Source organism: Dipodomys merriami, unplaced genomic scaffold (assembly GCF_024711535.1).
Source record: "Dipodomys merriami isolate MVZ:Mamm:240054 unplaced genomic scaffold, mDipMer1.0.p SCAF_39, whole genome shotgun sequence".
Lineage (NCBI taxonomy): Eukaryota > Metazoa > Chordata > Mammalia > Rodentia > Heteromyidae > Dipodomys > Dipodomys merriami.
The window spans coordinates 5,484,224-5,618,310 of record NW_027205492.1 but is presented as its reverse complement, the minus strand read 5'-3'; the positions used below and the strand labels follow the sequence as shown (position 1 = coordinate 5,618,310).

At 52.0% G+C, this 134,087-nt stretch overlaps 4 protein-coding genes across 16 annotated transcripts; 3 read left to right on the top strand and 1 right to left on the bottom strand.

Annotated features, from left to right (window-relative positions):
* Positions 1 to 34,353: 34,353 nt before the first annotated feature.
* On the bottom strand, positions 34,354 to 45,307 carry Slc2a10 (solute carrier family 2 member 10). Of its 6 annotated transcripts, XM_069989916.1 has the most exons (7): positions 45,094 to 45,307; positions 44,770 to 44,922; positions 39,427 to 40,665; positions 38,177 to 38,299; positions 37,119 to 37,254; positions 36,117 to 36,277; positions 34,354 to 35,737 (listed from the first exon to the last, which is right to left on the bottom strand). In XM_069989916.1, exons 3-6 carry the CDS (start codon positions 40,655 to 40,657, stop codon positions 36,196 to 36,198), a joined length of 1,572 nt encoding a protein of 523 aa, XP_069846017.1. In that variant the 5' UTR covers positions 40,658 to 40,665; positions 44,770 to 44,922; positions 45,094 to 45,307; the 3' UTR covers positions 34,354 to 35,737; positions 36,117 to 36,195. The 6 variants fall into 6 exon arrangements, with proteins under 6 accessions (XP_069846017.1, XP_069846016.1, XP_069846015.1 ...); XM_069989915.1 differs by lacking the exons at positions 44,770 to 44,922; positions 45,094 to 45,307 and adding an exon at positions 44,478 to 44,538; XM_069989914.1 differs by lacking the exons at positions 44,770 to 44,922; positions 45,094 to 45,307 and adding an exon at positions 40,855 to 41,131 and having other exon boundaries at positions 36,108 to 36,277.
* An 8,547-nt stretch (positions 45,308 to 53,854) lies between these two features.
* On the top strand, positions 53,855 to 56,522 carry Tp53rk (TP53 regulating kinase). The gene is made up of 2 exons (XM_069989911.1): positions 53,855 to 54,397; positions 55,949 to 56,522. The coding sequence occupies exons 1-2, from the start codon at positions 54,136 to 54,138 to the stop codon at positions 56,425 to 56,427; spliced, it is 741 nt and encodes a 246-aa protein (XP_069846012.1). The 5' UTR covers positions 53,855 to 54,135; the 3' UTR covers positions 56,428 to 56,522.
* Positions 56,523 to 68,832: 12,310 nt separating this feature from the next.
* Slc13a3 (solute carrier family 13 member 3) lies at positions 68,833 to 121,291 on the top strand. 8 transcript variants are annotated; one of them, XM_069989903.1, is made up of 13 exons: positions 68,833 to 68,976; positions 86,206 to 86,471; positions 87,404 to 87,567; positions 94,085 to 94,151; positions 96,463 to 96,645; positions 101,007 to 101,132; positions 102,769 to 102,864; positions 103,476 to 103,580; positions 106,671 to 106,768; positions 109,290 to 109,402; positions 114,504 to 114,665; positions 117,277 to 117,414; positions 120,009 to 121,291. In XM_069989903.1, the coding sequence occupies exons 1-13, from the start codon at positions 68,866 to 68,868 to the stop codon at positions 120,183 to 120,185; spliced, it is 1,806 nt and encodes a 601-aa protein (XP_069846004.1). In that variant the 5' UTR covers positions 68,833 to 68,865; the 3' UTR covers positions 120,186 to 121,291. The 8 variants fall into 8 exon arrangements, with proteins under 8 accessions (XP_069846004.1, XP_069846003.1, XP_069846005.1 ...); XM_069989902.1 differs by having other exon boundaries at positions 96,460 to 96,645; XM_069989904.1 differs by having other exon boundaries at positions 96,460 to 96,645; positions 114,488 to 114,665.
* A 3,839-nt stretch (positions 121,292 to 125,130) lies between these two features.
* Positions 125,131 to 132,439, top strand: Ocstamp (osteoclast stimulatory transmembrane protein). The gene is made up of 3 exons (XM_069989745.1): positions 125,131 to 125,174; positions 127,197 to 128,199; positions 132,053 to 132,439. Exons 1-3 carry the CDS (start codon positions 125,131 to 125,133, stop codon positions 132,437 to 132,439), a joined length of 1,434 nt encoding a protein of 477 aa, XP_069845846.1.
* The last annotated feature ends 1,648 nt before the right edge of the window (positions 132,440 to 134,087 follow it).

Here is a 134,087-nt window from a genome sequence, read left to right as displayed (position 1 = left end):
GACACTTCTGGACACTCAGCAGGTGTGGACCCAAGGTATAGGGACCATGCAAAGGAATCCCTTCACCACAGTCCAGTCCTGCACTTGATGTGGGATTGCCTCAGTTTCCCCCTTGTGGGATCAGAGGGTTTGCTAGCCCCCCTCTTCCTACCAATGAGGCTGAGCCATGCTAACAGGTACAGGTAGATGACCACAAAGCTGGTTGCAAGATGGATTTTGTTTGTCCAGACCAATGTTTCGAAAATATTAAGAAGCTAGAGATTGGTGGCTCACTCCTGTAATCTTAGCTACTTAGGAAGATGGATCTGAAGATGGCAGTTCAAAGTCAACCCGGACAGAAGTCTGTAAGATTCTTTTTTTTTTTTTTCCTGTCTGTCGTGAGGCTTGAGCTCTGGACCTGGGCACTATCCCTGAGCTCTTCAGCTCAAGGTGAGCATCTACCTCTTGAGCCACAGCCCACTTCCAGTTTTCTGGTGGTTAATTGGATATGAGTCTCATGGACTTTCCTTCCCCGGGCTGGCTTTGAACCCTGATCCTAAGATTTCAGCCTCCTGAGTAGGTAGGATGACAGATGTGAGCCACCAGTGCCTGGCTTGTGAGATTCTTATTTCTAATAAACTACAAAAAAAAATCAGAAGTGGATCTGTGGCTTAAGTTGTAGAGTACTAGCCTTGAGCAAGAAGGCTTAGAGACAGCAACCCGGCACTGAGTTCAAGCCCTATGGCAGGAAGGAAGGAAGGAAGGAAGAAAGAAAGGAATGGAGGGAGGGAGGGAGGGAGGGAGGGAGGAAAAAGGAAAGAAAGAGAAAAGAGAGAGAGAAAGGGAAGGAAGGAAGGAAAAGAAAAGAAACCACATCTGGGAAATAAAGACAGGCTTTTAATAGCACCACCAGCTCTAGATAGGATTCCTTCCTTCCACATTTTCTTTGCCTGGGTCAAGAACACACTTGTGGTTTCTAGAGATGATGGAATTTTTTTTTAAGCATTCCAATTTCCTTTTCAACAAGGAGTTTTTCTTTCCCCTGCAACCTTTAGTCACTCAGCAAACAATGGAGGGGTCTTTGGCTACTCTCAGTGCGATGACAGTTCTCAATATTTACTTCTAGGCCAGATTCACCCCACATTCCACATTCCATCTACCACTCACATCTATTCATTTATTTGTGTGTGTGTGTGCCAGTCCTGGGGCTTGAACTCAGGGCCTGACCACTGTCCCTTAGCCTTTATGTTCACGGCTGGAGCTCTTCCCGTTGAGCCACAGCTCCACTTGAGACTTTTTGGTGGTTAATTGGAGATAAGAGTCTCATAGGCTTTCCTGCCTAGGGTTGGCTTTGAACTGTGATCCTCGGATCTCAGCCTCCTGAGTGGCTAGGATGACAGGTGTGAACTCCAATGGCTAGCAGGGAAAGGTTTCCTAGAAGTGCTCAAAGATACACTAAGGTCACTCTTGTGTTAAGCTCTTTGTCCCTGCTGCTCCCTCTGCCCCAATGACCCTCCTCCACCCTGTAACCTGAGGGTGGGGGGGGAGGGGGGGAGGGGTGTGTGAGTTAGCTTGTCACAATCCACCCTTGGGGACATCAGACTCTGAAACTGAGATGGCTGGTCATTTGAGAACAATTAAAATTATGAGGCCCAGATTCCTTCACACAGTCTTCAACAAAATGGCATTTGTTATCAGAGGCCAAGCATGTTTAATAGCATTCTATGAGAAGGAGCCATGAAGTGCTGTATGAATACCCCACGCCATAAAGCCCCAAGTGGGTCCTGGAATCTTCTTTCCTAAACCAGGGTAAGAAAGCTGGGCATTCGTTAACATGTCACATGCCAACTGCACGCCGGAAGTACAAGCCAGCCAAGAAAAGCTCCTCCAGGAAAGGATTGGACACAGTCTACAATTTCATTCAACTGGATTTGTTTGTTTGTTTTGTGTCCACACTAGGGCTTGAACTCAGAGCCTAGAGCACTGTCCCTTGAGCTTTTTCGCTCAAGGCTAGTGCTCTACCACTTAAGCCTCAGCTCCACTTCCAGCTTTTTGGTGGATAATTAGAGACAATAATCTCATGGACTTTCTGCCCAGGCTGGCTTTGAACCACAGTCCTCAGATCTCAGCCTCCTGAGTAGCTAGGATTACAGGCCTGAGCACCAATACCCAGGGACGGAGGGAGCACTGGCCAACGGCTGCTCTTGAATCTGTCACTGTCCCTCAAAAATGACCAAGGGTAGCAGAGAACACTGTACTTCGCTCCCCAGGTTCAAATCCCTGCTCCTGTACTTTCCAGGTGTGTGACCTTGGTTGCATCATTGTACGTTTCCCAGCTTCCCTTCCTGTCTGTAGAAAGAATCTTCCTATTTCAAGATCACAACCAGCCTAAAATGGCATGTGCCTGCACGCAGCTTGTCTAACAGTGCGCTATGGGGTTCGAGGGTTCTACGTCTCTCCTGTTGTCCTAGGATGCCACCTTAGGTGTCTTTAGTCCTTGGAAGCTTCCAGAATGGCAAAGGGCCACCAGTCCCAGGGAAGACAAGCATTGTAGCCAAGGTCATGATGCCCAAGAACTATTCAGGTGTCTGTTCCCATCCAGACTCTTCCCAGTACCAGAGAACTGGGGGCTTCAACCACCTGCTGCCCCCTGCTGCTCCTGTTGTCCCCTACTCCCCCCTCCCCCGCTGCCCACCTGCTGCCCCCTGCTGCCCCCTGCTGCCCACGTTCCACCCACACTGCTGGCAGCCTCCACACCACCTTCTTAACTCCTTTGACTTGACACCTCTTAGTGTTTCAGGGAGCTAGGCATGTCTATAATCCTAGCCTTGGGGAGCTGCCAAAGGAGGATAGTGAATCAAGACCTGCTTGAGCTACAAAGTAACACTCTGTTTGAGAGAGAAGGAGGGAGGGAGATAGAGAGATAGAGGAGAGAGAGAGTGTCTGTAAATGCCCAAGGACAGGGTGCTGTGACACAGTCTTCCTAAACCCTTCAAGTGTCCCCAGACCAAAACTACTTTTGTTCTGCTCTGACAGTGCTGAGACCCTGCCTGTCCCCTCCTCACATCACTCCAGGGGCTGGTGGGCATGACGACATCACTGATGACATCACCCAACCCTAACACAGCATGGACGGGGCTGTGCCTGTCATTTTCACATCACTGGATAAATAATACTTTTTCAATTTCTCACTTCCGCTTCCTTATAGGGCCAAAAATGGAAGGCCTTGGATGGAGCTTGCTATGAATTTTGGGTGTTGTGGGTAACAAAGCCGGAGCACTGCTGAGCATGCCCTCCACCCTACCACGCATGTGCTGACCTCCTGAATGAAGAACTTGGAGACAAGCAGCTGGGCCGTCAGGCTCTCGTGGTGACGGGTGGGCTCCACCTGCATCCCGACAGTGCAGGTGGGTTGGCTCAGCCCTGGGAGGGAGGGCGGTCCAAGGTCAAGGGCAGTAGCTCAGCCAGTGTGGAAGCCCCGTGGTGGGAAGGGCCCTGGGTGGGTGGAGTGGATGGAGAAGGAGGAGAACAGTCTGCTTTGGTTGGGAACGGACAGGGGACACCCTGGGCTCAGCGCTGATTGCCCTCCCACCTTTTGGTGGTCTCCAAGAGGCCAACTCCAAGGCCTCTGTGGCCTGAGAGTGCACAGTGGGGTCTGTGCTCCCCCACTGTCTCCCCCTCCCTGCCGGGAGCAAGACCTCACCCAGGGCTCCCCCCGTGGGGCTCGGGTCTAGCTTCGACCACAGAGCTGAGCAAACCCCAAACGGTTTCTTTTCTTTGGAAAGCCTCTGGAAACAGGAAGAGGGGCTGTTTGCTCGGCTTTGCCAAGAGTTAAGTCATTCCTCCCTGATACAAACAATTTCTCGGGTTACTCTTTGGGGCTCAGGAACATTTGTGAACTGAGCAAGGTTTGAACTCTTCACCCCTGAACTTCAGTCCCTGGGGTTGTCTGCTGGGGCTGGGGCTCAGCTCCCTGGCCCTGCCTGGCCTTCCAGAGACAGGGCCCAGCTACCTCCGGGTGAGAAAAATGCTCTGCAGAGCCATGAAAGGCCAGGCTGGCCTCAGTCTTCCTCCCTGGCTACGTGGGGGGTGCGGGGTCTCCAGACCCGAGGAGCAGGGGCTGCATGGCGAAGCAAGGCGCCTGGGTAGAGCATTCTGAGCCCCGAGCGCCATGCCTACTGCGCTTCTGCGAGGAGCCATGCTCATCCTGAGGACCTCGTGAGGTCACCTTAGAGAGCCACAGCCCCAGAGCCATCGACTGGCCTGTGCGTCCTGGCCCTACCTCCTCAGAGCCTGCATCTCCACCCTGGCTGCAGCAGTAGGCTTTGCCCGTGGGGTGCTGCACAGAGTACCTCTTCCCACACTGTCTCCTAGAGCAGAGCCCCAGAGACGTCCGTCATTTGTAAAGAAGAGAAGGTCATTCCTCAACTTCTGCAAGCTAGGGAGTGGAAAGCCAAAGGGCAGCCAGGCCGGATGGTGACCCATGCATGCTGTGACAGAGCGCAGGGGGTGGGGCAGGACAAGGAGGCCGTGGTGAGCACGACAGGCCCTCTCCACAATGACCACCTTAATCCATTCTGGAAGATAGTCCTCAGGACCAGTCCTCCTGCGAGCCCCCGACGCCCGTCACTGCAGCCGTGGGACTCAGCTCCCAGTACCAATACTTTACGGATCACATCGAACTGGGGCAGTTCTCTGTGTTTGAAGGTGAGTGATTAGAACTTCTCTGTGAGGAAACCCCACGCTGTGAGGAGACCTCCACCCTGTGAGGAGACCTCCACCCTGTGAGGAGACCTCCACGCTGTGAGGAGACCTCCACGCTGTGAGACCTCCACCCTGTGAGGAGACCTCCACCCTGTGAGGAGACCTCCACCCTGTGAGACCTCCACGCTGTGAGACCTCCACCCTGTGAGGAGACCTCCACGCTGTGAGACCTCCACACTGTGAGGAGACCTCCACCCTGTGAGACCTCCACGCTGTGAGACCTCCACCCTGTGAGGAGACCTCCACCCTGTGAGGAGACCTCCACCCTGTGAGACCTCCACGCTGTGAGGAGACCTCCACGCTGTGAGGAGACCTCTACGCTATGAGGAGACCTCCACGCTATGAGGAGACCTCCATGCTGTGAGGAGACCTCCACGCTGTGAGGAGACCTCCACGCTGTGAGGAGACCTCTACGCTATGAGGAGACCTCCATGCTGTGAGAAGACCTCCACGCTCTGAGGAGACCTCAATGCTGTGAGGAGACCTCCACCCTGTGAGACCTCCATGCTGTGAGGAGACCTCCACGCTGTGAGGAGACCTCCATGCTGTGAGGAGACCTCCACCCTGTGAGGAGACCTCCACCCTGTGAGGAGACCTCCATGCTGTGAGGAGACCTCCACGCTGTGAGACCTCCATGCTGTGAGGAGACCTCCACGCTGTGAGGAGACCTCCACCCTGTGAGGAGACCTCCACACTGTGAGGAGACCTCCACCCTGCGAGGAGACCTCCACCCTGTGAGACCTCCAAGCTGTGAGACCTCCATGCTGTGAGGAGACCTCAATGCTGTGAGGAGACCTCCATGCTGTGAGGAGACCTCCATGCTGTGAGGAGACCTCCACCCTGTGAGACCTCCACGCTGTGAGGAGACCTCAATGCTGTGAGGAGACCTCCACGCTATGAGGAAACCTCCATGCTGTGAGACCTCCACGCTGTGAGGAGACCACGTTGTGAGGAGACCTCCATGCTGTGAGGAGACCTCCATGCTGTGAGGAGACCTCCACGTTGTGAGGAGACCTCCACCCTGTGAGGAGACCTCCACGCTGTGAGGAGACCTCCACGCTGTGAGGAGACCTCCACGCTATGAGGAGACCTCCACCCTGTGAGGAGACCTCCACCCTGTGAGGAGACCTCCACCCTGTGAGGAGACCTCCATTCTGTGTGGAGACCTCCACGCTGTGAGGAGACCTCCACCCTGTGAGGAGACCTCAATGCTCTGAGACCTCCACGCTGTGAGACCTCCACACTGTGAGACCTCCGTGCTGTGAGGAGACCTCCACCCTGTGAGGAGACCTCCACCCTGTGAGGAGACCTCCATGCTGTGTGGAGACCTCCATGCTGTGTGGAGACTTCCACGCTGTGAGACCTCCGTGCTGTGAGGAGACCTCCATGCTGTGAGGAGACCTCCACCCTGTGTGGAGACCTCCATGCTGTGTGGAGACCTCCATGCTGTGTGAAGAAGCCTCCATGCTGTGAGGAGACCTCCACGCTGTGAGGAGACCTCCATGCTGTGAGGAGACCTCCACCCTGTGAGGAGACCTCCACCCTGTGAGGAGACCTCCACCCTGTGAAGAGACCTCCATGCTGTGTGGAGACCTCCACGCTGTGAGGAGACCTCCGTGCTGTGAGGAGACCTCTGCGCTATGGCACTCTGAAGAGACACCCCCTCCCCCATGCTCTGCGGAGGCCTCCACACTGTGAGGAGCCCGCCATAGGAAGAGGAACTCCTGAAGTTTGATGGAGCCCTTCCCCTCCCTTAGCTTTGCTTTGGCTCCACCAACCCCCACAAATACCAAGTTTCCAGTTAAATACTTTGTGGTGATCTTTGTGTGAGTGTGTGCGTACATGCGTGCGTGAATGTGTGTGTGTGTGTGTGTGTGTGTGTGTGTGTGTGTGTGTGTGTGTGTGACAGTACTGGGGCTTGAACTCAGGGCCTTGTGCTCTCACATGGCTTTTTTTGCTCAAGGTTGGTGCTCTACCACTCAAGCCACAACTGCCCTTCTGGCTTTTTGTAAATAGTTTATTATAGATAAGAGTCTCCTGGGCATCATTGCCTAGGCTGGCTTAGACGGTGATCCTCAGATCTCAACCTCCTGAGTACCTAGGATTACAGGTATTAGCCACCAATTCCCAGCTTTGTTTCGAAGCAGTATTTTATACTGAAAAGATCATTGAGATCCAAGTTCTCAAGCCAGGCCTTCAATTAATTAGCTTGGGCAAGTCACTTAATTCTGCTTCAATAGCTCCATCCACAAACCCAAAGGGTTAACCAGATGGCCCAGCATCCCTCAGTGCTGGTTCTGTGGCTGTCCATATCTGCAATGACTTAGTGACTGGCTCCAAGATGCTTCACAGCAACTGCAAACAGTTCCTTCATTTTCTTTCCTTCCCTCCTTCCTTCCTTTATATTTTTGAAAAAATGAGGGGATTATTCCTACTAAATTTTAAAAAACAGCAACAATGAAAACAGCTATGAGATTGATTCTCTTTAAAAATATATTAGAAATCAAGCCAGGCACTGGTGGGTAGCACCTGTAATTCTAGCTTATTCAGGAAGGTGGGATCTGAGGGTCACAGTTCAAAGCTAGTTTGGGCAGGAGAGTCTGTGAGATTCTTAGCTTCAATAAACTACCAACAAGTTGGAAGTGAAATTATGGCTCAAGTGGCAAAGTGCTAGTCTTTGTGAAAAAGCTAAGGAACAACAACTCAGGCCCTGCATTCAAGCTCCAGGACTGGCACACAATCATATTATATATTATTATTATATGTATAATATATAATATATTATATATTCGCAATCATAAATTTAAAAGAACTACAGAGTTGAGAATGTGGTTGAGTGCTTGGCTTGCATGCATGAGCCCTGGGTTTGATTCCTCAGCACCACATAAACAGAAAAAGCCAGAAGTGGCGCTGTGGCTCAAGTGGTAGAGCGCTAGCCTTGAGCTGAAGAGCTGAGGGACAGTGCCCAGGCCCTGAGTTCAAGCCCCACAATCGACAAAAATAACAACAACAACAACAACAACAAAAAACTACATACAGATTTTTTTTTTTAAATGTGGTGGAACCTAGCTTTTCTGTTCACTGGTGGGAATGGAAAATGGTTTACTGTTTCTGAAGGATGATTTTCAGCCTGGTCAAGGAGTGAAGCCACTCATCTAGAAACTTCACTCAGAGGAATTTATCCTAAGGAAATAACCAAGAAAATGTGCTTAGGGCATGAGAAAATATAAAGTTAAGGGGAAGGAGAAAAGAAAATACTGTATAAAATATATACATTATCTCATCCTAAATTATTTATAGGTTTAAAATAGTAACTTCAAAGAAGATAACTGCCAAGAACACCCCCAAAATGCTACACAGAGGTGTCTGCGGTTGGTAGGGCAGGGGCCCAAACCACCTCCCTCATGCATGTACCCTGCCGTGTGCCTGAAGATCTCCTCTAGTCCCTGCTCAACCTCCACAGGGAACTACTGTATGCCCCACACCCGGGGACATGAGCCTCCCATCTTTCTGCCTTGATGTCTGTACTGTGCTTTATTTATTGTTTCTTTGTTTTGTTTTTGTGTTATGGTCATCTGCTAGTTTTACTGACTGGGTCTCACTCTGTAGCCATGCTGGCCTCAAATTTAATTTTCCCACCTCTGCATCCTGAGTGCTTGTGCCACCATACCCTTGTATGACTGTATCACTTGCAATTGCCCCCTTATGGACATAAGGACAAGATACTGTCCCACAGACCCAGGTGCTGGTGCCTCACACCTGTAATCACAGTTTGAAGCCAGCCTGGGCAGAAAAGCCCCCCGGAAAACTCATACCTCTAATTAATCACTCAAAAACTGCAAGTGGAGCTATGGCTCAAAATGGTAAGAGTGCTAGCCTTGAGCAAAAGAGCTCAGAGTCTTCTCCCACAGCCTGAGTTCAAACCCCACAACCACAAAAACAAACAAACAAAGATCCTGTCTCATGGGTTCCCAGACCTATCTCCCCTGCCTAACCTAGGCCCAATGGCACATTCCAGAAATGCCAGCTCACAGGCTGAATGAGTGAATTAGACAATCATGTTCTGCTCAGCAATGCAGGATTCTGATGGTGAATGATCAGCCCTTCCTAGTGACCCCCTTCACCCCGCCCAGTCCAGCCCGGCTCCCACCAGCCCAGCCAGCTTCCTCCTTCTCTCCTCTCTGAGCCAGATTTGCAATCTCTGCAGAGATCCCTACATGACTGCTGTCCTACCTTCTGAGAAATCTCATCCCCACTGTGTCTGTGGAAGCATCAGAGACCACGAAAATGAAGATGGTAACACGCGATTGCTGCACGCCAAGCTCGGTGCTGCTTAGCGAATTCCAGCACATTTCATCTCCCCATGAACCCGGTAGGGTGAGAGTACCATGCCATGTCCACAGAAATGGAGGCCCAGAGAAGTTTAGTCAGCTATTCAAGGGCACACAGCTGGTAAGGGATGGAGCCAGACAGTCGGACCCTAGCAAAGGCTCCCATAACCACTTACTTGCATAATCATAACTTTCCACCCCTTGTTCCCATGAGTCATTGTACAGAATACTTTGAATGTCACGATACAGCTCACACATATGCCCTCACCCACCACAGAGAAATTTTGTCTATGCAGCATATACATGTACGTGCTACCTATCTGATTTCCACAAAAATAAATGCTGTTCCCAGTCCCAGGCAATAGTAGGTGGTGCATTGTGAGTTAAAATCAGGAGCACACTACACTTGTAGCAGGTTTTCAATTGGAATAAATATTCACTTAAGTATGCACAGATGGATTCTCTCTGTACAGATTTGTTTTTTGTTTTTTTGTTTTGCCAGTCCTGGGCCTTGAACTTTGGGCTTGGGCACTGTCCTTGAGCTTCTTTTGTTCAAGGCTAGCACTCTACCATTTGAGCCACAGCACCACTTCTGGCTTTTTCTGTGTATGTCGTACTGAAGAATTGAACCCAAGGCTTCATACATGATAGACAAACACTGTACCACTAAGGCAATTCACAGCCCTCTCTGTACATTTTGGATGGGTGTATTTGTAAAAGAACAGGGTACAGGGATCCAACTGCACCTGCCTCACAGATTTCCACTGACCCACAGAGTCCCTTTTATGGCTTAAGTCATTTTATTTTTTCTCTTGGCAGATTCAAATAGACAACAACTGACACTTCATTTAGAAAACTGAGAAACAAAGACTCAGAGAAGGTGTATAACTTGGACACAAAGAGAGGAGAAGAGAGAGGAGAGAGAGGTAGCCTTCAAGTAAACTACGGCAACCCACAGTCACTGTAGTTCACCAGTTTTTGGGTCACACTGCACATGCATTGACATGCTGAGCCTGAATCTTCCAGTCCTATTGGGCTTGTGGAACCCCGTGGAACAAGTAGGTAACAGGTCTGGGGGACTCCCCGGTGGTCACCGTGGGTTCCTGGGTAGGGGGTGGCTTCCTGGGGGTGGGGAGGGGGAAGGACTCTTCCTACACAGCTACAGCATGGCCATGAATGCTGGGGATACAAGAGGCTTGCCTGCAGAAGATGAATTAACAGGGCTATGGTCCCATCCTTTGGGCACTGACGAATCAGAAGAGATGCAGACTGTGAACAAACCAATCAGAACAGGCAGAATCTAAGCCTTTTCTAAGAATTTTCACTCATTGCTACGATTTAAGAATCGAGAAATTTTGATATCAAATATGAATTTGTGGCTCTTTTGAAAACCTAAAGACTTGGCACTGGAACACAATTCTACCTAGTAACCATTGGTTATGGTTTGGTTAGTGACTGTCCCATTTAGAAATGCAAAATGACCTGAGGATCCTTACTGTTCTGCAATGCTAACATCCAGTGCCAGCTCCATCTCCATCTGTATGTTCAAAAAAAAATTTTTTTTTTTGTGTGTGTGTGTGTGTGTGTGTGTGTGTGTGTGTGTGTATAATCCACTTATTTGCAATAAGTGGCCCATGTCACTTATTTACAATCTTTGTGTAATCCCAGCACTTTAGTAGAGCAATGCTCCAGCAATTAGTAAGTGATTAATAAAGGGAAGCTTTTGCCAGATTTTATATTATGTGCCAAGCTTCCTGGTCTAATGTAATTGTGCCAATATCTCCATGGAGATATAACTATAATTTGATCATCTTCATTTTCCCTACTGGTCAACAGGGCCAAGTTAGTGAGTGGCACGTCCTAGTCAAAGTCCCTGTACAAAAACAACACCAGGCTGGGAATGTGGTGGCTTAATGGTAGAGTGCTTACCTGGCATGCATGAATCCCTGGGTTCGATTCCTCAGTACCACACAAACAGAAGAAGCCGGAAGTGGCTCTGTGGCTCAAGTGCTAGAGCGCTAGCCTTGAGCACAGAGAGGCTCAGGAACAGTGCCCAAGCCTTGAGTTCAAATCCTAGGACTGGCAAAACAAAAACAAATCAAAACAAAACAACAAAAAACACCAATTCAGTGACACAGGTAGCACCATTCTGTACAGTCTATGTCTATCATGGGTGGGAATTCAGAAGCAGCCCAGACAAAATGGCTGCACAATGTCTGACCCCTTACCCGGGAACACCTGAGGACTGGAGGTGAGGCCACAGTTCTGTCACATAGACAGCACTTGGGTAAGGATGGTTGGGTAAGATGTCTGAACAATGACCAGCTGGAGCACCTATACACAGCCTCCAGCCTGGCCAGGAGTCCCCCCCCCCCCCCCCAAGGCACAAAGGCCTCCTCACAGTGTGTGGTTTTGTGGTGCAGAGAGCAAGGGCTCCCGAAGTGACATTTTGCAGTTGGTTCCCAAAGTTCTAGGGAGATATAAATACCAGGAAATTAGCTCTAGAGGGTTTTGTCATTCTGAACCCCTCACTCTGCTCCATTCCCCTCACCCCCCAAAGAAAAACCCTGGTTCATTTTTTCCCCCTCTGACCTGGAAGTTTCCCTCAGCATCATAAAACCTAGGGTTGTAAAATTCTTATTGTAACTTTAAGAGTCACATCTGTTTTAATCATTTCCCCCCCCTGTTTTAAGAACACAACAGGATTTTAATGACCGCAATAAAATGGGAAAGTTGAAGGAAATTATCACAGATTTGTAAAGCTATAAGGCAGGTTCCTGGGCTCCTGTGAGCAGTCAAATTACAAAGAACTAACTCAATTGCCTTTATGACAGGCAGATCTCTGGTTTAAGCATTTCTTAGTTTAATCTTTTGAAGAGGATTACCATTTTATCCACTTCGGAACTTAGAAGAGGCTTGGCATGTATTACTCCAAAGGTCCAGACGGTGGGAATGTGGGTCTGGAGAGAGGCAGAGAAAGAGCCTGAGGAGAAACACACGGGCTCTGGCAAATCAGTCAGACCTGGGTTTAATCTGGATTCTCACAGAAGCCCTAAGCTGTGCCTTCCTTACTGAAATATGAAGGAGTTTTGCAATGAAATTGTACAAAGCAATCACTCAGGATGGTGCCAGGCAAACAGTAGGTTCTCACTCAATGTTGGCCATCACTTTGGCTCCTTCACCAAAAATGTTCTTTGCAAACACCAGAAATATCTTCACCTAAGACACTTTTCCTGGCCCCACCCCCCAGAAGGAGGAACTAGAATGTGGTGATTTAACATCCTGGAAGCAGCTCTCAACCAATCAGAGGAGCTGGTCGATCGATGTCTCCACCCCTATCTTCACTGAACAGGAATTGTCTTCTATACAGCTTGTCAGGAGCTTGTGGGATTCAATTCCATTTGTCCATAATGGGTCCCCTGCTGGGTAACTCACTCTGTTTTTCCTTCTTTTCTTATCTTCTCTTATATCTAAGGAGAGGAGGATGGAAGGATTTCCCCTTATCTGTCTTAAAAAAAAAAAAAAAGACAAAAACAAAAACAAAATCCTTAGGGCCTCAAGCCCCAGCTTAGCTATTCCTCTCAAGGTTGGCACTCTACCACTTGAGCCACAGCTCTATTTCTGGCTTTTTGCTGGTTAATTGGAGACCAGAGTTTCTTGGATTTGTCTACATGGGCTTACTTTGAACCACAATCCACAAGTCTCAGCTTCCATGAATCATCTGCTTCTTTACCCGCAGTTCTTTTCCCTGAAGCTGTGGAGGCTTGTGGCCGGCTGGCAGGAGAGCCCAAGATGCAAGCCCCCTTCCCCCACAAGGGGACATGTGGACATGTACCGCTCCTTCCCCCTTGGCTGGGAGAGACCAGAGCGCCGCTTCTCCTCCTGCCCCCACCTCCCAGTGCTCAGAACTTCATGCCCTGAGTCTTGGGGAGACTTGAATGTCAGGGGCTCTGGTATTTCAGAGATGGAAAGTCAGGAATATGAACAGATCGAGGAAGCAGTGAGTCGAATAAAAATTGTGCCTGGGTTGTTACATTTTATTGTATTTAACTTTTAGGTGGGCCATATTCTGAGAAGTGGACCACTGAGGGACACAGGAAGGGGCAGAAGATCACAATATGAATTGGGATGGTCAGTGGTCAACATGCTGGTTCGCACACGGTGAGACGGATGTCCAATTATGTCTGGCCCAAGCTCAGTCAGGTCGGTGGGGATCACAAGGGACATGAACAACTTGTGGAAACTGTTTATCCTCTCTCCCTCTTCCTCCTCCCTCCCACCCTCTCCCTCTCTCTTGTCCCCCCCTTTCCTGCCCCCAGAGAGGGCTGGGAACCCGCAGGGTGTGGAGAGAACAAAGAAATGAGGAGGCAGCAGTGCCATGCCAGCCACTGGTAAAACCCATGAGTGAGATGATGTCAGCCGCGCGTGGCATCTCTCCCGCTTTCCTTGGAATCAAGGCAGCTCTGTGGACTGCAGAGTTTGTCTGCCCAGAGTTAAAGGCTTTCCTGAAGTGCTGGGCTTTGCAGATCTGAGATAAGGCCGCTCTGGAGCCCCTGGTAACCTGAGCAGCTGGTGGTGTGCAGAGCAAATGATGGTGGAAGCCAGCCCAGGTAGGGGCCAGCTCAGGTAGAGCCAGCTCAGTGTGGGGCCAGCCCAGGTAGAGAGACCAGTCCGGGTATAGTGAGCCTCCATGGACAGCCATTCTCTGGCTCATACCCACCAAGGGCAAGGAGGTGGGGGGGGGAGCGCCGACCATGTGCTAAGAGCAGTTAGATCCCAAGGCTGGCAGGCTGTGGAGCAGGCAGCCTGCCACACGTGGAAGGGCAAAGGGGCCCTTGTTCAACCACTCAGCACTCTGGGGCGGAATGAAAGAAATACACCCTCGAGATATATATATGGTTGTATTTTCTAATTTTTCCCCAGCTTATTTCTTTCCCAAAGGGGATTTTGAAAATATGAGCAATGAGTTTGCTTCCATGAAAGCCAGCGTTCGCGACAGAGAGAGAGAGAGAGAGAGGGAGATCCTAAGTAAAAAATTGTAAGATAAAGTGAAGATACTGTGAGTTTTAAGACATCTACTCACGTTTGGGTGGTATTGGGGTTTGAACTCAGGAAGCAGACTTTTTTCCCAGCAAACCCCGCCCCCCGCCCCCCCCCCACTTCTCCCTGTGCTGACACCTTCTTGCCCAGGGCTTGGCGGGCAGGCATGGCAGAGGGGAGGGTGGGCAGGTCCCACGGGCCAGGTGGCACCCTCTGGGGACAGGGGACCCGCTCCCCACCGGCCCCGGCGCTCACCATCTGTGCCGCACAGGTGTGTGGGGGGAGGGGGGCTGCCCAACCTGGGGGCCTCGAACCCGGGCAGCTGCACCCCCCTCCCGCCCCCCACAGCCGCCATCTGGGAGCCTGGGGCGCGGGGCGGGGCTGCGCCCTCCCGGGCCCCATTCAGGCTCTGCCAGGCCCTAATTGATGAGAAATGGCCCCGAGCAGGTGCGAACCTGTCTCCCCAGGCGGGGCGCGGGTAGGGGTGCAGCTGTCAAGGGTCATTATCGGGGCGGGGTCCCCTAGGCATTCCTGGAAGCCCAGTCGCAGGAGAGGGGTGTGTGTGGGGGGAGATGGGGGGAGCCCCTCCTCCAGGATGGGGTGGGGGAGGGCGTAGCTACTGCCTGGTGGAGAAAACTGTGGCCAGGTGGGACCGGATGGGCCCAGACACCTGCTTGTGATGGAGCCTTTGCGGACTCCAGGCCTGGCTGACCCCAAGGGCCCCTCGGGGCACAGAGCCAGCCCTGCCCTCCCCCTCTGCCCACCCCTCTGGTTTTCTGAGCCTCGGGTATCTGTATGAAATTGCTGTACCCACTTTTATTTTGGGTGGGGAGACAGGACTGGGACTTGCACGCAGGGCCTCAGTCTCACACACAGCTTGCTCGCTCACAACTGGTGCTCTACCGCTCAAACCGTCAACACCTCCAGCCTGCTTTTGGCTGGTTATTTTGGAGATGGAGTTTCGTGGACTTTTCAAGCCTGACTGGCTTCAAACCGCAATCCTCTGGATCTCGGCCTCCTGAGTAGCTAGGATTCCAGGGTGGAGCCACCGTGACTCAGTTGCACCAACCCTTTGGAGCTCACCCCTAAAATGCTGGCTGGCGGTTTGCACCATTCTGGTCTCGAGGGCCTCCCCGCCAATGGGTGACCAGTGGGTCCACCCAGGGTCCACCCTCTGTGCGGGCAGCCAGCCCTCCTTCCTTCCCTCCCCACTGGGTGCAAGTTCTGAAGGTACACCAGGAGCCTCCTTTTTATTCTCAACAGCAAAATTTCAGGCCAAGGGTCATCCGGTCCCTGTCACCGTTCCAATCCCAGGAGGTGGACCCACAGCCACCAGACCAGGCACAATTCAAGTTTTTCCTTCCATGCTGAAATTCTTGGGCCATAAAAATGAGCTTTCGCCAGACAGGGTGAGGCACACCTATAATCCCAGCACTGGGGAGGTTGAGGCAGGCCAGCCTGGGCTATATAATGAAAACCAAGCTCTGCTGGGCTTCTGCCTCCAGAGTAGCTGGGATTACAGGTATCGCTCACCATGCCCAGATGCCTTATTTTCTACCCAGAATCTTGCTCTACAGTCCAAGATGACCTATTAATTTACTACACAACTCAGGCTGGGATGCTCCAAACTCTTGCCTCTGCCTTCAAAAGGCTAGTACTGCAGGTATATACCACCAAGCTCCACCTGTACTGATAACGCTTGAGTCTCTGTGGTTGACCGCAGGCCTGGGATGTGTTCTGTGACTGAAAGGAACCCAATTGGGCAAACTCGCTTTTTCTGGCAAGTGAGTGCAGCTCACCCCTTCCTCCCTAGTTTGGGGCTTATTTCATCCTTGGACACCCCCTCCTCTTCCCTTTCTTCCTCATTTGCACAAGAGCCAGTCTGCTGCTTTGATTTTTTCCCCCTTCTTCTGTACCAGGCCCTTCAGAGAGGAGACCAAGTTCGGGCTTTTCTCCAGAGAGGAAAAAAAAAAATGGCCAAGAATGTGTGACCCCCAAAGAGTCAGTGGCTGTCAGACTTCTTTCCCACATGACGGAAGCTTTTCTGAGCATTCAAGTCTTCGGGAGAAGGATGGTCTCAACACGCACAGGATTGAAAATTCTTGAAGTCTGGCAAGCGGTGAATTAATTAAAAGGTGGTGCTATCCCCCCCCCCTCTAGATTTTGTGGTTTCTCTCAAGTTGGCTGCTATTTCCTTCTTCTAAACAAATATTTGCCTTCCTGCCTAACTTTGAGGTGGCAATTTTGTATTTTTCTTAAAGACGACATTGCTGAATCTGCCCATTGCCTCCTCCCATGCCCCTCCCCCCCAGCAGGCCCCTAATTTGAGGGGGACCCCCTCACCTCAAGAGGGGCCCCGTGTTCTGGAGGAGTGAGTATTGAGGGCAGATGGAAGAGATGTATAATTGATGGGCTGATGAGGATGATTAATTATTAAATATCGACTCTGTAGGGAGAAATTTCCTTGTGGGGTCATTTAATTAAGCTCGGGCCGGGGGGACATTTGAGATGGGTCTTTGGGGGCTCTTGTTTCTTTGCTTTGCTTCTGGACCCTGCTAAGGGTGAGGACAGGCAACGGTCCTGGCCCTGGTAGGTTGGCTGTGGAGAGGGCCGGGCGGCAGCCCTGTGAAGGCCCTGCCAAGGTGTCCAGGAGGCAGGGACGCTCTGAGATCCCAAGGGGAGGGCCTCGGTGACGCCTCCTGACCGGACAGAAGGAGGGGGACAGGGCCAGAGAGACAGACAGGAACCACTGCCCCCTAGAAGGACCTATGACCCCCATGGCACAGGGCAGGAGGAAGGATTTGGCCCTCATGGCTTCTGCCCCACTCCTCCTGCTGAGAACACCCACGGGAGGCCTGGGGCAAGGAGGGCCAGGCCTTCTGCTTCCTGCACCAGCAGCCTCCAGGTGGAGAGACCTGAATGAGGATCACATTCTCTCAGCAAGACCCCTGCCTCTCCCCAGCATGCACACATGCACGATGCCCGGCTTAGTCTGCCTAGGGCTGCCCAAGGACTGATGTCACTTGCTTTGTGACCCCCTTACATCAGCCGCCCTAGCAACACCCAGTCGGTCCTTTACCCAGGAGCCCCCGCTGCCAGTCCCACTCCTTTCATGCCGCCATTTGCCATATGATAGCTGACTTGGTTTCTGTCTTCCTCCCTTCGAGCAGATGCTTGTCCTCTGCTCCCTGGTAGATCTCAAATAGTTAAAATCAAGTTACTCAGAAGGCTGAGATCTGAGGATCATGTGAAGCCAGCCCAGGAAGACAGTTCTAAGAAACTCCTATCTTCAATTAACCAGCAAAAAGCCAGAAGTGCAGGTGGGGCTCAAGTGGTAGAGCACCATCCTTGAGTGGAAAAAAACAGAAGAGCACAAGACCCAGTAGTGGCATCAAAGAAGGAATTAAGGAATTAAGCAAGCAAGCAAGCAGTTCTATTTGTTTCTTCCCCAAACTACACACTTCCGTGGCTTTGTGGACTTTTTCCTGCATAGACATCTTCCCCCAGACTTGTCCTGCTGAGGATACTTTGCTTCTCTTCTCCAGGTGGAACTGACAAGGTCAGGTGCATGAGTGCCGTAAATCGTGGAAGAGACACTCAGGGTGACAGGCATAACTGAGCTAGAGTAGCCTCATCTCTAACCAGATACATTCAGTATCTGTTTTTCGGCCCCGCCCGGAGGAGGTGCACAGCTGTCTGGCATCTGCCCACTTGGTGTCTGGGGTCAGGCAGGCTGCAAGTGAACTTGGGTGTTTGTGCTGCTGTGGTGCTGAGCTCTGCCCAGACAGCAAGAGGTTTCTGGTTGGACAGAAGCCAGTCCTAGAAGGGACGGTGGAAGGGGAGAAAGAAGAGGATGGGCTCAGAGGAGGCTCCCAAGGCTCCAATGCCAGCCAGAGCGCAAGGTCCCCTCCTCTCTCCGGTGAGCTGAAGGACTAAGGTCAGGCCAGCCCTTTGGAATTCTGGGTAGGAAGCTTTTTTTTTAAGCTATTTATCTTTATTTTTTATCTAGCCTGTGGGAGGAGTCAACTCTTCTAAGCCAATCACAGCCACACAGCCCTCCTTGGACAATGATAGAACTAGCAGGGAGTGTGGACAAAGTCGTGTGATTCCCTGGACCAATCAGAGTGCCTGAAGGCCTCGACATTTGTTTTGGTTTTTTGGTTTTGGTCGGTCATGGGGCTTGAACTCTGGGCCTGGGCGCTGTCCCTGGGCTCCTCAGCTCAAGGTGAACATTCTACCACTTGAGCCACAGCGCCACTTCTGGTTTTCTGGTGGTTCATTGGAGAGATAAGAGTCTCATGGACTTTCCTGCCCAGGCTGGCTTTGAACCACAATCCTCATATCTCAGCCTCCTGAGTAGCTTGGATGATAGGCCTAAACCAGCAGAGCCTGGCCGGCCTCAACCTTTGATTGGCTGCAGACATGGCCTGTGGGTGTGGCCAAATCATATGATCCCTGGACCAATCATGGTGGCTGAGGGCTCTGTTCGAGTGTCTGCGGCCTGTCACCACTGGATGAGAAGGCCATGTTAGGTTAGCACCTGGTAAGAGCAGGTTTGGACCATACCCACCCACAGTCCTGGTACATCTTTCCAGCACACACAGGTGACTCAGGCCAGGTTACCATGCAAGACAGTGTGAATGGCTTTAAAGCCAGAGCTGAGGAAAACGTGTGTGAGAGAGAGGCCTGGGACGAGGCAGAAGGCACTGGGTTCTGGATCTTTCCCTTATGTGAGCCACTGAGTGAGCCTTTTGGCCAAAACCATTTGAGGTTGATTATGTTTGTCACTTGTCCAGGGAGCATCAAGGACATTGGCAAACCAGTAAAGAGGCAAGAAACCTGAGAACTGTCTAAATTCCCTCCAGTCAGTGTGAAAGAGCATTCCCTCCCAGCCCCGACAGCAGAGCACAGCATGGGAGCTCAGGTACCTGTCAGGTCAGCAGAGTTTCTCTAGTTCCCAACTCTGTCCACCTGGGGTCCTCTCATCTAGCCCCTCTTCCTCACTTCCTGTCCTGCTACCACCCCCAGGGAAGGAGAAGGACTGGGATTCTGGAGGACAGTAATGGGACAGCAGGAAAACACTGAGGGGAACATTCGAGAAGGAGCCCTGAGGCTTTCTATAGCAGCAGCAAGTGTAAAGGTCCTGGGGTGGCTGTGAGTTTGCTCTGTTGCCAGAGCATCACCGAGTCCTGGTGTGGTTGGAGGAGGACAGAGAATAAAGAGGAAGCCAGAATAAGATGAGGAAAGGAGAGAGGAAAGGAGAGGCAGGCTGTATGGGGGTCTGTGGACCATGGGAAAGGGTTGGGGTATTGTTAATGTTAGCAGCTGCTCCAAGTTACACCTCCCTGATCACACACTTGTATGCCCACCCTCCATGGCTCTCCCCACCATGTTCCCATCACTCACAATGGCTGTGTACCTGCAAACACTCATGCAGACAGATACAACATCCGTGTCTTTCTCCACACTTATACCTGTCCATCCAAACCCTTACCTGGCCACACAGCTCTAGTGAACTCAACTTCCCAGCAAGCATGCACACACGACTGTGCACACACATACAGGTTAGCTGTGCATGCCTTCACGCACACGTCTGCAGGGTTTGGCCACAACCGGCCACATCCGCTTCATCCACCTCCGTTGTCATCTTTCTCCTATTGGGGAGTGGGGGGGTGGGGAAGGGCAGTCTCTGCAGACATCTGACAACTTGCCAACCAGATGAGTTCAGGGAAAGTGGGGTAAGGGCTTGTTCATTCTAGAAGAAACTTTCTGAAGGAGAAACAGGGAAAAGAAGAGCCCAGCCCACTGCTGGTGCTGGCTCAGAGCAGGGATTACAGAATCGGCCGCATTCATTAACCCCACAGTTTATTTTTCCCTCTTCTTCCTGACTGACAGCCGCAGCTGTCCAGCCTCTGCCGCTGGCCCCTCACACACACAGCCCCTGGGGAGCATGCATTCTTGCTAGCTCTGTCTCTGGGGGGGGAGGGGGCGGTCACTGATGTCCTCTCCACATCTGCGTCCACCTGGAGCCCGCTCTTCCCTTCTCTCTCTCTGTTCCACTCTGGTTGCTGTTCCTTGCATTTTCAGCCAGCACACCCTCCACCTCCCTGCACAGCAGGGCCCTCAGCCCAGCACCCAAAGCCCCCTGCGTGTCTTGGTTCAGATGTGTCCTTCTGAGCTTGGCCTTCCTTCGCCTGACATCTGATATGCCAAGTGCTGTCCCTTCTTTCACTTTTTTTTTGGGGGGGGGCTGTGGGGAAATCCTGGGGCTTGAACTCTGGGCCTGCGCACGATCCCTGAGTTCCTTTATCTCAAGGCTAGCACTCTACCACTCAAGCCATAGTGGGTATTTCCAGCTTTTTTTGGGGGGGGGGTGTGATTTAATTGGAGAAAAGAGTCTCACGGACTTTCCTGCCCTGGCTGGCTTTGAGCTACAATCCTCTGCTCTCAGCCTCCTGAGTAGCTAGGCTGACAGGTGTGAGCCACCGGCACCTGGCCCTTCTTTCCCATTTTTTTTTAAACCTCCCTGCAGCTTCTGGCTGGTCGGCTTTGCGAGACAGCTTGGCTATGGCCAGTGCTGGCATGGTGGAGATGCCCCTGTCCATGTTCACAGGCAGCTTCCTGGGCATGGTCCTACCGATGGGCTAAGCAAAGGCCGGCAGGGCCGGGAGCTTGCACAGCGCCACACCACTGGTGTCTGATTCTGTCTCCTGGGGCTGCTGTGACCCATCACCAGAGTGGGTGACACGAAACGACTGAAATGTGTTGGCTCACAGCTGTGATGGCTGGAAATCCCATCTCACGTGGGCCTGGGGTTCAATTCCCACTGGAAAGGCTGGAGAGAGGTTCTCAGCCCTGGCCTGCCAGCCCTGGCTCGTGTCTGTGGCCCTGGGTCGCTCCTCTGGATGGAGTAACGCTGCCCAACAACCAGCTCCAGTGCAGTTTTCGGGTTTCTGTCATCATCGTTGTCAGGGGACCCTCCCTGGTGGCCATTCCCGGTACTGCAGCCAAGCAGGTATGGGGAGGGGGGGGGGGGGCGGCTCCAGGCTGGGAACCAATGGTGGAGACAGAGCCTGGAGCCGGGCGGCTCTTACCTAGTGGGGATGGAACCAGACTGCGTGGGTATTTAAACATGAGGTTGCAGAGTGAACAGCAAACCACGCCCCCCACCCAAAAAGGACTTTTAAAGTTTTATTCCATTTTATTTTTTAAAGTATATGTAACTTCTATTTATCTTATACTTTTACTTATTATTTTGTGTATGTGGGACTGAGGAACCAAACCCAGAGCCTTACGCATGCGAGGCAAGCACTCTACCACTAAGCCACATTCCCAGCCCCTATTCTATCTTATTTTGAGACCAGATCTCACCATGTAGCCCAGGCTGCCCTTGAACCCATGTTCTTCCTGCCTTGGCCCATATTGGAGGGCTGGGATTACGGGCTGTGCGTGCACACTCTCTTCCCACAAAGTCGGGTCTCTCCAAGCCCAGCCTGCTCTTCCTGGTACTTCGCCGAAGGTTCTTCTGTCCTGAGATCCTCCTCCACCTCCCAGGATCCCCGCAGCCCCCCATGAAATGCTGATTGCTTTGCCAGACATGTGGACATGCAGCCTGGTGAGACACCCCAACACTAGCATAGGCTTTGATCAGATAACAGCTCAGAGGCCAGCAAGGGTGGGGATGGGGTTGGTTGGGGTGGGGGTCTGTTGAGCCTGCGCAGGGTAGAGTGAGGCCCCAGACTCTCACATGGAGAAGTTGAGGCAGCTGCACACCGCCCTGCGCCCCTCCCCAGTCTGCTCCAGAGATGCGCATCTGGAGGCCGTTAGCGAGTCATCAGCCCGCACGGACGCCATGCCTGGACCCCGGGATGCGTTCCTCCCACTTTAACCGTGTTTATTTTCCAATAAAGGCTCTTAAGTGGAGATCACTGCCCTGAGGGCCAGAGACCTGCCACAGAGCTCACTCCCTGACCCAGGGGTCTGTGGGGACGGCAGAAGCTTCTAGACATGGCACGCCACCAGATGAATGACTTGCACATGTGTCAGCTCCAAGTCTCTGTCCCCATTCCACTCTGTTTGATTGGTGGCCGTGGAAGGCACAGTGGCACACGTGTGTACGCACACGCACACGGGGTCAGGAGTAGGTGGAGTCAGCCCTCCTCTCCCCCCCCCCCCCCCCCCCGCAGGATGAGCGGAAGACCTTGGACACAACTGTGGCCGCAGCCACGGAGGGCGGGAGAGCGAGGAGTGACATTGCTGGTCTGCGGTTTTAGAAGGTTGTCCTGGCTGTGGAGGAGAGATTGGGGCCAGAATGAGCAGGGAGGATGAGGATGGCCCGGGTGGGGACACAGCCCCGGGACAGAGTAAGCAGACTGGTTCTTGCTGATCCTGAGACTCGGGAACCGATGCCTGGAGTCTGGATCACAGAGGAGTCAGGCAGAAGCAGGTGGGTGCGGAGGATGGGCGGCTGTGCGCAGGTGTGCGGCACGCAGCTGAGCGGCGGCACCTCACTGAGAGGCCCTGGCCCTCCCAGCACAGAGATAGGCATGGTGGAAATTGTCTACAAGCCAGGACAGAGGCCCTGGGTCTGCAGCTGCCCTGAGGACAGGAGCCCGGGTGATCATCCCATAACAGCCTCAGCAAGAACAGTGGCCAAGGACCCAAGTCCGGCAGCCGCCCTCCACCATCCCACACCCAAGTCCGGCAGCCCGCCCTCCACCATCCCACCAGCACTCCCAGACCTTCACACCACACCAGCCTCCAACGCTTAGAATCGCTTGTGGAAAGTGGGGAGCTGCCATCTGGTGAAATTAAGGTTTCAAGCCAGGTGTCGGTGACTCACGCCTGTCATGCTAGCCACTCAGGAGGCTGAGATCTGATGATCACGGTTCAAAGCCAGCCCGGGCAGGAATGTCCGTGAGACTCTTATCTTCAATGAACCACCAGAAAACCAGAAGTGGTGCTGTGGCTCAAGTGGTAGAACGCTCACCTTGAGCTGAAGAGCTGAGGGACAGCACCCAGGCCCAGAGTTCAAGCCCCATGCTGGACAATAAATACATAAATAGATAAATAATTAATTTAAAAATTAAAATTTCTTTACTCCCCCCAAATGTAGACTCAGATGAAATTGCCCTGAAGAATTCTGAGTTATCCTGAGTCATAGCCTCTGCCCACCTGTGCTGTTCTGAGCTTGGGTCCCATCTCTGACTCTCGATGGGAAGCGCAATGCTGCGTGCTGGCCAGCTTGTGCTGCAAAGCTGCAAAGAGCAGGTATCTTTTGCAGGTTGTTGGGTCTCAGCTGCATCCACTCTAACAGCCACTGCTTCACAAAGGCAAGAAGCAAGCCATAAACAAATGAACGCTGTTGTGTTTCAATAAAGTTTTGTTGTTGTTGTTTGCAGGTCCTGGGGCTTGGCCTGGGGCCTGTCCCTGAGCCTGTCTGTGCTCAAGGCTAGCGCTCTACCACTTGAGCCATAGTGCTCCTTCTGGCTTTTTCTGAGTGGTTAATTGGAAATGAGAGTCTCAGAGTCTTTCCTGCCCAGGCTGGCTTTGAACTGCAATCTTCAGATCTCAGCCTCTTGAGTGGCTAGGATGCCCGACATGAGCCACCAGTGCCAAGCCTCAACAAAGTTATATTCACAAAAACAAATGTGAGGGGCTGGGAAGGTGGCTCAGTGGTAGAGCGCTTGCCTTGCATGCCTGAGGCCCTGGGTTCGATTCCTCAGCATCACATAAGTAAAAAGAAAAAAGTCAGAAGTGCCGCTGTGGCTCAAGTGGTAGAGTGCTAGCCTTGAGCTGAAGAGCTGAGGGACAGCGCCCAGGCCCAGAGTTCAGGCCCCACGACCGGACCCCCCCCCAAAAAAAATGTGAGGACCAGACATGGTAGCACACCAATAAAACTTTATTTGCTAGAGCAAACAAGGAGGGCCAGGAGTGGCAGTACAGCTCTGTAATCTAGCTACCTCCAAAGGCAGAGATAAGAGGATCACTGTTCAAGGCCCACCTGGGTCATAAACTTGGGACCCTATGTGAAAAACAAGCAAAAGGATTGGGATGTGGCTCAAGTAGTAGAGCATTTGCCTAGCAAGTGCAAGATCCTGAGTTCAAACTCCAGTGCTGCTAAAAACTAAACAAAAGAAGCAAAAGGAAAGCCAGGCGCTGGTGGCTCATGCCTGTAATCCCAGCTGCTCAGGAGGCTGAAATCTGAGGATTGCGGTTCAAAGCCAGCTCGGGCAGGAACGTCTGTGAGGCTCTTATCACCAATAACCTACTCAGAAAAAGGCCGGAGGAGGCGCTGTGGCTCAAGTGGTAGCACAAAGAGGCTCAGGGAAGGCACCTAGGCCGTGAGTTCAAGCCCCAGGAGTAGAAAAAAAACAAAAAACAGAAATGCACGCATTATTTGATTTATGAAACGGTAAGTCCTGTGTATATCACCTTTGATAGTAACAATAAAAAAGACCCCCACGCTCAGTGGAGAGCCAGCGATAGGTGGAGAGCCCATTTGTCAGATGGTGTGGTGTGGTGTGGGCACCCGGTGCGGGACAGGCTGGGCTGTCCACAGAGTGGACTTTGTCTCGTATCCCTTCATCTAAGCCTTGGGGCCCTGGGTCACTGCGGGTCACCAATGGACCCTGTTCACAGGGAGATGCTGACCCTGCTCCCCCCGCCTGGGCGCTGCCTTCCTGAAATCTTCCGGTCACAAGCCACAGAAACCGAAGCCAACCGGCAGAGAAGGATTTATTGGCTCATGAAGCTGCAATGGCCATGCGTGGTACAGCTTCCAGCACATTCCGGCAGGAAATGCCGTGGAATCCAAGACCTCTAAATCTGAGCCTGGCCGTCCAGGTGTGCGGGTAAGGTGGGAGGGGTGAAGCCATGCTTCCTTTCATCTTCTGCACTTTCACGTTACACAGTGGGGATGTGGGGCTCTGTTCACATCCTTGTCCTGGGCTCCCCCCCCAGTGAGCTGGAGGGGGTAGGCCGGCCTGAAGGCTCGGAGGGGGCCCCCACAGGCTGGCTTGCCGGTCCTGGAGCAGGGGGATTGGAACTTTTCTCTGGAATGGGCCCCCAAATCTAAGAGGAGTTGTCTGTGAGATACGGCGTGTGCGCATGTGGGTGAACGTGCTTTGAGAATCCCTACACAACGCCATTGGCGTGACCAGGAGTGACTGGTAGCATACAAGATCTTATCACTTGTGTTAGATGCAGGGCCTGAAGCCCGGAGGATCCTGGGAAGTGCCTGACAAAAGCTGAACAGAGAAGGGCGGTATGCAGACAGAAGAGAATGCTCTGGCCTACGGCGGCTGGATAGAAACCTTAGATCCTCCGTAAATATTTAGCTTGTGGAGCAGACGGCAGCTGAGACGGTTGTCCTGGCTTCATGGCAGGGGGAAAAGCATGCTCTAAACAGGAGCTGTGTACACAGGGCCGTGGCAGGTAGAGACAGGAGGAAGGAAGGACAAAGGACTGGAGAGGAGATTCCTAGCATTTCAGAGCTGGAGAGGAGACGGCAGATCCTGTACAATCTGTCAGGAAGAAGAGGCTCAGAGAGGTCCAGCCAGCTGCCAAAGGTCACACAGCAAGGCACTGGCCACAGGGGTGATGGGAAGCTGAGCTCCTAATGGGAAAGTGTATGGCAGGTGGGGGTCGGGGACACTTAAGAGGACAGCACAAGGGGTTCCCCACAGGCCCCTGGCCCACAGGGGAGGGCCCAGAGGAGGAAGGGAAGGAGAACACGTTTTCCGAGCGCCCACTTTGTGCCAGCTCTGGCTGCCAAGGATCGGCTGCATTCTTGGGCCACACACACAGGTAGTTCTGGCTTTGGTTTGTTTTTATTCTGTGTTTTCTCAAGTCTCTGAGCCACATGTCATGTTGGTAACTGCTCAGAAGCCAAACCCAATCCATCTTGGGGCTCCCGTACAAGGCCTGTGCAAATATCCTGGGGTCCGCTCTGGGCCAAGTCCTGGAATGTGGGAACTCTTACCAGCACTGTCCCTCACTGAACGAGATGCATAGATGGTCTCTTCAGGACAAATCACTCCTGCCAGGTTTGGGGCACAAGACCTGCGGTGAGGTGAAGAGACCCCAGGCCAGGGTCTGGGTTCCCCTGGGGACCATGCGGCCCTTAGGTCTGAGTGACAGCTCACCAGGACACAGGCTCTGGAGTCAGGCTGTCCAGGTATGAACCACAGCTCAATTCACAAACATGCTGTGCAGCCTGGGCGGGTAGCTTGACCTCTCTGTCTGTGAAATGCAGACAAGAGGTTAGGGTGGACACTAAGTCGAACCCCATGGGGGCTGAGGCTAGTGCCTGGCATAGATCACAGCTCACCCGTTGGAAGGTGCTCCTCGCCCAGTCCTTCTGCTTCCCCATCCTTCTTCCTCTCTGAAACCTAGCAGGTAAGAACACCCAGATCCAGAGAGGGTGGCAGGAAGAACCATGGAGGGCTTGGCCAGAGCAGGTCTATTTCTTATCCCTCCTCTCCCTCTCCTCCTTCCCCTCCCCTCCTTTCTCCTTCTTCCTTCCTGATCTCCTTCCCCAACTTTTCCTTCCTTCCCTCCTTCCTTTCCTCTTCCTTCCTTCCCCCTTCCTTCCTTCCCTCCTTCCTTCCCCCTTCCTTCCTTCCCTCCTTCCTTCCCTCCTCCCTCCAGCTCTTCTTTTTTCGGTGAGGGTCTCACTACATAACCCAGGCTGGCCTCAAACTCTCCCTCTTCTGCCTCTATATCCCAAGTCATAAGATTACAGGCAGGTGCTACCAAACCTAGTCCATTTCCATCGTTCTCATATTAACTGAGCATTAGCACATATTGTAAGCATTGGACAAGGTTGGGAAAGTGCAGTGCAGCAGGAATGTGGGAAGAGAGGCTGCGGGCTGAGGCTGGGGCTGGAGGAGAGGGAGAGGAGGCACATCCGGCTGGCCTGGCCCCCACTGTCTGCACCTGGCCTCCCTGTCCGCCCCGCCCCGCCCTGCCCGTGCCCCCCCCCCTGCTGCCGCCGGCCCGAATCTCTCTGCCCTTCCTGCCTGGAGCTCGGCTGGCCAAGGTCTCCCACCCCTCAGCCAAGCTGGATTCCGGTTCATTCCAGCCATTGGCAAGATCAGGGTGCCCAGGCCAATGGAGGGGCCTGGGTCACGCAAGGAGGAGGGGATGGAAGGGGGAACGTGGGGTTTCATGCCCCGTCCCCCAGCCCAGGCAGCTCAAATTCCTCATCTAGAGCGGCCATCCAGGAACTTGATGACAACCCCTCTCTCCCCAGCACCCCAGAGGGCATCAGGCAAAGATGTGGGGAGACAACGCAGCTGTGAGCCCTGAGGGGGGGAGTGGGTGGAGACCAGAGATGGTGCTGACCAGCCCTCCCTGCACAGCGGCCCCCACGCAGGCCCACACACTGAACACAGCGGAGGGTCCGAGGCTGGAGTGACGGGCCCACGCTGCTGGCCTGGCTCTCTGTGACAGGGCAGCGGTGGTGGCCTTGACACCAGTGACAGGAGGAGCTCTGGGCGACCTGGTGAGTGTCATGTCCAGAACCTGGTGGCTGGTTGGTCAGGACTCACATGTGGCTGACAATCTGGAGAACAGGGGTGCCCGGGGGCATGGTGTCCACAGCCAAACCCCAGGGTGTACCAGGCACTTACCACCATCTGAGGTGTCTGGAAGAATCTGGAGTTGCTGACAGGCTGGGGGGGGAGGGAATCAGAGCACTTGTTTCTGAGCCCCACTCTGCGTCCCAACTTCCATTTTAATTTTCCTTCATTATCTCTCTCCCTTATTAAGAACGGTAAATCTGTTTTGTGTTTGCCTGATTCCATTAGCTGGGGCAGGCTCATCAGTAATGGGGAGAGACGCGGGCGTAAAGAGCCCCATTTCCAGAGGAGCGAGGCGGTAATTCACTTAAAGGCTGCTCGGCGGAGGCCCAGGCCCACAATTAGAGCGCCGGCGTGATTGGAAAACGAGTTACAATTGATTGGATTTCAGGGGAAAGCAGGTCTGGAATGTGTTAATTACATTCCGCCTAAACACCAGGCCTAAATGAGGCAGCCTGAGATCTGGGTAGGAAGAAAACCTTCCCTAGGAGCGGCCCCAAATTACTTAATGGGATGGGGGGGCCTGATTAAGTGGGGGGGGGCAGCCTGGTAAGTCCTGGTGACAAGATGAATTTGCATCTCCAAACTCCTGCGGAGAAGGCGCCCAAACTCCGAGCTGAGCTTAGGGGAGGAGGAGGGAGGGGGAAAGGGCTAGTGGCCCTCATTCCAGAACTTTCTTTCCCCTCACATCTGCACAGGGTCCACTGACAAGGTTGCACAGCATCCAGGTCAGCTCCCAGAATCCCCTGCGCCCCGAGGGCGCCACCTGGCCGGACGGCGGCCCTGGGTCACCCCGCCAGCCTCTCGGAGGCGCACGCCCTGCTTAGAGATGGGTGGCTTTCTCCAGGGGCGCCTAAGCCGGGCAGCGCTTCTCAGGAGGCTGAGATCTGAGGCTGAGATCTGAGGCTGCCAGCCTGGGCAGGAACGTCTGGGAGACTCTTATCCCCAAAAAGCGGGACGTGGAGGTGCGGGCAGCGCCTGCTCCTCCCTAACCCCTGCCCACACCCGACATCGTGGACAAAGGGGACCACCGGCAAACCACGCCCGCCACGGGAAACCACGCCCACAACCGCCAAACCACGCCCAGCGCCGGAAAACCACGCCCAGCATCAGCAACCAGCACCGGAAACCACGCCCACAACCGCCAAACCACGCCCAGCGCCAGCAAACCACGCCCGGTACCGGCAAACCACGCCCAGCACCGGTAAGTCACGCCCACCACCGGAAAACCACGCCTGCCACGGGAAACCACGCCCACCTCAGACAAGCCAGCAAACCACACCCACCCCCGGTAAGCCACGCCCACCGTCGGCCTTGGCGGGGGGGGGGGGGGGGGCACCTGGGTGGCAGCAGGCAATCCAGTGGGAGGTGCAGACGGGAGCCATCTGTCCATCCACCTCACCTGCAGTGAGGAAGAGGAGCAGGAACAGAACAGCCCCGGGCCTCCTGCTCTGCCCCTGTCCATGGCCCCAGCAGGGAGACGCCCTTAATAGCAAACAAAAAGATTTTGGATAAGATTTCCTCCTGTGAATCAGTTGGTGTCACGGCATCCTGGTCTCTGTCTGATGGAAATAATTTTCTTTTCTTTTTTTTTGGTCGGTCGTGGGCCTGAACTCTGGGCCTGGGCGCTGTCCCTCAGCTCTTCAGCTCAAGGCGAGCGCTCTACCGCTTGAGCCACAGCACCATTCCGGTTTTCTGGTGGTTTATTGGAGATAAAGAGTCTCACAGACTTTCCCGCCCAGGCTGGCTTTGAACTTCGATCCTCAGCTCTCAGCCTTCTGAGTATCTGGGATGATAGGCGTGAGCCACTGGTGCCTGGCAAGAAATGATGATTTTTAAAGGAGATTGCTAATACTGAATTGGATCCTAACGTACACAGAAAGGTTTCTACCTGCACCAGCTCTTCAATCCTTCTAAACTTGGCTTGACTCGAGCCAGGGATGGAGAGACTGGCCGGAGAGCCAGCAACCAGATCCCTCATTCTGTACCTCACTGGGTCCACGCAGTCACTTGCCCCAGGACCTTTGTACTGGCAGCTCCATCTTGCCTAACATGCTTCCTCCCAAAGCCCTCCCAGACTGCACCTGTCTGGTGAAGTCAAATCCCTTGCTTAAAGGTGGCATTGTGTCTCAATGGTGTTTATGCAGCACCTGTGAGTTCCAGGCCTGAGTTCTGTTTCCCAGCGTGTGCACACATGCACACACACAGACAGGCACACACGCACACTCAGCCTCTGGGAAGCTGGGCTCGCTCCCGTTGTTGCTTGCTCCTCTGCATTCTCCACAGCTGGCGCAGCTGCGGCATGGAATGTACTGTGTACACGGTGTCTCTGCTCATTTGCATAGACCCAGGACCACAATGCACCTGTTCACCCCAGCCTCCCTACAGCGGTTGGCAGGGGGACCAACACAGGAAAACAGGAATTGGATTTCATCCCCAGGACCCATTAGAAGTGGATCATGGGTCCAAGTCCAAGGTTGTGAGTGTGTGTTGGGATTATTTGTGGTGGCCACTAGGCACGGAGCCTCCAGCTCTGCCACGCAAGCCCCACCCCTTTTAGTGTGATTTCCAGGTAGGGTCTCACTAACTTTTCCTGGGCTGGCTTTGAACCACAATCCTCCTTGCCTCAGCCTCCTCGAGTAGCTGGGATGACAGGTATGTACTACCATGCCTGGCCTGGCTTGTGACCAGCAGTTTAAAACCAAACAAAGAGTCCAATGGTCGAATTCAAACCCCAATCCCACCAAAGTAACTGAGAGGAAAAAAAGAAATGGAAGGGGTGGAAAATACCAGGGTAGAGCGCCCGGGAGAGTCAACACGGGTCCCGGTAACGCAGGTGTTCAATGCGGGCCCACTCAGGCTCTGTTTCCTCTGAGAGGCTGCAGCGTGGAAAAGCCCGCACCAGCTCCCCTGTGAGAACCGGGTGATCCTCCCACACCCAGCCTCCGCCGCGTGATCCTCCCATGCCTGGCCTCCACCTGGCGATCCTCACACACTCCCGGCCTCCCTCTGCCTGGTGACTCTCACATGCGGAGGAACTGAGCACACACCACCTTCAGCTTCATATTCCCGGTATGCAAATATCACATGACCGCCACGGTGCAAGCTGGTGATAGAGCGCCGAGCCTGGCAGTTCCCGGGGATCTGTTTCCACGACCCCATCTGACCCGCAGGCCTCACTCAGCCCAGGCTCCCCTGCTTCCAGTCACCCCAGGCCGGATCTCCAGGCCTGCTCTGGCCCCAGCGCCCCAGGGCCGCTCAGGGTTTGGATGGGGACACAACAGAACGAGCTACCCACGGCCGCTGTCAGCGACACCTTCCCTGAGCCCAGCTCCGGGCCCCCACGTGACAATGTCCTACCATGCATGGCTGTGCTGGAATCTCTGCCACATTCCCAGCACCTATGAGGTGTCGCAGCACACAGCAAGTATGCGCTGGCGCGTAGTAGGTGCTCACCGGCACACAGTAGGTGTTCATCTGCACATATTGAGACGGTGGGATCCATGGGTGGGGGCGTTGGGGGGTTGCTGGCCCGCTCTCTGGCTGGTCTGGGATGAACAGGGCTCTCTATAATGACTGTGATGACCTCTGCAGTCTGAGGGAGAGAATGGAGGATCATAACCAGTTGTAATCAGAAATGCTGGGGTTCCCACCTGCCACAAGGCAGCTGAGCTCCCCATCCTCCCCGGCTGCTGGGGGCTGGGCTCCAGGCTGGGCGCAGCCCTGGTGTCACCTTCTACCATCTAGGAGGCCCTGGGACCCCGCCTTTCCCCACACCCCCATTCCATCCTCACCCGCCCTCGGGGGTCTCCCCCAAACGCCTCGCCTTGCCCCCGTCCTGCGGTGCTGTCCGTGCTCCTCACACGGGCTGGGTGCTCCTGCCTCACCAGACCCTCACCCTTCTGCACCCACTTCCTGTGTGTGGCCCCATCGGCGCTGCTGCGTGATGGCACCCCAGCCCGACCTTGACTGACCTCCTGGTCTTGGTCTGGGGGGAGTGGGGGGTGAGGTAGACAGCAGCATGATGTTCAGGGTGTGAGCCCCCAGAGCCCAGAGTCCCCAGTTCCTTCTGGGGCAAGGCAGGAAGACAGCCACCCCACCGACGCCCCACTGATGCCCCAGAGAGGCCCGGCTGTCCTGGGTGGCCACCGGGGATGAAAAAGTTCTAAATGGGTGCAGTGGCTCATGCCTGTAATCCCAGACACGCCGGAGACTGAGATCTGAGGATCACTGTTCAAAACCAGTCTGGGTGGGAAAGACTGTGAGACTTTCAGCCCCAATTAAGCACCACAAAGCCAGAAGTGTTGTGGCTCAAGTGGTAGAGCGCCAGCCTCCAGTGAAAAAGCCTAAGGAACAGCATCCAGCCCTATCTTCAAGTCCTAATACCAGTGCACACACATGCGCATATGCACACACACACACACACATACACACACAGAGGCAGATGCACATGCACACGCACGCACGCATGCAGAGGCAGACACATGCACATGGACACATGTGCGCACACAGAGGCAGGCACACACATGCACACATACATATGCACGCACATATACATACATGCGCACGCACAGCCTCCCTGGGCTGGTAAAGCAGCTACAAAGGAGCTCTTGTGCCCTCTGCTGCTCACTTCTTGTAACTGCAGTTCATCTGCCAGCCTCTGGAGGGCCCTGGGGGGGGGGGGGGGGACAGGGTGTGAGGAATGAGAAGGTGGGCGGTGCTGGGTGGGGACCTCCTCATCAGAAAGTGGGTGACTAGGGAATGTAATGGACATCCCTGCCCTTCCAGCCCCCAGTCCTCAAATGCTTTGTGGAAAGCATCTCCCCCATAAAACTGTACCCTCTACCTCCTGCCCTTCCTCCCCAAGTGAACACCCATCTCCCAGGTACCTGCTTTTGGACCCTTCATGAGGCTGCTCAGCCCTCAAGGGGGGTCGGCTCCCCCATGAAAGTCACCCTGGCGGGCTCTGGCCCCAGGGCCTCCCTCCCCAGGCCTCCCTCCCCAGGCCTCCCTCCCCCGCTGGTCTTGTGCTCGCCGTGGTCCGGGCCTCCGGGACCAAGCAAGGCAAAGGAAGCACCTCCAACCAACTAGAAAAACAGTGGCATGTAGAGCTGAGCCACTGTGGACAAGGAAAAGTGGTGAAAAGATCCTGGTAAAGAGGCCCCCATGGGGGGGGTTACCAATGACCCCCAAGAAAACAGGGCCAGCTAGGGAAAGCAGAGACTTCCACTCTGAGTGAGCGGGCAGGTAGAGATACTGCAGGGGGGCCCAAGGACTGCTGGCTGATTCGGGTTCCCCCTAGAGGGGTGGGATCCTACTAGAGGAATGGAGTCCTGCTGGAGGGGGGATGTTCTTACTTCCTCCCTCTGGGAAGAAAAGGTCCCAAACTAGAGGTCAGGAGGCCAGATAGCAGAAGAGAGGGTGGTTCATGGACTTTCCTGGGCTGGCTTCGAACCACGATCCTCAGATCTCAGCTAGGACGACAGGTGTGAGCCACTGGCGACCGGTAGGAGCAAGTCTTCTTGCCTGGGGATGGGAGGGGTGACCTGGGTGGCCTGAGCTCTCGGGGGTTAGTAGGTGTAGCAGACTGAAACTGTCCCTCCAACTGAACTCCCAACGGAGGCAGAAAAGCTGGGATGAGAGCAAACTTCGTTTCTGCTCACGGCTGGACGCCGGTGAAGTCCTGTCCTGTCCTGCGAGGCCTTCCTGGTGAGAACTCCCGCTGGGCCGCAGGGGGCAGAGGGGATTCGGCAGAAGGCCATGGTCTCAGGGTCCAGCACCAAATCCTCCCCCGCCAGTGACAGCTGATGACAGACGGCCCCGGAGGGACAATTGGGCTCCTAGCTCAGTAGCCACGGCGCCCGGATACCACAGCAGGGACGCAGGATGGCATCTTACCCACACCTGGAAGAACTTAGCCACATCACGGTGCCAGAGCCAGAAAGAGACAGCAATCGAGGAAAAACGCTCAGCTTCCACGGGCGGGATCCATCTTCGCCAGGAAAAGTGGGACGTGGTCCTGGGACACAGGTAATTCAATTTTCTGCACGCTCAGAAGGCATGAGAGAGCCAGACGCTGGGAGAAACTGCAGACACTGTTCATGGCCAAGAGCAAGGGAATGCATTCCCCAGCTTGGCTTCACGTACAACGCCTGGGAAATTAAAAGGGAAAAACTGCTGTATTTATCCTGATACCTATGTGTGTGTGTGTGTGTGTGTGTGTGTGTGTGTGTGTGTGTGAGAGAGAGAGAGAGAGAGAGAATACTGGAGCTTGAGCTCACGGCCTTGTGCTTTAATTTGGCCTTTTTGCCCAAAGCTAATTGGTGCTCTACCACTTGAACCACAGCTCCACTTCTGGCTTTTTGCTTGTTCGTGGGAGATAAGAATCTCACAGACTTGCCTTCTTGGACTGGCTTCAAACTGGGATCTTCAGATCTCCTGAGTAAGCTGGGATTATAGGCATGAGCTACCGGCCCTGGCTTCATTTTTTTTTTTAATTGGCTTCATTTCTCATGGCAGACAAAGGAATAAAATGAACACACCCAAATAGAGTTAGTTGTACTAAGTAGGATGTAGGCGGTTCTTACCTTAATGTTTTAGAATTTTCAGTGTTTCCTAAAGTAAAAAATAAGACGTAGTATAAAGATTTTGTTTTCTTGAGCGCATTCCTTTATTACAAAAATAAGAGGATTCCCAAGGATGTCAGAGAATTCACAGGAACATGTGACAGTACCGAGATCTAAATGAGGGTGGGGGGTAATGCCCTTTCCCATCCCTTTTGGGGACCCCGTTATCTTCTCTGCCAGTCACTGAACACTGCAATGAGAATTTGGGAGTCTGCAGCCAACAGGCAAAAGGCGTTGTTGAGATAACTCTGCCCCCTGGTGGCCAGATGGCAACGTACAGGTCCGAGCTAGTCCGAGCTCTTGAGATACAAATAACATTAAAAACGTGGAATTGGGGCGTGAAATGTCCCGAAGTTGCCCCTGATGATTGTCGTAGCACCATTCACCGCGTCAAACAAGACCAAGTGGTCAAGACCTGGGTTGCGTTGTTTAACTTCATGTCAGGCGTTGACCTGTCAGTTGGGCCAATCACCCATTTGGGAATCTGCTCTGCGCGAGGATCCAAGAGCAGCACAAAGCCGGCAGTTCCACTGCAGAACTCCACAGGGAGGAGCAGGTGTGACACCGCACATGCGTGTGAGCTCTCTGTCCCGGAGCCCTGGCGCCCCAACACCGGGGCTGAATGCTCACCAAAGAACGGCTCTGGTGCTCACACCAAAATCCCACCTCCCCCCTGGGCCACGCACCAGAAGGTATTTGAGCTGGGAAGGAAAATGAACAAATATGGAAACTGAGTCTGCCGTGGGTCAGGGCAGGTGCTGGGTGGCCTGGGGGTGGGGAGGATGGGAAATCCTATTCGTTTCTGGGGAGACAGGTGCAGTGGACCCCTTATTCATTATTTTTGGCAGTACTAGAGTTTGTCACAAGCACTCTATCACTTGAGGCACACACCCCCAAACCTTGTGTTCTCCCCCCCCCCCCCCCGCATAGTGTCTTGTGTTTTTGCCCAGGCAAGCCTCAAATCTTACCTCCACCTCCTATGCAGCTGAGTTTACAGGTATGACCGCCATGCTCAGCTTGTTGGAGATAAAGTCTCCCTAACTTTTTCTTTTCTTTCATTCCTTTATTACTTCCTCCCTTTCTTTTTTTTTTTTTTGTGTGTGTGTGTGACTATCCTCAAATGGAAGGTTCTATCTCTGCCCCCTGAGTAACTGGAATTACAGGTATGCACTGACACACTCAGGCCTGGACCCTCTCATTCAATGGCTGCACAGCCCTCCACAGTATTGAAATTGGTTTCCCGCCCAGTATCTCAATGAATCTCGCCCTCTGAGGGTTCTGTTGTCCGCGTTCTGTGGATGAGGAAACCGAGGCTTGGCCGGGCAGAGTTGCTTGCAGAGTAGCTGAGGTCTCCGCCCTACTCGTTGCCTCCTGCTGCCCCTCCTGGCTCAGCTGGGCACCGGGAGCCTCTCCTCTGCCAACGACCCAGATGACAGTGGGTCTGAGGCTGGAGGTGCCAGTTCCCAGCCCCGGTTCCGGGTCTTGCCCCGCCTCCTCCTCCAGGAAGCACACCCACCCTGCACCTCCCTCCCCGCCCCTGCCGGAGGCCTGCAGGTTTGCCTCTGACCTAGAACAATCAGGCACAAAGTTAGGGGTGACTCCAGGAACCCCTTCCTCCCAGGATCAGTGCTCTAGAGATAATCCACGGTGCCATGAAGACACAATGTACGCACTGTGGGGGAAACTGAGGCACAGGGAGAGATCCTCGGGGTTCTCCGACTTTCATTTGGCTCACCCCAGAAAATTAAAAGCCCTCCTATGGGGCCAGGGAGCTTTCAACCCACCACCTGCACCTTGGGCTCTGGGCGTCACAAGCAGGAAGTGGGAGATCTGAAGACACCAATCTTCCAGAACCTTCCAGGCAAGGCAGACTCACTCAGGAGCCTCGGAGAACTCCACACGGCGGTACCGGATGCTGGCAGAGCTCTGCCCGTGGCCAGAGCCCAGGGGGAACCTGCCGGAGGGGAGAGGGATGGGAGGGCGGTGAGTCTGGGGCTTCCCCGGGGAGGGGTCACGGATGTCCCCTGGGGCCCAGCCCCACTCTCTTCAAAACACCTGCCTGGTCTCTACCCCAGGGCCTTTGCTCATGCTGTTCCTCTGCCCAGAACTCTCTCCCAGTTCTGAAATGGGAAGCTTTCTTCCCTTTACTCAGTTGCTCAGGGAGGATGTTCCACAGTCAGCCATGTTTACTGATGACAGTGCTGGGGCTTGGTGCTGGTCAAGGTCCCAGAAATAGACCCATGAAGGCAACAGACACCCCCAAATGTCACCCCACTCAGGGAGAATTTCTGACACACCTGGACATGAACACACATGTCCCAAATCCACCTGCACCCCAGTAAATGTGACTATACCCCCAACTCCACTGTTCTCTCTGGAGGTCCACCACCCTGAAATGTCTGCTCTGAATCAACCTTATACTCACCTGCCCTAGGTATGAGCTATGTCCTGCCTCAGGGCCTTTGCATTTGCTGTCCCTCTACTACCTCGCCGCCTCTCCCCTCATCCGTCGGGCAGCCTCCTTCTCACTAATTGAACGCCTGTCTCCTCAGGTTCTTCCTCTCCATCCACCCCTGCCTCTTCTGTTCCCAGCAAGATACACCAGGGCCCACTGTCTTCTAATTACTTATCGCCAGCTGAACCACGCTGAAGTGTTGATTTGGGGCGTTCTCCTCTACTTAAATACAAGCTCCTCCAGGAGCATCGGGCAGAGAGGGCGAGGAGGCCAGGGAGCTGGCCCGCCCCCTGCCCCAGGTCAGGTGACCCCTCTCCACACCCTCCCATTCCCTTCCTACCGAAGGTTCTGGAGCTGTTGCTCTATCTCTGCCAGTGACTGGCCTTTTGTTTCAGGAACGAAGAAGTAGATGAAGGCCAGGCCGAGGGCAGCGGTCAGCCCGTAGAGCAGGAAGGTCCAGGACACGCCAAGGGCACCTGGCGAAGGCACGAGTAGGGGCCAGGGGCTGGGTCAGCTGGCGTGGCCTGGGTGGAGCGTGGGGTCTGTCACCAGAGCCGGGCAGCACAGCACGCAGCTCCCACACAGCCCGGCCCAGAGCCAGGGCTGAGGCTGCGGAGACCCCCAGCACCAAACTGTTGCTGGGGAAAGCCAGCTCCAGCCAGCTTGGCCTGGGTGTGAGCTGTGGCCCAAGAAGACACAGTCTGTGGCTCAGTCCTGGGCTGGGGATGTGTGTGGGGGGGGTTGTAGGGGAGGCCCAGGAGAGGAGGACGGGAGGAAGCCAGGAAGAAAGGGGCTCGGTGGAGGAAGAAAGTTACGTCTGGACGCCTTTCTCTCTTCTACCGGCCAGGGTTGCATCTCCAGGCAGTTTCTTGGCCCTGCAGTAGGCCCAACACTGGGCAGAGAGGTGGAAGGACTGGGTCCCATCTCTTGCCCCCCTGGCTGGACTGGGGAAGGCCGTGTTTGCCCTTCTGTGACAATGTGGAGGTGGTAAGGACAGGGCAGGATTCTAAGGTAGAAGGAGCCCTGGGAGTTAGAACAGCCAGTGATTGGCTGGAGGATGGGCGTGTCATCTTGTTGAGCCAATCAGGGTTGGTCCCAGGAAGTGGGCTGGAGCCAATGGGAAAGGTGCTACCGAGGCCAGCTGGCAGCCGGCTCTGCACACTGCAGGGCAGGTCCGTGAAGACCTGAAACCCAGGAGATGAAGGGAGGTGGGCAGGGAGGGCACGCGAGATGGCTGACAGTTGTGTTGGGGCATCGGGACCAACGCTGATTGAAGCCACCCAACTCCTCTCTACCCTGATTTAACACCAAACATCGCCTTCTGGTCACAAGTTGGGCTGTATCCGATTTCCTGCCCTTAGGATCTAGATCTAGAAGAGAGCTGAGTGGAGGACTTACCCAGCAGGTGGAGGAAGGAGAGGCTGACAAAGAGGTTGGTGGCCCAGTTGACGCTGTTGCAGAAGGCAAAGGCCCTTCCTCGGATCTCCGCGGGGTAGATCTCGCTGAGAAGCAGCCAGGTCACTAGAGCGGGAGGTCGGAGGGCTCCGGGACTGGAGCTGGGGCCAGGCACCCTGGGCCAGGCAGGCCGCTCCCCCTGTGCCCCCCCGCCCCCACCCCCCCAGGCCGCTCCCCCTGTGCCCCCCCTGCCCCCACCCCCCCAGGCCGCTCCCCCTGTGCCCCCCCTGCCCCGCCCCCAGCCAAGCAGGTATAGTTCAGGGCAAGAATGTCTCTGTTTTTGCCAGTATTAAGTGCTGATAACTAGGATAGTCTTGGACAATATGAGGTGTTGGATTTTCACTCCATTCATTAAATTCCTTTCAAGTAAACTCATGGTTGACTTATGAAGCCTGAAACTTAAAGTCTGGAGCTAAATCTTTTTTTAAAAAAAATTACATATAGGCCGGGCACCAGTGGCTCATGCCTGTCATCCTAGCTATTCAGGAGGCTGAGATCTGAGGATTGCAGTTCAAAGCTAGCCGGGGCAGGAAAGTCCATGAGACTCTTTTCTCCAATAAACCACCAGAAAACTGGAAGTGGCGCTGAAGCTCAAGTGGTAGAGCACTCGCCTTGAGCTAAAGAGCTGAGGGACAGCGACCAGGCCCAGAGTTCAAGACCCACAACCAACCCCCACCCCAAAAAAAAAGTACTTATGTAGGCCAGATAGGGTGGCTTACACCTGTAATCCCAGTACTCCGAGAGCAGAGATCAGCAGGATCACAGTTCAAGGTTAACCCTAACAAAAGTTATCCAGATCTCATTCCAGCCAGTAGCTCTGGGAGTGACGTCACACAAGTCTCATCCCAGCTCTTCCTGGACAGTAAACAGGAAGACAGTGGTCCAGATCATCTTGGGCAAAATAAGGGCGCTCCAGTCTGAAAAAAATAACCAAAGCCAAAAGGAATGGCTCCACTGGGAAAGTACCTGCCTGGTGAGCACAAGGCTCTGAGTTCGACTCCCAGGGCTGCCAGAACAAAATCCTTAAATGACAACTACAGTCAGGACGAGGCTCTGGAACCAGCCTGGAAGTCACCGGGAGCCCGGAAGCTCCAGGGCGCCCGCCTCCAGTGCCTGTGCACCGACAGGGCCTCAGACTGCCCACAAAGTGAAGGAGAAGGCTCCAGATCTACCTGCTGGGAAAACCCCCTTACCTGGCCCAAACCCCAAGGAGAAGGCGCTCACGAAGGCCAGCATGCAGCCCAGCGCGGCCCAGCGCAGCAGGCGGTGCTCCCCGGCAGGACTGGGGGGCTCGGGGGAGGCGGCGGCACCTCTGGCTCCCGGATGGGGCGTGGCCGTCCCCGTGGGTGACCCGATCAGCTGCCCTGGGTCCCGGCTGGCTCCAGGATTGGGAGGGAGGGAGGCGCCTCCGGGGTGGGCTGCCTGCTGAGTGGCACTTGGCACGGCCTGGCAGCTGGGGCCCAGGCCCACGGGCACCGCGAAGCTGACCAGGCCTATGCCACTGACCGCCAGGGCCATGAGCGCGCAGCCAGCCAGCAGCAGGACCCGGCGGCCCGCGCGTTCCACCAGGCCCATGGCGGCCAGGGTGGCGGCCACCTTGGCCACGCCGAGCCCCACGGAGGCCAGCACGGCGGAAGAGCCCCCGTGGAAGCCCACAGCTCGGAAGACGGTGGCGGCGTAGCTCAGCACGTTGGGCTGGCCCGTGAGCTGCTGGAAAAGCACCAGCCCCAAGCCCAGCGCCGTCCGGCCGCGCAGATTATCCCTGGCTCTGAAGAGATCGGCGAAGGAATACCGGGGCCGTGGCAGGCCCGGCGTGGTGAGCTCGGCGTCACGCAGCGGGACCAGGTCCCCCAGGGCAGTGGAGTCTCCCACGCCCGCGGGGAGGAAGAGGAGGCTGACGGATTGCAGGCCGGCCGGCACCAGGGCCCAGCCGAACATGTGTCTCCAGCCCCCGGGAGCCCCCTCCAGGGCGTAACTGAGGGCGTAGGACAACAAGATGCCCCCGGTGATGCCAGCTTCATACAGGGCCACCAGCACGCCCCGCTGCCGCGGCCCCACCAGCTCCGACACGTAGATGCAGCAGGCCATGGACGACACGGAGATGGCAAAGCCCACCGCCAGTCGGCCCAGGATGAGCCAGGCCAGGGAGCCAGCCAGGCCCAGGCCCAGGCTGCCCACCAGCAGCACCACGTTGCTCCCGAGGATAGCCCGCTTCCTGCCGCAGCCGTCGATGAGGAAGCCCCCCGCCAGGGAAGCCAGGAAGGCCCCCAGGAGCAGGCTGCCCACCACCACTTCCCGTCCCCAGCAGCTCAGACCCCACTCCAGCGTGAGGGGCAGCAGGGCGCCCGAGATGACCGCCAGCTCGTACCCGAACGTCAGGCCACCCAGCAAAGACACGCACACGCACAGCGGCACCACCCGCATGGGACAGCCTGCAAAACAAACAGGACGGGAGCTCAGATCAGCAGGGTCTCTGCTGGGGAGCTGTGCTCCACCACACTCATCTGCTGCTCAGCCACGTGAGCACGCCAGCTTAGACAGAAGCCGGGCTGCACAAGAGCTGGCTGCTCCCACGTTCCGGGTGAGAAATCATGTCCTCATGAGCAGCTCACGCCGGTCACCTGCTAAAGCTACTCCAGGAGGCGGAGATCTGAGGATCATGGTTCAAGAAAGTCCCTGCGACTCTTCTCTCCAATGCATCACCCAAAAGCCATCAGAAGTAGAGTTGTGGTTCAAGTGGTAAAGTGCCAGTCTTGAGCAAAAAAGCTGAGAGCCTGGGGTCCTGAGTTCACAAGTCTCAGTACTGGCACCAAAAGGAGAAAAGAAAACAAAAAGAAATAAGGTATCTCTTTTTCTCCGCATTTCTGTTTCAGTGAATCCATTAAGGTTTTTGGTGCTTGAACCATTTTCCCTGATCTGAGTGCTGCACATCTAGTTCCTGTCTTCCTCCAGCAGCACCGAGGAACAGTGCCAAATGTTCTGCAGTGACACAAACGTGCACAGCTGTGTTGGTGCCTGGGGCAGGACCCGGCCCCACAGAGTACCGCAGAGACCACAGAAGGGATGGAGGGTCTCAAGTTCTAGCTTGAGGGGCTGGGAAGGTGGCTCAGTGGTAGAGCACTTGCCTTGCATGCTCGAGGCCCTGGGTTCAATTTCTCAGCACCACATAAGAAAAAAGCTGGAAGTGGCCCTGTGGCTCAAGTGGTAGAGCACTAGCATTGAGCTGAAGAGCTGAGGGACAGCGCCCAGGCCCAGAGTTCAGTCCCCACTACCGGACCTACTTATGAAGTCAGTCAGCCCCCTGGGCCTGGTGGATACCATATTTATTGGCTATGAAATTGTACAGGTGACTTCATTTTAAACTCATGCTTTAAAATAAAAAAACTGTGCCTCACACCTGTAATCCTAGCTACTCAGGAGGCTGAGAGCTGAGGATCACAGTTGAAAGCCAGCCTGGGCAGGAAAGTCCATGAGACTCTTATCTCCATGAACCACTAAAAACCCAGAATTGGCGCTGTGGCTCAAGTGATAGAGCACTTGCCTTCAGCTGAAGAGCCCAGGGACAGCACCCAAGCTGAGAGTTCAAGCCCCACGATGGACAAAAAAAAAGAAAAAAAAAAGAAAAAAAAGAAAGAAATTGTGTCACTCCTGGGTCTTGAACTCAAGGCCTGGGTGCTGTCCCTGAGCTTTTTAGCTTAAGGCTGGCACTCTATCACTTGAGCCACAAGTCCACTTCTGGCTTTTTTTTTTTTTTTTTTTTTTGGTGGTTCAATGGAGATAAAGAGTTTCATGGACTTCCCTGCACAGGCTGGCTTTGAACCACAATTCTCAGATCTCAGCCTCCTGAGGAGCTAGGATTATGAACTCACACTGAGGAGACACCTCTGTTTCTTATCTAGAGTTGCCCTGCTGTCCTGCCCTGCTGTCCTCACTGCCCCTGATTCTTGGAAGGAAGGTTGGTTCTTCCAGGCCACATAGAAATGGTAATGGCTTAGATATATGTCTCTCCCTTCCTCCTCCCCAAAGGCTCCTGTGCAGTTGGCATGATTTGGGAAGCTTCTGTAAAGTTGAGGGGCTGGGACTCAGCCAGAGGAAGCAGGTAGCAAAGCATGAGCATTTGAAGATGACAGCCTTTTCCACACTGTTTTCTGTCCATCATAAAGATGGCAATTCTGACAGAAGCTCCAAAGACCAACAACCACCAACAGAAACGCGGGCAGGGGAGTCTGGGCGCATGACATCTCACAATGAAACACCTGTCCTGCTTGTGTAATAATGATCACGCAAAGGACTTATCTACACTTTGTCCATGCCCTGAGACTTTGTAGGAGCCTGAGTTGAAGGGTGACAGACGAATGAATCGTGACAGACGAATGAATCGGCCTCCTGAGTAGCTGGGATTACAGGTATGAGCTACTAGCAGACTGCCATTGATTGTTCATTTTCCTGGGGGGTGGGCAGCCTCAGGGTTAATAGGGCCTGAGTCTCAGGAAGTTTGCATTCAGGCTTTTGGACAGGGTCGGAGCTGCGCAGTCCATGGCAATTCCTGGAGACGCACTGAGCATGACGAGACACATTTGAAGCATCACGTTGGTTTGAGGTGGGAACAGAGGCGCGGTGGTTAGGGTTTGGATAGTCAGTGTTCTTGACACGCAGCGGGCGGCACTATGTCAGGAAGTTCTGGAAACTTTAAGAGCGTGGGACCTCCCTCCTGTGGGACCTCCCTGGAGGGAGTGTTTGCTTTCGAAGTGTAAGCCTGGTGCCTCCTCCTCCTCTGCTCCCTTCCTGTCCTCCATGCAGTGAACTGCCTCTTCCCCCTCCCCCCATGCCGTGCCTGCCGGCCTCACCCCAAGCCCAGAACCAACAGCACGGAGGAGGATGAGGGATGCAACTCCTGCAACTGGGAGCCAAAACAAACAATTCCTCCAGGTCAATAGCTTCACTCGGACACTCTGTCCCAGGGCAAAGTCTGACAGCCATGGAGGGAAAGCACAGAGTGACCTGCCAGTCCCTGGGCTCCTGCTGAGCTGAAAGGGAGAGAGCCCATGCCGGCTCCCTGGGCTTGGAGGAAGGCCCAAGGTCACTGCCCACCAGTCTGCTGGGCCACCTATTCTTTAAAAGCGACGGAGGAATAGTAACAGGTGTGGTGGTGGTTTGAGCCTGCGTAGTTCTAAGGCCACCCGGGTACCGCTACCATCACATCTTCAGAGAGGAGAAGAGCAGACTCAGGACTGGAATAGTCCCTGGTCCGTGTGCATAAAAGCAGGGACCACTCAGAGGCCAGTGGAGTACGAGAGAGAACTAAGACTCAGGGGACAGAGATATGGAGGAAGGAAAAGTCCCAGGACCCCAGTGACTGACAGACAGACAGACAGACAGTCTCCTGGTGCTGTGGGCAGGGAGGGGGAGGTCAGGTTCAGGGCCCTGACCGCAGCTCCTCACTGCCGCCCTGCAAACATGGTCTCCACCCACTAGTCCTCTACCTCCCCCACACAGACTATCCCTCCTGCGTCCCAGCTCATCTGGGTATGCACACCTGTTGTTGGGGGGTCCCCCGTCTCTGTTGGGGAGACCCTCCCATCCCCATGCTTGTCAACAGCACAAGCAGAACCATTTTACACACAGCGGCACAGAGAGGTAAAGACATTTGACACAGCGTCTATATCACAGAGCAGGGATTTGAACTTGTGCACTCCACCCTCTTTTCCAGCCCTCTCCTGTGCCCTGGGCTATCCAGCAGCCTTTGCTCATTTCTGCACATGCTATGTCTGCCACCTGGAAGCTTTGCCCTCAGATCTCAGCTCCAAGGGCTCCTGTTCCCCATGCCTCCTCGCCTAGCCAGCCTGGCTGGGGAACCTGCACAGGGCAACCTCTGGCCCAGGCTCACAGCTTTGCCTTCACATCCTTCTTTCTCCAGCAGCTCCAGGGAGGAGGGATGACAGCTTTGTTTTAGTGAGCATCTACTTTGGGAATGTTCACCAAAGTACAAGCTGGCAATCCCAGTCCCCACAGACAGACAAGTGCCCGGCTGATGGTCAGGCCTGGTCCCCGTGCGTCTGTCTGGTCCTCAGTGGTCTCCTGGGCCTCTGGGCCTCCACTTCCTCCTTTCCCAGGCCCGGGACCCTGGGATGTGCTCCCCCCACCCCCCTTGTCCCGGACCAGCCCAGCCCTAGCCTGGGTCGGAGGCCCCAGAGGAGAGGGGGGCAGGGATCTGGGGCTGTGCCGCCGCACTCCGGAGACTTACCCATGGTGAGGGGCCGCAGGGACGAACTTCCTAGCCGGCCCGGGCCTCCCTCGGCCTGCGCTGCCACGTCGCCCAGCTGGAGGCGGGACGCAGGGAACCCGGACCGCCCCACCCCCCACCTCCGCTGCCACTGCTGCCGCCACCGCTGCTGCTGTTGCTGCTGCTGGCTGCACTCAGGTTCTCCGCCCTGGGGGTGGGGGGGCCGGCTCCCCTCCCACCGCACCCCAGTTTTTCCTGCAAGCTGGGGCTCCCAGTGTGCTGCACACACACATGCACACATGTGCACACTCACCCTAAGCTCGCCTTGGGGTGGGCAGAGTTTCTGGTTCTTGAGAGTTTACCTCCCAGCTACAGAAGATGAAGCCAGGAGGAAAAAAAAACCCTCCTATCTTCACGCCAGTGACTCAGGACGCTGAGATCTGGAGGATCGCAGTTTGAAATCATCCTGGACAAAAAAAAAACAAAAAAAAAAAAACAAACAGTGAGACTCTGTCTCCAATTAACTAGCAAAGAAAAGAAAAAAAACAAGCTAGACTGACTGTGTGGCTCAAGTGGTACAGCACAAGAAAGCCAGGTGAGCAAGCTGAGCCATCTTCCCCCTCCAAACAAAACAAACCTAGCTAATGGTAAAGGAGGAGCCCACGGCCCTCAGGCCAGGAGCAGGTGGAGGGGCTGTGTCATGGCTTCGGCTTCAATCGCTGTAGTTGAGTCTTGAGGATGTTGTTGCACCCTGCTGCTGTCGCCATCTATCCAGATTACAGAATCCCTGTTCCCTGGTCACTCTCAATGGAGCAACGGAACGTTCTAGCTGAACTGTGTCAGAGGTCACTTTGCAAACGGCTCCCAGGGACTGGAGCCTCTAGTTTTCATGCCCAGGGTCAGCCCCTCCTCGTGCATGGATGGGAGATAGGGACTCCCTTCTTCACACAGCCCAAGTGGCAGGTGCTGTAGTCAAGACTGGGATATAGACCCTGGTGGCTCAGGCCTCGCTCAGGGCCTCCTGGTCTCCTACCCATTGTCCATCCGCTCAGCTCGCACCACCGCCCACTTGTGAGCTGTGGGCTCCACACAGATAGAATTTATTGAGTGATTAAGCCAACACGTGCAGGCACTAGCCCTTACATCAACAGCCTGTGAAGAACTAAACCTGCTCCACCTGACTCACAAGTTGTCCCAGCTGAGGGGAATCAGAGCCTGGGCAGACACTAAGCTCTTGCTCAAGACTAAATTCTGCTGTCTCCAATCCCAGACTTGTGAGGTGTCTGAGTGTGTGTTGCTTGAAGCCATTAAAGCACTGGGGAGTAACTGGTTATACCGCAATTACTAGCCCATACAAATTCTGTCTCTGTTATCTTGATAAAAAAAAAGGGAGGGGGGAGGGATGGTGCCAGGTGTTAATGGCTCACACCTGTAATCCTAACTGCTCAGGAAGCTGAGATTTGAGGATTGTGGTTGAAAGCTAGATCAGGCAGGAAAGTCTGTGAGACTCTTTTTAAAAAAAATTTTTTTTTTTTGCCTGTTCTGGGGCTTGAACTCAAGGACTGGGTGCTGAGCTAGCTCAAAGCTAGCGCTCTACCACTTCAGCCACAGTGCCATTTCTGGACTTTTCTGAGTAGTTTATTAGAGATAAGAATCTCACAGATTTTCCTGTCCAAGCTGGTTTCGAACTGCAATCCTCAGATCTCAGCTTTCTGAATAGCTACAGTTACAGAAGTGAGCCACCGGCACCCAGCTTCTGTGTGACTCTTATCTCCAATTAACTACCAAAAAGCTGAAAGTGGAGCTGTGGCTCAAGTTGTAAAGCACTAGCCTTGAGCAAAAGAGCTTGGGGACAGTGCCTAGACTCTGAATTCAAGCCCCATGACTGATGCACCCGTATGCGCATGGATGCATGGATATGGATGCATGCACTCATGCATGCGCTTGCCTGTGCGTGTGTGTGCCTGTGCGTGTGTACACGCGCACACACACACACACACACACACACAGATGGTAAGTAGGCATGGTGCTCACATCTGTTATTCTAGCTACTTGGGAGATGGAAACTCAGGAGTCTTAAGGTTCAAGACCAGTTGGAAAAAAACATTTGTGAGACACCTCCTCCAATTGCCAAAGAAAAATCTGAGCCTGCTGGTGTACATCTGCCATCCCTGCTAGGTAGGGATCAAGTGGCGGAGCACTTGCCTAAGAAGCACAAAGCCCTGATCAATCACTGCCAACAAAGGAGACAGGGAGACAAATGGCCTCAGAGAAGGAAGTAGGGACTGGATCTGGTCAGCTGTGTCTTTCTCCACAAGGGGCCTTTGTGCCTTCCTGAGCTCCTGTTTGGCAGACACGCCCACATTCATGGTCTCTGAAGCTATGTACATTATTTACATTTGTTGGATCTTTTCCCACTAAAGCATTCTGGGTAAACACAAGTCCCTTTCCTTTCTTCTGAATCCCCGGTGTTCTGGCTCTGGGGACACATCCAGCACACAGAGTTGCTCAACAATAATTGTTGAAGGAAGGTTCCCTGGCTCTTCCTGGCCCCGGCAGCCAGCTTCTAAGAGGCCCCCAAAGTCTGCTCTTAAAATGAATGTAGATCAGGTGAGCCGGATGGAAGGGCGCTGGCCTTCCTCGGGTTCTGGGGCAGAGGGTAAGCACAGCTGTGCCGACGGCTCAATGCTGCTGACCATGTTGATTTTCTTCTGAGCTGTCCTGGAGACTTACTGCAAACACCTTATAAAATTGTTTGGTGGATTTTTTTTCCCCCAGGAGTTTGGGCCTTTGAATAGCAGCTGATGTCCCTTCCCCTCTGTCCAGTGGGAATCAGGAATGAGGATCTGTTGTCCTCTAGCAGACAGTCCAGTCTGACTGGATTGTCCTCCTGAAACTTTACAAACACTCCAGGTGCAAGGACCCCTGTCACTGGAGCCATGACTCCTGCTCCCCGGAGACCTTGCCCCAGTCACAAATGGCTCTAGACATCCCTAAGGGTGGAATAGGGGAGCACCCCCTCAATAACTCAGAGAGAAGCTAGTGATTGGTACAATGTGGGACTTGAAATTGGTCTCTATGTAGGGTCTGTGATTGGTGGAACTAGGAGCTGTCCTGTGATTGGTGAAAATACAATCCTTCATTTACATGCCCCCTCCCCTGGCACTCTAGTGAAATAAGGAGGCTGAGTCTAGGTGACTTTCTTACAGCCATCCCTGTTCCTCTTGCTGGGTGGAGAGAATTCTCCACTTTAGTGCTAAAAAGCTTAGAGGTGAGAGAGGCCATTCATGGAATGCAGATGTGCAGCTCAAGGTGAGCTAGAGGGTTCTGCTTCAGAGAAATGCCTTGGGAAAGCTTTGCATTTTGAGAATGGTCTGATCCTGCCTTGATTAACTCCTTAAATGGCTTGAAACACCAGCCTCTAAGTAGCCTCTAAGAATATCCTATATGAGGTGTTATCTTCCCTAGATGGAAAGTTAAATGCCATCATAAAATAGCTACAGAGCAAATGAGCATCACTAGAAGTCCCACAAACCCTCAGCGGCATAGAATGGTCGTTCCTTTCTTCCCAGTGTCTGTGGCACACTGGTACTGGTTGGCAATTGACTGACTCTCCTTTATCTGTAAATTGGCTCTGGCCCAGCCATTGGAAGCTGCATTTCAGAGGTCCATGCTCAATTATCATGAGAGATGAGCTGCTTTAGGAAAGAGCATCAGAGAAGAGAGTGGAGTCAGGGTGCAGCCAGATACAGATTCGGATGAGGAGACTTGAGCCCCGGGGTGGGGGGGTCCAGCCATGCCTAACACAAACCAACTCCTGTGTGTGTTTAAGCAGTGGAAAGTTTTATCTACTAGGCGGCGCCTTTGCGCAGGCCCAGGTCCTGGCTCTTCCCTTCGGGGCACACTGGCACACCGTTCTGGGCCTCTTTCTGGTTCAGGGAGCAGCCCTCAACCGTGGCTGCTGGGAAGGGAAGAGGGATTTCAGCACCCAGCTCCCTGCCCCTGGGGGTGTCCAGCAGGGCCAAATGCAGCCAGTCCACATGGAAACCAGTTCTCTCTGGCTGCCTGCGTCCCTACCCCACCACTCCCTGGAAATTGCTGGGGATGACTGACCAACCGATGCCCTACTTAGACCTGAATGTGCTTTCTATGGTTTGCTCCTGGAGTCACCTTCTACCTGTTTACCACCTCCTCCCCTTCTTCCCCCCCTCCACCTCCTCCTCCTCTTCCTCTTCTCCTCCTCCTCCTCATGCTGGTACTGGGTCTTGAACTTAGGGCCTCTCACTCCTGTTTGGCTTTTTTGCTCAAGGCTGGTGCTCTATGCCTTGAGCCACACTTCCACTCCTAGCTTTTTCCTGGTTACATGGAGAAAACGCTCATGGACTTTTTTTCCCAGGCTGGCTTTGAATCCAGCCCTACTGACAACCACCTTTCCTGTAAGCAGGTAAACAAAGCTGTCAACTCCCCTCCTGCTCTTTTTGGCAAGTTCAAAATAAAGCTCCCCTCCCCCACTCCCAGCTGGCCGGTCACTAGGGGGAGGTAGGCATTAATTGAAGTCATCTGTGATAATGCTAGATCTGAAGGGACCTGGGAGCTTGTAAACATTGTGTTTCCTCTCCTTCGAGAAGGCAGGCCAGACTTCCCTGAAGAAGTGCCTGTTGAGCTGAGAATTGAAGGTACTCACATGGGTAAGGTGCTGGTGGCTCACACCTGTCATCCTAGCTACTCAGGAGGCTGAGATCTGAGGATCACAGTTCAAAGCCAGCCCAGGCAAGAAAGTCCATGAGACTCTTATCTCCAATGAACCACCAGAAAATTGGAAGTGGCGCTGTGGCTCAAAGTGGTAGAGTGCTGGCCTTGAGCTTAAGAGCTGAGGGACAGCGCCCAGGCCCAGAGTTCAAGCCCCATAACTGACAAAAAAAAAAAAAAAAGGTACCCACATGGTTCTAGACGAGAGAGAGAGAGAGAGAGAGAGAGAGAGAGAGAGGAGCATTTCTGGCAGAGGAAAGCATAGGTGCAAAGGCCTTGTGGCAAGATGGGCCACAGCAGGAATTTGAGAGGAGATGGAAGTGTCTGAAGAGCAGAGAAAGGGGAGTCTGGTGGGAGAAGGGTCTGAAAGAGAGGTACGGGGTCCCCGCAGGCCACCATGGGCTGAATGAAAGGCTCTGTCATTATCTAGACCACAGTGACGGTGGTGCCACGAGGGGTCCTAGTGAATGTCACACAGGAGACTTCTAAAGCAGTGTTTTGGGTAGATCTGGTAATCATGGTGATGGCTCTGTGGACACACACAATAACAATGAAGCCCCAAGAAGCTGGGTGCTATAAATAGAATTGGCCCAGGCAAGGGTGGAGTTGGCAGAGCTAGAAAGCATGCTCAGCCAACAGGGGGCAAATGCTTGCAAAGGCCCCCCCCCCAATGCCACCAGGCGGAGGGCACTGGTGTCATAGCAACTCTTGGACCAAAGCATCTTTCTGCAGCACTTCCATTGGAACCTCAGGGGCTGTGGGGGAGGGGCAGGGGAAGCAGTGAATGGGGAAGAGAGAGAGATATGTCATTCCTATTTTAAATGTGAGATTTTTGGCTGGACTAGAGGATGAATTCAGGGTCTAGATGGGTGCTCAACCACTTGAGCCATGACCTCGGCCCTTTTTACTGCAGCTGTGGTCTAGATAGAGTCTCCCACTTTTGCTTGTGGTCAGCCTTTGATTGCTACCCTCCATGTTTATCTCCCACACTGCTGGGATGGTAAGCATGCTCTACCACACCTGGCTTGCTTGTGGAGCTTGGCGTGTTGTTAACTATCCACCCCCCTCCCTGGGCTGGTTTTGAATCATGATTCACCTGACCTCTGCCTCCTGGGTAGCTGATATTACAGGCAGGCATCACTCTGCCCAGCCTCTTCTTATTTAATTCAATAAGCAAGCAGAACCATAATCCCCATTCTGACAGTACAGAAGCTAGGATTCAGAAAAATGAAACTGGCTACTCTGTCCCACTGGGCACCTGCGCTGGACACTTGCACTGGGTACCTGTGGCTGCCTTGCCTCCTAGGAGCTCTGTCCAGATCCCTTCCTCCTGGATTGCAAACGCTTCTCCATGCACTGAGGCTGGCTGTGCCAGGCCTTCCCTGTCCAGCTTCCTCTGTCACCAAGGCGAAGCCACGGGGCAGCTGTGGCCAGTGCTTGCAGGCTGGTCTGATGAGAAGAGAAGGGGCTCCTGGCAGGAGGCTCAGCTTCTCTTCTCCCACAGACACTTCCTGTGATGTGGGGACTTTGGTAGACATGTTGGGATCATAGGGTGACCAGAGGAAGGACCACAGCAATATAATGAGGGAGGCGGGACAGAAAGATGGAAAGATCCTGTGCTCTTGGCACCATAAAGTACCCAAGAGGAGCCAGCGACACTTCTTAAGTTATAAGATAAATTGTTCATGTCAATTAAGCTCATTAGTTGAGAAATCTGTTATTTGCAGCTGAATATACCAACATTGAGACAGACTACTAATTTGATGCTCTTCCCCCCAAATCATTCCTCTTCTACATCCTCTAAAGATCTAGATGAACTCATGGCTGACAAAGACTATTTCCCAGCTTCCTTTGCATGCCACAGACCACGTGACTAGGTTCTAGCCAACCAAATGGGAGCAGAAGTGCTTATCCTAAGGGGCTATTGTCCAGTTTTCACCAACTTTCTTGCCTAGAGGAGAGAAAAAGAAGTGAAATAGACTCACAGAAGGAAGCCATAGCTCTGGGCAAACTTTGCTGGTTGTTTCACAAGACAGAAACACACAGCCATCATTTAAGCCGCTAATACTGGATAACTATGTTACAGTTGCCTATCTTGCTCCCTATTACAACAACCAAAACAGAAACAAGCAACTATTGCTATCCATCAGATGATAGAAATAAAAAAGTAGGTCAAAATTAAAAAAAAGCTTCTTTTGATTTTGGCAGATTAGACCTTTAGTGCCCAAGGTTTATGGGTTGGACTTACAGACTCAGATGTATGGCTCAGGATGGAGGCTTATTGCTCTGGGCTTCGATGGCCAATAACTTAATTATGCTCCGCAGCTAGTGTGATCTTCAACTCTTAGCAGGAGCAGTGAGTGTGACTGGTCAGTGCCAGCTAGAGTACAACACCTAAGCTTTGGATGTTGGGACTCTTACTCTACTGTTGGAGCTACTGAGCCTTGGCAACACATTGGACCACCAGCAACTATAGTTCTACCGACCTTCATGCAAATGAGGCAGTCATTACAGCCAATCATCACAGCCCTTATGCAAATGAAAGATTCATGTTTGCACCAGTCTTGGTACTTTCATTCAAATGAGGGACCCAACATTTTCACCAATCACAGCAGGCCCTCATGCAAATAAATTTACACATTATGGCACTGCCCTTTATGCAAATGAGGCACCATACTTGCACCAATCATCACAAACCTTATGCAAGTGAAGGACTTGTGTTTGCACCAGTCATGGCACTGTCCTTCATGTAAATAAGGGCCCACACTTGCACCAAACATCACAGTCCTCATGCAAATGAAGGACTGTTTTAGCACCAATCACAGGCCTTTTTCTTCCCCACCAGGGAAAGTGCTCCCCTTCTGGCCTGGATAGAAATAGCTGCAGATGTTTGATGACTGGCCCAGTTTGAACCAGTTCTGGCTGGGACAGTGTCTTCTGGGACAGGAGCCAGAGTTGCGCTTCACCAGGAGGCAACAGTGGTGGCTGTGCAGCAGCCTTGAGGTGTGTGTGGAATGGTCAAAGCAGCGGCGCTGGCCTGGGGTGGTCTGGCTAGCTGCCAAACAGGGGTTGCTGAGGTGACAGTTTTTTGTTCTGGGCAACCAGGCATAAGAAAAAGGCTTGCTGGAGGTTCTGCTTTTGGCCATTTTAATCTTTCACACACACAAAAAAACCCATTAAAAGCATGTTCACAATGAAGATTATGAAAGCCCAACGTAGACTTTTAATCATTTTAAGAACATCTAAGTTTTTAACAGTACTTATGTTTCAGTGTTTAATTTCTGCCCCACTGCCTCAGAATGATGAGTCCCTTTCAGTGTTTCATTTTGCTCTCATTTATGTTGGGAAAAAAAAACCCTCACAATTATGTGTATGCTCAATATAAAACAAAAAGCTGCATATGAACTTTATGTAATGGTCAGTGGTACTGTAGGCTTGTCTGTATTGTAGGGACATGGGGTAGACTTTGCTATGTGGTTGGGTACAAAATTCTGTACCCATTGTTAACAATTGTTATGAAGAGGACCCTGAGATGGGGCCCAAGCTGGTATGATTCCATCTTGAGCTTTGCCTTTGTTTTAGGGATTTTAGACTTGATGGGCCTAGTTCCCAGAATGAAAAAAATGCATCTGGTCCCCCTCCCCTTAACAACCTAACTCACCCTTGATCGCTGAGTTAAAGACTGACCCATAAAACAGATAGGTTGTAATCTGGCTCCAACTGGTGACAGCAAGTGCTTATGGTAAACCCTGCCTTTTGCACAAGCTTATGGTAAACTCCGCCTATTGGCCACCTGAGTGTGGTCTGGTATGGTATGACTGTACGATCCTTTGTGTGTGTTATAATCCCATTGGTCACCTCCGCGTGACCAGGCTCTACCTCATGGATTTTGCCTTTAAAAACCAAGGAATGGGGGCTGCTCAGGGTCGCAGTATCAGCTCCCGAGCCTGTGCAGCGGCCCTGACTGGTCAGTATAGGAACCTTCTCAATAAAGTTGCTTCTTTGTTAACTTCTTTGTTAACAGCTCTATCACTCCGGACACTATATGGGCTTGCCCGCCTGAGTAGGGGTCTTCCTACTACAGTTAAAGCCCTGTATTAGCTCTGCAGCTTACAGAAATCCGTTAGCAATTCCCAATTCAGTTCTGGTTTGTCTCTAGAAAACAGTTCCTTGATTTCTCTTCTTTACCCCTACAACTTCCCATCCCACCATCCAGAGTCTTGATTTTCTTTATTTAGTTATGCCAGTCTTGGGGTTTGAACTCAGGGTCTGAGCTGTGTCCCTGAGCTCAAACTTAGTGCTCTATCATTTGGGCCACAGCTCCACTTCCGGCTTTTTTGTATGATTAGTTAGAGATAACAATCTCACGGCTATTTCTGCCTGGGCTGTCTTTGAACCGGGATCCTCAGAACTCAGCCTTCCGAGCAGCTAGGATTACAGGTATGAGCCACCGGTGGCCGGCTCAATTTTCTTTTCTGTAAGAAAAGTTTCCGCCCTTTTCCTTCTCATTTCTGAGCAGTCAATCAGCAATTATGATCTTAGTACTCAAAGCCACGCAGACGAAATGGCTGGCTGTGCTAGGGAGGCCCCTCTCCGGGGAGAGCTGGGGAGCTGAGGGGCGGGGTCCACCGAAGGGATTCCAGGGCCCAGGCAGAGGACCACGAAGAAATCTCGGAAAGTCGGGAGATGGACCCCAAAGCCATCGGGGAGCGTCACCGAGGGTTCCGAGAGAACCGAGCATCGCCGAGAGCTTAGGGAGCCGCAGGGAGCACCGAGGCGCCAAGGGCGCCAACGAGGAGCGAACACCCCCCCCCAGGCGGAACCACTCGTTCCGGGCGGAAGTTTCCGGGGGGAACGGAAAGTATTGGGTAGCGTGAGCGATCTGCGGGCTTCCGGGGCGGGCGGAAGCCGGCGTCGCTGTGGTTCCGTCATGGCCGAGGCGGCTGAGGAGCCCTCGCTGGAGGCCACGGCGCTGGCGGCGGCCCGGGAGCGGAGCAGCCGCTTCCTGAGCCGCCTGGAGCTGGTGAAGCAGGGCGCCGAGGCTCGCGTGTTCCGCGGCCGCTTCCAGGGCCGCGCGGCCGTGGTGAAGCACCGCTTCCCCAAGGGCTACCGGCACCCGGCGCTGGAGGCGCGGCTCGGCCGGCGGAGGACGGTGCAGGAGGCCCGCGCGCTGCTGCGCTGCCGCCGCGCGGGTGAGGAGGCCGGGCGGCCGGGCGGGTGAGGAGGCCGGGCGCGCGGGTGGGCGCAGGGGAGAGCAGGCCCGGCCGGCCGGCGCGGGGCCCCGCGCCGCCTCGCAGGGACGGCCACCCACCCTTTCGCTGCTCCCGGTTCCGGCGCCCCGAACGACATCGCCTGGTCCCGTGCGGGGCCTATCTGCTCGACGTCCCCGCGCTGCCTCTTGTCGCCCCACGTCGAAGATGTCAGTTCGCTTCTCAGCCTCAGTGTCCCCTACTTCGTGTCACGTTCCATCTTCCCATCCCCGTCTCACTCGTCTTAAGGAGCACATGTTACTGCTGTAGTACTAGCCACGGGAGGCAGGGTCGTGTGCGTTCGAGTGCTTGTCTCCGTTGTTCTTAATATGTAGGCTTTGAACACGCGATTTATAACCGTCCCCCCTCCCCACCCCCCGCCTCAGTTTCTTCCTCAGTAACGAGAAGTTGGAATATGAGCATCTCTGTCGTAGGTGGACCTGCCATCTAGCACTCAGTAAATGTCAGATTTTGTTGAATCAATTACTTTTTTTTTTTTTGCATTAAAATTTCATTGGCTAGACACTGTGCTGTAGGCTCATGCCTGAAATCCCAGCTACTCAGGAGGCTGAGATCTGAGGATCACAGCTTAGAGAGGAAAGTTCTTGAGACTCTCCGATTGAGCATCCAAAAAAAAAGCTAGAAGTGGAGGTGGAGCTCAAGTGATAGAGTCTGATCTTGAGCAAAAAAGCTAAGTGCCCAGGCCCTAAGTTCAGGGCCTAATACCACCACTAGATAAAAATAAAAGCAAAACACCACCAAAACCACCATTGTACACCTCCAACAGCCTTGTTCCCAGATAAGAAACTGAGGCTTGGTGAGGAGAAATAACTTGCCCAAGCTCCTAAAGGCCTGTCCCAGTGACTCAGAAGTATAGACTTCCCCTTACATTTCTTGCCGGGTTTTTAATGCACTTACTGTATGCCAGGACAGTGTGAAGTGCTAGAAGATCTGGGGTGAGTTCAGTAGTAAACAAGCAGGGATTCAGTGAAGGTCTAATGGATTTCTTTGTGTGTTCATATGGTTTTCCTTCCACTATGAAAAAAAATCACTTAAACATGGATAGGGGCTTGTGTACTGCCCTGTTCCCACTCACATTTCTGTCTCCAGTTTCTACCAAGTGTCCCATGCATGGTTGACAGTAGAGGCATTGACTTAGTGGAGTGTTGTTCTCATGTTATCATAGCAGAAATGGAGGCCTGGAGATGTTAAGGGAATGCTCAGGAAGGGGATATGGGATTTGAACCTGTCATTTTCTGATATGAAGCAGAATCTCTACCACACACCCCACTTAGCCTCCCGTTTGGGACCTTGTCAGGGGGAGGCTGTCCTTCAGGGCTTAAGCACAGGAAACTTGCAGAGCAGTTGTGCTGTTTTCCTAGATCTTCTGAAATAATTAGATGTACACGGAAAAGCTGACACAGTCTTTGAAAATTAGGCCTACTTGTAAGAAGAAGGAGTTGAAGACACTAACTGCTCATGTATTGCTTGCAGGGATATCTGCCCCCATTGTCTTTTTTGTGGACTATGCTTCTAATTGCTTATATATGGAGGAGATCGAAGGTTCAGTGACTGTTCGAGATTATATTCAATCCACTATGGAGACTGAAAAAGCTCCCCAAAGCCTGTTTGCCCTAGCCAGGAAAATCGGGCAAGTTTTGGCTCGAATGCACGACGAAGACCTCATCCATGGCGATCTCACCACCTCCAACATGCTCCTGAAGCCGCCCCTGGAAAAGCTGGACCTGGTGCTCATTGACTTTGGGCTGAGTTTCGTCTCGGGCCTTCCCGAGGATAAGGGAGTAGACCTCTATGTCCTCGAGAAAGCCTTCCTCAGCACCCACCCCAACACCGAGCCTGTGTTCCAGGCCTTTCTGAAGAGCTACTCTACCTCATCCAAAAAGTCCAGACCTGTCCTGAAGAAATTAGATGAAGTGCGCCTGAGAGGAAGAAAGAGGTCCATGGTGGGGTAAAGGATTATGTGAGACCTCATCCACCTCCTGGCTCTTCAGTCAGTGAGGAAACACTGTGGAGAGACGGATGTGAATAAAGGTGTCGGGACATCTGATGTGCTTTGTGATCGTGCTGCTAAGTGTCATTGTCATCAGCGGGTACCCCGACAACCTAGAATGGCTTTCTTTTTCTCACATTGTCACTTGAGCCACATAGTGAGACAAAGACAATCTGAACTGGGGACAGTTTGTTTTCATCAGCAGAGAGTATATTTGGTAAATCTGGTTTATTTTATTTTTATTTATTTTTTGTTGTCATGAGGCTTGAACTCTGGGCCTGGGCGCTGTTCCTCAGCTCTTTAGCTCAAGGCTAATGCTCTACCACTTGAACCACAGCACCGCTTCCACCTTTTTCTGTTTATGGGGTGCTGAAGAATTGAACCCCGGGCTTCATGCATGCGAGGCAAGCACTCTACCACTGAGCCACCTTCCCAGCCCTGGTAAAGGCTGGTTTAAAGAACAGATGTAAAGTATTAGTAGCTAACTTTAAACCTTGCTGGCAGCTCCTCACCCTCAAGGAGGTGTGTGGCTGAGACCCTTTCCTCCCCAAGGTGAGGATAAATACATATAGGCCAGCAGCAATTCTTCCATACCTCAGGGTCTTTTGCAGGGCTGGGGAGGCTGTGTGGTTCTACCTACCTCAGCCCGCAGTTGGCACAGTGAAAACTCAGCTGCTTCCTGTGAAGCCTCCAGGTGAGGGTCATGGTGGAAACAGTACCGAACGGGTGTGTCACTAGCCTCCATTGGTGTCAGCGGTATTCACATTCAAGGTTCTAGTAAATACTGAGTGGTTACCATGTTCTCTGCATGCATGCATGAACCCATCTAGTGGAGGAAACTGCTGAGGGACAGAAATTGTCCTACCCAGAGTCACTGTGTGGCAGAGCCAGGAAGTGTAGTGTGACACTGAGACACGTCCAACAGTAAAAAGGACACTGGCCAGTATTTCCTGGAATATAAGAGTGCTCTTGTGGCCTGTCCAAGGGGCCAAGAGAAGTGGTACTTTTAAGGCCTGGAGCAGTGGGTATGTTGTGAGCTGGCCTGCCTACACAGACACAGGATTGGGGTGGGGAGGGTCAGGTGAAGGCATGTGGAGTATAATGATATAACCAGAAAAGTAACCCTAACCCTGATTCTGGTTTCTGTAGAACTAGTTAACAAAAACAGCACGTAGGCTGCTCCCTTAGATCCGCTTCTTAGGCCAGTGCCCCTGCAGGACAGCTGATTGCCAGACCTGGTAGGGAAGGAAGCCTGTGTTTCCTGACCAGCCTTATGGGAGCTAGAAGTCTTCCTTTCTGTGGCTCTCATTTGCCACCAGAGGTCGCAAGTTACTGCCATTCCCTACAGACAGTAAAGAGGTTAAAGAGAGCTATCCTTTCCCTCTTTCCTCTTCTGGCCACTCTTCCTCCTATCTTCTTCCCTCCTCTACTTCCCAACTCCCTGTTTCCCTTCCTTTCCTCCCTTGAATTTGCTCATTTATTCTCACCCCAATACTTTAGCTGACAACGGGAGAGTTGGGTAGCTATGAGTAACATCAGCCCTCAGGCCTCCTTTCCTTGCCTTACTATACAGACAAGTACACATCTTTAAATCTGGAAGGCCCAAACTGTTCACAGCACCTGCTGCCTCTCCATCAAGTTTGACCCATGGGTTGGGTCTGTGTGTTTAAGTCTGGATTAGGGCAGTGACTGACAGCTCAGACTTCCAGCTCAAGGCCTGAGCAGTCTTTAGCTCCCTCTGTGCATGGAGAGAAGGCCAAGTTTCCCAGCCTTCAGTTTCCATCTGTGAAGTGAAACTTTTTTTGTTGTTGTTGGTTGTGGGCCTTGAACTGGGGCCTAGGCGCTGTCCCTGAGCTCTTTTGCTCAAGTCTAGCGTTCTACCACTTTGAGCCACAGTGCCACTTCCATTTCCAGTTTTCTGGTGGTTAATTGGAAGTAAGAGTCTCACAGACTTTATTTCTGGGGTTGGCTTTAAACCACAATCAGATCTTAGTCTCCTGAGTAGCTAGAATCACAGGTGTGAGCCACAGGTACTGGGTCAGAAGTGAAGCTTTTGATGTGGTTGCTGCTCCTGAAGGTATATCAGAACAACTTGGTCCCTGCGTCCCACCTTAGGGAAGGACGGGTTGGCCTTGAACCAGGGTGCTCCTGCTCCTGTGATTCCATCTCCAACTCCAGCCCTGCCAACCTGGCAGAAGTCAGGAGAGTGCCCATCCTGGGGAGATACAGGTTCAGTTTCTTGAGCTCAGTGCTAGCTATGTGGGTGGATTGGTTTGTAAAACTTCATCCTGCTGAGTGCACACTTGCTTGAACTTCGCTTTTCTGTATTTATGGTTCTATACAAAGCTTGTAAACACATGAATAGAACTTAGGCTAGTTCCCCTCCTAGTTATTTCCTGTGTGCCTGGCCTGTCACAGCCGCTTTCTCACCGAGCTCCCCTCTTGTGCCCTCCCTTCCCACAGCAGCCTGGAGAATCCTGGTGCCTGTCTTTCCTCAACTCAGGGCTCTCCAGTGGTCCCCACCTCCCTCAGAGCTGCAGGAGCACCTGGGCCACCCAGCACTCATCCTTCTCACCCTTCTGCATCCTCCCTGGCCTCTCCCTGCGATCAGCACCCTTGGCTCCTTGTCTTCTTCCAACACACCAGCTCAGTCAGGGCCTTGTATTTGCTGTTTCTTTTGCCTGGAACACCATTCCACAGCCTGCATAGGCCCGCCTCCCTTGTTTCCTTCAGCACTCCCAGGTGCATGTTGTCTGAAAAATCCCCGACATCCCTCAGCCCACCTGCTCTGAGCTTGCTGGCTGTGTCCCTCTCCAGAACATGGGCCCTGGGCAGGGAGCTTGGTAGCTCCACTGATCTAGCCTGTTTCCACAGTGGTGCCTGCAATGTAGGAGGCCACGCCTGCACCTCCTGCTTGTCGGAGATCGGGGATCCCTCCTGCTATTCCAAACATGCTCATGCACGTGCGCATACACACAGCAACACATTCCAACCACCCATCCCCCCCCCCCATATGCCTCTGCACGTGCACATACAACACGCACATCAACACACTCTACCTACCCACCCACCCACAGTCTTCCAGGCTGGAGGCAAGGCAGAGAGTGATATCCTGGCCTGTGGTTCGGAACAAAAAACAGTGAGAACCCTGGGGGTCTGATGACGATCAAAGCCTTCTCGTGTTTGTGAACCGTCCCCTTCTGCCCAGGGTACAGGTGGGCAAGGGACTGCCCAGAACCCAGAGTTGTCACAGCTCCAGGTCTTTCCCTTAGCAAGGCCAAGCTGCTTAGCCCTGCCCTCTAGGGAACCCAGGGGGATGACTCGTGCCCTCCCCCCCTCCCCCTGCCACCTCCCCTGAGGCTCTCCGCTGGGACCCACCTCAAAGCCAATATTGCTCTTGGATGATCAGAGGCCCTAGTGAAGTATCCCGCTGAAAGATGCTGACAGCGGCATCTTTTGGAGATTCCCTCCTGGGGTGGGAGGGAACCAGGAGCCCCTTCTGAGAGGGAACTGGAAGCCGTGCAGTTGCTGCAGTTACTGTCCCTGTGCTGCCCTCCCGGCTTCCCATCATGGCCTAGAGCGTAAATTTACACGATCTACCCATATCCTGCTCATGGTAGTGACAGGAAAGCTATGAGAGGGCTTTGCCTGGCCTGGTCTCCACCATCTCCAGCCACAGAATGATGCCTGGTGTTCAGTAGCAGCTTAGTCCTCCCTGGTGAACAACTGCATGATTGCAGTGATGTTTGTGGTAACTGAGTGCAACCTAAGGCCAGCTTGGCCCCTCCATACCTGTCCATCCTCTCCAGGCAGTTCTAGGCACTGGGAATGTGGCTGGGGAGAGGAGGACTCCATGAGCTCTTGGAGTTTGACCTGGTAGGAGATAGTTTCAAATGGTGAGTCATGTTTCGAGGGGAATGACAGGGACCATGGACAGAGTGAATGCCGTGGAGTTGAGGAAGGCTGTACTTCGTTGGATTGGGGGCCCCTCTGAGGAAAGGCTCTCGTTTGGGTTGAGATCTGAGAGAGGAGGAAGAACAAGACACTGTGTAGGTGGGGGTTGGGAGGTTGCTGAGTGAGATCCAGGCAGAGCAGTAAAGCAAAGAGCTTGGTGTGTTGCAGCAGCTGGAGTCAGGGCGAGAACAGCATGGTTTGCAGTTGAGGAAGGAAGTGGGCATGGGGATAAAAAGCTAGGTGGGTCCCAACTGTCCACTTAAGTTGCCAGCCTATAGCAAGCCCTGAATAACTGACCTGATGACTGGAATGAATCCATCCAATCCAATTATTTTCCAACCTTTGATGCCATTTGATGGGACCCGGGATGGTGGTGGTGTAGGTAGCTGCCCTGTGCTAAATGAATAAACGGTAAAAAGTACTTATAACAATGAGTCGCCTTTTGTTTGTTGACCCATCCGTTTCAAGTAACTAAAAACACAAACACAGCAGGCTCAGCATCATCACTCCCCTCTAGAAAAGCTGGATATTTGCCCTGTGTATGGTTCTCGCCAATCTCCTAGCTGCCACCTCTGTTCTGCCTGCCTGAGCTGGCACCTTCCATTCTCAAAGTCACCCCACATCCTAGTTCCCAGTTCTGTATGACAAACCACCTCGCACCCAGAAACAGCACATGTTGTTCTTTGCACAGTTCTCTGTGGAGTGGGCTCCGAGGGGTGGATCTGTATCATGGGTTGTAGCCAAGGCTACTCAGCTGGCTGCATTTAACTGAGGTCCCAAATGACTTATCTTCCAGAGCCTTCTCTAGAGTCTTCCATCATTTCATAGCCTAGCCCAAGACTTTTATAACCTGACACTGGATATGGCTAAGTTTGTTTCTTTCCATCAGAAGGGCAGCCAATAGTAAGTGATAACAGGGATGTGGGACAACTGGGACCTTCCCACACCATAGGTGGACCGCTTAGAAAACAGTCCAGTGATGCTGAAAGGGGTGGACATAGAGTGACAATAGGATCCAGCACTATTGCTCCTACAGGGACCTAAAAGAAATGAGAACATGTGCGTGTCCAAACAAAACTTGCACACGGAGGCTTAGAGCAAGGCAAGTGCAAACAATGCAATGTCTGCCAACTGCAGAATGATGATGTGTGACATCATATAATGAACCATAAGGAATATTATAATACCATGGGAAGGAATGATGTGGTGATGTGTGCTAAGATGTGGATGAATCTTTTTTTTTTTTTTTTTTTTTTGTCGGTCATGGGGCTTGAACTCTGGGCTAGGGCGCTGTCCCTGTGCTCTTCAGCTCAAGGCGAGTGCTCTACTGCTTGAGCCACAGCACCATTTCCAGTTTTATAGCAGGGGGGGAGGAGAGGTTATTGGAGATAAGAGAATCTCACGAACTTTCCTGTCCAGGCTGGCTTTGAACCACGATCCTCAGATCTCAGCCTCCCGAGTAGCTAGGACTACAGGCGTGAGCCACCACTGCCCGGCTGTGGATGAATCTTCACACCACGTACTAAATGTGAGAAGCCAGGTGCCAAAGGACTACCCATTGTGATTCTTTTTATGTTAAGTTGTTCAGGATAGGCCAAGCTATAGAGACAGAAAATAGACTGGTAGTTGCCATGGGCTGAAGGAGTTGAAAGGAGATAGAAAGTGACTCCTAAAGTATTTATAATGCCTAATATAAATGTCAGTAGTTACCCTGTCTCATTCACGGGATAATAACAAGAAAAACTTCTGCATGCTCAGCACAGAGGCAGTTTTCAAAAGCATTTTTTGTCCATGGTTGAGACTGCAAATTGGAACCTTGGAGACAGAGGTTCTCGACACTTTTGGGCGGTTTCTGAGTCATGTGGACTCTGGGTCTGGGCCCTGAAGGTGACTCCTCTTACCATGTGTGCATCCTTGGACAAGGAACTCATGCTCTTCATACCTTAGGATGATGCCTGGCCAAACTAAGCACTCAGGAGTACTGGCTGTCATCATTCATGAATCAATAAGACTGAGGGCTAACATTTCTTTATTATTTGACTTAATCACAAACTTGATTAAATTCCTTTTCTTGAGATAAACTATGATCACCAACTTTTGTGAAGATGCTTTTTTTTTTGCCCTGGCTGGTCTCTGTTTCACAATTCTCCTTCCTCAGCCTCCTAAGCACTGGGATTATAGGTGGCTTAAGATGATTCTTTCAAATGGTTTAATCAGTAAACATACACAAGTACATAAGTGAGAAAGCTCAGGAATCCCTTGTGTCCAATCAGTTAGGAAAGGCTGAATCAGAGAGTTTAATTGATTTCTAATTTTATTTGGACAGTCCTGGGGTTTGAACTCAGAGCCTGGGTACTGTCCCTGAAGCTTCTTTTGCTCAAGGCTAGCAATCTACCACTTGAGCCACAGGGCCACTTCTGGCTTTTTCTGTTGATGTGATACTGAGGAATCGAACTCAGGGCTTCATGCATGCTAGGCAAGCACTCTACCAGTAAGCCACATTCCCAGCCCTGATTTCTTATTTGCATTCATTATAACTTTTCAAGGCTCTAATTCTTAGAATCAGTATTAAGAAATAGCTTCATGAGCATGTGGAAATCCTACCCCAGCTCCAGAGAAAAGGAGCAACAGCACTGACAAGCCTGTCTTAAGCGTCTGAGCCAAGTCAGCCTGGGCTGTACACTGACTTCCTTTTTAAAGCACAGATTTCCTCTTATAGTCTGGGAAGAATTTAGTCTGGAAAGATTTGAGTTTTTCCCTAGATGAAATGCAGGAACTGACCAGCTGCTTCTGCTTTTTGATACAGTTTAACTATGGTGGCCTTACTAGACACACTTGTTCTTTTTTTTTTTTTTTTTTTTGCCAGTTGTGGAGTTTGAACTTGGCCTGGGGACTGGGCACTGTCCCTGTGCATCTTTTACTCAAGGATAGCACTCTACCACTTGAGCAACAGTGCCACTTCCGGCTTTTCCTGTTTATGTGGTACTGAGGAATCAAATCCAGGGCTCCATGCATGCTAGGCAAGCATCCTATCACTAAGCCACATTCCCAACCCACTTGTGTTGTTCTTCTTGATGACATAGAAGTTATAAGATGCTGTTGCCCCCACTCTAGCAACATCCTTCAAAAGAGGAATCGTAAACTATAAATCAGGATGAAGATGATGATGATGATGATGATGATGATGATGATGATGGTGTTGATGATTATTTACAGAGAGCCAAGAAATGGAACTGAAGTACATTCTAAGAAGAAGTGCCAAGATGATTTTGATAAAGGCGTCTGAGGCTTCAAGTCCCATTGTACTTGTCTGAGGAAGAGGATCAGCTCCAGCAGGTGAGGAAAGGCATTCCCACTGTCCCTAGCTGAGCCACTCTCTGTGTGAATGGGAGTAGAGAAGGGCCCAGAGCTGTGTCCTCTGGCTGCCTCGTGCTGTGGGGTTTATCACGGGCAGAGATGACATATGGAAAAGATGTGTTCTGAGTGGAAAGCGAGCAGGACCCCTCCTGCTTAATTGTAGAGTGCTTGCCTAGCATGCATGAAGCCCTGGGTTTGATTCCTCAGCACCCCATAAACAGAAAAGGCTGGAAGGGGCACTCTAGCTCAAGTGGTAGAGTGCTAGTCTTGATCAAAAAGAAGCTCAGGGACAGTGCCCAGGCCCTGAGTTCAAGCCCCAGGACTGGCAAAAAAAAAAAAAGTGGGTATGGGGTGAAGGCCGAGAGCTGTAGGATCTTCAAGGCCAGCCTGAGTGGAAAAGACTACAAGACTCCATCTCCAAAAGAGCCAACAAGAAGTCATCTTAAGTGGTAGAGTATTTGATGAGCAAGCAAGTCAAACAAGTGACGTCTCTGCGTTCGAACCCTGTTATCAGGCAAAACTTAGATAAATTAAAAATAAAATAAATGGGGGTGGGAAGCAGGACAGATGAGCAGGGAGAAAAATTAACACAGGGAATTTTTCCACCATAAGGTGTTGGGAGTAATGTCAGGGAATGAGAGATGCCCTCCTCCCAAGGTGCTCCAGACTTTTGGTTACCAAAGGCTAGAGGGATGTGGAAGGCACTGCAGGCCTTCAAAGTGTGCAGGGCCACAACCCTCCTAAGGCTAGGGCTGGAAAATTTTTCCCAGCTGCAGGAAACAGAACAAGATTTATAAAGAAAGATAACTTCCTAATGACCAAAAAGCATGCTAACTGCCCCTACAGAAGAAAAAACAGAGACAAACTGACACATCTAACCTCACCATGATCCAATCCCCAGTCCTGCTGGAGGAAATGTTCTGCTCTTGCCCTCCGAATGTAGCTGAAGCTGACTCAGCTCACCTACAGAGAAGATTGATGAAGTCCATGTTCTGCCATCATCTACGCTCTCCCTTCCCACAGAAAATCTGAATTCAAGGATAAGGGAACAAACAGAAAGCAAGAAAATGTGCCAGTCAAGAGGCAAAAGGATCAATACAAGAACTGGAGTGGGTTCACATATTGTAATTCCCATGCAGAAACTTAAAAAAAAACCTAAAATAAAAATGAGATTACCTAAAGGAGAACCCACATAAATAAATGGAGAATTTCAGCTAAGACTTGGAAACTACAGAAAAAAAACTGAATGAAAATGCTAGTATTGGAAAGACAGTACTACAAGAGCCAGTACAGATGTAGGCACAGCAAGACAAAAGACCAGCAAAGCCTAAGTCAGGAAGTGAAAAATGCCCACACTGAAACACATAGAGGAAAGAAGGGAACATATGGAAGGAAGAACCTGAAATTTGTGAGATGATACCAAATACTTTTAACAGCAGAGGAATTGAAGTTATAGGAAAGGAGAGAGAAATTGGGTAAAGGAAATATTTCAAGAGGGAATTACTGGGAATGCCCCCAAATTGATGGACAACACCAACGCAGAGATCCCAGAACCTCAGCAAACAAGGAAAAGTACAAAGGAAATGCACCTGAACTGGGTACATCCAAACGGCTGAAAAGCTGGAGTCAGAGATCATACAGCCCTGGAAAACATGAATCACCTCCAGGGGTACAGCGGTACAAATGTGCCTACTTTCTCACCAGAAGCAAGGTAAATTTAGACAGTGAAATGACATTTTTGAAGTGCTAAAAGAAAAAGCTCTCAATTTACACGTCTACATTCAATGAAGATAGCATTAAAAATAAAGGAAAAAAATTAAGATACTGAAAAAAGAGTTTATTAATAACAGACATGTTAGTATCTTGAGTTTTCTAAATCGTGTTTGACACTTGAAGCCAAAAGTGTAACAGAGTCTGATGTGTAGAGAAGAAATATTGAAAGCAGTCATTTACAAACAGGGCAAGTAAAAGACAAAAAGGGGAGGCAGGTGTATAATTCACCTCTGGTAACTGTGTATAGGCCAAGCTCTGAAAAAGCCAGAAAACAACAAAAACTAAGCAACTTGAGAGCGAAGGACTTTGCTCCAAAGAAGCTCCACAGAGGGCTGATGAGCACCTGAGAAGATGCTTGGTGTCAGTGGCCATTAGAAAACTGCACCTCAAATCACAATGAGGGCTGAGGACCAACGTCAGTGGCACAGCTCTTGCCTAGTGTGGGCAAGGCCCTGGGACCGATTCCTAGCACTGAAAATAAAATCATGAGGTGCCCTTCACACCCATGAGTATGACTATTGGGGGACACCTGGAACACAAGTGTGGCTGAGGATGTGGTGGAATTGGATCCTTTGTGCACTCCTGGTGTGAATGAGAGATGATGGGGTGCTGAGGAAAAGGGTGTGGCTGTTCCTCAACATAATGAGCCTAGAACTTTCATTCGACTTGGCAGTTCCCCTTCTGCAAAGCAGGGAGTCGGGTGTTTGCACACCCATGTTCCAAGAATCATTGCTCCCAGGAGATACTGACTGAAGTGGTAGAGCAGCACTGGGTTCTGAGTTCTGTCTCTAGTACCACAAGAAATAAAAATACTAATAGACAGTGACACCGCTTACATGGGATACCTCTATTTAAAGTGGCGAGACGGACAGTAGAAGAGGGTTGCCAAAGGCTAGGGGAGGGAAGTAAGGTTTTTTTTTTTTTTTATAGTTTTTTCTTTTAATTTTATTAACTTTATTTTTTGGTTATGTGTTACCAAGGAATAGAACCCAAGACCTCATGCATGCTAGGCAAGCACTCTATCATTAAGCCACATTCCCAATCTGGGATTATTTAATGGGAACAAGTTTCACAGTGAAGAATTTATCAGGATCCAGCTTCACACCAAGAGTGCTCCAAGAAGACGGTGAGTCAGTCACAATGGATCGGGTCAGCTCTGTGCGGACTTTACTTAGGAAGATGGGAAAGATAAGCCACCAACTGGGAGAAGCAACTGCAGCTGAGGTATATGCTGGACTGAGGCCTAGCATATATAAAGAACTCTCCAGACTCAACAAAAACCCAAATCTGACAATAAGAAAATAGGCAAAGGATGGGAAAGTTGACCAAAGAGGATACATGGACAGCAAGTTCACGCCTGAAAACATGCCAAACATCATTAGTCATTAGGAAAATAGAAATGAGAGCCACCATGGTTAAAATGCAAACCAGTGACTATACTCATGGCCGCCTGGATGACGTAAACATTGCAGAAATGTAAACCGGCACAGCCACTCTGGGAGCTGTTGGACAGTTTCTTCTGAAGCATGGCTCCTGCCTGTAATCCCAGCTAGTCAGGTTGGGAGGCCCAGATCAGAATGCCCAGGCAGACCCAGGCCAAGTTCTGAGACACCTTCACAACAAGTAGCTGACTGTAGTGGTATGTGCCTGTTACTCCAGCTATACTGGCAGCATGAATAGGATCTAGGTTCAAGCCCACTGGGCCTAAATCTGAGATCTAGTGCAAAAATAACAAAAATGTCTGGGTGGGGGTGGTGGGGAGAAGGCTGGTTCAAGTGACCAGATGGCTGTCTAGTAAGCCCTGGGCCCACTTCTACCCCCAGCGGGAGGCGGGATGAGGCAGCCCCACCATGCAACCTGCAGCCTGGTGTGCATTCCTGCACTTGTATTCAGGAGCAGGGCAGCATTTGCTGGGCCGGGCAGGCAGGGCACCAGGCTGCAGGTGGACAAATCATCTGCTGCAACCTCCCCTACTCCAGGCCCTGTGCTCCCCGCCCCCAGACCCTGTGATCCTCCCCCCCAAGGCCTTACGATCCCCCTCAGAGGGCGTGATCCCCACCAGGCCCCACGATGCACCCCCAGCCCCACAATGCACCCCAATCCCCATGATGCACTCTCCCACCCCACGATGCACCCCCACTCCAAGATGCATCCCCGACCCCATGATGCACCCCCATCCCGCGATGCACACCCCTAACCCGTGATGTACCCCCACCCCATGATGCACCCCCACCCCGCGATGCACCCCCACCCCGCAATGCACCCCCACCCCATGATGCACCCCCACCCCGCGATGCATACCCCCACCCCGCGATGCACACCCACCCCACGATGCACCCCCCACCCCGCGATGCACCCCCCACCCTGCGATGCACCCCCACCCTGCGATGCACCCCCACCCCGCGATGCACACCCCACCCCGCGATGCACCCCCCACCCTGCGATGCACCCCCACCCCGCGATGCACCCCCACCCCGCGATGCACCCCCACCCCGCGATGCACCCCCACCCCGCGATGCACCCCCACCCCGCGATGCACCCCCACCCCGCGATGCACACCCCCACCCCGCGATGCACCCCCCACCCCGCGATGCACCCCCCACCCAGCGATGCACACCCCCACCCCGCGATGCACCCCCCACCCTGCGATGCACCCCCACCCTGCGATGCACACCCCACCCCACGATGCACCCCCACCCCATGATGCACACCCCCACCCCACGATGCACCCCCACCCCACGATGCACCCCCACCCCACGATGCACCCCCACCCCGCGATGCACACCCCCACCCCACGATGCACCCCCACCCCACGATGCACCCCCCACCCTGCGATGCACACCCCCACCCCACGATGCACCCCCACCCTGCGCTTTTCCTCACTCCCAGGAACAGCGCTCCCCTTCCTGAGCTCCGTGTGTGCTTTGTGCCCAGTCTTTCCAACTTAACTTCCCAATCAACCTAGGGCCTGTCACCCCCTTTCTCAGGACGAGTCCTTGGAGGTCATCGTTGTCCGCATCCCCCAAGACAGCACGTGGCAGAGCAGGCAGGGGTCGCGATGGGTGGCTCTTCCGGCCGGGTCCGCACCGCGGGTAAGTTAAGGTGGCCGCGTGGGGCTGAGCGCCCCTCACGCCTGGGGCTCGCTCCGGCTCTGGGTCCAGTTTTCCCGGTTGTTCTCTGCACCCGGTGCAGAGGGAGGGAGCGGGGCCGGCCCAGGCGCAGTCCCTCCCTCCCTCCCCGCCCCTCCCCCGGTCTTTAAGCTCCCGCCGGTCCCCGGAGGGGCAGTCCGGCCGCCCGTGCGCCGGGGATCGCGCGGATGGCGGCGCTGGCGGCGCTGGCCCACAAGGCCTGGAGCGCACGGCGGCTGCTGGTGTTGCTGCTGATGCCGCTGGCGCTGCTGCCCCTGGTCTTCGTCCTGCCACCCAAGGTAATAGCGCGCTGTCCCCAGCACCCTCTCTGCTTTACCTACCCCAGACTGTGGGGCCATTGCCTCCTCCCTCCCGCTCTCCCTCCCTCCCACAGCAAGGATTTGGGGTTCATGGTGTAAGTAAGTGCTGGGTGCCTGGTTGCACATTTTGTCCACAAAAGAAATGCCAATTGTGGACCCGGTGCACTTTGCGTCTGACCTCCATGAACGTGGGTTTGCAACTTGTCTAAAAGTAGGTATCGACTTTAAATGAAGTAGAACAGGTAAATAAATCCCTTAGAGCCAGGCCAGGCTCACCTCGCAGAAGTGAGGGGCAGCTAGGATTTAGTGAAGCCCACCCCCCTTCTAGGAAGGCTTTACCTGTGTACATCACCTTTTGCAATCCTTTCTTTGGCCTTCGGAGAGGAGAAAGCATGTACCCCACTTTTCAGAGGTGAAAGGCAAGGCTCAGAGGGCTTGATGTGCTCCAAAAGTGACTGAGTGGGGTGGGGACTCCTGGCTTGAGGCTGTCTGCAGACTCCCACAGAACTACCCTCTAGCACCCCAAGGGCAGCTGGCTGCATTCATGAGTCTTGATGATGATCGCGGCCCCTGAGCCCGAGGGGGTCTCTCACCTGTGCCAGCCTATCCCAGCCCATTGTGTCTCCTATTCCAGGAAGTTACTTCACTGCTCTTGGAATTAAGTGAAGTATTAGATGTCCATGGAAGTAGAGAGAAGGTGTCATTTAATGGTGTGTTTTGCAGCTGAGATGAAGGTTGCTGTGTGGAGGAAGACCTCCTTGGGATGGGGAGTAAGGAGGTGGTGTGGGGTGGCTGGGGAGGCCCAGGCTAACACGGGAGCACTGTCCTTTTTCCATTTTTTGTTTTTATTTGTTTGTTTGTCCAAGACCAGGACACAAACTTGGTATCTGATGTTTTTACTCATTGGCCAGTACTCTGAGTCATGCCTCCAACCCCAAGGGTTGGTTATTTCCTCCTCTCCTCTCCTCTCCTCTCCTCTCCTCTCCTCTCCTCTCCTCTCCTCTCCTCTCCTCTCCTCTCCCCTCCCCTACTCTCCCCTCCCCTCCTCTCCCCTCCTCTCCTCTCCTCTCCTCTCCTCTCCCCTCCCCTCTTCTCCCCTCCTCTCCTCTCCTCTCCCCTCCTCTCCTCTCCTCTCCCCTCCTTTCCCCTCCTCTCTCCTCCCCTCCCTCTTCCCCTCCCCTCCCCTCCCCTCTCCTCTCCTCCTTTTAAGGAGTTGCTTCATTAGTGTTGGTTTATGCAAGCCATTAGACTCCTGTCATGAACAGGAAGGAATAAATGATAGAATATGGATCAGGTCACCTTAGCCTATCCTAGATGACTTCCTGACCCAGGGGTCTGAAGTTAACCTCCTCTCTTCTCTAAGTCTCCCTGTGTCAGAGGGATAAGCGGGAGGGATGTTGAAAGCTGGTGCAGGCTACCTGGGACTATGGTCCTGGGGTGGGCAGAGCTCTGGGGTAGGAGAGAGGACATGGGGATGCTCTACCCCCAGCAGCCTCCATCACTGTTCTCTGTTCCACCTTCTGATGAGATTCATATATCCTGGGGCAGGCAGCGGCCCTTTCCCTGTGGATCTTGAAGGGAGACAATTCAAGTTTACAAAGACAAAAATCTCAAGGGCCAGGGAAGGGTGTAAAGCTAAAGCTTCATTAGCAACATCGGAGCCCCGAGGAGCACAGCGCAGAGGCAGCAGGGAGTGTGCCACCTGGTAGTGGGTCTCCTCGCAGGGTCTTCCTCGATGCTCGGCACCAGGCTGGAAGCAGGTTTCTCTGCCTCTGCTCCATTATGATGTTCACAACAACCAAGTGGCTGCTCTTTGTGTCCTTGCTCAACACGTGAGGAGATGGGAACTCAGTGGGGCCAGGTGACTTGCCCAAGGCCACACAGCAGGTCCCTGACCAGAACCCGCAGCCTGCACCTCTGTGCATTACTCACTGTGCTGGGTTGCTGTTTGGCAGGAACCACTCCATGCTTCCTGCAGCTCTCTGATAGGGACCTTTCTGTGGCCTATATGTCATTTCCTCTTTAAGTGTCTGAGAAAGGAGAGTCTGCTCTGAAGTGGGGGCCTCACCCTCCTCCAGACCCCCATACGTGCAGGTGAAGTCTGGCCGTCTAGAGCACCTCACATTCTTGTGTGCCTGGATATTTAGAATGAAGAGTCTCTCAGCCTAGTGTACAACGGATACATGTAGCCCACAGAACATTCCACCTGTTCCCACTGCTCCCAGTGGTGGCTCCACAAAGTCTGAAGGTCTAATTTATAAAGTTCTTGCTGTGCAAACCTGGCTCTAATATAAGGTTGGCAGCATTGGCCTCCATCTCCCACACAGCCCCTTGGAAGCCCCTACGTCCCCAGGCAGGTGCTGTTGTCCCTGGGGATTCCTAGGCATCACAGAGCTCAGATCAGAGAAGAAGCTGGCAAGACTTGGCACCTGCTGTGTGCGGAGTTGTCTAGAACGAGAGATGTCATCTCTGATCAAAGCCTGCAGACTGCACAGCTCTGATGGTCTGGGTGCTGGCTGGGGGAAGGGGAGTTGGTCAGCTTCAGGGTGATGGCACGGGGTCATGTCCTCTGGCCCAGTTCTGGGAATGCTGTCAGCAGGGAGGAATGGAGTGTGGCACCCCTGGGAGCTCCCAACTCTGACTCCACAGTGCCAGAGACTACTGTTGGGAGGCCCTGAATTCCTCTTCTTGGGAATTGAAGGTTTCAGGAACAGCTTTTGCAGCTGAAGAAACAGGCTAGGAGATGAACGATGGGAAGAACATGGTCCTAAGATTTGGGCATGGAACTCAGCTCTGAAACCCCTGAACCTCTTTTACCCTGCTTGTGATATGGGGAGGTCTCACCCCCTGGAAGGGCTGCTAGAGGAATTCTGAGATGGCAAAGAGGCCATGTGGATATGGAAGTTAATAACAATGGTGATAGATAGGAGTGATCAATTCTGCCTTTTGTTCACTTACTTTCACACCAGCCTTGAGAAGTAGAAGCGCTTGTCCTTACCTGGTTTTCACAGGTGGGAGAGAGAGAGAGAGAGTGGCCAAGTAGCAGTTGGGCCTGCACAGCTAGGAAACCCAACTTCACTCGCTTTTCCTCTTCTGGCCCTGGGTTGTGGGAGACAACATGCGAGACAACCTGGGGTTCCTCAGCACTCGAGTCTCGCTGCCTGGGTTGACCTGCTTGGACTCTGGCCAGCCCTTGCCTATGTGGTCTCTTGGTACCGTCTCACAGAACCTCAGAGAACTCGGGTAGGAAGTCTGTCCCTGCACTCTAAAATGTAGATTAGATCTGATCTGATTATTCACCCACATCAAGCAGGCTAGAGTCCCCAACTCCATATTATTTACTGTTATTCAAGATGTTATGCATTCATATTTTGCTACTGTTCTTTTTAAAAAACTTAAATGCACAGATTTTTTAAAGCATTGTTTTTTTTGGGGGGGGGGGTGAGTATTGTATATGAAGAACCAGAAGATAGAAGAACCAGTGATAGAAGAAAACTCACCACAGATAAGGAAGACAGCAAGGACGAGCTCGAGCCATTCAAAACCTTGGTTCAGGGGAAGGCAGGAGGGAGCAGGACTTGGACTTGTGCTGGATGGAGATGTGAGCTCTCCAAAGTAATTTGGAAAGGCCAGCACTTCAGCCCTGCCCGAGTCTTGGCCGGGCATGGGGCATGTGTGAAATTGCTTGGCGGCCGTGGGGGCCGGATGACAAGTGGTGGCTGGTAAATGCAGGCAGTCCCTGAGTGATGACCACCAGACCCACGGCCAGGCCCCCGAGCCCGGAGGCTGGTGCAGACCAGCCATGGGGCCTTTCTAGAGCCCCTGGGGAAGATCCGGCACAGCCAGCACCCTGACTGCAGCCCGGTGGAAAGGATTTCAGGCAAGGCACGACAGTATATGCCTGTAGTAGGCACGTGGGAAGACAGGCAGGGAGAGCAGGAGTTCAAGGCCAGCCAGGGCTATATAACAAGACTAACTCAGTAAAACCAAATAAAGAAAAGAATTTCTGACCTCTGCCTCCCCCCTCCTCTGCGCTGTGAATGCGCCTGTGTGGTTTTAAGCAATTCTGCTCATCGCCGCAGTGGGAAATGAACACGTGGCAGAGTCCACATCGGTTTCCCGGAGGGACTCGGTCATGTGCCTTGTCCTACCCTGAATTCCGATGTACCAGTCCCTCATCGTTCAGCAATGGCCTTCATGGGCCTGGGATGCCAGCCCTGGTATCTGGAGAGAGCCTGACTTGCTGGCATAGTTCCTGGCTATGCTCTCCTTCAGATACGAGTTCATCTCTGACCTGGGCCCCGCTATGCTGTGTGATTCATGAAGGATGAATGAAAAATGGAAACTACACATAACCTTTTCTGGCAGGATTTTGTGGTGAATATATAAGTTTCTATGTACAAAGGACAAAAGTTTTCTAGCCAGCTGCAGTGGTACATGCCTGTAGTCCTAACTATTTGGGAGTCTGATGTCCAGAGGACTGCAGTCTGAGGCCAGCATGGAGAGAGAAGTTCCAACCCGCACGGAAAGCAGAGATTGGGAGGAAGAAAAGTTTGAGAAACTCTGTCTTTCCGGGGGGGGGGGGGGGGAGGACCTGAATTCAGTGATGTGTGTCTGTGATCCTGGCAATGGCAAGAAGCATGGAGTAGGCAGATCACAGTCCATGGAGAGGGATGGAGACAAGTCAGCAGCAAAAAGCAGGGCTGGAATTGTGGCTCAATGGTAGAGCACCAATTTATTAAACTTAGCTCCTGAGTTCAAACCCTGGAACTATCGAGGGAGAGAAAGAGAGAGAGAGAGAGAGAGAGAGAGAGAGAGAGAGAGAGAGAGAGAGAGAGAGAGAGAGAGAGAGAGAGAGAGAGAGAGAAAGAGGTTTATTTGGCAGCCTAACCTCTGCTGACGTTTTTCAGGGAGGAATGTTTGGAGCTGATTTGGGAAGCAGAGATGGCTGGTCGCCCCACGGGAAGGGTTGAGTTGAGATGATTGATTCTGGGCCTTTATTTTCTCATCTGGAGACTGGGCTCCATCCCAGCATTGCCTCTGGCGTTGGGGATGAGGCTGGCATGAGATGGGCTTCACGCTGGGGGGGCGCCTGGCGAAGTCCTGGCTCGGGGCTCTCCGTGGCCACCAGCGCTGTCACCACGTGGGCCACGTCCCACAAAAGAGTGTGGCCACCCTTCTGGCTGACCCACAAGAAGGAGGAAACTGGGATTTGGGAGGAGCAGAGTTGTCTGAATCTTGTGGTGTGGGCCGAGCAGGCATGAATGCCAGTCCCCCACCCCCCACCTTGCTCAGTGAACACCCCATGATGACTTATTCTTGTGACGTTTCATTTCAATTCGGATGTCAGACTTCTACATGAGAGCTGAGGAGGCAGAGGTCAAGTTCACTCACTTCTTTCCTCTTTGTTTTGGTACTAGTGCTTAAACTTGGGTCCTCACTCTCTTGCTTGACTCATTTAAGCTCAAGGCTAGCACTCTACACTTGAGCCACAGTTCCACCTCCATGTTCAAGGACTTCTATTCAGAGCACTGCAGGTCCTCAGCAAGGGACGGGAAGCTCTGGGCTCTGCGGGCTACCTTGCTGCTCCCATCTTTAGTCCCTTTCCCCAGCGCCCCATCTGTTCCCACCACTCTGGCTTCCCGGTGTTTCCTTCAAGCTGGCTCTCACCTCAGCTCCTCTGCACTGTGCCCCTCTGTTTGTCGGAAGCCTTGCTTCATTCATGTCAGGTTGAACCTCAAAGGCCTCCCTTACCCACCTTTAGGCCCATCTAAGAGGAAAACAAAAAAAAAGCCTTCAGCTTCTCTTCTCTTCTCTGCCTTTGCTTTCTTCCTGCCTGTCTCCCTGTAGATGGCCAGTTTAAAGAATTTCAGCAGGCTCAGAGGCATGAGGCTGCCCATGGCTGGTTCCCATCTTGGTGTGATTGGGGCTGCAGTGGGGAGCCTAGTGTAGCCGGTGGTTGAGGTGTAGACCGTTGTTTGGTTGGTTTGCTTATAAAAGCATTGTTTCCTAGCCTGTAGGTGATTACCTGTAGGAACTGGCTAGCCCTGGGGGACAGGGCCCTTCCAGGGTACAGAGCCTCAAAAACAGAAACTACGAAGCAGAATCAGTGCAGTGGCTCCACTCTTCTCAGTACACTCCAACCTAACAGTCCTTTTACTTCTTCAGACCTGTCCAGATTGCTTCTGCTTCAGGGCCTTTGCACTTGCTAATCCCTTAACCTGTCACAGTTGGATCCTCTGGTCATTGAAGCCTCCAATGGCGCCTTCTCCTAGTTGTCCCCTTGGATTGATGACTCCATTGCAAGACTTGCTCTCCTCATCTGCAAAGTGCTCTCTAAGGCAGCTTCCCATCTTACAATCTTCACAGTGTTTGCCACAGCCAGAGTGGATACGAGCAAATGAATGAACTTGGATTTGAGGGAGGTTTTGATTTCAGAACACATGTGTGGCTAAAACCCCAGACTGCATCGTCACCACTGGGGAGGACTGAGGCCTTGGAGGTGCTTTTAGGGGCCTTCCTAGCCTGGGGTCCTCAGGAGCTCTGTGCCAGGTGGGCACGCAGACCCCCAACCTCAGATGGGGTCCTCTGAGGCCAAGCCAACTTTCCGCTTCCCAGACTCCAGCCAGGTGTGTAAACAGCCAGCGGCCAGCGGGAGGGAGATCGTGTTTCCTGACCCAGCTCTGCAGGACTCTGCCCTTTGCACTGGGTTGCAGCATCTGACACCCCAGACCCAAAGACTCAACGCCAGCACTCTAGCTGGGCCCAAAGCGAGCTGTACAGGGGCGGGCACCAAGACACTGCAGCCATGAGGTATCAGGGGCCTGGGGCAGAGATGCACAGGCCCTGCCTCCTCCTGGCTGTCTTCCTCGCCATGACTCACCTTCCTCATCCGAAAGGTGGGCACAGCAACACACACTGTGGGAAAGCCGGAACATGGCTGGTATGTACACAGCAAGATGGAGCCAGGCGCCCTGCCCACTCCACTTGCCTGAAATTCACTGGACAAGGAACACTGGTCCCCACTGGGTAAAGCCATGGGCCAGCATGCCCTACTGCCCGCCTGACAGGGTCCCTTCCCTGTCCCTTTGCTCTGCTCTCCCGTAGGGACCTGACGCATCTGCTTGCTGGCCTGAGAGACTTGTTGTCAGCCATGACAACTCCCCCACAGGACAGTGCTGGCCACAGGGAGGCTGTGGGAACCTGAGCTGCACCCAGGAGGCCACGAAACCAAGCTAGTGCCCCCCCCCAAGCCTGCCTAACAGTAGGTGCTTGTAAGCACTCAGGTACACGCGCTGACCCATCCCCACTCTGGGGCAGGTGTCTTGTCCACACATACACAGGAGGGAACTGAGGCACGCACAAGAGCAGAAGCAGGTGGATGGCCAGGTATGACCTGCAGTGCGCCACACCATGCCAAGTGCTGTGGAGAACCAAGCAGAGAAGAGATGGCAAGCCGGTATGGAGCCTGGACATTTGAGGCCCAGATGTTCTCCTTGGACAGGAGAGGCCTGAAGGAGGTGACAGTTGAACAAAGGTCTGAAGAAGGTGAAGGAATGAAGCCAGAGCATCTATACAGGGAGAGCACTCCAGGCAGAGGGTTTGCAGGTGCAAAGGTCCTGAGGTGGGGACATCGTGGGTAGTTAGAAAACAGGGAGCATTGCTTCCCAGGAGAATGACCCCCTGAGCCCCTAATCATGCAGCCAAAGAGCCTGGAAGCACTGTTCACCCAGTACCTTTGGGCAGGCTCCCCTCCAGCCTGAGAAAACCCCTGCTTGGCCAGATCTCCAGGCATGGGAGCTTGAAAGTGCTCCGGGCTCCATGTTGGGATCCGAGGGGACTGCTAGAGAGACGGGGGTGAAGGTGAAGAGCAGGAAAGAGCTGCCAATGTCACATAGTGAATCAGATGCTTATCCGGAGCATGTTCTATCTCCTACGGCCGAGTGAGGAGCCGCAGGGGCTCCAGGGCCAGGCTGTCCCACCCCACCTGCATCTGCCTACCCACTCCTGAATGATTACCCAGGCCCAGGAGCCCTATTACTGAAAGTGTCCAAGCGTTTAAACTTGTCAGGACATCTGCTAATGAGTCCAAGGGTCTAACTCTGCATTGGGGATGGGGGGGCGAGAGTGGCTGAGCTCAGAGGTCTCCTGGAGCCACTTCCCCTCCCCCTCCACTAGTCCAAATGGACAGGGGGGCCCCTAGCTGCCGGCATGGGACATGGGGCAAATGGGAACCAGGCTGTGGGCTGCCTTGACCAGTTCCCTTGCGTGCCCAGAGTGGGTTCTTGGGTCTGCCCTTGCCCCTCAGCCTCTCCCTCCAGCGAACGGGAGGCTAAACTCAGCCCTGCTCATCCTCCAGTGGATGAGGGCCTGAAGGGCCCAGGCCTGGGCTGTGCTGGGAGAAGACACAGTGAGGTTCAGGCTGCCCAGCTGGATGCCCGGCTTAGGACCTCGTGGGGGCTGTGGGGGCCAAGCCCTCCCGGGTAGCAGGCTTCCTCCTGAGGAGTCACAGTGGGCAGCTGGTCCCATCCTTCTCACTGAAGGGATGGCTGCCAGCTCTCTGCCTGGCACGGGGCCTCTAGTCTCTGCCAAGAGCCTGGTCAGTGGCCAGTACCCTGACAAAGCCTACTGCAGCCTGGGGAGCTGACCGGGGACGGGGCCACAGCGTCCCAAGAGCTCCTGAGCTTGGGCCCTGGTGAAGGGGCAGCTTCTCTCTCCCTTCTTTTCTTTTCTCTGGCAGAGCAGCCGGTTTGGGGCAGGAGAAAGCTGCCTGGGGTTGCCTGGAACTCATTCTCCAGCTCAAAAATTAACCACCTGACACCACATTTTCCAGTGTGTTCCGTCTGCAGACTTTAATCCCCAAGGTGATGTACTGGCTGAGCTCGAGGTGCTGGGTTTCTTCGGGGAGGATTAGAAGCTTCCTGTAGCAGGCCCTGGAGAGGATGTCTGGAGCAGGTTGGCATGAGTCCAGCTGGGTCAGGGGCTGTGCCCAATCCCCATGCCCACCCTGGCCTTACTCCCAACCAAGGCCTGGATAAGGGGAAGCCAGGGTGGCACCACAGAGCAGATGGAGTTTGAGCCACCAGCCAGGGGCAGGCTGTGTCTTGCCCTGGTGCCAGCCTGCTCCCAACCTCGCTACCAATAGCAATACCAGTAGCTCCAGGGATCTAGTCTCTCAGTGAACTAAGACAGCATGGGCCCTTAGCTTTGCAGTCCCTTCCAACTTGCTGTGTAACTTCAGGCAAGCCACTTTCCTTCTCCCGGCAACCCTGTCCTCCACTGTTCACTATACCAGCATGTCCCAATGTCCACACTATTGTCATTGACACGACTGGCTATGTCCCCTGGGACAAAGTCCTCCCCTGCTGGGAACCTAAGATCAAAGGGTCTCAGGCCTTTATGCTCTAAGACCCAAGGACAACATTGTTAAATTCTAGATTTCAGAAAGTAAACATGCCATATAGATAATAGGTCTCACTGACACATGATTCTTTTTTTTTTTTTTCAGTTGTGGGGCTTGAACTCTGGGCCTGGGCACTGTCCCTCAGCTCTTTAGCTCAAGGCGAGCACTCTACCGCTTGAGCTACAGTGCCACTTCTGGTTTTCTGGTGGACTTTCCTGCCCATGCTGGCTTTGAACCGTGATCCTCAGATCTCAGCCTCCTGAGTAGCTAGGATTACAGGTGTGAGCCACCAGCACCTGGCTTGACACATGATTCTTAATAATCAATGCAGTCTTCACAAGTCCTCCTTTATTAAGAGCTCCCCATGTCGCTCTCTCTGATTCCTGCTTATCCTATGTTAAATAAATCTCTCTCTACTTGCTATTATGAGTATGGAAGAGATAGGGCAGAAGGTAGATAGCTAACCACCCAAGATCAAGGGCTGGACCATGAAGGAGCTGGGTCTCATGCCTGCCTGATCCCAGCACCCACACTTTACACCAGGACACAGACAGAAGAAAGGAAATGACTCTGATGACGAAATTGCTCCTTCCCAGGGTGGGGTAAGGCATATGTAGCATAGTTCATTACCTTTCTGAGAAGTTGAGAATAGAGAACAAAAGGCCATTTCTGGTGATGGAAGGGAAGAGGAGCTGGCAAGTCCCTGAGGTGGATGGGACAGCACGGGGTGAGTCTGAGCAGGCTCAAAGCCCCTGGCAGGCGCAGGGTGTTGGAGAGGCCGGTGGGAGAGAAGTGACTGGCAGTGATCAGGAATGCGGTTGGAATGGTTTTAGGTTTTTTTGTTTGTTTGCTTTTTCTGTTTTTTTTTTTTTTTTCTTGAGAGAGGGTTTCATAACACAGCCAGGGCTGCCTGTGAACTATGATCCTTCTGTCTCAGCTGTCTGAACACTGGGATTACAGGCATGTGCCACCACTCCCAGCATCTAGCATCCATTTTTGACCAAGGAGACATAAATAGTAAAAGATACATTGAAGCCCTTCTTGGGTCTTCTCCCTGAGTTAGGCTCCAGCCTGTTTCACGGAGAGTGATGGGGGCCATGGTAGTGTGAAAGTCCCTGAGAGCGATGGCAGTGGGAATCCCACCTCAGTGCTGATGGTCCTGGCCCCACACTTCCTCCAGCAAGGAACTGGTCTTCAAGGAATGGCCTCAATACTGCGGAGAGCAGCTAGTGTGTGACTTACAAAAGGAGGAAGGGTGAGGAACAGGAAGAAAGGGGAAAGTCAACAAAGAGCACACACTGGGAGAGCTGTGTTCTAACGTGGGAGAAATTGTTAAGTAGATACTTGTCTGCAAAATATAGAAAAAGGGAAATGATGGCCCTCCTAAAACAGATCTCTAAATAAGAAAGAAAAGAGTTCAAAGACTAGACATTAAGAAGTAGAGGGAGATAAAAGCAGACAAAGCTTAGGAAGGAAACAAACAAAGCTGTCCTGTTATGAAAGCCATGTTAGAAGCAGTGAAATAGGGACATGGCCAAACCATAACCTGGTGTACAAGCTACAGGTGCTTCAACAAAACCGAGTGGAGAAGAGGAAGGAAGGAAGAAGGAAACAAACATGGAAGACAGCAGAAATCCAACATCTGCATACTTGGTACTCTTACAGAAGAAAATGAAGCAAGACAGAAAACAATACTAGACTCTTTAATAGAAGAAAATCACTGTAAGGATTGTGGTTCAAAGCCAGCAGGAAAGTCCATGAGACTTATCTTCAATCAACCAGCAAAAATCTGATACAGAGATGAGACGCATTTGGTAGAGCACCAGCCTAAAGTAGAAAAGCACCTATGTCCTGGCGTGCATACGTACGTGCACACGCGCACACACACACACACACACACACACACACACACACACACACACACACACACACACACACATTGAAAGAGCAGATTGTCTCTTAGGAAGAAAACTTATGGAGTCCTCAATACTGAGATGTGTCAGGGCCACATTAATGGGCCTTGAAACATCTCAGACATCCAGGCAAAAGAAACCTCAAGAACACCCTAGGGAATTCCGGTTGGCCTCCATTTCCATAGTATAGTAATGAAATAACCAACTCTTTAAAAATTCTAATGTAAGAATTTTACCAGTGTTACTAACTTGGTGTGCAGAGAATTATTCTTTCTACAAATATTGATGTTTGTTATAGAAGTTTAGAAACAGTGAATAAATCTGAAAATATTCACAACCCTAAGATCATTCTCCCTACCAAGAACATACATTCAAAAATTTCACAAGTATCAGTCCACGGGGCCCTCTGGGATGTAGACACCCCAAGGTAATGACCCCCCCATTTGTAGAGGAACAAACTCAGGCCAGGGGCTCAGGAATTCAATAACAATGTGTTGTACCCAGAGCTTCCAGCCCAACAGAACTTTCTGTGGTAATGGAAATGTTCTATATTCTTGTCTCAGGAATTCAATAACAATGTGTTGTACCCAGGGCTTCCAGCCCAACAGAACTTTCTGTGGTACTGGAAACGTTCTATATCTGATCTGCCCAAAATGGCAGAAACCAGTCATGTGGCCAGTAGGACTGAGAAGCAGGAATGGTTATTTTCAGTTGATTCTAATTAATTTAAGTGGAAATAGCCATATGTGGCCTGGGCTACTGTATTTGGAGGGTCTGGCTCTAGAGATTTCCTGGTCATTCTTTTCGTTTTTGTTTTTTTTTTTGGTCGGTCATGGGACTTGAACTCTGGGCCTGGGCACTTTCCCTGCGCTCTTCAGCTCAAGGAGGGCACTCTACCGCTTGAACCACAGCTCCACTTCTTCTTTTCTAGTTGTTTATTGGAGATAAGAGTCTCATGGACTTTCCTGCCCAGGCTGGCATTGAACTGCGATTCTCAAATCTCAGTCTCCTGAGTAGCTAGGATTACAGGCGTGAGCCACCTGTGCCTGGCCATTCTTTTCCTTCTAAGGCAACCGACTGCTATCCACTGCCCATCCATACCAAGTGCCTCCTTGGTCACTGTGGTCATCCGAGGCAGAATTCTTGCATGTAGTACCTGGTTTCTTAGGCCGAGCTCTCTTTGAGCCTAGTCTCGGGCTCTTGCATCTCTGGAGGATTGGGCTGAGTCATCTGACTTTAGTTGACAGAGGGAATCTTCTAGAAAAATGGGGAAAGATTCTCCTGGATCCCTGGGCCCCTCTGTGAGACAGAGCAGAGCCCCGGGGACAGAACAAAGGCCAGAGGCAAACTGCTTACCCTGAGGGACCCAGGAAGCCCATCTGTAAAGTCAGATGCCTCCTTCAACCTCTGAACTCCAGAAGTTAAAATTCAAAGGAACAGTGCTGGAAATCACGTGACAACCACATACCTTACCCTGGTTCTGCAAACTCGAAGCCTGCACCTCATGGGAGGTCACCAAGCAAGAGGCCCAGGGGCAGAGGTAGCAGGGATCTGCTGTGGGGTGGAGTAAAAAGTAGATTCCTATGCCCCCCCACTCCATCCTCCCGGCTCCCCCCCCCCCCATTTGCCAGGACCTGGAGCTGGGGCCTCCCCTGTGCTCTCCATGGTCCTGAAGGTATCTCTCCGCTTATCCAGACCTCAGTCTTAACACTTACAAACTGGGAACTTTTTAATGGAGCAAAGCCTTTTAACCCAGGGTACTGTGACCCCTTGTACTCTGTCAACATGCAGGAACAGAAAGCAGGCCTTAATTACCAAAGATAACCATCACCCGTCAACTAAAAATATGTCACTGAGAGGTCACAGCTAGTGACTATGGGATGGACGCCACTTGCAAATGTGGTTGTTTTTACTTGTCCTTTTCATGAGACAATCATTAAATGATGAGATCTGGCAGAGTGAGGCTCGTACTCTCAGCGGCCCTGAGGGAGAGGTGCCCTCACTTTGCTACTTCTCCAGCCCTCCCTGCTGGACCCAGGACACTAATGCCCAGTGCCACTGTAAGTGATGATGAAGTTTGGGCATTTCTGTGTGTGAGAGAATGCCTCTGTGCACCCCAGCACTGGGGAAGGTTAAGGCAGACATGGGAGAGTTGGTGGACTTCCTTCACATCAGTGATGGAACCTGAATACAGTGCCTGATCTGAATCTCTTACTCGTTCAGCAAGGGGACACCTGGCACAGCACTGTGGACCCAGCACTCAGCTCTGCCACCCCCCCTTACTCCCTCTGCCCTGGGAGAACCTCTGTTCTCTGGAACCCAGCCCCATCTTCCAGGCCCAGCAGGACAGGGAGCAGGTGAAGGGCCACCGTGCTCATTAATTCCCCCCCCCCAGATGCCTGGCATCCAGCTGGCAAATCTGAATTCATTTGCCCACAGGAAGCTCGGCTGGGGCGGGGGCTATTTGGGGTCACCCAGCGCTGATCCAACCCCTGACCAGCAAGGTAATAAAGCACTCTTAACCCACTAGCTGCCAAAGCCTGGTGTGGGTCAAGGGTCCACATTCCATTCCTGCCACTACCCTAGTATACCACACAGCCCACCTGAGCTGTGGCCCTTCCACCCATCATAGTTCCAAACTAGAATCATCTCAGTGTCCAATTACATATCCACAGACTGGGACATACTCAGCAATAAAAGAGAAGGTAATGCATGCCACAAACCCCTGAGGAAGACCACCGGCATGAAAGTCTGTCCTGTGTGTTCCATTGACGCAGAGTCCAAAGACAGTGATTGAAGTCACAGTGCGTGCATGCATGCGTGTGTGCACGCACGTGTGTGTGTGTGTGTGTGTGTGTGTGTGTGTGTGTGTGTGTGTGTGTGTGTGTGTGTGTGTGTGTGTGTGTGTGTGTGTGTGTGTGTGTAGGGGATGCCTTGTAGGGAGTGGGGACTGGACTGAAGGAGATAGGAGATACTTGAGATGAGGGGAATGTCCATCTATCTGTCTAGGTTGGGTTAAAGGCAGTGAGTCTGTCCAAACTCCTTGAACTGGGCTGTTACAATGGAGCTATTGTATCACTTGTAAATTGTAGCTCAGCGAGGCTAATTTTATAAACAGAGCTGTTCATTTTTCTCCCCAGCTTTTACCATGAAATGTTTCCAGTGGGGGGAGTTCTTTTCCTATTCTCAGTACCCCTGTAGACCTGTGGCTTCCCCAGACACTTGAAAAAAATCTGCAGTTGCTTCTATACCTTAATGAGGTCTCAGTTCAGAAATGAGACCAAGATCCTCCACTTTCCTACCTGGGCCAGAAGTTGGAGATGGGCAGTGGGGGGAGACTGGTCTTCTCTTATGGTGTCACCTCTTCCTCCTCCATCCTCTGGGAAGATGGCATCATTCATTTCTTCATCCTTTCTTTGTGGAGAGATTTTTGAATGATTGACTATCTTTCTTTAATAGACTCTGAAACATACAGCTGTATCTTTTCCTGATACCTGAGTATTATATTTTTTCCAAGAAGGTACTCTGCTTCCTCTAAAGTTGTTAATTATAAGTATACAGCTGTTTAGGCTCTCTTGATTTTCCCTTTGGGGCCGCAAGTTGTAGTCAGGTCCTTTCTTCGTTCTTTATTTTCTTGAGATAGATCCTGCTATGTCACCAAGTTAGCCTGCAACTCTCAGTCCCCCTACCCAGCTCCTCAAGTGCTGGGATTACAGGCATTATCTTACTTGGCTCTCTACTTAAGATCTGGCCTTAGCATGTTGCTAGTGGGAAGCTATATTATCTCCTAAAAATTTTAATTTGGGTGTTATTCATGAGTGTCTCACCCACTCTGTGTGTCTTCCACACCTTGTCCAGATAAGGGATAATGTTTGCAAAGTTCCTCTACTGCCCCCAACTTTGTTTATAGTACCATGACTGCAGGATACTACAGAGCCTGACTTAGGAGTCTGCACAAGCTTTCATTCTCTGAGGTGTGGTTCAAGTAGGTTCTCCCCAGCCTTCTCCTTGCAGTTGTCTCCCTTTGGCCTCTAAACTAAATTACTTAATCCTGAGCGACTTAGAGCCACATCCGCTACTGCATATGCCTGCTCCTGTGGGCAGGTGTGTCTGCAGCCTTGCCCTACCCAAAAAATGAGCTCCTGAGGGTAGATGACATCTACTCTCTTTATATCCAGAAGCTGAAGCTGGCAGCTGAGGAAAAGCTAAGGGTCATAATATATCCTTCCTTCGTCCACCCATCCATCCATCCATCCATCTATTCACCCATCAATCCATCCATCCATTCTCTACTGGCTGATACCAAGTCTTTACAATACCAGCCACTGTGCTAGGCCCAAAGGACACAAAGATAATGAGAGACACGAATCAAGGACCCTGTCTTCAAGGGATTTGTATGGAAGTCAGGGAAACAGAGAGTAAGCATGTCATGTTGAATGCCCAAATCTGTGGAGGTTACATAGCTGTCTGATGCAGAACTTTCAGAAGGCCTCTGCTCAGCTCCTTGCAGATCTCCCCCGTCAGTACACAGAACCGTGTGGAGCATGCACGCACTCTTCTGGGCATGGCATCACTACACCTTTCATTCTAGAACCACTCTTAGTATGTCTCTTCCAGAAACACATATTTCCATCTGGTGGGTGTCCTGTAAACCAAGCTCACCCTTGTTCTCTGTGTTTGACCCAGATAAGCCCAGATTTGGCTGGAAGACATGACTCCCATACAAAAAAACCTTCTGGCATAGGCATCTCATGCCTGGTGCCAAATACTTCTCCAGTGTCAGCTTGGAGAGATGCTGGCATCTCTGAGGAGCTTCTGTCTTTGATAGGTTCTCCTGAAGGACTTCAGGGGAGGTCTGGAGGCCGGGGGGCAGGGAGAGTGAGCAACTGTGATATAGGTGTGTGAATTAGATGAGTGTTAACAGAATCTTACACGTGTAGGGACCTTGGGAAAATGGCATTCAACAGGCCTCAGTTCTTCTAGTAGAAAAACAGACAAACCTCATGGTTGGGAATTGGTTCTCAGAGTGTGAGTTCCCTGGAGTATGTTTCCTTGGTCAAGCTTGTGTCTAATGCCAGAGGAAGCCAAAGAAATCCCAGGTGTGAGCCAGATGGTGGGGGCCAAAGGGAGCTGGACTGTCTCAGTCCATGTGAGATGCGATACCAAAATGCCACAGAATGGGTAATTGTCAAACAGCAGGCCACAAACCTCCAAAACTCCATTTCATTGCTCAACAGATATTCAAAATGGAGGCACTGGCAGAGTTAGTGCCTAATGAGGGCTGGCTCTGACTCAAGGGTGCCCTGCTGCTGCTGCACCTCACTTGGCAGAAGGGAGGCCCTGGGTCTCTTTGATAAGGGCCCTGATCCCATTGATGATAACCAAACCCTCATAGCCTGAAGTCCCACCTCTTGTTACTGCCACAGTGTCTAGGTCTAAACACATAAATGGAGGAAAGGGAAACACATTCAGGAGATACTGACATATCTGCCTTTCCAACTGCGCACTCAGTTTCCTGGCCCACACTCTGCTTAGCACTTGTCCCTCTGGGAGCCATGTTGTCTCCCGGAGTAGTGGAAGCCAATGAGCCAGGGATGGCCTAAGAACATTTTGTGTTGACTTTGTTCTCCCTCACCTTCTCACTGCCCTTCTAGAAGTTTCTGGGATCCCTGATCAAGTATATTCTTTTTATTCTCATCTGTATGGCAGGGGACACATGTAAGCCAATGGGAGTATTTCATTGAATTCTGCAACAGTCTTTGGAAGGGGCCAGAAATAGCTTGCTCATCTTATAGCTGAGCAAAATAAGACCCAGAAAGGTCACAGCACCCATACAAGGTCAAGGCCTGGGACACTTCCACACCCACTGCTTCTCTGCATGCTCCCCTGCAGGAGGGCCGCTGTCTGTTCGTGGTTCTGCTCATGGCAGTGTACTGGTGCACAGAGGCCCTGCCACTGGCCGTGACCGCGCTACTCCCCATCATCCTGTTCCCCTTCCTGGGCATCCTACCCTCCAACAAGGTCTGCTCCCAGTACTTCCTCGACACCAACTTCCTCTTCCTCAGTGGTCTGATCATGGCCAGCGCCATCGAAGAGTGGAACCTGCACCGGAGAATCGCCCTTAAGGTCCTCATGTTTGTGGGGGTCCAGCCTGCCAGGTTAGTGAATGCCTATGTGCCATACACAACGACAGGCCCTTGGGGTACCATTGTCATCCATAAGAGCCCCTGGGGAGAGGGTTCACATGCTGAGGCCCTGGCCCCATGCGTAGGGACTGCTGTCCCATGGCCTTAGAGCAGTGGGCCCTGGCTGTCCTCTAGACTTGGACTTTTATTCTCAGAGGATCAGGTGTTCTTTCACTGCATTTAGACCCAGCTCAGGATTTAAAATACTATAGCAGAATAAAGTTATGCAAACAGCTTCCTTTATAACACATATCTGTGCACCACTGATAACAGCAGGTAGGCCTGGGAAGACCCATGACTTTGTGGCAGGTTTGGATGTCAGAGTCAGCCCAACATCTACAGCTCTTTATATGTGGTAGGGCAGCACATTGGAAAATCAATACAAAGAAGAAAGGAAAAAAAAAACCATGAAACCTAGATTCTGTTGGTGGGAAAGGACCAAACAAAGGCTGGGAGGAAGAGTCCAGGCATGTTGGTTGCTGGTGGGAAGTCCAGAAGTTTGAGCCAAGGTGGAGCGGGAGGGGAACAGGAAGAAGGCTGGTGAGGCCATTAGGTTAGCTGGCAAATCTTGATGTCCAGCCACTTGATTCTGAAGTAGGTGCCATTGAGGGTTTGGAGACACAGGAGCGACCACTGCAGCCTTGGAAAGCCTTCAGAACTATCTTCCCACAGGTACCTGTGGCCGTTTCACTGAGACAAATTGAGCCAAGGATTCCTTAGACCTAAAATAAATCTGATTACTGGTCCCTGGCTGGCCTTCTCTGGACCTTGACTTTCAGTCTGCCAAATGGGCAGGGGTTTGGCTTCCTCAAGCACGAGAATCAGAAGCTAGGAGCAGAGGAACTCCAAGACCTCGTGGTCTGGGTCCATCATGCACTTCACTTTGAACTTCCTCTGGTCCTCAGGCTCATCCTGGGGATGATGGTCACCACCTCGTTCCTGTCCATGTGGCTGAGCAACACCGCCTCCACCGCCATGATGCTGCCCATCGCCAGTGCCATCCTCAAGAGTCTCTTTGGCCAGAAGGAGCCTCCGAAAGACCTCAGCCAGGAACATGAGGAGAATGCAGGTGAGGCTTGAAAAGGCACTGGGGCCTGCTCTACCCTTGTGAAGGGGTGGGGCGTGATATCGAAAGGGTGTTGGGGAAGGCCACAAGCGTACACCATTATTGGGCACCTAGTCCATGTCCAGTAGTTGTAACTGAGACTTAGAAATTCAAAACATGGCTCCTTGGTTTGGAAGGTTTTGCATTTATTGAGCATACTGTGAGCTGAGCAGTGAGCCAAGTGAGCTACATATGTAGCTTCTTGCCCTTCAAAGTGGCCCTTTGAAAGAGGCACAATAATTATACTTGCTTGCAATCATTTGAACAGATGCTGTGTCCCTACTCACAACAGAAATGCCCATGGAAACTATGAGATTTCAGTCAACAAGACCGGTACCACCAAGGCAGCTGGGGCAGCAGATTGGAGAGTGAGGGCAGCCAGTGGTGGTGGGGGGCATGGGGGAGGGGAGGGGTGAAGGAGGGAAGGCAGGCATGGGAACTCCCCAGCACTGCTGGGGAGGGCATGGCCCAGCTAGACATCAGGCCCTCAGAGGCAACATGGCCATACTGGATGCTAGCTGCATTCATCTGGGGCTGGGAATTTGAGGGGGTGTGAGTTCCATAGCTAATAAAGGGTGGCATTGCTCACGTAGGATGCCATGCTGCTTTTATGAGACACCATAATTAGCAAACCAAAGTGTCTAAACCGATCTCCTGAAGCAATTGTGGTCATAGAACAAACCATCATGTGGCTCACAGTGGTGACCAAGGTCACGGTGCCAATTATGTATGAGCAACAACTCGGCTTGTTGCATGAAAAATAGAAAGCTAGGCACACAGAACCTAGTTGCTCCTGTGGGAAGGATGTCAGAGAGAGCCCAGGTTAGAAGAGAGCTAGCCCAGAGAAGGGAAATTGACTTTCTCAGATCACACAGCAAATGGCTGAGCCCAACATTGGACCCAGGTAATTTGGCTCCAGAGCCCACTCTCTTATCCATGAAACCAGCTATACCACTGAGAATTATTTTGGCCAAAGTAAAAGAATGTCTGTCTTTGGTTTAATAATAGGGAGTGTTTTCTTCGGATATCATGAAGTTAGAGAAAGGCAGTTCTGGGATCCATTCAGAAACACATCAGTTCTTGCTGGTAACTCTGGTCTCTCATGGCCACAAAGTACAGCCATATCACGGCCACCATAAGAAGTCTCACTTTTATGGGGCTGGGAAGGTAGCTCAGTGGTAGAGCGCTTGCCTTGCATGCCTGAGGCCCTGGGTTCGATTCCTCAGCACCACATAAGCAAAATGAAAAAAGCCGGAAGTGGCGCTGTGGCTCAAGTGGTAGAACACTAGCCTTGAGCTGAAGAGCTGAGGGACAGCGCACAGGCCCAGAGTTCAGACCCCACAACCGGACCCCAAAAAAAAAAAAAAAGAAGAAGTCTCACTTTTATTGACATATATATGTATACATATGAAAACTATATATATAGTTATATATATATATATATATATGTGTGTGTTTATATTGTTGTTGTTCTGGGGAGTGAACTTGGGGCCTCTGTGATATCCCTGAGCTCTTGGGCTCAAGACTAGTGCTCTACCACTTTGAGCCACTTCCAGTTTTCTGGTAGTTAACTGGAGATAACAGTCTCCCAGACTTTCCTGCCTGAGCTGGCTTTGAACCACGATCCTCGGATATCAGAGTCCACCTAGCTACCTAAACATATTTTTAAAGCTAGCTTTAAATAGATACATATGTAGGCAGAAATTGTTAGTCTATCCCTGTATCAATTCTTCTTTTGTTCTTTTAGTAATAGAATCCCCACAGGGCAAATGACTGTGCAGAGCAAAGACTGAATTTCCTAGCTTCCCTTTTGGTTAGATGTGGTCAGATGATTAAGTGTAGCCAGTGGGCTGTAAGTAGAAATGATAAGTCTAACTGCTGGCTTCTGCCCTCCTGCTGTGTACTTCCTGCTGTCTGCTTCCTGCTGGGTACTTCCTGCAGTCTGCTTCCTGCTGGCTGGATGTAAATGTAATGGCAGAGTAACAGAGACCACCTGGGATTCAAAGATAGAAGCCACATCACTCAAGAGATGGGAAATCGGCCCAGTAGACTTGGGTTCTATCACTATCACATATAGTTATGTTCTTTGCAGTGTGTGTTAAAATGAACAGGTACCTGTTAAAAGTAAAACATTGCTCCACAAAGTGATTGTCATGCTTCAGCAGTGTATGCCTTGCCCCATCATGCACAAAACAGTTCTGCTCATTTTATTTTCACTACAGCCCTGAAAGCTCAGAGTACGTTAAGCCCTTTACAGGTGAGATGCAAAGTGATCACATGATTCGTGCAGAATTCTGCTGTCATTACCTAAGCAGAGCTAGGACTTCCACAAGGGAAGTCTTGTTCCACGTGGAAGGGAAGAGGTAACAGTAGTTGGATGATTTTCCTGTAAATAAGCAGATAGTAAACAGCTCTGGCTGTTTCTGGGGCAGCTAGCTACTCAGCACTGTCTCCTGCCCAAGGTAACACACAGTGTGGTTGTAATGCAAAGTCCTGAGTCATTTGCCCTGTGCTGTAGAGTGTGAGAAGGCAGGAGAGTCTGGAAGCTGGGGTGGACACTTGACTTCCAGGCCACAGGATCGGAGAGTGAGGGCTGGTTAATGATCAGCCTCTGAGGCCCAGGACAAGGCTAACTCTGGGGCAGAGAGATGTCCTTTTCACCCAGTTTCTGTGCTTTGGTCAGGCCGGTGGCTGGAAATGAGACAAGCTATGGGATGTGGAAGTTGGTGTTGGTGGAACAGGAGAAGGACAAGGAGTCTCCCTGGGACCTTAAGTTCACCTGTAGCAGCCACACAACAATGCTAATATGAGGGTCATTTTCTAAAGACCTACTGTGTATGAAATATGACCCTGTGCTCATACCCATTAGCTTGTTTAATCTTCCTAATGGTGCCAGAAGGTAGACAGTCTCCTTTTACAGATGAAGGGACAAGCTCAGAGAGGCAGAATCATTTGCCCAGAGTTACATGGAGTGAGGACAGAGTTTTGTCTGAATTCACAACCTGCACTTATGAGTGATGAGCCACAGGGCCTGGATCAGAAGGGAGCAGACCTCAGGCAGGGTGGACCTCACTGGACAAGACCCCAGCGCTCTTCAGTGTTGGTGGGAAGTCCTACACATTTCCCATTCCCTTCCCCAGCTCTGTGGCACTTCTTCCATTTTCCCTGTAAGCGTTCATTACGTGTTCCACCTACAGTGGGTACTGTTCTCACCACAGCTGTCAGAGCCCCTGGGATAAAGATACTAAAAGCAGGAATGAGCCCCATATCTTTCAACCAGTGAGGGACCCACCTGACTTCCGATACTATGGAATTTGCCTCTTCTGACCAAAGAAAGTCACTGTGCATGCCAGCAAAGCTGTTGTCTAGGAATGCCCAAGATGTCACCATTTGCAAAGCAATCTTTGACTGGATGAGGCATTGACTTCCTCTTCCACTTTTCCTGCATCGTGCCAAAGCACCTCCTGCGAGTTCTCACCCACAGCGTGAGGACAAAACCTCCTGTGTTGTGCTGATTGAGTGACACATGGAATTCAGAGCCAGTGTGGGGAAGTGACTGTATGTGGCAATGGATGAGAATTACTGTCAGGCTTTTTGGAGCTGAGAAGGGTGTGTGTGTTCCCTTGTTTGTGATCTGCCCTGTGAAGGCTCCACGAATCCTTCCCATCTCCACAAATAATGGCCACAGTCCTATCCACCTGTAACACTCAGCACAGGCTGGGTAGTCAGCAGACACAGTGTTAGAAGAGAGAGTGAACAAACCTCAGTTTCCTCCCATGCCCCTCAGGGACATGGCTGCAAATGAATGAATATACATGAACCCTCACACAGGTACCTTTGACCTCCTCCTTGGGTTGTCTGCCTAGTTTGACCCAGAACTCTTCTAGGAGGGCCTTGTGTGTGTTATAGAGCTTCTCAATCTTACTGAGAGGTTGGACTCTTATCGGCAGATTTGCTGAACGTCACATGGGTGCCTTGGAGATGGGAAAGAGTCATTAGTCGAAGGATTAACAGTCCTGGGTACCAGTCTGGCTCTTCCACTAGCCCACTGCTCCCTCTTGTTTTGGTGGGGGAGGCCTTGAGCTCCTATTTAGCCTTTTCTGCCCCAGACTGGTGCTCTACACCTTGAGCCATGCCCACACTTTCAGCATTTTGCTGGTTCACTGGAGATCAGAGTCTTAGGGATATGTCTGCCTGATCTTGGTTTCGAACCTCAACCCTCAGGTCTCAGCCTCTTGAGTAGCTGGGATTACAGGTGTGAGCCACTGTCGCCCGGTGCCGTATTTCCTCTAGACTCCTGCCTCTCTGGGTGGGTCTCAGTTTCTCCAAGTAGATAGGGGAAGGTAATAGGCCCTGCTAGTTCTTCGAGGCTGCTGTAAGATGACACTTATGAAAAATTTCAGTCACCTCGTCTGAGGTAAACCCAAAGGTTGAGACCCTATGACCAAGCCGTTGTCTCAGCTCAGAGCTCAGTCCAGCCCAACTTCTGTGAACCAGGAAGGCTGACTAGCATCTCAGTTCTGTCGTTTGTTGCCATGGGCTTTCCCAAGCCACAGCGTCCTGGGAACCTCAGAGGAGACCCAGGGTAAGGGGTTAAGAGCATTTGGCTTAAGAGAGTTTCCTTTTTCTTTTTTCTTTTTCAATTTCATCTCTTTGTTGGCTTTATTTTTGCTATTATCATCAGAAACCTAATGCTGGTATAAACTATTTCTACATTTATACTTCTCTGCCTAAAGAAACAGGGAACCCATCTTCCACACCAAAATTAGTTCCCATCTATCCTGCATGCATGACTGTTGGGAGCACACGTAGTTGCTATGAGGCAGGTGGTGAGCAGCTAGGTTCTGTGCATGGGACAAACTGGGGAACAACCAAACCACCCAGCGCCTGGGCAGCCACTGGAGGCCTCATCTCCTTATCTGTGCTTCAAAGGAGTTGCTCTTGCTCCAGACAGCACAAATCCATGAGGCCCACTCTACAGCTACTAACACACCTCTGGAGTAAACCCAGGACCCCCAGACAGCTCTCGTGTATGTACCCACTGAAGAGTTCACCTGTGGCTTGTGCCTGAAGAGCAAGTGAACTTCTCAACCACTGTGGTCCCAGCCCAGCGTGAAGGTCCAGAGTGAGCAAGAGATGAGGGGTCACTGGGTCAGAGTCCTTCCTGTCAGGCCATCCCCTGGGGAGTGACTTTGCTCCCACCATTGGTATGCTATTAACAGCTTCCTGCCTCCATGCCCTGGGCTGGGGCCTCGTGGGCTGCTGGTGAACACGTGTTTCCACCCCTGAGCCCCAAAGTCCTTTGCCTGGCCCAGACCCAACATGTGTGTTCTTGACTTTTACCTTCACACTCTTCCCATGGTCAGCAGAACCAACCTTAGGTACAGCAAGAGGACATGGCCTGGCAGGAAGGGTTGGAACAGTTCCCAGTGTTGGGCAAGACCTTGTCTTTCTTGCCCACAGTGACCACACTCACTGAATACTGAATTCACTGAATTTTGGGCTTCCCTGTGAATTCTTTCCTTGCTTCCTCCCCCTTTCCTCTCTCCCTCCTCTCCTCCCCTTTCTTTCTATGGCATAATGGGCTTTGTGCTCATGCACTTACTAGGCAGCCACGCCTCCAGCCTTTTTTAGAGATAGGACCTTGCTTTTTCACTGGGCTAGTCTGGATCACGGTTCTCCTATTTATACTTCCCACTGAAGCTGGGCTAACAGGCATGCACCACACTCAACTCTTCCTGTTAAGCTGAGGTCTCATGAGGATTTTTTTGTCTGTTGTTTTTGGTTTGCTGTTTTTGTTTTTCCTCAAACTTTAATCCTTCTGGTCACAGGGTAGCTGAGATGACTGGTGTGAGCTACCTCACCTCATTATATCAAGGTTTGGCAAACCATGACACAATGAATCCCGTCTGCCTTCTGTGAAGCCTGTTGGCTAACTGTAGTTTTTAATGTATTTTTTTAATAGTTGAAATAAATCCAAAGAATGAAAATACTTTGTGGCATGTGAAGAGCTGAGATCTGAGGATCATGGTTCAGAATCAGCCCAGGCAAGAAAGGCCATGAGACTCTTATCTCCAGTGAACCACCAGAAAACCAGAAGTGGTGCCGTGGTTCAAAGTCGTAGAGCACTAGCCTTGAGCACAAAAGCTCAGGAACAGGCACCCTGAGTTCAAGCCCTACAATCAACAACAACAAAAATTTCAAATTCCAGTGTCCAAACTGAGGCACTTTGAGTTACAATGGCTGAGTTGAATAGTTACAACATAGACCTTGTGGCCTACCATGTGCTTTTTACAGATGTTCACTGGTCCCTGTCCTTCTCACCCCCTTCCTGTTTCCTTGCCCCCTCCCCACTCTATTTTCTTTTATTCCCCTATTAAATGAATGGTATGACATCCTTGGCCAGTGCCTGGCTGCAGGTGAACTGGAACTCTTCCATCGCCTTGCTCCATTGCACTAAAGTCATCCTCTCTCCTCCTAGCTGCTGTGCGAAGAAACGGACTCCACATGGTGCCCATGGAGATGCAGTTTCTTGCCAGCACAGAAGGGTAAGTGTCCCGGGACATTCCGAAGGGAGCCAGGGCCTGATCCAAGGGAACTTTGGGCAAGAACCAGACACTACAGCCAGCCCTGCCCAAGTGACCCAATGTCCATGTTCCCACTGGGGACCCCTGTAGCTTAGGCATAGCCATCAGTGACCTCCATTAAAAAGGAAGCTGTTGGGCCAGGAGGGTGGCTCAGTGGTAGTGCGCTTGCCTTGCATGCATGAGGCCCTGGGTTCGATTCCTCAGCACCACATAAGCAGAAAAAGCTGGAAGTGGCGCTGTGGCTCAAGTGGTAGAGGGCTAACCTTGAGCTGAAGAGCTGAGGGACAGCACTCAGGCCCAGAGTTCAGGCCCCGGGACCAGCAGGAAAAAAAAAAAAGCAGCTGTTAGCCAGATGTGGTAGCACACACCTGCAGTCTTGAGAGGCAAAGGTAGGAGGATAGAGTGCCAGGCCAGGTTAGTCTGGTACTTAAAAAGCCGAACAGGCTAGGATGATGTAAGCTGGATAGGCTAGGGTAGGGTAGGGTAGGTGGAGAGAAGAAAGGATAGGATGGAATAGGATAGAAATTGGCCGTGATGGGAAGGACAGTTGCACATTCCTCTCTGAGGGTCTCCAGGGGCCAAGGGTCCTGGTGCTCTTCCCTTGAAGGCAGGGAGCAAGGACAGCGGGAGAGCACAGGTTGCCTGGGAGTCACCAAAGTGGGGGGAAAAGAAGAGGCTCAAAGGCCCACACTGCCCTGCAGCCCAGTAACAGCCCTTCCCCTCGACATCATGACCTGACATCCGCACAGGGACGTCACATTCAGCCTGCGGGTCCTCACTGCAGCACAGGGTCAAGGTCAGGGTCATCGGGTTCAGTCACTCCACCTGCCTTCTGATTATATGTATGTATCCAAAACCTGGCAGAGCCACAGTTCCCCTGCCAGGAGGACAGAGGCATGACACAGAGCCCCTCCTTTGAAGCCTGAGTTCCCATGAGGTCCGGCTGCCAGAGTGCGCACAGATGGGAGCACTTGTTTCTAAGCCAGGTTCCCTGGACTTGACTGGATGAAGCAGCCGGAAACAATGGGTTGCTGGAGGCAGAGCTGAGCATCTACCAATGAGCCCATATCAGTCCCTAGGGATGCACTCAGGGAGGCCTTGCCTCCCGTTCCAGTGGGCTTAGTCAAGCCCTGGCCTCTAGGAGCTTGTAGAAACAAATTCATGAGTAAAAGGGCCAGTGTGGCAGGCGGTTAATGAATGTACAGGAGAACAAAGTGGGAGGTGGCTAGAGAGGCGGATGGGGGGAGGGCGGGGGGGGGCAGAGCCTCACTGTGGTGTGCGGAGCCCACCCTAGTGGGCTGAACTCGGTTATAAACTTAGTTTAACTTAGTTTAGTTTTGTTCTAGTCTTTTTTTTGGGGGGGGGGTCCAGTCGTGGGGCCTGAACTCTGGGCCTGGGCGCTGTCCCTCAGCTCTTCAGCTCAAGGCTAGCGCTCTACCATTTGAGCCACAGCACCACTTCTGGCTTTTTTCTTTTTGCTTATGTAGTGCTGAGGAATCGAACCCAGGGCCTCATGCATACAAGGCAAGCGCTCTACCACTGAGCCACCTTCCCAGCCCTATTCTAGTCTTTTTGAATACTTGTATATTCATGACACATGGCTTTTTCTGTTCGTTTCTTTTTCTTTTCTCTCTCTTCTCTCCTTGCTCCTCCCTCCTCTCTCCGGGTTTGTGTGCCAGTATTGGAGCTTGAACTCAGGGTCTCACACTCTCCATTGGCTTTTTCACTCAAGGCTGGCACTCTACCATGTGAGCCATGCTTCTACTTCTGTCTTTTTGCTAGTTAGAGATAAGAGTCTCACAGACTTTCCTGCTCAGGCTGGCTTCAAACCACAATCCTCAGATCTCAGCCTCTTGAGTAGCTAGGATTACAGGCATGAACCAGTGCTCAAGGAGACACCAACACTTTTAAATAAAAGTCCAAGTAGTATTGCACCTGTTGGGCACTGAGCTTCTGTAGGAAACAGCCATCCAGGTCACCATGCTAACAGCATTGAGAGCGAGGATTGTGTTTGGATGGATGTTTTATTGTTTTTTATTTAAATGACATTTAATGCTGTGGTGAGCAGCCTGCATCCACACTGGAAACCCTTGTCTCATCCATTCTTTAGGAAAAATTCTTAGCATTGATATCTGAGTAGAGGGTATCCATACCTGCATCTGCTTTGCCTCAGGAAAGGCCCCTTGGCTCCTCAGCCCCCCGAGCAGCAAGCAGAATAGCCTACAACAGGCCAGGGACTCTGAACACCTTCCCTTGATGTCATTGAAAGCAGGGGTCACGCAGAAGAGGCTGAGGCCCAGCTGGATCTACCTGCTGACCCCGTGGAGGAGGAGGAATACCGCAAAAATGTCTGGAAAGGCTTCCTCATCTCCATCCCCTACTCAGCCAGCATTGGGGGCACCGCCACCCTCACCGGCACAGCCCCCAACCTCATCCTGCTTGGCCAGCTCAAGAGGTAAACTAGAGTGTCTTTGTGCCTCAACCAGAGGTGGGCTCCTCCTCCTCCTCCTCCTCCTCCTCTTCCTCCTGTTCCTGCTCCTGCTCCTGCTCCTCCTCTTCCTCCTCCTCCTCCTCCTCCTCCTCCTCCTCCTCCTCCTCCTCCTCCTCCTCCTCCTCCTTCTCCTCCTCTTCCTCCATTCATTCCCCACCCAGGGAATGTGGAACACTCACCCATGAGTGCTATTTCCTGCTATCCTAATAGGGGAGAGACAGTGAACAAAAAAGCCCTGATAGCTGAGAGGGTCCCAGTGACAAGAGTGGACCATAATAGGCCAGTTGGGTCATGGGTCCTCTATTTGCTAAGGTGACATTGGAGCAGATGGCTGGAGATGAGAGCAGGCGCTATGTGAGCACCGGCAGCAGAGCATTTCACACAGAGAGGATCAGCAGGAAAAGAGAACAGATACGGCAGCCTGTGGGTGTAGTGGTGGACACCTGCAGTGGTAGCTACTTAGTAGGCTGAGACAGGAGTAGTCCTTGAACCCACGAGTTGGAGGACAACCTGAGGAACATAGTGAGATGCTCTCTACAATGTGAAGAAGGAAGAAAGAGAGGAAAGGAGGGAAGAAGGGAGAAAGTGGAGAGGAAGGAAGGGAGGGAGGGACGGAGGGGAAAAGGCAAGGGAGGCTGGCATGCCTGTGCAAAGCAGAGGTGAGAAGGGGGAAGTTTAAAAGCATAGCACTGTCTGAGAACTCCAGCTTTCCTTCGGCTTAGATGGGAAGGCATGGTGTGCCAGAGCAGAGGAGGGCCTGACACTGTAAAAAAGCAAAGCCTGGCCGGGCGCTGGTGGCTCAGGCCTGTAATCCTAGCTACTCAGGAAGCTGAGATCTGAGGATGGAGGTTCAAAGCCAGACCGGGCAGGAAAGCCCATGAGACTCTTATCTCCAATAAACACTCAGAAAACCAGAAGTAGTGCTCTGACTCAAGAGGTAGAGCACTGGCCTTCAGCTGAAGAGCTCAGGGACAGCGCCCAGGCCCAGAGTTTAAGTCCCATGAACAACAAAAACAAAACAAAACAACAACAACAACAACAACAAAACCCTGCTGGATGGGGCAAGAGAAGTAGTGCGTTCTGTGAGATCTGAGTCTGCCCGTGCTGTGGCTGACAATAGAAGAAAATTCTCCACTCACAACCTTGTTCTACCATCCTGGCCTCTAGTTTCTAAGAAATCAAAGGAAGAATAAAGATCCAGTCCTCCAAGATTCTGTGTCTGTGATCTTCAGATTCCAGGATTCTGAGAAGCCGTGTTTCTAATGCCCTTTTCCCCTCTCCACCTCCAGCTATGGCAGTGGAGATGTAGCATATGTTTATTAGATTTGCATAAGTGCAAATATAAGCATTTGTACATAAGCACTCGTATTCAGTATGGTTCCAAATGTTGGCATTCAAGCAGAGTCAAACCTACAAGCCCAATGGAGGGAAAGTGGCCTTGGTTCCCTGTGCTAGACTCATGAGTTACTTCCCCTCACCAAGCATGGTGATCCATGCCTATAATCCCAGCACTTAGCAGGTTGAGGCAGGAGCATCATGAATTCAAGGCCCGCCTAGGTTACATAGTAACACCCTATCTCAAAAGGAAAAAAAAAGTTATTTTCCAGGACTTTTTCATAGCCCTACCTGTGTTTGGTCTGGTGAATTACCACTACATTCTAGAACTCTAAACTCTTTCCTTTTAGTAGTTGGTGGAAAACTAAACTAAACAAAACAGGGCATGTTAGAATTACAAGGGAAGGGGGCTGGGCCTTGCCTAGATTCTCATTGAGGCTGTGAGCCAGGACCCAGTTGCACACGCTGCCAGCCAGGGTGAACACACAGAGTTTTGCAACAAACCTCGGCATCTTTTGATCTCTATCCTTTGAAGGAGACCTGGCTGAACCTCATGGCTTTGGTTGGTAGTTGAACAACCAGAAGCCAATATTGTCCTCTTCTAGTATGGGAGAAGCTGAGCTCAGCCCTTTCTTCCCTGTAGTGTACTGCTGGCAGGGTGGCTGAGCATTGGTGCCGGGATCTGTAGGAGCCCAGCCCCTGATCTGGACAGGAAGCCAAGGACTGTGGCGTGCAGGGCCGGGAACTGAGTTTGGAGTGGGGGGCAGCTGCTGTGGTGGTTTTTACATGGGAACAAGGCTTGCCTTGAGTTTGAAAAAAGTGAGGAGAAAGCATTGGAGCTATGGAAAGACAAGCTTAGAAGTTTTGTTCTTGGTTTTCATTTATTTCTGTCCCAGTCCTGAGGCTTGAACTGATGACCGGGGTGCTGTCCCTGACCTTTTGTGCTCAAGGCTAGCACTGTGCCACTTGAGACACACTCCACTTCTGGCTTTTTAAAATGGTTAATTAGAGATAAGAATCTCATGGGTTTTCCTGCTCAGGCTGGCTTCGAACCGTGATCCTCAGATTTCAGCCTCCTGAGCAGCCAAGATTCTAGATGTGAGCCACTGGTGCCTAGAATTTTTGTTGCAAACTGGCTGCAACGTTCGATGGCATAGCCTGAGGCCTTTGGGATGGAAAGGGGGCTTTCCATCTAGGCTGCATGATTCTGCACCTCCAATCAGGGGCTGTGGGAGCCTGGGCACAGACACAGCTGCCCTGGAGGTCCATTTTATTCGTTCCATCTGATTATAAAATGACACAGGCACATTATGAAACACTTCAATCCAACTGATATCAGACTTCCTTCTAGTCTTTTATATCACCATATATTTAATGATGTCTATACATAGTTAATATTATTGTAATTTTTTTGCCAGTCCTGGTGCTTGAACTCAGGGCCTGGGCACTGTCCCTGAGCTGTTTTTGCTCAAGGTTAGTACTCTATCACTTGAGCCACAGTGCCACTTGAGCCACAGTGCCTCTTCTGGCTCTTTCTGTGTATGTGGTACTGAGAAATGGAGCCCAGGGCTTCATGCATGCTAGGCAAGGACTCTACCACTTAGCCCCATTCCTAACCCTATTTAATATTATTGACAACATACAATTGCTACAGTTTTATGGCCTGATTTTAATCATTAAAATTTTACAGGAAACATACATTTTAATGGATAAATTATCTTATTTGGAGTATTACACTTTGTATTAACTTATGACATTTTGATTTTTCTTTTCTTTTTCAAGATTTTTTTTTTTTTTTTTTGCTTATGTGGTGCTGAGGAATCGAACCCAGGGCCTCATGCATGCAAGGCAAGCACTCTGCCACTGAGCCACCTTCCCAGCCCATTTTTCTTTTCTGTTTATGACAGAGTCTCACTGTGTAGTCCAGGCTAACCTCAAATTCTGGATCCTCCTCCCCAGCCTCCTGAGTGCTGGCATTACAGGCCCATGCCACCATGCCCAGTTTATGATTGTTTTCATTTTATTACTATTTTGCTGTTATGAATTGTATGACTGGCCACATATCCACTACAATTTGAAATTTCCCTTTAATCACATAAGCATAGTTACTCACTTCAGAAAATCTCTACCTCATTATTTATTAGTATTTTGCATATTACTAGGCATTAACTCCATACTTTTGTTTCTTCATTTAGAAATGCCTGACAGTGAGTTTGTTTCTATCTGCTTTTTTTTTACTTTTTAAAATTCTATCTACTTTTGTCATATCATCTTGTAACATTTTTTTCTTTCTTTCCAATCTGCCACATATCTTCTAGATTTTTAAAAGATATATTTTAGCAGCAGAGTTCCTGCATAAAGAGGTACACACATTTATAAGGATCTGTGCATTTTGCCAACTTCCTCTCCAGAACACATGGCTGGGGTGAAGAGGCAACAGGCATCCCCAGCATGGGTGTGTCTGCCCTCAGTCCTCTCAGGTTTGATGACATCTATCTACCAACAAACAGAGGATGAGCACTAGCAGAAAGATCTGAGGACACCGCTGCTTGCCGTAGCCTCTGCCTAGGCTCTGTGAGGACAGAAGAGGAGGGCAGAGGTTGGACCGCACTGAGTGTTTTCTTTGGCTAAAAACATTCCCGAAGAACATTTAACCAAATGACCAGCATGTAAACATCATGTCATGCCAAACGAAGCCCAGGTCTGACTCGGCTGGACGTCCTCTTGCTCAGTCACCACAGTGCCAATGACAGCCGAGCCCTGCAGTTGGTTCACCATACTTTGACCTACCTGCTTCACTGGCCTGCAGGACACAGGCAGCGCCAGTCAGAACCTAGAGTTCCACCGAAGAGGCAGTGCTTCCTGTGTCTGGAGCAGAGGAACAGGCTGTTCCCATGCCTCCCAGGGCCCTCCCACACCCCTCTGGACCCTGTGGGCCTTGGGTAGGGCTGTGGGCCCAGCAGGTTCCCCTCACCCCTGTTCTTCTGCAGCTTCTTTCCTCAGTGTGATGTGGTCAACTTCGGCTCCTGGTTCATTTTCGCCTTCCCGCTCATGGTGCTGTTCCTGCTAGTGGGCTGGCTCTGGATCACCTTCCTGTATGTGGGGATTCGCTTAAGGTATTTCATGTCACCTTCCTGGGGAAGCTGCAGGGAGACAGCCCCAAGCTTCCCAGCACCCTGGACCACCACCTGCTCTTGGCTCCCTGTGGGTAGTGAAAATATTAAGGAAATCTGAAACCTGGTAAATGGACAGCATGAGTAAGCATTGCTATTCTTTATATTAGAAAACATTACTTATTCCTCAATATGCAATGTCAGTATTTTCCTGATTTGTCTTTTTTGTTATTGTTGAACTCTGGGCCTGGATGCTGTCCTTAAGCTCTTCAGCTCAAGGCAAGCGTTCTACCACTCGAGCCACAGTGCCACTTCTGGTTTTCTCATGGTTAATTGGAGCCTGCCTGGGCCTGCCCCTCAATCTTCAGATCTCAGCCTCCTGAGTAGCTAGTATTACAGGTGTGAGCCACCAGGACCCAACTTATTTGTTTTTTTATTGGATTTTTTTGGGGGGGTCAGTTGTAGGGCTTGAACTCTGGGCTTGGGCACTGTCCCTGGGCTCTTCAGCTCAAGGCAAGTGTGCTACCGCTTGAGCCACAGCGCCACTTCTGGTTTTCTAGTGGTTTATTGGAGATAAGAATCTCACGGGCTTTTCTGCCCAGGCTGGCTTTGAACCGTGATTTTCAGATCTCAGCCTCCTGAGTAGCTAGGATTACAGGTGTGAGCCACTGGCGCTCGGCTTTTGATTGGATTTATTGTGCTTTTTCCTATGCAGAATTCTTTTTAGAATTTTTGAGTTTAGCACTATTCAGAAGTTTCAATTACAGTTTAGAAAACATTTCCAGACAGTTATACAAACAGTCCTGTGTTTTCTTGTAGTATATATATTACATTTAAATCTTTTCACTACCTGGGATTCTCTTGGAGTTGGGGTACAGTAGGAAGTTGGGTGGAACTTTGTTCTGGTCACAGGTGTCTACCCTTCCTGCCTGTTAGTAATCCTAACACCATTTACTGGAACATGCAACTTCAATGTTCATGAAGTCTCGTTTCTCTGTGTTTGGTTGCTTATTCTTTTTGATGTCTAAGAGACTGGTGCTTAATCTTAATTACCCCTCTGTTTTCTTCTAACATCTCTACAGTTTTTAGCTCTTATCTTCAGATCTTTGATTCATTTTAAGTTCTGTCTACAGGAGGAGGATGGAGTCCAAAGTCCTCCTTTTTGCCCATGGATGTCCAGGTTGCCGAATGCCATATGAGAGAGGACCCCTTCCCATTATATGATCTTGGTACTCATGTCAAATGGGTCACTCAGCCCCCTCCAGTGCTCTGTGTGTCCAACGGCATTACTAAATGGCCTGTTTAGCTACACCAATCTGAGATGCCAACTTTTTCATCAGCAAAACTCCCCATTTGTGAGGCAGTTGAGTTTCTAGGCTTTCCATTTTGTTCCACTGGTTTCATCTGCTTATTTGCGGGCTGTTCCACCCATAAGCCTGGGTGTCATAATGACTTACAATTCACTTTTTAAAGGTCAGCTGTGCTCTAGATGGGGGCCACACTTTTAGGAATGGACGACAAATGGCAGGGAGTCCAAGTGGCCACTGGGGAGTGGTTAGTGGGGATAGGCAGTGGGCGAGAAGGTCACCATGCTTGCCACCCGCAGTCACCATTCCTAAATGCTGTCTTTCTGTTTCAGGGGCTGGAGGAAGAAGAAATCGGAGCTACAAACTCATGCAGAAGACAAGGCCAGAGCTGTGATTCAGGAAGAATTCCAGAACTTGGGGCCTACCAAGTACGTGGCTGTCTGGTGGGGGAGGTGGGGAGGGAATGGGGAGAGGATGTGTTCGATTGCCAGGGGGATTGTCAGGGAGCTACTTCAGCCTTGTCCTGGCTGTGTCCCATCCCTGGGGAAGCATTAGGACCACCGCCTGGGGAGGGAGGGTGGCAGTTTCCCAGCACAGAGCAGCGGCCCTGCCCTGGTGCTGGGGTGGTCACCAGGAAGGCCACAAAGCTCTGGGTGAGAATCTGCTCCCTCCCCACCTAGGCACCTTTCCCAGAATCCTGCTGGCACCGTCTCTGCCTCCTAGGGCTTTGATTAATGTGCACCTCCCACTGGGTGAGATAGCTAGGTTTCAGCTAGCCTCTCATGGCCCATCTGCCAGCACTTCCCTTCTGGCTTTGGGCAGGGTGCTAACTTGCTCTGGGACCCTCTCCCTCCCCAGTCTGTGAAGGGGGTTTAGTGGGGGGGGGTTCTGTCTTTTTACCCCTCTCTCCATGTCTGTCTGTCCCTTACCCTGGGACTCCTTTGAGAATGAATGACCTGCTGTCTATTCTCAGAGACCAGGGTGGGCAGTGCTGCCTGCCTGAGACCATGTTTGTCAAACCCACCCGCTCCTGATATAGGTTTGCAGAGCAGGCCGTGTTTATCCTGTTCTGTGCATTCGCCGTCCTCCTCTTCTCCCGGGATCCGAAGTTCATCCCTGGCTGGGCCAGCTTCTTCACCCCTGGGTGAGATTCTGGGGACCTCTGGGATGGAGCTCTGCAGGAAGGGGTCTAGGGTGGGCCTGTGGAGCTGGAGGGATGGCGCAGCTGGGAGCCCTAGGCTGGCTTTTACCTCGCCCCATGTCACCATGTCACCATGTCATTCTGGTTTCATTGCCCTCTGAGAGTTGTTGAGGTTTGCATAGCACATAAGGTTTGCGAAGTGGCAGGAGCTCTGCCTTGGGAATCAGATAGAACTGGATCTGATTCTAGCTCTGTCCCATAACAGCTGCCCAACTGTGGACAATGCTTTTTCCTTCCATCTCTTCCTCTACTCACCCTCCTCCCCTGCCTCCCTTCCTCTGGGAGGACTGTGATGTGGAGTCACATTGGGTGACAGGGACACAGACAGAAGTGGAAACATTTAATTGCATGCTGTGAAGAAGAAGCAAACCATTTACATTATAAAATATTGAGGTAGGGCATTGACACTGGAAAGTTCTAGAAAGAACCAGAAGTCAGAAAAGGCAGAGGTAAAGGCAGTGAGTGGAGTTACTCTGAGAATATCTTCTGCAGCCTGAGGCAGGAAGAGACTGAGCAAGTCTGGAGGACAGAAGGAAGTCCTGTGGCCTGGCAAGCTGGAAGGACAGGTGGTGGAAGGAGGGAGGGGCCTTCCCACAAGGTCTTTATTCTTTTATCTGAGGCCTGGGAACCTGGGAATGGCAATCACTTTACCTCTCCAAGCCTCCGTTTCCTCATCTGTAAAATAGTATGAATACTTATGCAATGACATTGAAATACAACTTGCTTTTTAAAGGCAAGGTTTTATCTGCAGCATTAGTCACAGCCCTGTAGGGAATACAGACCTGTAGGGAATGAGTTGATTCCTCACTATGAAATGCTCGTATTGCATAGTCTCTATTAAGTACTTACAGAAGAAATAAAGTGTCAAGTGTAATCCTAACTACTCAGGAAGCTAAGATCTAGAGGCTCATAGCTGAAAGCTAACCCAGGTAGAAACATGAATAAGACTCGGTCTCCAAAATAACCAAGAAAAAGCTGGGCTAGAAGTATGGATCAAATGGTAGAACACCAACGATGAACAAGCGAAGATGAGCAAGCGAGAGATCCGAACAAGCGAAGTTCAAACCTCAGTAATGGAAAATAAAAGGAATGAGGTTGGAAATAGCAGGCTGTCCATGATTATATTATACTACTCTTGTCCCATGCACACACGTGTGTGTGTGTGTGTGTGTGTGTGTGTGTGTGTGTGTGTGTGTGTATAAACATGCATGTGCATATTGAGCCTGATCTCCAGGAGCCCAACAGCACAGAGAAAAGACAGTTATTTCTACTTTTTCAGTTTAACATCATTTGAATTTTTGGTGAGTGTGCATAACCTTGGCTATTAGAAAATTTAAAAAGCAGATTACAAATAATATAATTAGTGTGATCACATTTCTGTTAAGAAATCTTGTACCTCAGCAGGGTTTCTTTTACCTAACTGTCATGTGTTTTATAGAAGTATAACTACAGGCAATAAGCACACCATCTCAAAGGTGCTGTAAGTTCCCACAGATACATAGTCCTGACCATGGCATGGTCAAAATATTGAATCGTTCCTGGATGGGCATTGTTTTGAGAGGAGCCACAGTATTGGGATTTGAACTTAGGGCCTCCTGATTGCTAGGCAGGTGCTTTACCTCCTGAACCATCACCCCGGCCCTTTCATTTTGCTATAATTGTTTTTTTAGGTAGGTAGGTTGTTGTTGTTTTGTTCTTGGCAAGCCGCAATTGGTAATTCGACCTCTGCCTCTGGTTGAGCTGGGATCACAGGCATACATCACCACACCCAGCTAAAAGGAACTAAACAGTCATATTAAAAAGAGAAAGGAGCCAGGTGCCAGTGGCTCACGCCTGTAATCCTAGCTATGCAGGAGGCTGAGATCTGAGGATCATGATTCAAAGCCCCCAAAAGAAAGTTTGTGAGATAAGTATAGCCATATTAAAAGTAAGGTTAGATAAGAATCTCCAAAAAATGACCCAAAAGCCAGAAGTGGAGGTGTATCTCAAGTGGTAGAACCCTAGCCTTGAACAAAAAAAAGCTCAGGGACAGCAACAAGGCCCTGAGTTTAAGCCCCAGGACACACACACACACACACACACACACACACACACACACACACACACACACACACACACACACACACACACACTCAGGGACAGCAACAAGGCCCTGAGTTCAAGCCCCAGGACACACACACACACACACACACACACACACACACACACGAAATCCCTACTTTGTATCACTCTGTGGATGAAAACACACACACACACACACACACACACACACACACACGAAATCCCTACTTTGTATCACTCTGTGGATGAAAACCTCCCTGCACAGAATCTGTGGGACAATCTGATTCTTTCCCAAGGATTGTTCCTGGGAGAGTAATTGAATCACAGAGTCTTCACATGGAAAATTTTGAATTGGGGCACCAGCTGCCCTCCTGAGGGGAACTCCATTCTCCCAGTACCAGTGTGTGACCCCATATGCCACGCTTGTCTCTCTCACCAAAGCTGCTTTGACAGCCTGTTGGCAGCTGAGCGGAGCAGCACTGGTGTTCTGCTTTGCATTTTCCTGCTGGAGGGAGGCAGGGCAGCCTTTCCAGCTCTTCTTCCCAAACCTGCAGCCAAAGGAGCTTTGTGAGCAATAGACTCTGGCCCTCATTGAACTCAGAGCCAGAAAACCACAGTTCCATCTCAAGTATTGGCTGGACCAGCACATTTGGGACACGGAACAGAAGTCTAAGTGAGGGAGGCTGGGAGGACTTCATGGACCCCGATGCCCCATGGGTTTCAGATTCCTCCATTTGCTCCAGGCCTCCTCCAAGGTCCTTGGCCTAGCACAGGCTCAGCAGCAGCATCAAACACGTCGGGACGGAGCTCCATGGTGGGTCCAGTGCAGGCCAGTGGCTGGCAGCCCAGCCTCCCACTGTGCCCTTCCCAGTGGGCATAATTCCCTGGCACAAAGTTTCCTTGGCAAACCTGCCAGATGGTGCATGGCCTGCTGAGAGCCAGGGCCTCATGTTTGGGGCTTTGTTGTTGTAGGTTCATTTCCGACGCAGTCACCGGCGTGACCATTGTCATCATCTTATTCTTCTTCCCGTCCCAGAGGCCTTCGCTCAAGTGGTGGTTTGACTTCAAAGGTATGGTGGCCGCAGAGGGTCTTGGAGAGAACTGGGATGTGGGATGTGGGAGTCTGCAGTCTTGAGAGGCCTGGCCGTGCCAACCACGTGGCCTGCTTGTCCCCTGAGCTAAGTTGTGACCTCCTCCAGGGACTTCAGGCTGCCTGAGGCGACAATCTAAGGCAGGTGTGAGCAGCAACTGTTCCCAGGTCAGATCCAGCAACTGTTTTTGTACAACCCAGGAGCGCTGAATGGTTTTTACATTTTCAAATAGCTGGGGGAAAAAAGGAAAGAAATCCAAAGACACATAGCTCCCAACACATAATTGTTATGTGAACTTCAGGTTTCAGTACCCATGAATAGTTATGCGTTTTCTCAAGGAATGTGTGGGAACTGTCTTCAGTTATGTAAGTACGTAGACAATGGCCTCTGTTCTTGCCTCTTAGCCCACAAAGCCCCACAGACTTCAGTGTGTGGCCCTTACACAAGCCCTGGCGACCCCCTGGCCCAGCGTGGGAACTGCAGTTCTACTGCCAAGGGGCCTGGCAGCAAATCCCCATGCTGGGTTTATAGGGAAGCGCAAGTGCTGGGGTCCCAGGGGTCCCAGGCCTCAAAGGCAGTTCTTAAAAGCCACCGTGCACCTGAAGGCCACCTTCAGGTTGCACTGAGGACCCCACAGGCTCCCAGCAGAGGCTCCCTGGAAGGTGGGGCAGGCCCCACCCCCAGGTCCAGGCTACACTGGCCTTTGCCTGAGACAGTCAGGAGCTCTGGGTAAAGAAGCTGGAAACAGATCATAATCTATCAACTTTCTATTGATTAAATAAAACATTATAGAAAATTCAGCAGGTGAGGCTTGAGAATCCAGAAGGAGGCAGGGGTTCCTAAAGCTACTGCAGTACAGCTGGGAGCCAGGAGGGGGAGCAGGATTCCAGGAGGAGGACAGGGTGGAGGGGCAGGAGGGCAGGCAGGGTACCAGGAGTGGGGATCCAGGTCCCACAAGGGGGAGCTGGATCCCAGGAGACCTCTGCAGGCTGGGGGCCTCTACAGTGGCATGGCCCACTCTTGTCTCTGTCCTACTTCCAGATGATTTCCCCTCCCCCATGTTCCCTGCTGAGCCCTCCCCCTCCCCATCACCTTCTCATCTCCAGAGAGGCCATGGCTTCTTGGCTTTGTCTCTGGATCTCTTCATTTTAGTGCCTGGTTTTGCCTATCTCCTTCCTTGTCGTGTTTTCATGGCTTTGCCATATCTGATCCCTTCCGCAGGCACTTGCCGCTAGTGCCTCCTGCACAGCTTCCTCGGGCCTGCTCCTCACTGCCCCAGCCCGCCCAGCCCAGTGCCTCCCTCTGTACACCCACCTCACCTGCACCTTTAGCTGCCCCATTGTCTCTGTCCCCCACGCTGTGGCTGAGAGGGGACACCTGTGGTCCAGCATGTCCTCACGAGTAGATCTTCCCTAGAGGGAGGTCTTGGCCCCATGGGACCCTGGTGCCCATCCCTATCTCTGTCCCCTATGGGGACTGGATGTCCAGTGCATCAATGGGGGCTGTGGAGGAGGGACATGACCTAAATGACCACTACCCCAGCTGTGTTGCCAGTTTGCCAGGTGACCTCCTGCAACTGCAGGAGATCCTCTGGGCCTCTCCAAGGGAGGGTTCCCAGAGGCGCCTCCTGCCCCTGCTGTGAGAGATCTTAGAGACCAGGGACCACCCACACGGATGCCCACCGAGCTAGCACTGATGCACAGCAGACGCAGGGTGGCAACTGTCTCAGTCCTGCGGCCAGGCAGGACAAGCAGAGGCCACAGAAAGCAGGCAGATGTTACTCTCTTTCCTCGATGGCCAGTCCGTGGACATGAAAGTTGAACGTGAAAGTTGAAACCAGGCCTGTGCCTGCCTCAGCCCGGGGTCCTAAGCCCCCATGTCTGATCTGGCTGCTGCCCTGTGTAGATCAAACTTTATAGGAAGACTGCGTGCTGGGTCCCTGTTTTATTTTGTCTGTTGACACGAAACTGTGATGGAGCGCGCGTGCGCACACACACACATACACACACACACACACACACACACACACACAGAGAGCAAATGGCAATCCCAGATCACCCCCTCTCCTGCCAGGCAGGAGTTTTGTGACCGCTTTGTGCTTGCCATCCAGGCTGCACACTGCCTCACTGCAGAAATCAAAGCAAGGGCATAATTTCATGGGTCAGAGGACCCTTCCTTTCTACTTTTCCAAATTTCCTTCCTCCTGCCCCCAGAACAAAGAGATATAAAGAGAAGACTCTTGTAAATGAAGAAAAAATAGACCAAGGCACAAAGGCTGTTGAAAGATATAAGCAAAGTCCTGCCTGTGGAAAAGTCCTGGTTCTGGAATATTCTCAAGCTATAGGAGCGCTGAATATTCTCATTCTAAACAGTAGACACCCCATCATGACACTTGGGGCCTTCCCTTGAAGTGGCACCTGCAGATGCAGAGCACAACCAGCCCAGCAGGTGCAGGGCCGCTGTGCCTGCACCCTGGACAGTGGCCCCTCTTTCTGCCCAGCTCCCATCACTGAGACGGAGCCCCTACTGAGCTGGAAGAAGGCCCAAGAGACCGTGCCCTGGAACATCATTCTCCTGCTGGGAGGAGGCTTCGCTATGGCCAAAGGCTGTGAGGTAAGAGCTGGGTGCAGGTTTCAGGCCAGCTTAGTCACACTGGTAGTCACACTGGGACAGTCATAATTCCTAGCTGGTGGGCCTGCCCTCGGCACCTGACGCTGGAGAGATGGGGAGGAATGAAGTCTGATCCAGTCCCTCAGAAGCTGGAGGTGGTCTCAGCATGAACACCAGGGCTGACACTGATCAACGGCCTATAAGCCCAGGGGAGTAGCTGGTTCTTGCCTCTTACCAAGCACCCGTCACCATACTTCCCATATTGTAATTCCAGGAAAACCCCCACCAAACCTGAGAGTTAGACACCGCCATTATTATCCCCACTCTATAGGTAAAGAAGCCAGACACAGAGAGGTAGAGTCAGCTGCTGAAGACCACACAGCTGTGGGGGTCAGGACTCAAATCCAGCAAGTCTGACTCTAGAGCCAGTCAGTGTTCCTGACTCTTGTGGCATGAGTGTTAGATAAACCTAGTTACAGACATTGTTTAATGCTGTTATTAATGTTATTCCGGAGGCCCCTGTGAGCCCTGGGGCCAGGGCTGGGACAGCGTGAGAGAAATGAGTGCCCCAGTGCAGGTGAGGGGTGGCTGGCTCCCAGAGACAGCCAGGCCTCAGGTCCCAACGTGTGCATAATGCACCATTGCATTCACATAATGCACCACTGCATTTTACCTGGAGCTTCCCAGGCTCCAGGCCCTGCCTGAAACACTGAGCAGGTATCGGCCCAGTTTCCACTCACCAACTCTGCTGTGGCAGGCACTGTGGCTGCCCCCATACACCATACAGCTGAGGAAACCAACTCAAGGCTGAGAGCTTGCCTCTGCAGGTGGGTGATAGAGCTGGGGCTCAAGGTCAGCATGCATAGGGGCATGGGGCTGCACCACCAGGGTGCTGGAAACCTCAGTCAGCGAAGGAAACCGGAAGCCCCTCCCATATGGTGTTCCCCTTGGAGCTGTTTTCAGTTTCAGCCTTAGATACCGTGACCATGCACAGCACTGTTCACAGCGTGTGCTGGCCAGCAGCTGGACTGGGGTGCACACCTGAACTCGAATCTGGGCGCTGCCATTCCCTGCTGGGGCACTTAGGCAGGCTCTTTAGCCTCTCTGGGCTCTAGTTTTCCCATGGGTTAATTGCAGATCAAAGTTCTTACTCAGTATCCCCAAGTGTGACAGGCACCTGCTTCCTCCCGCCCTCATCCACAGGACAGACTCCCAGATGGCTGCCAGCAGGAGTCACGGCCTGGGGAAGAGGAGGAGCGTAGAGGGGGAGGGGCTCTGTGAGGCAGACCACACCCCACCAAGTACCACTGAGAGCCGAGCAGGCCCTTGAGAATTATACGGTTGATCAGAGACAGCCAGGCCTTACATCCCCTCGTCCAGGGCACATCTGCACACTCAGGCTGTCCCCCCCCCCCCCCCGGGGAAGCTATGACCATGGCCAAGGCCGCTCTGGGGTCTGAGGTTACTGATTGCGAATCCGGGCAAGGAGGCCCCAACGCTCCACTAACGGGAGTGCAGATGGCGCAGTAAGGTTCTTTGTAAAATATACTTTATCTTGTTCATTAAAGGCCCATGTCCAGGGGCTGGGAAGGTGGCTCAGTGGTAGAGTGCTTGCCTGGCATGCATGAGGCCCTGAGTATGATTCCTCAGCACCACATAAGCAGAAAAAGCTGGAAGTTGTGCTGTGGTTCAAGTGGTAGAGTGCTAGCCTTGAGCTGAAGAGCTGAGGGACAGCGCCCAGGCCCAGAGTTCAGGCCACAACTGACAAAACAAAACAAAACAAAACAAAAAACATGTACAATGGTATAGAACTCAAAAAACAAAAGGACAAATGAACACAAGGGGTTTTGTTTGGTTTTGTCTCCATGCTAGGAATTACAAGACCCAGAGAGATTAAGTGACTCTTGTAGGTAGCACAGGTTATCGGTAGCAGAGCTGGGATTGGAACTTGGATCTGTCTGACTTTTCTTGCACTGGGGAGGACTTTCTGGAGGAAGTGACAAGTTTTCCAGGCCTTGAAGAGGCCATGCAATGGAATCTGAGGAAACATCTTCCACCTCTGTGTGATCTTTATCAGCTTAGTGAACTTCTCTGTGCCTCGTTTCCCTCATCTGTAAAATGGGAGTCATAAGGCTGTGTGATGATGAGTCTGTGAGTCAGTGTGTATGTAGAATTCGGAACATAGCCCGTTGCTTGGAGAGTGGATGTTGGAAAGAGGAACAGTTAGAATTTAGGATGACAGGGAGGTATGCAGCCTGAGCAGCTGGTCAGGTGCAGTGTGATCGGCCACAGTGGCTAGCCCAGCCGGGCCCTGAGGCAGGCGTCTGGAGAAAGAGATGACCCTGTGTCCTAAGGGGGTCAGATGGCAGAAGGTTGAGGAGACAGTGCTCCTGGGGCTGGGCTGTGGGAGCGCTGTGCATGCTGGGAGCCAGTCTGGCTCTTGGCCTGGCCCTGGGCTGGGGTTTCCTATTGGCAGGGCCTTTGTCTGGTAGCTGCCTCTGGCCCCAGCCTCAGCTGCTGCCGGCCATTCCCAGGCAGCAAGGCCCAGGCTAGGAGCCACTGCTCCTGCTTCCTGGCCCCTGAGCAGGGTCCTGGCAGAGCCTTTGCCGCTCCAGCTGAGGCTGGGATGTGAGGCTCTCCCTTCAGGATGGAAGCAGGTCCTAGTGCTTGCTAGATCTTGGGCCCCTCGCTATCCTTTCTGTGGTAGCCTCTTGCAAAACCATGTGCTCACAAATCTGCACATTCCAGCTCAAGAACCCAGGATGTACTGGGCCAGGCACAAGGTTGCACGTAGCTCAGCCCCTCCAACCCACCTTGCACTGATAATGACCTTTCCCTACTTCCTTATGTTCCTTCAGTCCATTGGCCCCTTGTTGCTCTGCAGCCAAACACACTCATTTGAACCCCAGGACCTTTACACCTGCCTTTCTTTGTTGGATATTCTCCCAGCAATCTCTGAAGGTGTAAAGGAAACAGAGATTCTGATTCCTAAGGGGATGAGAAGGGGCAGATGGAGCCCCTTTGGTATCTCCAACTGAGCCCCTGAAACTGGAGGCTTTCCTGTCTTCTGAAATTGTCAAGAGTTCCCTCCAGTGAGCAGGCCAAGCTAAGACCCTGAGCAGCCACTGTGACATCAGCAGGAGGCTGGTCACTTGGGAACCAAGCTGGAGCAGCTCATGGCTGCTCACCCCGAGTCTCCACTGCCCTCTCTTGCCAGCCTCTCTTAATTGCCCACACTACCAACGCTGTGGTCTGAGATGGGGTGGGAAAAGCCCACAGCCCTGGGATTTTCCTTGCAGTATCTCTCTGAGCCAGGAGAGGGGGCTGTGACAAGTCCTCAGGGAATTCCTGCAGCCCCTTAAATTTATAAAAGGAAACTAGAGTGAAATGTTTTAAGCATTTCTAACTTGCCCATTGAAAGTAACTTTTAAGCCAAGTTGTAAGGCAAATGCTTTCTTTCTTTCTTTCTCTTTCTTTCTTTCTCTCTCTCTCTCTTTTTCTCTCTCTCTCTCTTTTTCTCTCTCTCTCTCTCTCTTTCTTTCTTTCTTTCTTTCTTTCTTTCTTTCTTTCTTTCTTTCTTTCTTTCTTTCTTTCTTTCTTTCTTTCTTGTTAGTTCTGGGGCTTGAACTCAGGGCCTGAGCACATTCCCTAAGCTTCTTTTTGCTCAAGGCTACCACTCTACCATTTGATCCACAGCACCACTTCCAACTTTTTTCTGTTTATGTGGTGCTAAGGGATCGAACTTAGGGCTTCGTGCATGCTAGGCAAGCACTCTACCACTAACTCACATTCCCAGCTGCAGAATTAGGCAGAATCTGTATGTGTAGTCTAAAATCCACAATGAAATCAAGTTGTGAATAAGCAGTCAATTCTCTACTAACTATGAAGAAAACCTATGAAGTTTTGTTGACAGACAATGCCCATTGGATCAGGGACACTGGATTGACACAAGGACTAAGGCAGACTACTACCATTTCACTAATTCCACTCTGCCGGGACTGGTTCCTAAACCGACAGCTCTGTCAGTGTTGTTCAGCAAAACGCTCAGCTGCCTCATTGCTGAGTGCCACCAGGGGGCAGCATTGTGGCTGAGTCCAGGCTTTTCGCTGCCTGTTGATGAATGCATAGTTTTGGTAGCAAAATCAGGGAGTGAAGTAGTGTGATTTCTGGAGAAGCCAGCGGAGTGAGCGCCCCCGTGATTCTACAGCACTGGAGAGAGTGGGGTCTGGACACTGTGCCCTGCTCTGGAGGACGGTGGTCACTCTGGGCGTCACTCTTGGGCAAGAGAAGTTCCAGACCAATGAGTGGGAGCAGTGTGGAGTTTTGCAGGCACATGTGGGCTATGTTTGCTTTGGGGACAGGAGCAAGTCACAGCAGGTCATGAAAGCAGATGCCTGGGCCCACAAAACCTCTCATGTCAATATTATGTTATTATCAATCATGACAAGGGTTCTTATGATTAAATATGAAGGGTGCTGTCCCTGAGCCTCTTTGTGTTCAAGGCTAGTGCTCTACCACTTGGGCCACAGTGTCACTTCCAAGTATAAATACCTTTATTACTGCTATAGTGACTGTTGCATTTGATAAATACCGGGCTCTTGTTTTTTGTCTTATTTTTGTCAGCAGTGGGGTTTGAACTGAGAACCTTGCACTTGCTTTGCTTTCTTGCTCTTGGCTGGGGATCTACCACTGGATCCCTGCCTCCAGCCCAGCTTTTCTGCTGGTTATTTTGGAGGTGAAGTCTCATAGACTTCTTCACTGGGCTGGCTTCAAATTACAATCCTCTAGATCTCAGCCTCTTGAGTAGCTAGGATTGCAGGTGTGAGCCACTGACTATTTGGTGTACTACTACTTCATAGTCCTCCTCACAGGAATGAAGGGATTTCCTGTAAAGGGTCCGACCCCCCTCTCCCACTGAATTGTAATTCACGGGCTATGGAACCGAGTGGAGGTGGACTTTCTACCTCTAACCAGATCCATGCTCGGGAGTCTGCACCTGGAGTGGGGAGCACAGAGTGGGGCTGGAGCGGCCACGGGGCTGCTGGCTGGATCTCCCCACCTGGGGAGGGTAGCTGAGTGGGAGTAAAGGCCCCCCTGCCCGCAGGAGTCGGGGCTGTCGGCGTGGATCGGAGGGCAGCTGCACCCGCTGGAGCACGTGCCCCCCACGCTGGCCGTCCTGCTCATCACCGTCGTCATCTCCTTCTTCACCGAGTTCGCCAGCAACACGGCTACCATCATCATCTTCCTGCCCATCCTGGCAGAGCTGGTGAGGGTTCTTCTGGGGCTGGGGGAGGGGTGGTTCCCCCTAGTCAGGGTCGAGGTCACAATCTCCCCTCTGTGCTGAGCTTCCTCTGGGGCCTCGGCTGCCCTTGCTCCTTTCTAAAATGCATGCCGCAGAGCCATGGTGTGTTTCTTCCAGCCTAGCTTGCTTCTCCTGCAAGAAATGCATACACAAAGCAAATACTATTCAAGGGCCACAGATTGCCTCACTGGGGACACTGGACCCAGGGCTACCAAGAGATTTCTAAGACGACGGATGTTTCATGTTGGGGTGAAGCGGAAGTCTCAGTCGACATAGCTGCACGAGAGCATGGGGTGCCAGGCAGGCTGACCCTGGCTTGGGGGATCTGGGCACCGTGTGGGAAGGGGGGGGTCTGTCCTGTGCACTTAGGGTGCCCGATAGCACCTCTAGCTTCTTACCCTCCTCCTGAGGCCAGTAGCTCTCTCTAAATCATGGGATCACAAATAACTCCAGATGTTGCCAAGTGCCTCCTGGGGCATGAATCACACCGGGTTACTTTCTGTTCTACAAATCACCAGCCATAGATGAGCTGAGGAGTTAGGATGATTTATCCAGTATTGCCCCCCCTCCCCAAACCCACCATTTACTAGGTGGAAGCTAGAAATCCTTGAGCACAAGAAGACAGAGACAGCCAAGCATTCCCCATATGAAGTCAGCCAAGCTCTGGCACCAGCACCAGACGAGGAGAGCACAGCATCACTACAATCCATCCCACAGGGAAACCAAGGTGCAGTCCTGTAGAAAGAGGAAGCATCCAGAACTGTATGCAAAGAGCAATAAGTCACTATAGCATAAATTAAAATCAACAACAACAACTATGGGGCTCTGGCTGACACTGGGAGCTCATACCTGGCATTCAGGAGGCTAAGATCTGAGCATATTGGAACCAGAGGATTATGAGACTTAAGAACTATGCTGGAAGCTGGGCACTGGTGGCTCATGCCTGTCATCCTAGCTACTCAGAAGGCTGAGATCTGAGGATCTCGATTCAAAGCCAGCCCGGGTAGCAAAGTCCATGAGACTCTTATCTTGAATAAACCACTCAGAAAACCAGAAGTTGTGCTATGGCTCAAGTGATAGAGCACTAGCCTTGAGCTGAGTAGCTGAGGGACAGCACCCAGGCCCAGAGTTCAGGCCCCATGACCAACAAAAACAAAACAAAACAAAACAAAAAACTATCTTGGGCATAAAAATCCATAAGCCCAGCAAAAATGCCCATGAGACTCCTATCTCCAATTAACCAACAAGAAGCTAGAAGCGGAGCTCTGGCTTAAGCGGTAGAGTCCTAGCCTTGGGTAGAAAAAGCCAAGCAAGAGTGTGAGGCCCTGAATTCAAGCCCTAGAACCAGCACACACACTCATACTCACTCACACACCTTTCGATTTAACTACCTGATGATCCAGAGCTGATTAAATTAAAGCAGTGTTGGAGTCTGGGTGGCTCCAGGCCTTGGCAGCTGTTTTATGTGTGGATCTGCAGCCCAGGTCATGCTGCATCCATAGGTGATGCACTGCAGGTCTTTCTCACCATAAATCTCCATTGCGAAGGGTGAGTTGGTTAGGAGTTGCCCCCTGGACCTTTTGGTATTCACAGGCTGCTCCATCACCTGTCCCTTGCCTCCTGGGCATGCTTGATTCCAGCTAGAGCAACAGATAGCAAATGATGCTAGATTTAACCCCACCCCACCCAGGTAGTTCCAGCTATAGGGCCCTTCTCACCAGATCCTCTTCAGGCTCAGAGACAGGGTGTGATGAGGTGGTAAGGAGAAGACAGAGGAGCCCAGAGCCCCACCAGCTCTATAAAGGACAACTATTTCTAGAAAAGACTCATGAAGACATATTCTCTTAGGTTTTGCTTCTCATCATAATCAAAATGTTGACACTGGAGATGGCTTCAGTGTTTGAAGAGAACAATTCCTATGCATTACGTTGCAGGAATTCCCTGGGAGCTCAAATGCCCTGTCTGGAGTAAAATGCCTGAGTGGTAATCAGCACGACTTGTGGGTGAACTGTGTCACCGGAGTGGCCCAGTGCCCATGGCCAGCCCGCACTGGACCCACGGTTGTAGAACCTGGGCAGTACCAGACAGATTACACACCTGGCATTGCCGCAAACCCACCAGGCCCCAACAAAAGCTGCTCATGTGGTTTGGCCCAGAGCCCTCATGCTAGAACCCTAGTCCATGGCCTGGGTCGCCGGAGCAACAACAGCATTGCCTGGGAACTGGCAGGTCCTGCATGCACCTGCCAGACCAGTTCCTCTGGGCGTCTAGGTTTTCTACCCTGCTCATGTGAAGAGAAAAGTTCTAGATAACTCTCCCCATCCGCTCCCTGATAAAACCACGGTGTCACTGACCTTGGAAATGCCTCTCCGTCTCCTCCCTCTCCTGCTTATCTCTCCACCTGTGCATCTGAACTTTGGGCCATGTGTCTGTCTCTTTAACTCTCCCTGTGTGTCTCTGTTGTCATCTATCATTCTGCTCATCTCTAAGTCTTTGTCACTCTCTACTACCAATCCCTCTTGCTGTGATCACTCTCTGCCTGCCTGCCTGCCTGCCTGCATGTCTCCCGGCCTAGGCCATCCGCCTGCGAGTGCACCCGCTGTACCTGATGATCCCGGGCACAGTCGGTTGCTCCTACGCCTTCATGCTGCCCGTCTCCACTCCCCCCAACTCCATCGCCTTCGCCTCGGGACACCTGCTGGTCAAAGACATGGTGAGTGTGGGCATTTCTAGCCATGGCCTGCAAGGGGGGGGGTGCACCAGGCAAGTACACCCCCCCCACCTGACCCCAAACTCTGTGATGGCTTTCAGGCTTAGACAGGCTTGGGAAATGCTACCTGTTCCAGAACTTCCCCAGGAACAAAAACCCAGCCCTCTCTGGACACTGTTGTTCCCCCTGCTTGTTTGGCCCCTGCCTCTGGCCCAGAATCTTTTAGAAGGGCAGCAAATACACTGGGACTTAGGAGTGGGCTCCCAGGCCTGGCCCGCTGGCAAGGAGGACAGTCAGAAGCCAAGGATTGTGTCAGTGGGGGCCTGGTGCGGGGTTTTAGCACACCTCAGCCGTTGACAGTCTGTTCCCTCTCCCCAAATGCAGCTCCCTGCCAAACTGAGTCCTCCCTCCTCTTGCGGCCTCTTCCCTCTCCCCTGCTTTGCTAGGCATGAGACCCCAGTAAGATAATGGAGAAAGAAGAGAGCTAGAGCAAGAGTGTCAGAGAGATGGCCCAGCAGCAGAGCCCTCCCTGGCTCATCCAGGCTCATCCGTGTGTGGGTTCGCAGGCTGCATTCTACATTCCAGCCTCTGGGGGCAGCAGTGAGAAGACCAGAGGCCTCCCACGCTGGGGGTGCTGTTGTGAGTGGAGGCAGTATTCAAGTCAGCACAGTTTAAAAATGATGTGAATTTCATTATTGCTGAGGGTAAGAAAAGAAATTATACACAGGGTGAGGGGGTGGGCAGGAGCAGCCTCTCTGAGAAGGGGATCCCTGAGCTGAGTCCTAATCCTGACAAGTACTGGAGGGAAAGGCAGTGCCAGCAGCAGGCCCAGAAGTGGGGAAGGGTCAGGAGGCTGTCAGGGCTGGTGTGGAGCCTACGGGGTGCATGTGGGGTGGGACAGTGCAGAATGCAGAGGTGAGGCAGTGTTTGGACCCAGTGGGGGACCTCACAGAGACTTTACGCCCTCTTTACAGGGTGTCTCTGGCTCCAGTTCGGCATGTTCTGGGGGCATGGAGGTTGGGGTACAGACACCAAGAAGCTGTTGAGGGGATGTTGTTGAGCAAGGACAGCTGCTAACCAGCACGGATTTGTAGAGCAGAGTCAGATAGGCATGGAAAGACTCCAGTGGTGGGATTGCGAGGTGCAGAGGGGTTCCGTGAGGCCCCCCAAGCAGCCTGTCTGTGGCTCCTGGCAAGACTTGCTCCCAGGAGTTATTATTTAGTTGCTAATTAAAGTCCTGTGAGACCAGAAGCCTGGCTCCAGTGTGAAAACAAGTACAAAGTAGGGAGAATTGTGGAATTGGATCCTGCCTGGGGGGGAGCCTGGAGGGGTACTGAGCCCCTGAGTACTTGTTGGCCATGGGGAAGGCAGAGGAAGGCCAAAGGGACTCGCTTCCCACACACCCACAGTGGGGAGCAGTGAGCGCGGGGTCAGAACTCAGGATTTTCAGGCCTAAGTGGTCTGAGCCATTCGAGGGCTGTGGGACAGGCAAATGGCCAAATGCTTTCCAGATAGTTAAAGAGAAATTCACAACAGACAAACGCAGCCTTACCTGGGCCTGTGCATGTGGGAGTGTGTGTGTGCATGTGCACGCGTGTGGATGAATGAGCACGTGCACACGTGTGGATGCATGAGCACATGCACTGTGTGGATGGATGAGCACATGCACGCGTGTGGATGCATGAGCACACGCACGTGTGTGGATGCATGAGCACATGCATGCAGGTTACATGTCTGCATGTGGGAGTGTGTGCAGGTGCACATGTGTGGATGACGAGCACATGTATGCAGGTTACATGTCTGCATGTGGGAGTGTGTGTGCATGTGCACGTGTGTGGATGACGAGCACATGCATGCAGGTTACATGCCAGCATGTGGAAGTGTGTGTGTATGTGCATGTGTGTGGATGGATGAGCACATGCACGTGTGTGGATAAGCACATGCACGCAGGTTACATGTCTGTGCATGTGGGAGTGTGTGTGCATGTGCACGTGTGTGGATGGATGAGCATATGTACACAGGTTACATGTCTGCATGTGGAAGTGTGTGCATGTGCACGTGTGTGGATGACGAGCACATGTATGCAGGTTATATGTCTGTGCATGTGGAACTGTGTTGTGCATGTACATGTGTGTGAATGGATGAGCACATGTACGCAGGTTACATGTCTGTGTATGTGGGAGTGTGTGTGCATGTGCATGTGTCTGGATGGATGAGCACATGTATGCAGGTTACATGTCTGTGCATGTGGCAGGCACTGGATAAGGGTATGAATGATCAAATTGGACGTTCACATGCTGGGACCTAGGTAAGCCAGCTTCCCTGGGCCTCAGTTTCCTCTTTTGTGAGCAGGGACTCAGGGGAAGCTTCCTGAGTGTTCAGTAGTGTGTGATGGCACCTGCGGTTGTGGGGGTCCAAACCATGCAGTGTGTGGGGACACAGTGGCTCTCCGACGCCCAGCCTCAGGTGGTATATGATGGAAGGCCCCACCCCTTCTCCCCCGGCAGTGCTGTCTGTCAATAGCATCTTCCTTCCCTGAGCAACCAGGGTTTCCCATCTTTGTAGGAGACCCCTCCCTCAGTCCTGGCTCGTTGCAGGTGCGGACAGGCCTCCTGATGAATCTGATGGGCGTTCTGCTGCTCAGCCTGGCCATAAACACCTGGGCACAGAGCATCTTCCAGCTGGGCACCTTCCCGGACTGGGTCCACACCCACGAGGCTAACATCACAGCACCGCCCCCCACCCTAGCCAATGACACCGTTCGGACACTCTGAATGCACCCGGGGGCCCCCTTGGGCCTGGCCCTCCCAGAGGGCCATCGCCATCCCTTGCTGCCTGGACCACACACGATGATCAAGCCATTCTTTTCTGGAATCGGATGTGCAGCAGGCCAGGCTGACCTGCAGGGGTCCACCCAGGCCCACAGGCTCCTCACCTGTACACCTTCTCTCTCATGCAGTCTGAGGCTCGATTATCTCCCAGCTCTGCTGCCTGAGACACAGGCTCTGCCTTTACGAGCTAGTCTGTGGTTAGGATGTAGGAGCGCAGCTCAGCCACCCTGATCAAACCTGCATTTGGGATGGGAGGCTGTCGGTCCCCAAGGCCCAGCTCTTTCTGACCCACTGATCCCTTTAGGTCTCCAGAGAGGCCGTCTTGTCTCTAAGACAAGCTGCAGAGGCTCTGCAGCTGCAAAGCTGTGGCCCAGACACTGAGCTGCTCACCACCCAGGTGGCTTTTGTTCTCCTGTTTGGCCGTGGCCCCCGTGGGTCCCCACGAGACAGGAGGTGTGCAGAGCCTCCTTAGTCTCTCGGGGCTCCCAGGCACAGCAGGGTCAAAGAGGGTGCAGTGTCTTCTCTCTGATTCAATTTAGAATCATGTCAATAATAATTCTGGCATCTAGCTACGCCTGGGTTCCAGCCACTGGCAGGTGACCCATGTTCCCCTCCAGCCAGGACCCCTTGGCATGAGGCCTTAGGGGCTTCTGCTGGTCTCTACCTTTCCACCTGAGCCCCAGGGGTAAATGTGCTTAATTAGCCAAGGGCAGAGGGAGCAGGCGGGAGGGGTGTAAGAGGGGTGGCTGGCACCAGCCAGGGGCTGAGCCTCACATTTCCCCTCCCCACCTTGGGGAAGGCACAGGTGATTCAGTGTTTCCCTAAGAGTAGCAGAGGAAGGAGGGCGGAACCCCTGAGCTGAAGGTCAAGCTCTGCCACAGGCCCTACATTAATCCCACCAGTCAGTATTAAATCCCACAGTCAATGATATCCGCAGGGGGACGGTGATGTCCTCAAATAGAAAAGCCACAGACGGGGCAATGTCTGGTCATGATTTCAAACACTTCTGATCAAAACTGTTATAAAATAAAGAATGTTGATCAACACCAGAGTGGAGAATTGTTGCCTTTCTGAACTAAAGAGAGTTTCAAAGTCCCAAATCCCTGGTAAAGGCTCCTGCCTTTACCTCTCTACTGCCTCAGGGCCTTTGCACGTGCTCTTCTCGGTACCTAAAACTCTGCTCCTAATACCAGGCCTGGCTGTCGCCATCACTTTATTCAGGTTCCAGCTCAGATGTCACCTCCAGGGAGAGGCTTCCCTGACCATCTCGTCTAAAATGTAACCCCCACTACTCTTCACCCTCAGTTTTCCTTCTTAGTACATTGGACACTGAATCACGCATTTCCTTGTTTATTAGTTTCTCTCCCACCACATAAACTTAGAAAAGCACAAGCTTTGTTTGGCTCCAGCAGCGGGGCACATTACCCGCACAGTGACCTGGGATCTGTGCCAGTCTTTTTCACGTGTGAGTGTTTAGCACTCACTGAATGCTCGCCCACATGCAACTTCACATAGCGGCCGGGTGGCCGTGGGCAGGTGGACGCCTCCATCACAGGACTGAGTCACAGCTCTGGGGAAGAAGAAATGAAACTGGATAATGTAGGGAGTGACTCAGAGGCCAGGGTGGCCGAAGGACGTCTCTGAGGCGGCGGCGTGGGACTGGGATCTGAGGGGGTCTGCTGCGCTCCCGACACTGGGGGGGGGGGCCTGTGTTAAGGCTCTTGCAGTGGCGTCCACTGCCCTGCTGAGCTGGGCAGCACTGGGGATGAGCAGCCCTGGGTGGCGCAGTGAGGTGGCTGTCCCCAGCCTGGGCCGGTGGAGTCTGGACTCACCTGTTGTGGACACCCAGCACAGGCCCAGCCTCCTAACTGACCCTCCTCTCACTGGCCCTGCAGCTGGAACCTGAAGGCGAGCTTCCGGAGAACTCCCTGACTCAGACAAGGTCAGCCTTTTGCTCCATTCAGGCCTTCCACTGATTGGATGAGACCCACCAAACATCCAGAATAAAGTTGGATCAGAAATCTGTGTACCACGGTTGACTAACTGGATGCCTAAAATCTGTGTCCCACTGACAGAAGCCAGGGCTCCTGGCCCAGGGCAGGGAGAGGCCAGGGAGCCGGAAGGAGGAGCCAGCTGGGCAAACCCAGTGCACTGGAGGGCGGGGGGGGGGGGGGGCAAGGGGTGGTGTTCAGAGGACATCGGAGCTGGCCCCACTCCAGCCACGTCAGGATTTTGTGTGCCCTGCCCCCGGAGAGTTTTACATCTGAATGGTTGCCAATCTTTAAATTCAGGAAATGTCACCTGAAAGGATTTATCCTCCTCTTGGAAAAGACATGAAGAGATCCAATAACAGAGTTCTGACACTTAGCAGCGACTGCAGCTGAGCGTAAGCCCACTGGTCACTTCTGATCGCTTAACAGGCTCTCTTCCCTCAGCCCTCTCCCCGCCCTGCACAGGCATTTGAACCTGTGACACCTAAGCTACATGATCTGGTGGATGGTGCTCTTGGCTCTACCTGGTCCCTACTTCTAGTGGCCTGGGACTGCTTTTACTGTAATGGGGAACATGGCCCCATCTCTCCATCTGCCACCCGCTCTGTGTGCTGCTGAGCACATGGGACCTGGCCGGCCAGAAATGAGTATGGCAGGCATATCTGCCTGAGTTGAAAAAACAAAGCTGGAAAAAAACCCAAAATGAATGTACCCATGGCTGTCTATTATTCACATGGTGAAAGATTAGGGTTTCCGATACACTCGATTGGATAAAATATTTGAAGTGGACTTGGGTTTTTCATGCTGTGATTAGCAAATGAACTTCACAGGGCTCCCACCAGTGGCTCTCATTATCCTGTCTCTCTCAGGCAGCGCTGGCTGCTTGGAAGCTTCCAGCAGCTTCTCAGATGGGCTTCAAGGTCACACTCCCCACCCACAGTGACTCCTGTACTCAGAGGCCCCTGACTTCTGACTGAGCCCGTGCGCTTCCTCTCTGTCTCATGGCTCTGAGTCCCACACCCTGAAATTCCCCTCCTTCCGCCAAGCTGGTGCTAATTCCGGCACTTCAGAGCCCCTCCGGATGTGTGGGCTTTGAGGTCAGGCCAGCCTGAATGGACAGAGGTGGTATCCACCTGTGCCTGGGATTGTCCCACATAAACTCCAGCTGGCTGGCTCCCTGGCACTCAGAAGAACTGCTCAAATGCCAGCCTCCTCTTCTGGGCTGTTTCTTCTGACCAGCTTAGTGCCCAGCCGTGTCCTGGGTGCTGAGGGGGAACATGTAATGGGGAACATGGGAGGGGGAAAGCAAAGTCTGGGCTCACTAGGGCACAGCTGGCAGCCTAGGCAGGAGGGAGCACTCTTCAGTCCCTCACTGACCTCTCCCACAAAGCCTACAGCAGAGGCGGCCTGAGTTCAGAGAGAGAGTGGCTTGTTCAAGGTCACACAGCATGGCGATTAGCAAAGCTAACATTTAGGTTCAAGTGTGTGTGTGTGGGGGTGCTGTGATTGAGGCTAGAGGCCCCCCCACTAGACACTAGGACAGCAGGCCCACTCCAGATCTGCACAGGTTGTAAGTTGGTACCTCCCCTGGCTGGGGCCCGCACACCCCTTAAGACGGCGAGCATGGGCTGTCTCCTCTGTGCTGCTACACCTGCACTGGGCATTCCTGTGCCACTAATGGCTTTGCATCTGTGTGCCTGGTCCTTGGGGCTGTGCACAGGCCCTGGGCCTTCTGCGGGGACTCAAGCCCTTGAGGGTCTAGCCACGGGCGTCTCTTCTTCAGTCCAAGGGGATGGGCAGATGGAATGCCCTGGCTGTTCCCCCCACCCCTGAAGGCCCATACTTTGTGTGTGGAGAATAGGGGAGGAGCTCAGGAGAGGCCCCCTAGGGGTCAGAGGCCCCCCCCCAGGACACTGGAGGACCGAGGTGTTGAGGGATGTCTCTCCATTCCAGGCAGGATGGGCTCTGGAACAGCCTGGAAGGGGATGTGCAGGGCAGTGATGGCAAGAACTTTACATGTATTGAGCACCTACTGTTTGCAGTGCATTCTGAGGTAATCACAGGGCTGTGAATTTTGCCTCTACAATGCAGGGCACGAGGCTGAGTGCCCAGGCAGTCACTCACCTCCGTTTCAGCAAGGGTCTCAATGTCTTCTATGGGTTCTTGGCCTACCCTACCCCTGCCTGAAGTCAGGGATCTTTGTGCTCCCCTTGGGTACAGAACTACCGAAGGGAGAGGAAGGGTGAGCAGAGGGTGTTGGGTCTTCGTCCGTCTTTGGACAGACGGGGTCCGAGGAGGGGTAAGTGCGGCCGCTCGCCAGTTCCCCAGCCTCCCTTAGCCCAGGAGACAATCAGACATAGCGGGGAGTCAAGTCAAGCAGGAACTCATTTATTAACAGGGAGCATCCCCTTTTAAAGCAAAAGACTGCGTGGGAGGGGAGGAAATGGAACCAACCAATCACTGAAAGGCCATACCTTATCATGCACCTAAGCTTCCATGAGTTGTTTACACACTGAACCTAAACAAATCAGCTCTGCCCACTCAACTTCCTCTCCGGGCCATCTTTGCTACTTGTGTTCCCCACAGATTTCCCCACAAGAGGGAAGCTCTTAGCCTCACTCTCCTGGGAACACCTTGGGGGGGGGGGGGTGTCCGGATCACAGAAGGCTGAAGACCGGCTTGCTCTCCTCCCACCCCTCCCTGGAGGGCATGAGGCAGCTCTTCCCACTTCCAGGGAGGTGGGCCTCAAGCAGGCGGAGCCAGGCTGCCAGGAGCACTCAATCAAAGAGTGGGAAAGCAGAAGCCACAGGACTTCCAGAGGGTCAGCGATTGCCCACTTCCATTCCACCTGCCCTGCTGCCGGAGGCCAGCCACCGGAGGACCCCTCTCCAGGGAACATGAGGGGCCTGTGTGGAGCCACCCAGCGTCTCGCCAGGAGTGGGTAGGTCTGGGACTTGGGCACTGAGGGTCACAGGCAAAGCTGTGCCATTCCTGTCTGCATGACCTTGGGAAACTCCTCACCTCTCTGGGCCTCAGTTTCCCCCTCTGTGAAATGGGAATGAATCCAATGTCCCAGAAAATTTTAGATGTGAGAAAATGCATATACAGGGCTTGACTCAAAGGAAGCATGGGATGGACAGCAGCTAGTGTCCTTTTCATTTGCAACATCCAGCAGAGCGTAGCACCTAGTATGATGGGCACTGGCTTTCAGTTCTTAAATGGTCTATACCGGTAGCTATTATTTTAGTACCTCTCCTGTTCTGAATACTAATTTTTTTTTTGGTTGGTCATGGGGCCTGAACTCTGGGCCTGGGTGCTGTCCCTGAGCTCTACCATTTGAGCCACAACACCAGTTTTCTGGTGGTTAATTGGAGAAGAGTCTCACAGACTTTCCTGCCTGGGCTGGCTTTGAACCATGATCCTTAGAGCTCAGCTTCCTGAGTAGCTAGGATTACAGGGAGGGGGGGCACCAGCACCTGGCCTGAATATTAATTATACAGGGGGATGCACATCCAAATTTGTTCACGGGTCAGGGGTGAGTGCTGGAAGTGGTACACCTCATCAGAGTGCCTAAGGTCCCAGATCCAGCATCTTGCTACTCTTGGCTGTCCCTCTGCAGTGTCACTGCAGCTCCACTTCTGGTTTTTTGATGGTTAATTCTAGATAAAAGTCTCACGGTCTTTCCTTGCTGGGCTGGCTTTGATGGTGATCTCAGCCTCCTGAGTAGCTAGGATAATAGGTATGAGCCACAAGTGCCTGGCTTACATATAAAGTGAATAAATGTAAGGGCAGTAGAGTAGAGAGGTTCCCTAAAGGCCAATTGATCTACCCTCCTGGCCTGTAAGTTACAGAGACACTGAAGCCTTAAATAAGCAAATGGCAGCTGGACACAGTGGTTCATACCTATAATCCCAGCTAGTCAGGAGGTAGAGACTGAAGGATCAAGAGTTCAAGGCCAGCCCAGGAAAACACAGCATAAGACTGTGTCTCCAAGACAAAATAAAAAACAAAAGGGCTGAGGGCATGGCTCATGTGCTAGAGTGCTTACCTGGCAAATGCAAGGTCCTGGGTTCAATTCCCGGAAGGAAGGAAGGAAGGAAGGAAGGAAGGAAGGAAGGAAGGAAGGAAGGAGAGAAAAGAAAGAAAGAGAGGGAGGGAGGGCTGGGAAGGTGGCTCAGTGGTAGAGTGCTTGCTTTGCATGCATGAAACCCTAGGTTTGGTTCCTCAGTACCACATAAGCAGAAAAAGCTGGAAGTGGCGCTGTGACTCAAGTGGTAGAGCACTCGCCTTGAGCTGAAGAACAGTGTCCAGGCCCAGTGTTCAGGCTCCAGGACCAACAGAAAGAAAGCAAGATAGAAAGCAAGCAAGTGAGCGAGCAAACGAGCAAGCAAGCAAGCAAGAAAGAAAGAAGAAATAGAGAGGGGGAGGGAAGAAGGAGAGAGGGAGGGAGAAAAGGAGGGAGGGGGAGGGAGGGAAAGAAAGAAAGAGATAGGAGAGGAGTGAAAGGAAAAGTCTAGGGTGACACACTGAGCCACAATGAATTCCAGAGAAATAGTTTTGCTCTGCCTTTGACTATTTCTGTCTCTCTCTCTCCTCCTCCTCCTCCTCTTTCCTTTCTCTCTTTCTCTCTCATATGTGTATATATCACTCCATGACATTTTGTGTTGCTCTCACAGGACTGCACATGTATTGTGGCAGCCCAGATAACCAAACTCACATGCATAACCCTGGGCCCTTACTTCACAACCCCTGAGAGAATAATCCAGGGGAAGCCTCTGATTGGTTCATCTGTGTCATATTGAAAGGGGTGGTTCCCTCTGATTGGTTTACTTATGTGGATAGGGGATGGGTATCCATGATTGGCCCACCTGGAGGGTGTGCCTGTTCTGATTTTTCAGGGCAGGGAGAGTGGGAAGACACCTCATCCTCCTGACACAGGGTCCCCCTATTTCCTTGTATGCAGATGGAGATTCTGGCACTCAGGAATATGCAAAGTGCTTGTTCCTTTGCAGGCTGCCTGGGATGCCTTCTGCCAGCCTGTCCCAGCCAGCTATGGCCAGCTGCTGACCCAGCTCCTCCTTTGTGGACCCCTGGCTATGGCTGCCACAGGTCTGATTCATCATTGGCTGGTCTCCTCTCAGCTTTACCCTCTGGGACCCTCAGCTGCGGTGACCACTGTCTGTGGCCTCCTGCTCTTCCTCAGCCTGGGCCTGATGCCGCCAGTCCGATGCCTGTTTGCGCTTAGTGTGCCTATCCTGGGCACCGAACAGGGCCACCGGCTTCTCCTGTCCTACAGTGCTACCACCCTGGCCGTTGCTGTGGTGCCGAATGTCTTGGCCAACATGAGCGCGGCAGGGCAGGTGCTGAGATGTGTCACTGAGGGCTCCCTGGAGAGTCTGCTCAATACCACACAGCAGCTGCACGAGGCTTCCAGGCTGCTGGGCCCCAAAGGCCAAGCCGGCAGCCGGGGGCTGACATTGGAGGCCCAGGGCAATGGCTCTGCCTTCCGCCTGCATATGCTCAGGGTCACTCAGCAGGTCCTGGAGGACTTTTCTGGCCTGGAGTCCTTGGTCCGGACGGCAGCTCTGGGGACCCAGTGGTTGGCCACTGGCCTGTTTATTCTAGGCCTCTTCCTGGAGTCGGCCTGGTACCTCCATCGCTACCTTTCGGACCTGCAGTTTGACAACATCTATGCAACTCAGCAGCTGGCTCAGCAGCTGGCACAGGCCAGAGCCACACATCTGCTAGCCCATCCACCCTCCTGGCTGCTGCAGACGGCCCAGCCGAAGCTGTCCCAAGAGGAACTGTGGAGCTGTGCGTTGAGGCTGGGGCTGCTGGGGCTGCTCATGGTGGCCACAGCCGTGACAGTGGCCACAGACCACGTGGTGTTTCTCCTGGCTCAGGCGGCCGTGGATTGGGCTCAGCAGTTGCCCACTGTACCCGTCACGCTTACAATCAACTATGACGTAAGTACATGGGGAAGGAAGGCCCTGGGCCATTCCCTAGAAGAAGGAGCAGGGTGTGTTAACCCTTGACTGGTGGCTAAATGTTGCGTGTTTCCCCCGTGGCAGCTCTTGGAGCAGCCATGGGGCCTCCGGCATTGGTAGATACTGTAGGGAACCCACGCCACACACTAGTTTGTGAAATGAAATCTCTTTCCATCCCCTATTTCCACCTTCAAGTTGCTTGCCCCCAGGTCAAGGCCAAGGTCTTCTTAAATAGCAAAATGTTCTAGCCTCATTTTCCTCATTATAGAAATGAAATCAATCCTCCAGTGAGCCTCTAGAGGCTGTGAAACTCTAAATAACGTCTCCAAAACAACTTGACTTCACAGCACATTCTACTAACCACTCACTAATGGTGGAATAATTACTAACAGTTCACATGTGATATGTCAGGCTAGATGTAAGGTTTAGTAATGGTGTGGAGCAGGAGTAGGCCACCTATGACTCTCAAGCCAATTCCAGCTGTCTTCTAGTTTTGTAAATAAAGTTTATTGGAACACAGCCTTCTACCTATTTTTGTATTATCTGGGCTGCTGTACAAAGGCACAGTGAGGAGTCTCAGGTAGGACTGTATTGCCTACACAACCAAGAGTATTTACAATCTGAATATATATATGGCCTCTAATTGGATCAAATTCATCAAGCCTAAGACACCCCCGTTCCAAGTCAGCCTATCATTTCATATATTGTTAAGGGAAAGCGCTGTTTGTCCATCCTTAATGGATACTTATCACTTCCAATCTCAGTTGTGGTCACAGAAAGTAGTTCACTTAGCATTTAACATAGAGTTAGTTGGTCATGTCTCATGCACACACACACACACAAGAAACACAGTAGGATGTATTTACTCTCAGGCCAAGATTTGTGTTTTTCAATCTCTTGTTGAAATCTTTTCACTTTACTTCGTGAGATCTCACACAGAAGTTTGTTGTATGAAACATTAGGATAGATCCTGTGCTATAACACAAATGATATATTTATCAGAGTACATTTGATATCTAGGAAGTTTTCTTTTAAACTGCACAAAATCAAGTCAACCAAAATTTAGGTGGCCACGGCCAGATTATTGTTTTTTGCCAGTCCTGGGGCTTGAACTCAGGGCCTGGGCACTATCCCTGAGCATCCTTTTTTTCCCCTCAAGGCTAGCACTCTACCACTTGAGCCACAGGCGTTTTCTGTTTATGTGGTACTGAGGAATTGAACCCAGGGCTTCACGCATGCTCGGCAAACTCACTACCACTAAGCCACATTCTGAACCCCTATTTTTTTTGAGTCTGGTTGTGGGGCCTGAACTCTGGGCCTGGGCACTGTCCCTCTTCAGCTCAAGGCTAATGCTCTACCACTTGAGCCACACCACCACTTCCGGCTTTTTTCTTTTTGCTTATGTGGTGCTGAGGAATCGAACCCAGGGCCTCAGGCATGCAAGGCAAGAGCTCTACCACTGAGCCACCTTCCCAGTCCCCAGCCCCTATTTTTTTATGTAAGAAACTAAGCTAGAAAATTAGAGTTTATTGTAAATGGTAAGGGAATCATCTTATGAAATTTTTCTCCAATCACAAATACAATATGTGCCTGATGGATTCCCATAGGTCACAAGAAAGAAGTGTGTGGCCTCTAATTGGATCAAATTCATCAAGCCTAAGACACCCCCATTCCAAGTCAGCCTATCATTTCATATATTGTTAAGGGAAAGCGCTGTTTGTCCGTCCTTAATGGATACTTATCTCAGTTGTGGTCACAGAAAGTAGTTCACTTAGCATTTAACATAGAGTTAGTTGGTCATGTCTCATGCACACACACACAGGAAACACGGGGAAGTCGTTATTGATTTTCCTGGCTTGCTCCAGATCAAGCCCAGGGCTTCTGAATGACTCTGGCCCAGTTGTCAAGTCTGGCCTCATCTCCAACCTCCCTGTGCCTGGTGCTCCTCCCTCATCTCTCCAGCATTTTCTTCCAACTTTGGGTTATCAGCTTTGCAAGGGTTGGTGTGGCCCTCCCTGATCATCTGAGAAAACATACGTTAGACCTACTCCTCCATGCCCCACGATCTTCCTTTCCCAAAGTGAAACTTCCTCCTGCCTCTCACTGCGCCCTCTGGAGTGTGGCCAGCTGCCTTTGGCATATGGCTCAGTGACTCAGCATGATTCAGTCCTGTCCACTTCCACGAAGTTCCTGTGTAGGTTGTTGCTTGGCAAGATGGTAACCCATCTACGCGGCCACTCCTCAACAGTGACTGCTTGCAGTGGTGCTGGCAGCTCATGCCTATAATCGTAGTTACTCAGCTGAGATCTAAGGATTGTAGTTCCAAGCCAGCCCAGGCAGGAAAGTCTGTGAGACTCTTACCTCCAGTTAACCACCAAAAAGCTGGAAGTGGAGTTGTGGCTCAAGTGGTAGAGTGCCAACCTTAAGTGAAAAAGGTAAAGGACAATATCCAGGCCCTGAGTTTAAGCTACAGCAACATGTGTGTGTGTGCATGCATGCGCATGCACACGCGCGTGCACACACACACCCCCAGGCATGTATGTGTGGGCGCACAACTACTTGTTTTGCTCTCTCCACAATCAAGGCCCCGCTGCCCTGTCCTAGGTTTCATTGGCCACGAGAACCATTCACTTCTAGGCCAGACATTTGCTGGATGGCAATCTCTCTGGAAGGGCAGACTGCGCCCAGTCCCGCAGTGCTTGTAGCCGGGCTGCAGTGATGTTCTGAGCCCAGCACCCGGAGAAGTGCCTGTGCACGTGCAGTGCCAATGGCAGGGCTGCTGGAAGCGCTGACACGTCCTGCTGCCCGATTCCAAAGACGGTAAAAAGTGAACAAGCTTGAGTCTCAAGTTTGAATTGCCACTATAAAGCTCGCTGACCAGAACAATTATCCTCCCCACGTACAGAGGAAGATAAGAGGCTCAGAGATGCTGCACATAACACCTTACTTCTGATTTTAAATAGAGGAAAAAATCCTCATGAGCCGCTAAAAGTGCAGTTCTAGGGTCCCCGGCTGTGTCTCATGCAAACAGCTGGGTACTGAAGTCCTGGGGCTCCCCACTGACCTTCCATCTCTCTGCACTGCATTCTTCCTTGCCCTCGCAAACCTAGGCACAGCCCAACTTGAAGAGCAGGAGAGTAAGACCCGCCTAGCTGGGGAGAACCTCTGAGTTGGTCACATTGAATTCACTGTGAATTTTTGTTTTGAGCTTAGATGCTCTACTGTTTGAGCCACAACCCTATCTTCTTTTGCTCTGGTTGTTTTTTGAGATAGGGTCTCACTTTTTGCCCAGACTGGCTTGGCAGCTGGGATGACACTAGCCCAATTACTCTCTCCTAATTACTCCACCCTACCCTCCTCCTGCCTGCCATTGGGCTGAGAATGCAGTCTCTAGGAGCTCCACTTTTTCAGTAGCTAGGATTACAGGCACGAGCCACCGCACTGGGCAGGGTGCCCCCACTCCCCTTTTAATGAGGCTTCTGCTGGCCTCAACCTCACAGGCCTGTGTCTATTGGATGGAAGAGTAGAGGGCTGAATGAATGCCCAGAGCATGAACTGGTTTTCTCTATAATACTAAAGTAATAATAATAATAATAATAATAATAATAATAAACATTTGTATGGTGTTTGTAACTTTTACAAAAGAACTGGTTTCCGCTTCAATCCCATTTGGACCTCCTTAAACTCTGGGTGGTGGGTTCATTCTCCCCCTGTTTTTCAGGTGAGGGTAGGGATGTAGGGCCCTTAGTCCCTGCCAGTCTGGCTGGTGGGAGACTGCTGGGCAGCGGTTGGTAGCTGACTGACTGACTGACTTTCTTTCTCCTTTCTGAAGGCAGCATACACAGCCCTGGGCTTCATCCCCTTCCTCTTCAACCAGCCTGTGCCCCAGCGCCCCTGGGTCTCTACGCACGGCTCCTACCAGTGGGAGTTGCGCCTCACCTCCGGCCACTGTCCACTGCTGCCCGCCCAACAACCCTGCGCCGCAGGCCCCCTGGCTGCTGGCACCCTGCAGCTCCTAGCGGGTGGCACCGTGCTGCTGCGCACCTACGCCCGGCGCCTGCGGCACAGCATTGCTGCCTCCTTCTTCTCTGCCCAGGAAGCCCGACGGGTCCAACATCTGCATGCTCGGCTCCAGCAAAAGTACAGTCAGCGTCAAGGCCAGCCGCTGCCCCTTGGGGCTCCTTCCTCTCCCCGGATCCCCTCCTCAGGATGGACATGATTGCTCCAAGAAGAACTTGGGGAGGTGGGGCAGGGGCTAGAGTCTGGAGTGGCACTGATGTGAGCAGTAACTTTGGTTTTGCTGCTGCCCTGGGTGGCCTCTCTGAGCTTCGATGGTCACACATCCCATAGCTGGGGCCTAAGCAGGGTGCGGATGGCTCATGACTCTAATCATAGCTCTGCAGGAGGCTGAGAGCTGCTAAGGATCACAATTCGAAGCTAGCTGAAGAGGCTCTTCTCTCAAATTCATCACCAAGAAGCCAGAAGTGGGCCTGTGGTTCATGTAGTGGAGCTCCAGCCTTGCTCAAAAAGAAAAAGAATCTAAGGGACAGCACCCAGGCCCTGAGTTCAAGCTCTGGTACACACACACACACACACACACACACACACACACACACACACACCCTATTCCTCCACACACACACACACACACACACACACACACCCTATTCACACACACACACACACACACACACACACACACACACACACACACACACACACACACACACACACACACACACACACACCCCTATTCCTCCATCTGTCCCCACTGGGAGGTGTTTGGGGGCTGCAAGTCAGCACCTGGTGGAGCTGGGGACTCCAGCTGCTTGTCCTCCTCACGGCTGCCTCCTTCAGAGGCCATCAACAGCTGCCAGCCAGCCTCTAAGGGACACCCCCTCTCACAGAGCCATTCATTTGGACAATGACTCATCCATACTTTCTTTTTTAGTTGTACAAATAATACTGGAATCCTTCTTTTAAAAATCAGAGCACAACAGGTAATGATAGCTTGTGCTGGTTGTGTCTCACCAGAAGCAATGGAGTCAGCTGATGAGTTGTTTCCATCTTTAAACAATTTCTCTCAGCCCTTTACACATGGTGATGAAAACTGATGTATACGACGGGGGCTGGGCAGGAGGAAGGGGGCAGGGCACGGAATAAGTTTAACCACAGCATAAGATTTGCCTTCCTCAAACTTTACCCCATGCACCCCTCTTCCAAAGCAAACTGGGAAAGGGCGAGGGGCCCTGTCACTCCCAGCACAGTGTGTAGAGAAATGTGTGTGTCAGAGCTCTGTTATACAGCTGTGTCTGAGGCTGCCCATTCCCCTGCATCCCAGTTGGTTTGGCCTACAATGAAGCTCATGATTCACCTCCTCCAGGAGGTCCTCCTTGACTTGAACATGGCATAATGAAAAACTAATACGCTTGGGAGTCCACTGGGTTAAGATGAAAGTCCCAGCCTTCAACTCAATCACTTTCTGTGTAACTCCATTTTTTCTGGTTGGTTGTGGGGCTTGAACTCTGGGCCTGGGCACTGTTCCTGAGCTCTTCAGCTCAAGGCTAGCGCTCTACCACTTGAGCTACAGTGCTACTTCCAGTTTTCTGGCTGGCTTTGAACCATGATTCTCAGATCTCATCCTCCTGAGTAGCTAGGACTACATATATAAGCTACTGGTGCCCAGCATATAAATCCATTTTTGAACTCCACTTCTGAGATTTATATTTTCACCTATAAGGTGGGGAATTGAAAAGCTACTTGTTACAGTTTCTATATGAAATGCCCTTAAAAGACTTCGTGAAATAGCCGGGCGCTGGTGGCTCACGCCTGTAATCCTAGCTACTCAGGAGGCTGAGATCTGAGGA

Bases quoted from the DNA above. Each gene is read 5' to 3' on its own strand.
- Ocstamp (XM_069989745.1), top strand. From the start codon at position 125,131: ATGAGGGGCCTGTGTGGAGCCACCCAGCGTCTCGCCAGGAGTGG. The intron at 125,175-127,196 runs GTAGGTCTGGGA...CCTTGTATGCAG, and splicing joins CAGCGTCTCGCCAGGAGTGG to ATGGAGATTCTGGCACTCAG. The intron at 128,200-132,052 runs GTAAGTACATGG...TCCTTTCTGAAG, and splicing joins CGCTTACAATCAACTATGAC to GCAGCATACACAGCCCTGGG.
- Slc2a10 (XM_069989914.1), bottom strand. From the start codon at position 40,894: ATGATCCTCAGATCTCCGCCTCCTGGAGTAGCTTTAGCAG. The intron at 37,255-38,176 runs GTAAGTCCTCCA...TGCCTTCGCCAG, and splicing joins CTCCTTCCTCCACCTGCTGG to GTGCCCTTGGCGTGTCCTGG. The intron at 36,278-37,118 runs GTAGGAAGGGAA...CCCCTCCGGCAG, and splicing joins CAACAGCTCCAGAACCTTCG to GTTCCCCCTGGGCTCTGGCC.
- Slc13a3 (XM_069989902.1), top strand. From the start codon at position 68,866: ATGGCGGCGCTGGCGGCGCTGGCCCACAAGGCCTGGAGCGCACGGCGG. The intron at 68,977-86,205 runs GTAATAGCGCGC...GCTCCCCTGCAG, and splicing joins TCTTCGTCCTGCCACCCAAG to GAGGGCCGCTGTCTGTTCGT. The intron at 117,415-120,008 runs GTGAGTGTGGGC...GGCTCGTTGCAG, and splicing joins ACCTGCTGGTCAAAGACATG to GTGCGGACAGGCCTCCTGAT.
- Tp53rk (XM_069989911.1), top strand. From the start codon at position 54,136: ATGGCCGAGGCGGCTGAGGAGCCCTCGCTGGAGGCCACGGCGCTGGCG. The intron at 54,398-55,948 runs GTGAGGAGGCCG...TATTGCTTGCAG, and splicing joins GCTGCGCTGCCGCCGCGCGG to GGATATCTGCCCCCATTGTC.